General features: G+C 41.0%; 3 protein-coding genes across 4 annotated transcripts; 1 reads left to right on the forward strand and 2 right to left on the reverse strand.

Moving 5' to 3' along the window:
• Nucleotides 1-20,347: 20,347 nt before the first annotated feature.
• On the forward strand, nucleotides 20,348-83,165 carry METAP1 (methionyl aminopeptidase 1). 2 transcript variants are annotated; one of them, XM_040966551.1, is made up of 12 exons: nucleotides 20,348-20,352; nucleotides 22,179-22,308; nucleotides 51,531-51,582; nucleotides 57,367-57,479; nucleotides 58,795-58,855; nucleotides 62,089-62,180; nucleotides 63,271-63,354; nucleotides 66,417-66,555; nucleotides 69,776-69,907; nucleotides 71,755-71,898; nucleotides 75,896-75,961; nucleotides 81,517-83,165. In XM_040966551.1, exons 2-12 carry the CDS (start codon nucleotides 22,195-22,197, stop codon nucleotides 81,678-81,680), a joined length of 1,161 nt encoding a protein of 386 aa, XP_040822485.1. In that variant the 5' UTR covers nucleotides 20,348-20,352; nucleotides 22,179-22,194; the 3' UTR covers nucleotides 81,681-83,165. The 2 variants fall into 2 exon arrangements, with proteins under 2 accessions (XP_040822485.1, XP_040822484.1); XM_040966550.1 differs by lacking the exon at nucleotides 20,348-20,352 and having other exon boundaries at nucleotides 22,140-22,308.
• Nucleotides 83,166-90,470: 7,305 nt separating this feature from the next.
• Nucleotides 90,471-105,248, reverse strand: ADH5 (alcohol dehydrogenase 5 (class III), chi polypeptide). Its single transcript, XM_040966951.1, has 9 exons — nucleotides 105,179-105,248; nucleotides 101,899-102,000; nucleotides 99,864-100,005; nucleotides 98,953-99,040; nucleotides 96,068-96,287; nucleotides 95,299-95,559; nucleotides 94,432-94,567; nucleotides 90,854-90,992; nucleotides 90,471-90,709 (listed from the first exon to the last, which is right to left on the reverse strand). The coding sequence occupies exons 1-9, from the start codon at nucleotides 105,188-105,190 to the stop codon at nucleotides 90,685-90,687; spliced, it is 1,125 nt and encodes a 374-aa protein (XP_040822885.1). The 5' UTR covers nucleotides 105,191-105,248; the 3' UTR covers nucleotides 90,471-90,684.
• Nucleotides 105,249-118,200: 12,952 nt separating this feature from the next.
• LOC121147055 (alcohol dehydrogenase class-2 isozyme 2) lies at nucleotides 118,201-135,895 on the reverse strand. The gene is made up of 9 exons (XM_040966750.1): nucleotides 135,772-135,895; nucleotides 134,401-134,502; nucleotides 133,294-133,435; nucleotides 131,910-131,997; nucleotides 129,157-129,388; nucleotides 122,605-122,865; nucleotides 121,490-121,625; nucleotides 120,574-120,709; nucleotides 118,201-118,451 (listed from the first exon to the last, which is right to left on the reverse strand). Exons 1-9 carry the CDS (start codon nucleotides 135,892-135,894, stop codon nucleotides 118,427-118,429), a joined length of 1,245 nt encoding a protein of 414 aa, XP_040822684.1. The 5' UTR covers nucleotide 135,895; the 3' UTR covers nucleotides 118,201-118,426.
• Between the last annotated feature and the right edge of the window lie 8,284 nt (nucleotides 135,896-144,179).

The raw sequence follows: 144,179 nt of genomic DNA on the forward strand, positions 1-144,179 counted from the left end.
CAGGACAGCCCAAAGCCTTGGAGACCCTGCACCCATATGGGAGACCCAGAGGAGAATCTGGGTTGCTGGCTTCAGATCAGTGCAGCTCTGACTGTTGTGGCCACTTTGGGAGTGAATCATCAGACAGAAGATCTTCCTCTCTGTCTCTCCTCTATGTATATCTGACTTTCCAATAAAAATAAAATAAATATTTTTTTAAAATGTGGTAGAAATGTTCTCACCACATAAGTTGTTTAGACACTGATGTTGTTTAAGAGATTTAAGTAATTATCTATTTTAAATGCACTAAGGAGACAATAGTCTTACATTTGTTGTTTTATTTCCCAAATGTGTGCAACAGCTGGAGCTGGAGCTGGCTGAAGCCAGGAGCCTGAAACGCATTCTGGATCTCCCTCATGGATGGTAGGACTTTAATACCTGGGCCATTTACCTGTTGCTTCACAGTCAGTACATCAGCAAGAAAGCGAAATTGGGAGGACAGCCGGAATTCGAACCCTGGCTATCCAATACAGGACATGGGTGTCTCAGTCACAGCTTAACTCCGCCTCCAAATGCCAGCCACTTGACACTGATATTTGGTTAAATGGCATAATCAACAGTGGCAAAGGCTCAAGAAAGAAAATATTGTAGATCTTTACTGAGTCCTACTAAAAAATCGCACAAAAGTAATTGACTTTCCTGTCTGTGTGGCCATATACATAAATATTGTTGTATGCTGGAAAGGTGTTCGGAATCTTGCCCTGGACCTCTCAGAATTATCCTGTGAATAATAAAGATTATCCACTAGGAAATGCTGCAACTACTTCCTGGATCCAGATTCTGAGAGATGTAGGATAGCTTATTTCCCAATGTTAGGGGCTCATTTCTATCCTTCCCCCAAATTCATAAGTTGAAGTTCCAATGTCACTTTGAGACATGGCTATATTTTTAAGACAAAACTATTAAAAAGGTATTTAAGTTTAAACAGTTAATATGAGTGGGCCCTAATCCAGCATGACTATTGTTGGTCTAAAAGGAGACTAACATACAGAAAACACAGACTGAAAAATGGTCATGTGAGAATGCAGGAAGAAAGTGTTTGTGCACATGCCAGAGAGAGGCTAGACCTTCTCATGCCTTGGTTTTGGATTTCTGACCTCCAGAACTATGGGAAAATTAATTTCTGTTGTTTAGCCCACCCTGTCTCTATTATTCTTTAAAATACATATTTATTATATCCTTGAAAAGCAGACCGACAGAAAGGGACAATGTTCCACCCTCTGGTTCATTCCTCAAATGCCCACAACAATTGGAGATAGGCCAGGTCAAAGGAAGGAGCCCAGAACTGTATCCAGGTCCCCTATAGAGGCAGCAGGAATCCAAGTAAAGACCACCATATACTGTCTTCCCACGTGCATTAGCGAGAAACCAGATTGGAAGTAGAGCAACTAGGACTTGAACCAGGAACTCCAATATGGAATGTTGGCAGTCTGGGGAGCAGCTTCATCTGTATGCCATAGTGCCTGCCCCTACAGTATTTTGTTTATTCCAACGCTAGCAACCTAAAATGCCTCCAAAGACCCCCTTGTTCCTCAGAATCAGTAATTTCCATCTTTAAAGTCATCACAGATACAATCTGCTACTGGAATTTTTTTAAATCTTAGCCAATCTCTAAATATTGTGAAAAGGAACATTTTTTGTTTTACTAACTCCTTGAGCCAGAGCTCTCTGCTTGCATTCTGTAAAACTTCATAAGAGAAGGTGTACTTTTTATTTTCTAAGTTGAGACAGATGATATAACTTCAGTATAATCAGGGACATCCTCACTCAGCGCTGATTTCATTTAATCTGAATATCACCATCAGTGTTACTAAGGAATATTCTTTCAGTGAGTTATCATATTTCTCTTCTTAAGTCAGACAGAAGGGAGAGATTTTTTTATCATGGTAAATATTTTTCTTTTGATATTAGCCAGTATTCCTGACTATTAGGAGCACAGTGTGAATCTGTTCAGAGACCTCTACTTTTGTTTACATTCCAACAAAATGAACTAACTGTAGCCCTCCCAAAGCATTTATCAACACAACCTATCCAGTTTTTATAAATTGTAGAATAACGTATTTACATATGACATTATGTTAGAAATTAGAAGCCTATCTTGTTCATCTTTATAAAAATATATCCGAATACATAGAACAAATAACAGAAGTAACGAACTTAAGAAATGAACCGAAGAAATGAACAAAATTATTCGAGAATCCCTGAGTTGCATCACAAATATTTTTATTGTAAAGATTAACATTAACAAAAAATTGTCTACATTCAGAAAGCATTTTGAGAAGAAATATGATTTAACTGCTAGATAAGGAAAAACACCTAGCTGTTGGATTCATTTTGAGACCGATGAGACTGAGGTAAAGCAGGGTGGATGGCTTGTGTAATCTCAGGTCGCACGCGGCCACTTTTTTAATTACTGAGAGACACTTGATTAAATGGCATCACACAGTCACAGTGGCCATTCCCAGAAGAGCAGCTGCAGTCATGCCCGAGTAGAGTGACCTTCTCACAAAGGCATTTTGACCCTGGTAGGATGCCTGACCTTTATTTTGAGCCTTTTCTGCTGGTCCCTGTAGCTATCACCTCTTGCACTGCTTTTAGACATGCCCAGAATAGAGCTTAAATGGAGTCCTACCATAAATCAAGGCCTATGAATGGATGCTATAAAATTCCTAGTTTATATGCTACATAGTGTGTGTTCCTTTGAGAAACACGAAGCTATGCAAATGGAGTGACAAAAAGCAATGGTTTAAAAGAACCATTTACTAAGAAAGGAAGCAATGGAAATCAGTAAGCACTCCCAAGTAAGTGTACCACCAACTAGCGTTGAGCTGCAATGGCTCATAGGAAACTGATAAATTTGTAAATCCTCATTGCCAGGCTAGGTTGGTAGAGAATAGCTGTCTCTCCTGTATGTAGCAGTCTGAGCCCAAACTGGAAGGTGTGAAAGAAATGAACATCCCTTTGTTTCTTTCCTAGTCCTCTCTTTTAGCCAAAAGCATTGTTATATACGAAAGCAGAATCTAAGAGGTTATTTTCTTACATTTCATTGTTATGTTCCTGGGTAATCAATTGCCTATATTTTAGGTCCTGTCAGCCTACAGACAATGAATTACTTTTACAGTTAAAATGAAAAATAAAGTACTAAATGTGTAATGAAGCTTTGGTGTTAATGTATATATCAAATATCCCACAATTTATGCCTATTTGTCTAACACTAATTACTCAGTTTCCATTTGTTTTATGTTTATCACAAACAGTCAAGGCAGAAAACTGGAATAGTTCTTATTTTATGCCACAACCAAACTCACTTTGAAAAGAATTACTTTCAGCTCAATGTCTCTGTGTCATCAATCTCAGAAGCTTTTTGCAATACATTAGAGAACATGCCAGCAGAAATCAATTCAGGCAGCTCTTCAGTATCTGCTGCTAACTTAGAGGGGCAGCAGATGACGTTACCTGCCACTGTCATTTGTTAAATGGTGAGCAGGGACATCACAAGCAGACCCCATATTTCCAAATGAGGTTTGAAGGGCTTGGCTGATATTTATCTGGGCACCACATTTTAGAGAGCAGAGCTGTTGTATTAGTACAAAATCTGAGTCAACCAAATTTGAGGCTGAACTATAAAATTAGGAAGTGTTTTCTATGAAAAGTAGAGAAGATGGTCTCAGAAATTCATCAGACTTTTGAGTTCAGAACTGTGTCTTAGATATTACTTTCAGAGATGAACGATGTAAAATTTCCCATCTTTACAAGTGAACTGACATCTGGAGCTTGCAATGAACTAAAAAGAAATAGGGGCAAGTGTTTCCTGTGGTGCTTAAGATGCAACTTTGAATGCCCACGCATTCCATATTGGAGGCCTGTGCTTCAGTTCTCTCTCCATCCCAGCTTCCTGCTAATGCTCACCCTACAAGCCAGGTGCTTTGGCCTGCTCCAGCCCAGCTAGGGAAAACTGGGAGGTAAAGCAACAAATGGGAGATTTCTGTTTCTCTCCCTTTCAAATAAAATAAATAACTAGATAAAAATATAATAAAAACACATTTTGATATAAATTATGTGGTTTACTACAAGTAGCATTTTGTAGAAGTTGAAGAAATAGTATTTTTTTTAAATACAGCTTCCCTCCATCTAAATTTTTAAATTTTGTATGATTTATTTGAAAGGCAGAGTAGGTCAGATCTTCCATGTGCTGGTTCACTTCCAAAAGGCTGAAATGGTTCAAGCTGGGGCAGACTTGAGTCAGTAACCAGGAGTTTTCTTCCCAGTCTCCATATGGGTTGCAAGGGCCCCAGGTCTCTGGCCATCTTCCGTGGCCTTCTTAGGTGCATTAGCAGGGAGCTGGATTGGAAGTGGAGCAGGGAACACTTAGCATCCATATGGTTACACTGGTGCCAGCACTGTCCCCTCCCCTATCCTCCTTCGCCTGCTTCATTTTAAGAAAACACATATCCAATAAGGGACACTGGAAAACACAGAAAAACTGTCATTTTCCCACCAAAGAAGGCTATTATCTATGCTTTCATTAATTTTACCTATATTTTTCATGCTTGTTTTTAGAAAATCCTTTCATTTTTGCCCTGTTAACACTGTGTAAGCAATAACATTTCTCTATACTAGCACATATTTTTCCAAGAATGTTTAGACTCCAGAATTTTGTTAATGTAGGCTTCATAATCATTAGATAATTAGTGCCAGATCATTAGATGTTTAGGTTGATTTAGGTTTTCACTTTGATCAAGGATACCATAGTGCATATTTATGTGCATGAAAAATATTCTTAGTATTGAATTATTTTAGGTTATTTGTTTAGCTATTTTTCTCAGACAGCAAATCATACTTAAAGACTTACCAAAAAGCCATGCTACCATGGGAAAACAATGACAATGCTTTGCTTGATGACATCATATTTGGGTATATGGTAAGGAAGGCTAGTAAAGCTGCCATTCTCTCATGATAAAGATCATTCCCTGTCCATTCATGGTAAATATCCGAAGTAGAATTTGGTGGGGTGAATGATTGTAAGTTGAATGCAGCTGTGGCCTGTTGACAACCTTGTGGGACCTCTTATGCTGCTTTACTATTTAAAAATGTGTACACTGGTCAGGTAGATGAGGATTACTGGCTAACCTACCCACTGCCATCAGTCCTTCCAGTAAGTGTCTCTTCCAATCAGATTTCTAGGTAGTTTATCTTTGGGATTAATGAACATTAGGTGGGAGCCTATTTTAACTGCAGACTCCTGCAGTGCATAGAGGGATGACCATCTACACAGTAAAGCTATAATTTAAAAGGCAAAATTTTGAAGCATAAAAAAAGGATCCTCCCAACTCCCAGTGAATGCAAAATTGATGAGAAAGCAAAACAACCTGGTTGGGGAAAAAGAGAAAGTTCTAGCGGTCTGGTTGGAAAATCAAACCAGCCACAACATTCCCTTAACCCAATGCCTAATCCAGAGCAAAGCCCTAACTCTTCATTTCTAGGAACAATAAGAGAAGTGGGAAGCTTGCAGAAGAAATGTCTGAAGCTAGCAGAGGCTGCTCCAGGAGGCTTAAGGAAAGAAGGTATCTTTATGCCAGAAAAGTGTGAGGCAAAGCAGCAAGAGCGGATGAAGAAGCTGTGACATGCTACGTAGAACAATGGCGGGATAATTGACAAAGGTGACTACTGCATCACACAACAGATTTTCCGTGTGGATGAAACAGCTATATAGAAAGAAGATGCCATCTAAAGCTTTCACGGTACAAAAGAAGTCATTGCCTGGCTTCAAAATTTCAAAGGACAGACAAATTTTCTTGCCAGGGGCTAATGCTGCTGAAGACTTTAAGTTGACCCCAGCTTATTTGCCATAAGGAAAATCCTAGGACCACATAATCAGCCTGTGCTCTATAAATGGAATGATTAAGCATGAATAATAGCACATTTGTTTAAAACATGGCTTTTCAGTCCACTGTTGAAACCTGCTACCATAAGAAAAAAATCCTTTTCAAAAGATTACTGGTCATTGACAATACACCAGGTCAACCAAGTTCTTTGATGGACACAGATTAGCAGTGTAATAGATGTTGTCTTTGCACCTGCTAACACAGCATCCAGTTTTCAGCACATGGACAAAGGAATAGTTCTGACTTTCAAGACTTACTATTTAAGAAATATTTTCTAAGCTGAGAACATCTGCCATGAATAGTGATTCCCTTGATGGACTTGGGCAAGGTAAATTGAAAACGTTCTGGAAAGGCTTTATTCCAAATTCATTAAGAACATTTAGACTAGCAGCTAAATTCCTCACCTTGAACACACCAGGATCCCATATGGGCACCGGTTCCTTTTGTAATTTTTATTTTGTTTTCGATAATTATTTCTACATATTTGATTGGGGTGCAAAGGGTCAAGGACTAGAGAAAATTGGGTGAGACTATCGTTTTTACATTCTCTCCTTTAATTACTATGTCTGGGGGGAGGGGAAAGACAAGAGGAGAAGCCACACTCAGCCTCCCACCCATCACTGGGTCTCTAATGTGGGGCATGCTCTAAGGGTATTGCTCAGGTGGTTTTGATAATTCAACAGTTCTGAATTGCTGCTGATCTCATCACTCTTATCATGTTTAAACCTCTCCAGAATTCACTGGTTGTTTTTTTAAAAGAACATGTGTGATTCATGGGTGGATATAAAAATATCAAAACTTACAGGAATTTGGAAGCAGTTAATACAAATCCCAATGGATGCATTTGAGGGGTTAACACTTTAGTAGAAGAAATAATTGCAGACTCAGTACAAACATCAAGAGAACTAGAATTAGAAGTAGAGCCTTATGATGTACATTGCTATCAACTACTAATTGTGTATGAAAGAGTGGTGTTTTTCTTTCAAAAATCTACAGACCCGGCACAGTAGCCTAGTGACTAAAGTCTTTGCCTTGCTCATGCCAGGATCCCATATGGGCACTGGTACTAATCCCAGCAGCCCTGTTTCCCATCCAGCTCACTGCTTGTGGCCTGGGAAAGCAGTGGAGGACAGCCCAAAGCCTTGGGACCCTGCACCCACGTGGGAGACCCAGAAGAGACTCAAACTCCTGGCTGCTGGTCTTGGATCGGCTCAGTTCTGGCTGTTGGGTTACTTGGGGAAGGAATCAGTGGACAGAAGGTCTTCCTCTCTGTCTCTTCTCCTCTCTGTATATCTGACTTTCTCATAAAAACAAATCTTTAGAAATCTATTTACTTAGTTTGAAAGTCAGAGTTGGGGCCTAACGTGGTGGCCTAGCAGCTAAAGTCCTTGCCTTAAACGTGCCGGGATCCCATATGGTCACCAGTTTGTGTCCCAGTGGCCCCGCTTCCCATCCAGCTTCCTGCTTGTGGCCTGGGAATACAGTTGAGGACGGCCCAAAGCCTTGGGACCCTGCACCCATATGGGAGACCTGGAGGAAGTTCCTGGCTCCTGGCTCTGGAATGACACAGCACCGGCTGTTGTGCTCACTTGGGGAGTGAATCATTGGACAGAAGATCTTCCTCTCTGTCTCTCCTCCTCTCTGTAGTTGCCTTTCCAATAAAAAAAAAATCTTAAAAAAAAAAGTCAGTTACAGAAATAGGAAGAGAATGAGATCTACAGCTAGTCTACTTCAAAGTTGGCTACAGAAGTCAGGAACTGAATTATAAAGATATGAACAATTGCATCATTTTCTGCTGCTTTCCCCAGATCATTAGTAGTAGCTGGATTGGAAGTGGAAGTAGCCTGGACCCGGACCAATGCTCATATAGCATGCTGGTGACACAGACGGTGACTCGACCCACTGTGCCACAGCGTCGGCCTGAACATGATATTTTTTATTGAGATGGAATCTACTCCTGGTGAAGCTGCTATGAATATAGCTGAAATGACCACAAAGGATTTATGACATAAGCTGAGGTGATAGTGTGAGAAGTTGATGCCAATATTGAAAGTTATACTATAGGTAAAATACTATCAAACATATACTACAGATTAATCTTTCTGGAAAGGAAGAGTCCTTCAAGGTGGCAAACCTGACTGTCTTAACAAGCTGCCACATTCACCCCAATCTTCAGCAACCACCATCCTGGCTAGGCAGCATCCATCAGTATTGAGTCAAGACTTCCCGTAAGTGAAAAGATTCTTGACTCACTGATGACTCAGATAATTATTAGCATTTTTTGGCAATAAAATATTTTTAAATTAAGGGTAGACAATGTTTAGACATTGCTACTGCACACTTAACATATTATAAACATAACTTCTTAGATATAATTTGAAGATACACTTATTTGCTTGACACACAGACAGGGAGAGAACACAGACAGAGAGGTAGCTCCCATCTGCTGTCCCACTCCCCAGATGGCTAAGCCAGTCTAAAGCCAGGAACCAGAAACTTCTTCCAGGTCTCCCACAGGAGTGTAGGAGCCCAAGCTCTTGGACCATCCTTTGCTGCTTTCTCAGGCCCATTAGCAAGGGAGCTGGATCAGAACTGGAACAACTGGAAATTGATCCAGTACCCCCATGGGATGCCACTACTGTAGGTCATAGCTTCACACACTATGTGAAAGAATTGGCCCCTAAACTTCAGTTCCAAATCACTGAGTAACCCCCCCCCCAAAAAATTACTTTATCATGGTATTTGCTTTAATACAGTGGGCTGGAACCTAACCTGCAATATCTCTGCAGTATGCCTATAAGTACAGTCATCTTAGAATATATTTCTTGTGGGTAAGGTGGAGACTAAATATTTATAGGGCACAAAGTGATGTTAAGATTTATGAATACAATTTGTAATAATTAAATCAAGCTAACCAACAAAACTGTCACCTAAGCTGCTTATTCTGTCATTATGCGTGATGAGAACATTGCTATGCTTGGAGCCATCTTTAAATGTCCAACACACTATTATTGGCTATAATTATCACACTGTGCAAAATATCTAAAAAAGAACCTGACGCATCCTGAAAATCTAGAAAAGTGCTAATAAGGCTGAATTTTGGTCCATCCTATATTATATTTTTTAAACTTAGAAGTTCATAAAGCTGAGCCCTGCATGATAACCTACTGGTTAAAGTCCTTGCTTTCCATGCACCACGATCCCATATGGGCACCAGTTCATATCTCATCAGCCCCGCTTTCCATTCAGCTCAGTGCTTGTGGCTTTGGCGGGAAAGCAGTAAAGGATGGCCCAAGGTCTTGGGGACCCTGCATCCTCCTGGGAGACCCAGAAGAAGCTCCTGGCTCCTGGCTTTGAATGGGCTCAGCTCGGGCCATTGTGGCCACTGAGGGAATAAACCAGCAGGTGGTAGATCTTTCTCTCTGTCTCTCCTTCACTTTGTAAATCTGACTTACCAAAAAAAAAATTTTTTTTGTTTTCGTATTTTAAATTTGTTGTTTTCTATTTTGAATTTTATGGTACAATTCCATAGGGTCTGGGATTTCCCCATTCCCCCCAAATTCCCACATCTGACTGATTCTCCCCATATTGTTACAATAATATAGAAAATAATTTTTTTTTAAAAAGAGACGTTCATAAAACCTTTTAGCAGTTTCCTAGATATGACATTTTATTCCATTTGGTTATTCTTATCTAATTAGAATATTTTATTAATTTTTGGATAAGCTTAAGACTTTCTTTTGTTTTGGACTTTCTTCATCAATGAAAATTATTTTTCCATACTGCTACTGAATTTCCTTGATTACCAAGTCATATTTCCTTTTTATATTGATTTGTAATATTTTCTTCTTCTAGTCTAGGTAGCTGGTCTTTTCAGTTCTGGAGTTAGGAAACACACCATAAAATAGAATATTCCATACAACACATTTGTTATAGATGTGAGTGAACCCTCACAAATGAGAGGGGGCAAGGAGACGTTAACTGCACAGGGGATGGATCAGCTTTTGAATGCAGATGGTCTGATTTTTCCCCCTCTACTATTATGCTTTCCAGACTCTTTATTTTTTAACCAAAAGACTGTACTTTTTAAATTAATATTAGTATTAGTATCATGGCAGCTATAATCTTTTAAAAATTTTATTTTTCATGATGTTTACATAGTTGGTCAGGTTGGGAAGGGTCGAGGATCAGGGAAAATTGGGTGAGACCGTTATTTACACATTTTCTTTTTCTTCTTCCTGCACCTGGGGGAGGCGGGCACACAAGAGAGAAACCGCACCCAGCCTCCCCATCACCTCCGTCCACAGGAATGGAGAATAGTCACTGGATGTCATCCCAGGGTCCCCGCTGTAGAGTATTTTCTGAGGGTTCTGTTCAAGTGGTTTCAACAGTTCTGAGATGCTGTTGATACTGTCACTCCAAGGATGAGGAAATCCTTTCAAGGTCAATTGACACAGTCCACCTGCAAGTCTCCATTGGCCCAGAAAATTGTTGTCAAACTTAGCTGGGGTAATTGATCCATTTGTTCTGCCTTCCTTCCTCTGCAAACCAATGGGTGCTGCGGTCCAGCCCCGCCATGCCCAGCACACACTCGGCCCTCACATACACCAGGGGGAGCTGCAGCCCAGTCAGAGTGACTCCCAATAAGCCCCGTTATACTCTTACACAAGATAGAATTGGACTTCTCTTTTATTACTTATTTCTCATTATTTTTATCATCCTTTCCAATTTAAAACATGTTTATCCTTTTAATAATAAATTTGTAACAGTGTCTATAAGATAATCTCCTTATAACTATAACAGATGCTCAAGAGCTAGTATTCACTATTTCTTTTCAAAATTTTTTAAGGTTTTTTTTTTTTTTTTAATTAGAAAGCCAGATATACAGAGAGGAAGATCTTCCTTCTGATGATTCACTCCTCAAGTGACCTCAACAGCCAGAACTGAGCCTATCTGAAGCCAGGAGTCAGGAGTCTCTTCTGGGTCTCCCACGTGGGTGCAGGGTCCCAAGGCTTTGGACTGTTTTTTGTTGCTTTCCCAGGCCACAAGCAGTGAGCTGGATGGGAAGCACAGCTGCCGGGATTAGAACTGGCACCCATATGGAATCCCTAGGTGAGGATTTTAGCCAATAGTTTACTATGTAAGGCCTTCAAAATGGTTTTAAAAGCACTTTTTGGGGCAAGTATTTGGTGCAGTTGTTGAAATGCTGCTTGAAATGATCACATCCCATTTGGAAACGACTGTATTCAAGTTTCAGCTACTTCACTTCACACAGTTACTAGAGGCTGCAGACACTCAAGTGCCTGGGTCTCTGCCATTCACAAGGGGAAGCTGGATGCAATTTCTGGCTCCTGGCTTTGGTCCTGTTCAGTCCTAGCTGTTGTGTGCATTTGTGGAATAAGCCAGGGGATAGAAGACTTCTGTTTTTATGTCTGTACCTTTCAAGTAAAATGAAAGTAAACTAATAAAAATATTTTTGAAGAAATTACCATGAGGGGCCCGGTGCAATAGTTTAGCAGCTGAAATCCTTACACTGCATGCACTGCGATCTCATATGGGTGCTGGTATATATCCTGATGGCCCCACTTCCCATTCAGCTCCCTGCTTGTGGCCTGGGATAACAGCAGATGATGGCCCAAAAGCCTTGGGACCCTGAACCCATATGGAAGAAGTTCCTAGCTCCTGGCTTCAGATTCGCACAGTTCTAGCCTTTGTGGCCACTTGAGGAGTGAATCAGTGGACAGAATATGTTCCTTTCTGTGTATATCTGACTTTCTAATAAAATAAATAAATCTTTTAAAAAAAGATAAATGAGTATGTCATATCATAAGTATTGTAAGAGCCATGCATTTATGTGTAAGGCAAGTCTGGGAGTTTTTTCCTTCTGGTGATGATTTCATGTAAGCATTATAAATCAAGACCAACAGAAACTATTATCCACACAATTTAATCAAGGTATCTGGTAAAGTACATCTCAGCTCCATATAATTTAATAAGAACAAGCTTTCATTGCTCAGAATTGTAAACAGCCTGCTATATATATATATTTATTTATAATTTGTGTTGAACATAGGGCTGGAAACACAACTGAACCAGCAGTTGAACCACCAACATATGCATAAGCTGATCGGGTGACAGACTCTGCCAGACCCTGTACTGGCATGCACACACAGGAATCATGCTTGAGATCACCTCAGACGAAGTTTCTTTGAGGATCCCTCCAACTGAACTGCTAATCTCAGAACCCCAATCATGAAGAGAAGTGCAGGTTCCATGGTCTGACCATGTAGTGCATATGTCAAAGCTGAGCCTCCTCAGAGGTTCGGAAGGAACAGTGGACAGCATATCCAGGTGCACATGGAGGATTGGCAGTCCGTTGGAACCTGCAGAGGACACCTGGTGCCACAACAGGATGGAGGACAGAACAAATCGCTATCTACCCCAGCCACGTGTTGGCAGTGGAAATCTGGGCTAATGGAGACTCTGGGGTGGACTGTGTCAGCTAGTGAATTCTAGAGAGATTTCATCGTGTTTGCAATATCGAGATTGGCAGCAGTTCAGAACTGTTGGACTATCAAAACCACTTGAGCAGGACTCTCAGACCATACCCCACACTGGGGACCTGGGATGGGTGGAAGGCTGGGTGGGGCTTCTCCCTTTATTCTCCCATTTCCCCAAGTCTAGAAAATAATAATAATAATAATGTGGCAACAATGGTCTTACCCACTTTCCTGTAGCCCTTGACCCTTTGTGACCTAATCACCTATGTAAAGATTATCAAAATAAAAAAATAAAGTAAATGAAAAAAGAAAACTCAAAGTCAGCCCAACATTGTAGCCTCGTGGCTAAAACACTTACCTTGTGTGTAGCAGGACCCATATGAACACCGGTTTGTATCCCAGCTGCTTCACTTCCCTTCCAGCTTCCTGCCTGTGGCCTGGGAAAGCAGTAGAGGATGAACCAAAGCGTTTGGATCCTGTACCTGCATGGGAGACCTGGAAGAAGCTCCTGGCTCCTGGCTTTGGATAGGCTCAGCTCTGGGTGCTGTGGCCATTTGGAAAGTTAATCAATGAGTGGAAGATCTTTCTGTGTCTCTCCTTTTCTCTGTAAATATGACTTTCCAATAAAAATAAATCTTTTTTTTTAAAGAAAATTCAGGGCCTGGCACTGTGGCCTAGTGGCTAAAATTTTTGTGCCAGGACCCCATATGGGCGCCAGTTCTAATCCCGGCAGCCCCACTTCCCATCCAGCTCCCTACTTGTGGCCTGGGAAAGCAGTCAAGGACATCTTTCTCCTGCAGTGGCAGACTCTCCTTGTCAAGGAGCTGCCCTTCTCAGCCTGCTCAGAAATATGGCATTCCAGCCTAGGCTGCTTCTCAGCAGAGATATGCCCCACTCTGTGCTGGAGTGCTGATGTCCATTTCCAGGGCAACCATCTCCGCCTCTGCAGGCAGAGTACCAGAGCCTGAGCAGGATGAAAAGGAAACCCCACAGTTGTGGGTGTCAGAGCCTGGCTGAAGCAAGGATGTTGTCAGGCTGCTGTCCAGTCTTAGCACCAATCTGCCTTTTCAGATGAACCCCTGCATACGCTGCTTATGCTCTCCCAACTCCTGCACGCATTGTTCCACATCACTCTTGATATCTGATGCTTTTACTCCGGTGTGCACCATTCCCTTACCTTGCCACAGTTAAGGATTGAGACTTTCTTGAAAAAATAACTAAGCAGAAGGACTTACTCTTTTAGATATCAATACTAATTATAGGACCTGACACGATAGCGTAGTGGTTAAAGTCCTCGTCTTGCATGCACCGGGATCCCATATGGGCACCAATTCTAATCCTGTCAGCCCTGTTTCCCATCCAGCTCCCTGCTTGTGGCCTGGGAAAGCAGTTGAAGACGGCCAAAGCCTTGAGAACCTGCACCCGTGTGGAAGACCTGGAAGAGGCTCCTGGCTCCTAGCTTCGGATTGGCGCAGCACCAGCCATTGCTGTCACTTGGGGAGTGAATCATCAGATCGAAGATCCTCCTCTCCGACTCTCCTCCTCTCTGTATATCTGCCTTTCCAATAAAAATAAATCTTTAAAAACAAAACAAAACAAAACAAAAACACTTATTATAGAGCCATTGAAATTAAGGCATCAAGGTTAGCCAAATAGACTAGCACAGCATGTCAAGACAAAAATCCACTGACAGGTGGACACTTGGTAGAATGCAAAGAGGGCAGGCCTAGCAGAGAGAGAGTGGTTTTCACTAATGGAGTTTTCCATCCTCTTCCAGAAATTACTTTCTTTCCAGGTCATAATGATAATCTCCAGTGCTATTATCTAGAACTATGTTATCGCTATCTTTCATATTTATAGCTAGAATGCTCTCCAAATTGCTATGTGCTTGTTTATATACAGGTTAAGAAAAACAAAATAGTTGTGATCCCTACATATACATCTTAGAGTAGGAGCTATCATTGTCGTGTAATTAGATAAGCTACTGCTCATAATGCCAGAATCCCTTGTTGGAGTGTGGGTTCAAGTCCTGGATGTTCTGCTTCCAATCCAGATTCCTGCTAATGTGTCCAGGAAGGTAATGGGAGAAGGTACAAGTGCTTGGACTATTTTACCCACATGAGAAACTAGGGTGAAGTTTCCGGCTCCTGGCTTTGGCTTGGCCTGGACCTAGCTGCTTTGATCATTTGGAGAGTAAATCACCGAATGAATCTCCTGTCTCTTCCTTTCTGTCCCCTGTTCTTTTAAATAAATAAATCTTCAAACAAAGTCTCATGCTTCTCCCATGGTTGATTATTTCCTGTGCTGTGTTCCATGAGAGGTTGGAGTTGAAGCCACAGGTAGGTGCCTGTGAAGAAGGCTGAGGGGAAGATGGGGCAAGTGCTTGGCATGACTCCTGTTGCTTCAGAATGGACTAGAAAACATTGAATCACGTGACTGACGGCTCCACATGACAAACTATTCATGTGTAATTTTGGAAGCAGGGTTTTTGGCTCTGTGTCCTAAGGAAGGAAGGTTGGCAAGTAGACAAGTCTAGTCTACAGTGTTATTAGAAAGTGGGTTGAGTATGGGGTAATCCCAATCTATTCAAGCCTTGCTCCCAGGTAGATGGACTCTTGAGAAGCACTAAGTTGTCAATGGGCCTTCAGAGCAAACACAGTGAAAAACTTTAATCATTTTCAGTGATGCAAGTTAATTTTAAAGCCCTATTGAGAAGGAAATAAAAAAAAATCAAACGGATATTAAACTGTCATTTGGATGTGTCTACTTCATTCATTTATTGGTGACTTTATTCCACAAATATTTTTTTGGATTGCTGAAGCAAAGACTGGTAAGATTATTGACAAGTCAAGATTTTTAATCCTGAGGTCATAACTGAACCACATTTTCTATCATCCCATGGAATAAGTTACAGCCAGTGAATGAATTGTGGCCAAAAGACCAGATAGAGTGAAGTTCAACACTCCCACGTTTGATCTGTAAAATCTTGATGTAGGATCCTCCGCATACAGACGCCAAGAACTTTAGTGGCAGCAGAGCCACCGGGTGGATCTGAGGTCTTTAACTGCTACGGCAGTGCTTCCCTGGTTGACCTATAGCTGACTCTGACACAATAAAGGAATAAAAATTGATTTTTCCTGGGAGTTTGGGGATTGTTGGTTTCAGCAGTTTTGTTTGATCAGTACAAATGTAATGTGCATTTGGTTTCAGTGCCCCTTTCATGCAGGAGCCATAACAAAGAGCACAAACAAAACAAAACAAAAAGCCCTACCATCACCCCAGGTAAAAAACAAGAGCAAGTTTCTGCTCATAGAAGAGGAGTTAGCAATTGGCAGTGGTAGCTTATGTTTATATGGTAGTTTAGAGTTATACTAGGTGCTTTCCCAGGGACCAAGCCAGTTGATCTTGAGAAAATAAAAGCTCTGAGATATTAGGTATTTTGCACAAAACAAGAAGTAAGAAATAGACACTTGTGTCAGAGTTTTCTGACTGCTAACTTGTTTTTTACTACTGAAATAAGATGTCTCTACAGTGTTTGAGATATGTCAGAGCAAGAAAAGCAATATCTATTGTCAGAAACCTACATTACTCACTTTTAAAAAAGATGTATGTATTTATATCTGAAAGGAAGGTTTACAGAGAGAAGGAAGGTGGGGAGAGAGAGAGAGAATGTCCATCCACAGGTTCACTCCGTAAAAAAGCTGCAATGGCTGGAGCTCAGTCAATCTGCAACCAAGAGCCTCGTCCAGGGTCTCCTTCATGGATTCAGGGGCTCAAGGACTTGAGCCATTCTCTGCTATTTTCTCAGGGTTTAATCAGGGAGTTGGATGGGAAACAGAGCAGGGTACTACAACTGGTGTCCATATTGGGATGCTGATGCTACACCTCAGAGGATTAGTTTACAGAGCCACTGCAACAATCCCCAGTTACTCATTTTTAAAAATATTACACAGAAAAAAAGCTTTATGGTGGGCCAGTGTAATGGCTCAATTGGCTAATCTTCCTTCTGCAAGTGCCAGCTCCCAATGGGTGTCAGTTCTAGTACCGGCTACTCCACATCCCATACAGCTCCCTGTTGTGGCTGGGAAAGTGGCGGAGGACATGCCAAGACCCTGGGCCTGTGCACCCACCTGGGAACTCTGGAAGATGCCCTGGCCACGAACTCCATCCAGATCTTCCACACAGGTGGCAGAGACTGAAATGTTTGAGCCAGGACTTGCTGCTTTCCAGGTGCATTACCAGGAAACTGGATTGGAACTGGATTCCAATATGGGATATAGGTGTCCAGGCAGTGGCTTAACCCACTGCATTACGAACTCCAACCCTGAAGCTAGATCTTAAATAAACTAATTTTATCAGCAACTCAAATAAGGAAAAGCAGTCCAGGCAGAGAAATAGAAAGTAAAGGGACACGAAAAATGAAATAGCAGTGTGCGTTCGTGAAACCAGAAGTGGTTTGCTAGTTTTAGAGGTCATGGCCTAGGCATGAAGAATAGTGAGGGCTGAGGCTGATAAGCTAAGCAAGAAGTATGCATACACAAGAAGCCTGGTCTGGTTTTGATCCTACAGGAATACACATCCAGGAAAGATTCTTAAAACTTTATTTTGAAAGAATTCTAAGCTAATGGGGAAAGTTGCAAGAATTGCAAAAAAGAGCTCTAGCAAACCTGATTTTCCCAATTGTTAGCATTCTTTTAGAAAATGTTACTTATCTGAAAAGACATGACTGGGAGAGAGAAAACAAGCAAATGATTGCCATCACAGTATATGTGATTATGATGGCCAGCAATGAGCTGTGATTGAAGCTAAAAGCCAGGAATATACTCTAGGTCTCCCATATGGGTGGTTTAGACCATTACCGCTACTTTCCAGGGTCTGCATTGGCAAGAAGCTAGAATTAGGAGCTGCAGGGGACTCGCATGGTAGCCTAGTGGCTAAAGTCTTAGCCTTATATGTGCTGGGATTCCATGTGGGCACTAGTTCATGTCCTGGCTGCCCTACTTCCCATCCAACTCCCTGCTTGTGGCCTGGAAAGCAGTCAAGGATGGCCCAAAGCTTTGGGATCCTGCAACCGTGTGAAAGACCTGGAAGAGGCTCCTTGTTCCTGGCTTTGGATCAGCTCCAGCCATGGCAGCATCTTGGGGAGTGAATCATTGGAGGGAAGATCTTCCTCTCTGTCTCTCCTCTTCTCTGTATATCTGACTTTGCAATAAAAAATAAAATAAATCTTAAAAAAAAAATAAAAGAATTAGGAACTGGGGTAAGGAATTGAATCCAGGTGCTCCGATATGGGATTACGATATTTTTCTAACTGCCAGGCTAAAGGCTTCCTCCCCTTAATTATTAGTATTCTATTAAATTTATCTTGTTCATTTTGTCTCTTCCTTGTTACAGAAAAGACCACCAGAGAGTTAACAGCTGCTTACAGAAAAGGAAGAACCTCATTTCTCCGGAGGGCATTAGTCTAGATGAGTCCAAAATGGCTAAGCCCTGACCGCCTTCCCCTCAGTTTTTATAGGGAAAGAGAAGGAAGCAAGCAGGAAGTACAGAAGCAAATACAAGGCAGTTAGCCTCAGACTGTTAGTTTCATTCCATATTTGGTCTTAGCTGAGTTACAGTAAACTGAAGATTCCCAGAACCTTCTAATCTCCCTGTGACTTCTGTTTGGGCTTGCTCTTTTTTTTTTTAATTCTTTTTTTTTAAAAAAAAGATCTATTTTGTTTTTATTGCAAAGTCAGATATACAGAGAGGAAGATCTTCTGTCTGATGGTTCACTCCCCAAGTGACTGCAACAGCCAGAGCTGCGCCAATTCAGTCAGGAACCAGTAGTCTCTTCTGGGTCTCCCTTGCAGGTGCAGGGTCCCAAGGCTTTCGGCCGTCCTCTACTGATTTCCCAGGCCACAAGCAGGGAGCTGGATGAAAAGTGAAACTGTTGGGATTAGAACCGGCACCCATATGGGATCCCTGTGCGTTCAAGGCAAGGACTTTCGCCACTAGGCCATGGCGCCAGGCCCTGGGCTTGCTTTTTGCCTCATCCTCTCCTATCACTTCCACAATCCCTTGTGAACCATCCATTCCATGCAGTGGAATTACTTGATACTCTCGCATTACCAGCTATAATCTGACTGTCTCAACCAAAGATTGAATGAAGTTAATCAGGAGGTTTGTAATTTGAGGTCTGAACAGGAAGCCAAGCTAAGGGTGTTTGCTACCTAGGGACCCTAGATGGTTCAAGTTGCTCCCTATCCCAAGGAGGCCTGATAATTTCTTGCTTGTATTTTTTCTAGCAATTTTTTTTTTCATTTTCTCTTATTTCCCCTGAGTGGTTTTCACAGAAGCAACATTCCTTGCTGAGGAACACACAGTTCCCCCTTTTCCGCAGTCAGGAGGGCTAGCAACACTAGCTAATGAGTATATTTGGTACCATGATACTCCCAGGTGTTTCCGGACCATGGGCAAGTAATCTTTATTTTGTATGGTTAGCCAGGTGTGCTGTACTTGTGGTACTACTACGGCCATAGCTCCTATGGCTGTCATAGTAGCCATCATAGCCCCAAGTAGCAAGAGAAGGAAAATAGACCATTTTTGACAGGGTTGCATCTTGAGCCCTGCCTGATCTCTGGGTGAGATATCTAAATCTGGAGCTAGGAAGACCACCAGATAGTTGGAGTTTCCAGGAACGGAGGCCTAAATTCTATGCTAGTCTCTCCCAGTCTTCCTGGATGTCACCCAAGTTACAAAGTTAACTTTCTCCTTGCTTTCCAGTGTTCCAATTTCTCTTGTCCTGGTGCGTTTTGCTATATCTTCAAGTCAACTAATTTTCCATCCTGTATGGAAAATGGACCACATTTCCTCAAAAATTACTTATGTAGAAATATAGCAAAGTATATAAAGAATAGTAGACAGTGAAAACCCTTTTATGCAGTAATTCTACTTTGGAAAACATATCTTAAGTGACGTAATCTATCCAGTTAGGATGCCTGGGTCCCATATGGGAATATGTGGGTTCAATGCCTGTTTGCTGTCCCTTTCCATTGGCAGATGTTGGGGGTCAGCAGTGATGGCTCAAATAAAGCTAGTTTCATTTACCGGCTCTAGCTTCTCTTCCAGTCAGTGCAGGCATTTGGGGATGAGTCAGTAAATGACTTTCTTGCTTAAGAAAGTATATATACACACACATACATATCCATACCCATACACATGCTATATATACATATACACTTAATGATTATATGCTAAATTCTAGCCAAGAAAATACCCGATTACTTATAATATATGATTTAAAATAATCTAAATGTCTATTATTAATGCATCTAGTTAGCTATATTATCTATGCAACAGAACATCATGTATAAATGAAAATTATATGACAAAAGACCAACCAGCACTAAGATGTAGATGGTAAAGCCACTGCTTATGAAGTTAGTATTCCACACGGGTGCTGAGCAGGGGCACATCTGCTCTACTTCCAATCCAGCTCCCTGTTAATGGCCTGAGAAAAGTACTGGAGGCTGGTGCAAGCATTTGGGTCCCTGCCAATGACATGGGAGACTGGATGAAGCTCCTAGCTGAGGCCTGGTCCATCCAGGGAGTAAACCAGTGGATGAAAGTCCCAACTCTTTCAAATAAATAAATATCTTTTAAAAAAATATATCGTGATGGGATACAGCCATTGATGGCTTGCAACTGCTTGTCAGGTTAATTGACGGTGAACAGGGCGCAGAAACAGTGCATCCTTCCTAACTCCTCTCTGCCATTCAAGTTCATTGAAGGCATGAAAAGCATGCCCTGCTCCTCCAGCCTTCCACCATTCAGAACAATTGAGGGAAAGGAAATGACTCCAGAGGCTGTGCTCACCTGGCCCCTCCTACCTCCTACTGTACTAGGTTAAGGTTAATTAAGCTCTGGTAACTACTATCCTGCCTCCTGTACAAGGAAACTTTGTATTGCGTGACTCTCAATCTGATTGGAAGATGAGCGCTTAAAGTCCCTCCCCCCGGACTTTCCACACCCCTTGCATTGGCTCCTGGAATGTAGTCGGATCTGCTGTCACCAAGCTTGGGCAATAAAGACTCCTAATATCCTGCACTTGGGTCCAGTGTGATCTCTCTTACACTCCACAACTATATATATATATATATATATACATATATATGAAATGTTTTACAGAGAGGACAGAGAGAAATATCTTCTGTCCATTGGTTCACTCAAGTGATCGCAATGTTTGCAACTGAGCTGATCCAAAGCCAGGAGCCAGGAGCTTCTTCCAGGCTTTAGGCTAGCCCCTATTGCTTTCCCAGGCAACAAGCAGGGAGTTGGATGGGAAGTGGAGCAGCCAGGACATGAACACATTGAGTTCAAGGTGAGGATTTAGCCACTGAGGCATTGATCACGCTCGGCCCACAAGTAAATCTTTAAAGTTGAAGTGTTCAGCTCCCAGTGTGGCAGACATTTGGAGAGTTGACTAGCAGATTGAAAACCCCTCTGGGTCTCCTGTCACTCTGCCTTTCAATATGGGTATGGTCAGTTTTTTATTTAAAAATTCTGTATGTGTATATATATGTGCATAAATCACATATACATACCTAGGTAGTTGATTTTCCCTTCCACTAATTTTATTACATTTTCATTCATATTACTTAACAAAAATGAACTAGCTTTCCTGGTCTATCAAATATAGAAACAAATTAAAAATAACTCGATAACAAACACAACATTTGTTGAGGACTAATAAACTTAGGTTTTTCTCTTCCTTAACCACAGATCAGAAGTTAAACAGCAAATATGGGAGGTAGTTCAGATGCTGGAGAGAACAGATTTTCGTCGGAGCTGTAAAGATTCCTTCAAGGACACATTTCATGATTAACACAATTCCCCCTTAGCTACCGCTTACAACAATCAACTGACATAATAAAAAAAATTATATTGATTATATGGCAGTTGTATTACTCTAGACTGTGAATAGCAGAGGTGCAGGGGGAAAAAGTGGGGCACAGGGGAGGACAGATGCCAATTCCAGCTCTCCGCCCCTGTGACAGCTCTCCGCCCCTGTGACAGCTCTCCGGCTGTTCTGTGAATGAGGAGTGAATCTGAGACCTCAGAACAAAAACTACTCTCGAGAAACAAAACTTTAAAAAGGACACTATTTTCCAAGGCGGCCTGCACGCCAACGTGCGGGGTCTTCCCAGCAGGGACAACTGTGAACCCGTCTGTCTAACCAGGCAATCTCACCGACCCTATTCGGCTTTCCCCAACCCGCGCGCAGGTGACGCCGCTGCCCGCAGGGAGCCCGGGCGCCACCCCTCCGGGCGGGGTTTCAGCAGTGGGGCGGGGCTCCCGGGCAGGGGGCGGGCGCTGAGCACGGGCGGGTCGGGGCTCCGGGGCAGGGGGCGGGGCTCCTGGGCAGGGGGCGGAGCTCCCGGGCCGAGGGAGGGTGCTGCGCAGGGCGTGGGCGGGGTTTCAGGGACGGGGCGGGGCTCGCTCCGGGGCAGGGGGCGGGCACTGTGCACGGCGGGGGCGGGGTTTCAGCGACGGGGCGGGGCTCCGGGGCAGGGGGCGGGCGCTGCGCGCGGGCGGGGGCGGAGCGCGCTGCGAGGCCCAGGCCGCCCAGCGCTCCTCCCGCTTCCGCGCCCAGGCCCGTGGCGCGCCGAGCTCCTCCCCCGGCCCGGTCTCTCTCTCTCCCGTCGCCTCCGCTCGCGGCCGTTCCTCCCTGCCCCCCACCCAGCTCCTCTTCCTCGGTGAGGCGCTCCTCCAGCAGGCAGGCAGGCAGCATGGCGGCCGTGGAGGCGCGCGTGTGCGAGACGGACGGCTGCAGCAGCGAGGCCAAGCTCCAGTGTCCCACCTGCATCAAGCTGGGTATCCAGGGCTCGTACTTCTGCTCGCAGGTAGACGTCCGCTCCCCCGCGCCGCTGCCGGGCCCCCTCCTTGCTGCCCCGGAGCCCTTCCTTGCCCGTGTGCCCTCGCGGCCGCCGGGACGCGCTCCTTCTCTTCCTCGCACCGCGGTTCCTAGTGCCCCGGTCCCCGGCGTGGTCGTCCCTCGGGCCTCCGGGGGTCCCGGGGCGTCGGGGGTCCCGGGCGGGGGCGGGGGCGCGGTCGTCCGCGGCCACGTGAGCCGGGGGCGGAAGTGGATTTGTCCCGGGGCTCCCGGCCGCCCTGAGGGCGCCGCGTTCGGGGCCGGTGCTCGCGGCTCCCATCCTCCTAGGGGACGGAGGAGGCCAGGTGTGTGGGCTCCCCCGGGGCAGGTAGGGACGCGAGGGATGCGCCGCTGCGGGGCCAGCTCCCGGCCGGGCGGTGATCGGGGGCGCGGGGGCTTCGGGGCCGGCCGGTCCTTCGGGTCTCAGCTGGGGCTGGGGTGTCGCAAGGGGCCCGCTGGGCGTCGTGGTTTGGGCCCCTTGTGCAGGGCTGAGAGGAGCAACGTTCCCTCCAGCCTTACTTCTTTGTGTTTTACTACCGCACTTTGACACTTGAGCAACTTTGGGGTCGGGGGATGCAGAAGGGTCTGTGTCATGCTTAGGCGTCCGGAATTGTTAAGTGAGGAAACCCTCAGTTAACGGCATGAGTCATCTCTGAATTTCCCACCGGAGTTCACCTTCGAGGGTTCTGCGCCTGGCTCTAATGCTGGTCGTGTTCAGTGTGCCGAGAAGCACACCCCGGGTTGAATGGGGTTTGGGGGAGAAGCGTGTGCTCCTGTTTGTGTTTCCCTGCCGGTGTCCCCGCCGACTTTGGAGCCTGAATAGTCTGACTCTCTGGGGAAGAGCCCAGGTTGGTTAGGATTCCAGTGTTGGGCTGGTGGTGTGTGGGGACACCAGGTTGGGGTGGAGGGGGCACCTGGCGGTGGTCCTGCCCTTCCCCAACACATGCGGTCTTGATTTAGCCAAGTAACTTCCATGTTACCCTACTCCAGAGGAAGGTGAAGACAGTTTAACTTGTACTTGAGAGTGTTTTTGAGGCCCAGAAGATCCATTGAACCTGAAACACTGGCACAGTGTGAGCCTTTTTTTTTTTTTTTTTAATTTTTAAAAGGGATGCCAGCACAGCTCTATGCTGCCAGCCGTAAAATGTAAATGTGTGGAATGAAAACAAATCTATTAAGACAGTCAATACAGATAAGACAGTCAATACAGATAAGTATTTTCAATACTTGCAGATAGAGCATTGTAGAACATGTTAGCTGTCACAGGTCTTGGTTTAGATAGGGTATGATCCTTGACTTTGATAATATCATTTGGAAAAAGTTGTACATGTAGTGCTTTGTCTAAAAATAGCATTGGAGCTAGTTAACAAGCCAAACCTTGGGTCGGTCTTGATTCTTTAAATGTTCTTATTCTAGTTTATTGAAATCCATGTGGGATCTGGACTTAAGCAATACTTTGTTTTTGAAAATTCCGTCTCTTAGGCGGCTAATAGTTTACAATATTTATAATTAGGTGACGTTTTCTAAGGCTGAATGAATTAATATGTACTGACAGCTGGTTGTAAAGATTTCAGCAAGGTAATATGAAATCATGTTCATCAAACGTGGGTAAAATTCAGGAGAGAATTAATTCACTGGGGTTTGTGGAGAAATTCCTGTCAGGTTTAAATAGTGTGGTAAGATGGGAGTGTTCCATATTGGATATGCAGGATTTTTCTGTTGCCACGGTTAAACTTGAAGTCAGACATTTCCAGAGTGGTCTTACAGCTGTCTTTCTCTTCATTCCAATTTCCACCTCCTAACAGTGCGTTTAAAACTTCTTTTTTAATTTTTAAATTTTTTCAGTTATTTTTTTTCCCATTAACAATTCTTTTATCTTCCTTTTATTTATTTGAAAGATGTCTTATCCACTGGTTGTTTCACCAGATGCTGGGTCAGACTGAGCCTGGAATTCAAGGCCAGGGGCTGGGAATTTAATCCAGGGTGTCCAGGTGGGTGGCAGGCACCCAGCTGCTTGGGCCAGCACCTGTCACCTCCTGGGGTGTGCATTAGCAGGAAACTGGAATCAACCTTAGGTACTCTGATAGGAGATGTGGTGTCTCAAGTGGTGTCTTAACTGCCATGGAGTTCCCAGTGCCTTCAGGATTCTAGCCCCCAAATCAGAATACTCTTCTCTGTCAAACCTTCCTTTCCTTTAGTAGAGGCTGTGTTTATGTTCTTACCCAAAATATTATGTGTCTTCTGAATTGGCTGCTCTTCTTGCAACCCAGCTTGCAATCTTGACCAGGTCTGTAACTTTTTGTAAGCATGTTCCTGTTAGCAGAGATGACTCATCCTGTAAGGAAATCTGTAACAAAACTGGTTTTTCTTTGCTACTTCTCTGATAATTTCCTAACTGGAGTGTCCTTCATGGTCCCCTGGCTTCTGTGGTCCCTACCTAGCTTGCCTTTGGGAATAGCCTACAGCATTTTTGGAGGCCTTTTCAAAGCAGAAGTAATTCTTCCAGTTACTCTGTCATATCACGTTGTATATTTCCTTTGTAACATTTTATACAACATGTAATTATCATATTTGTTGGAAAACAAAAATACCGGAATGGTTGGCCTTCTTGGTTAAGAAGCCTGCGTTCTGTGTTAGAGGCTGGTTTTGACTACAGGCTCCATCCCCTTTACCAACACACTAAGAGTATTGCAGTAAGCAGGTGACTGAGTAGGCAGGTCCCTCTGTCCCGTGAAGGAGACTTGGCTGGGCTTTCTGACTCCTGACTGGTGACTTTGTCTGGGAACCAGTGGGCAGCTGCAGGGTGAAAAAGTAGAAGGGAGCTCTCTTTATTATCCCTATCTCTTGAATTAAAACAAAGTGAACTTCTAGTCCGGAGATGAGTTTCACCCATAAGCTATCTTATTCATTGCACTATCATTTCACAGTACAATGCTTCGTCTGCACAATTTAGCCAGGAATTGTTTCACTCAATGGATAAATGTATCAGAAGGCAGAATAAAGAGATAGACGCCTTATTTGACTCTCAGCTGCTGTTTACCAGCTCTGTGACTTTGGATAAATAGTCTTTTTTTTTTTTAATGGATCCAATTAGTAGTGCTTATCTTGTTTGATTAAAGACCAATTGTTCAGATGTAAAGACTTTAGCCCATTAAGCATTAAATGTTAGCTGTTTTGATTGTTTATGCCATATTTTGTGTTTAAGAAAGTAGAGATATTTTTATAAGATGTTGTTATCATTTAAAGGAGTAGAAACTGTTTACTTACACATTAAACTTTCCAAAAGTTCCTAGTGTTTTTGTTGTATTTCTTGGTAGAAGTCGTCATTCTTACTAGCAGTTGGTGTATGTCTTGTCCCTTCAACTCTGTGTAAGAGTATTTTGAGGATAGAGGCTTTGCCTTGCACAGAGCACTCAATCCATGGGCCTGCTTTGGAAAGTAGATTCTGCATTTAGCATTTTTTTTTTTAGACTTATTTTTATGTGAAAGGCAGATTTATAGAGAGAAAGAGAGACACAGAAGATTTTGCATCCCCAGATGACCACAGTGGTAAGAGCTGACCTGATCCAAAGCTGGGAGTCAGATCTCCTATGCTGGTGCAGGATTCCAAGGACTTGGGCCATCTTCTACTGCTTTCCCAGGCCATAAGCAGAGATCTGGATGGGGAAATGGAACAGCCAGGATGTGACCTGATGCCTGTATGGGATGCTGGTGCCTTTGGGTAGAGGATTAGCTTGTTGAGCCACGATGCCAGGTATTAGCATCCTTTATAAAGGCCGAATGGTGCACTATGTTGTGGATGATGTACTGTTTATTCACCTATGGTTGAGTTTAAAATTTTCCCCTCTTTTTAAAGCTGCTTAATTTAATGAATAGCATAAGCAGTTGCTGTCTTGTTCTGAGTTAAAGGATCAGTTGGGAAGAATTTTGAGTGATGTCTAATTATTTGTTTATGAGACAAGAGAACTTAGAAGGTGGCGAATGTAGCATGAATTAGAGTCTGAGTTTGGGGTCAGACTTCAGTTTAAATCTCTGCTGCTGTGTCCTTGAGTTCTTGTCATTTTCTGATTTGTACAAGAGGGCTACAGGAGCGTCCTCTTCATGGCACCTAGGGGAAGGTGATTTTCAGGGCATGCAGGGGTTGGCATGATGGCTCATCTCCAGCCATTGTGTCCATTCTGGAGCGTGAGCCATCAGATGAAAATTGCTTCTGTCTCTCCTCTCTGTAAATTTGCCTTAGTGATAAAAAATAAATCTCTCTCTTAATACAAAGCGGTATGCAAAGTGCTTTACAGTGTTCACTACCTAGTTTATTATGTATAAAGCTTTTTAAAATCAGTTACAAAAAAAGCTTTAAGAAATTTAGAAAGTATTGTTTATGAACAAGTTGGACAGATTATTACGGTAGATGGTTTCAAAGAAGCGGTGGCAGGTAAGATGAGTATCTGAATGTTGTAGGTTCAAGTTGGAAACAGGACGGGATTGCCTTTCTGACTTGTAGCAGTGCCTGAACTACAGCCTGCCCTCCGTGATTGCTTCTCATTCAGTGACAAAATTCCCAGGAGTGCAGAGGTTGCTTTTGGAATTTCTCTTCACCATCAATGGAGAAAGCACCACATTCTAATTCTACTTTTTACTTATAGGGGTTTTCTTTAAATTCCTCAAGCTTCGGACTACTGTAAGATAATTGCTGTATTTTGAGTACAACTGTTGCAGCTTATAAGCAAAAGGCATAGGTATATGTGAGCGAGTGTGTGTGTTTAAAGATTAATTTATTTGTATTTGAAGGTAGATTTTAACAGAGAGAGAGAGAAAGGTCTTTCATCCACTGATTCATTCCATTAGTGGGTGCAATAGCCAGAGCCAAGTTGATTCAAAGCTGGCGACCAGGAGGTTCTTCTGGGTTTCTCACATGGGTACAGGGGCCCAAGGCCTTGAGCCTTCCTCCACTGCTTTCCCAGGCCACAGGTAGATAGTTGGATTGTAAGGAGAGCAGCTGGGACGTGACCGGGCCTAATATGGGATGCCAGTGCCACAGGGTAGAGATTAGCAAGCTGCACCACCAAGCTTTTGTCACTGATGTGTTTTTGAAACAATTTCTCTGTCTAATGTAGAAAACTGGAAAATGCAGGTTTAGTTATGCAGAGATAAATTCCTTGACACTTTTGCTGTCTATTGTTACATTCAGAAATTTGTGTGTATGTTTATATTAAAATGTCATCATATCTTAAGATATATAATCTTAGGGAATTGTCCCAACTATATGTCTTTTTTTTAAAGATTTATTTATTTTTATTGGAAAGTCAGTTATATAGAGAGAGGAGGAGAGACGAGAGGAAGATCTTCCGTCCGATGGTTCATTCCCCAGGTGGCATCAACAGCTGGAGCTCAGCTAATCTGAAGCCAGGAGCTCTTCCAGGTCTCCCACACAGGTGCAGGGTCCCAAGGCATTGGGCCGTCCCTGACTGCTTTTCCAGGCCACAAGCAGGGAGCTGGATGGGAAGTCGGGCAGCCGGGATTAGAACCGGCACCCATATGTGATCCCGGCGTGTTCAAGGCAATGAGTTTAACCGCTATGCCATGGCACTGGGCCCCCAACTGTATGTCTCAAGCAGTACATTGAGACTGTCATGTCTGGCTACGTTTACATCATCCTTTGTAAAGGCTGAACAGTGCATTGCTACAGTTCTACCATTTGTTCACTTATGGTCAAATTTGGTTTCTTTCCAATTAAAGTATTTTTTCATGTCACAAGTTTAATAACAGATATATTCTGCGTGCTGTGAATTCAGGTTTTATCCATTTTCCAAGAGATTATACCTCTTGAAATGTTTCTCCTAATCTGTAAAATGGATGGATTAAGGCATTTTTTTTGGTAATTACTTGGTGTTATCCTATGAAGAAAGAGGTAGAAAGTCATCATCATTGGCAGCCTCTACTTGTTTTCCCGTGCAAATGGCACATTCTTCCCTGGGCCCCTCCGTGTGGCTCCCATGGGGCTTGCTGCATCGCAGTGTGGTACTGTTGGGAGCTCTGTGAAAGCGGAGACCGAAGCAGAAAGGGCAACGCCACACCCAGCCTTGCTCCTTCCATAACCTTGTTCTCCTGTGCCTAATTTAAGTGCTTTTTGTTTTTACTTTAAGTTTTTTCATTTTGTTAGAACAGTTGAGAGAGACTGAAATCCCGGCTGGTTTACTTCCCAAATGACCACAACAGCCAGGACAGCCTGGCTGAATCCTGGGACTTTATTTGGGTTTCCTCATGCGTGTACTTGAGCCATCCCTGTGCTGCTTCCTAAGGTGCGTGTTAGTGGGAAGCTGGGCTGGAGGTGGAACCTCGTGTTGAGCCTGGCATACTGAAATGTGCTGTGGACAACCCAATCCCCGTCTTGGCTACCACCCCTAGTGCCCATTCTTCCTCAAAGACTTGCAGCAGCTGTTTAACTTAACTATGCTTTAGTAATGCCCTGATAATAGTGGTGGGATTTAGACATATATCAAGAATTGGACCTTTCTAAGCTGATTGTCTTATGTGGAACTTGAACTTAGTTCTCACAATGGATGGGTTCTTTTTTTTTTTTTTTAAGATTTGTTTATTTTTACTGGAAAGTCAAATATACAGAGAGGAAGATCTTTCGTCTGACGATTCACTCCCCAAGTGGTTACAACGGCCAGGGCTGAGCCAGTCCAAAGCCAGGAGCGGGTGTCCCACATGGGTGCAGGGTTCCAAGGCTTTGGGCTGTCCTTGACTGCTTTCCTAGGCCACAAGCAGAGAGCTGGATGGGAAGTGAAGCAGCCAGAATCAAAACTGGCACCCATATGGAATTTTGGCGCTAGCAAGGTGATGAATTTAGCCACTAGGCTACTGCACTGGGCCCAAGTAGATGGGTTCTTGTTGATTTGAGAACCTTCACTGGGATTTTAACCTGAATTATATTGTAGGATTTGTAAAAGGCAATTACAGAGAGAAAGGGAGAGACAGAGACATAGGTCTTCCATCTGCAGTTCACTTCCCAAATGGCTGCAGTGACTGGGACTGGGCCATGCTGGAGCTAGGAGCCTGCTCTGGTCTACCGCTGTGGGGGCAGGGATCCAGGCTCTTGGACCATCTTTCTCTGCTTTCCCAGGTATATTAGGAAAATGCTGAGCTGGAAGTAGAACAATTCAGACTGAAACTGATGCCTAAGTGAGGTACTGGCATTGCAGCTGGTGCCTTAACTCACTGTGCCACAGCATGTGTCCCAATCACAGTTATTTTAAAGTGAGTCTTTTGGGAAGATTTTGCGTATTTGGTCTGAATAAATTTGGTAGGGATGACAAGCAAAAGTGCATAAGCACATGCGCAGCACTGGGTGTTAGGGGGCAGCAGCAGTGCGTGGTAACTGTTTGCTGTTAGTGGAGGATTGCTTTGGTGTTGAAAGCAAGCCATTCTAGAGAGATGTCACACAGGCAGACTTTGTTTAGAGTTGCTGTTGAGCCTCTTTTCATGTGACAGTTTAAACATGGCTGGTTAAGATGAGAACTTTCTCCTTTGTTCCAGAACCTCTCCTGACCTCATGGTTTGTGGTGAAGTGTCTTTTATTCATGTCTGGACAGGTTATTCTCCCAGCTTAGTAATTACAAGTGCATTATTTTCATTTGTTTGACTAGTACCAGTTTTGTCTCTGGATTTGAGTAAAAAAAAATTCAAGATATAATAACTAGGTGAGCCTTCATCAGTGTGTATGTTCAGTAGCTATAGTTGACCTTGGGTGAGGCATCTTGTGAAACTGCCTCGCTTACCTTTATGAGTTCTGTTTGCTCTTGTCTCCAGTAACCTGTGGAGATTTCTTCCTAATGAGCTAGGGTTGTGCTTTTGGAAGATATTCCTAAAAACCCTGTTGCTGAGGTGTGCATTTATCTGGGTCATCATTTTAAGTCACTCAAAAGTGCTGAGGGTGTAAATATTAAGTGTAGGTAGGTCTTTAACCATTTCCTGTATCATGACAAAATGGGAAGCAACAGACTTTGCAGATCTGTCGATATAAATGCAACAGGACTACTCTTCGCATCAGTCCTGAAGGTTAATGTTAGCCATCAAGTCATGAGCTCAAATCATTGAGTAGACAGATAAATGTAAGTGACATTAGGTTTTAGATGTGGGGTGACTACCAGCCCTGCCGCACTCCCACACCATGAATGGGGATTTATCTTTTTTTTTCTTTTTTTAATTTTAATTTTTCAATTGGAAAGTCAGATTTACAGAGGGAAGGAAAGACAGAGAGAAAGATCTTCCATCCACTGATTCCACTCCCAAGTGGCAGCAATGGCTGGAGCTGAGCCAATCCAAAGCCAGGAGCCAGAAGCTTCTTCTGGGTCACCCACAAAGGTGCAGGGTCCCAAGACTTTGGGCTGTCGTTGACTGCTTTCCCAGGCCACAAGCAGGAAGCTGGAAGAGAAGTGAAGCAGCCAGAATATGAGCCAGCACTTATATGGGATCCTGGCTTATGCAAGGCGAGGACTTCAGCCACTAGGCTACCATTCTGGGCCTGAATAGGGATTTATCTTCTTGAGCATTTCACCAACTGGTAGAAGGATTTTTTGGTGTTAAATGAATGATAGAAAATTACAAGTGTAGTTATTACATGAACACTATGGTATTATTTTTGAATTGAAGTTTGTTAATGCCTTACAGTCTAGATCTATATATTTATTCTACATTGTTTTTGCCATTGAGAAGATTAAACTAGGTAGTAACTTATGCTATCTAAAGAAACATGACACAGTAAAATACCTGTGTGCTATTACCTTAGTGAGGTGGCCTTGTCAGGAAAAGTGACCATAGAAAGCTTTTAAATGCCTTATCCTAGCCCAGCACAATAGCCTAATGGTTAGAGTTCTCGCCTTGTATGCACCACAATCCTGAATGGGTGCAGTTGTGTCCCAGCAGCCCTGTTTCCCATCCCATCCAGCTGCCTGCTTGTGGCCTGGGAAAGCAGTCAAGGATGGCCCAAAGCCTTGGAACCCTGCACCTACTTGAGAGACCTGGAAGAAGCTCCTGGCTTCTGATCAGCACAGCACCAGCTGTTGTGGCCACTTGGAGAGCAAATCATCGGATGGAAGATCTTCCTCTCTGTCTCTGCTCTGACTTTGCAATAAAAATAAATCTTTAAAAAATAAATAAATCAGTCTCTTATCCATCAGGTGCTCTGTGTCCTGAATTGTATATGTATCATTCATAGGCTTCCCCATATGTTTGATTAATTAAATAATGTATTGTTTAATTTCAGTATTTTTAAATTTTTTATAAACAAAATTTTGTATTCTTTTGCCACCTGCTTTATTTGACATTGTCTCCTGAGGTTTATCTGTGTTGTATTTAGCTGTAGTTCATTTTTATTGGTATTCCAATCAATCTGTATCATAACTTACTCATTCTTCTATTATTGGTTGTATGAGTTTCAGGTTTTGTGTTTATAAATAATGCAGATTTAAACTTTGTACCTAACTCGGTGAATATATTAAGTTTTTGTTGGATATACACATGAAAGAAAAATTCTTGTCACAGAATGTGTGTTCAGCTTTATTTTGATGGTGCCAGATTGTTTTCCAAAGTGATTATGCTTACACTTTCAGCATCAGAAACTTTATATTTTCTGTCTTGGTTGAGATTTGCTATTAATAGAATTTTAAAATTTTTGTTAGCGTAGTGTGTTATGTTACTTGGAACAGTGATATTCACAGAGATTTTCATATCTGCAAGCTTGCAAAAATTTTAAAGTATTCTCAAGGGGGGCTTGTGGTTTACTTTATATTAGTACTTAGGAAGTACTTGAAAAATGATAAATGGTGAAGTTTGGCAAGTAAGTTATGGACAAGTTTTTTCTTTTTTCTTCTTCTTCCTTGAACTTTTTATATCTTTATTGAGTTATCCTAAGCTTTTCAAACAGACTGAAAAGCTTAGAGAAAAATAATGTATGTTGAACATTTCTATCTGAAATTATGAAAGTTTTGAGTACTGACATGTCAGAAAAAGTTTTTAATTTTGGAGATTTTGCATTTCAAATTTTTGTAATAAGGATGCTTAACCAGTTAAAGTTCTGAAATTTAAAAAAAAAAAACTCTCAAATTAACAACATTAGTGACCTAAGCATTTCAGAGAAAGGCTACTCACTCTGTATAACTAATTGTTATATACTCATCATCTAAATTAACAGTTGTTCTTCATTGTTTATGATACAGTTCCATAGGCTCAAGGATTTCTTCTTCCTCAATATTCTCCCTCCTCCCACTGACTTTCCCTCTATTATTACAACAGTAGTCTTTCAACAACAGTCAGAAGTCCATCATTTTGCAATTTAAGTGTATCCTGACATTGTAGGTATGGACAGCGATAGAGAGTCCAGCATCCTATTGTGGAGATATGTTTAACAGTTTCTTTGGGAGTCCATCTTTATTTTGGTGTAGAGATGCATACTGCAGTGTAACTTCACTTCTTTGTACCTTACTCTCCATTATACAGTTTCTCTAGATGAATGCATTTTACCTGTTTCATCTGTATATGTGTGTATATATGTGTGTGTCTGTGTATTTGTTGAAACATTTATGAATGAGAGTGCAACATTGTATCTTTAAGAATTTCAGCATGTTTTTTCCATGAAGAGGCCATTCTTCTTTCTTAATTGTAACAGCATTGTTACACTTATTTAAATGAAGAACAATCACTTAGTATTGTCTTAACAGTCAATCTGATTCAGAATTTTCAGTTATCCTTGAGCATCTTTGTAATAACTGGACTTTTGTTTGGTTTTATGGAATTACGATCCAATGCAAGTTCCCATACAATATTTGGTCTTCTTGTCTCTTAGTTTATTTTAGTTTAGAACAGTCGTCTCACATTTTTTCATCATGCTGACTTTTTGAAGAGACTTCTCAGTTGTCTTGTGGATTGTTTTGTTTTGGATAATCTGATTTTATGTGTGTTCTTTTTTATATTCCCTGTAATTGTGTAAGCCAGAAATTATGTCATTAAATTCTGATTGAACACTTAAATTTTATTTAAAATTTATTTTCATTTGTGTGAAAGAGGTTCACTTTCTAAATGGCTGCAGCAGCCAGAAGCCTGTTTCCTGATTCCCTCGTGGGTGGTCGCATCGCAAATCCTTGAGTTATCACTAGCTGCTTCTTAGGGTATTCATGAGCAGGAAGTGGAGTCAGGAGTGGAGCTGAGATGCAGGCGCTCCCAGCTGCATCCTAAGTGCTGTGCCAAACGGCTGCTCCTGGTTAAAGGCTTTCGACAAGATTCATGTGTGTGCTTCATGTTACGTCATATCAGAAGTCACATAATGCCTGGCTGGTCCACTGCTGGTGGTTCTCAGTTGACCAGTTGGTTAAGGAGATTATTAAGAGATCAACACTGTTGAAGTGTATTTTCACTTTTTGATTAGCATGGAGTATGTGGAATGGTACTCTGACATTGTGAGGATGAATATGCATCTCGGCAATCTTTGCTGTTTGACCATCTTTCAAGAGTTTCTAGTGGTGATTTCCCCTAATTCTACCATGTGGGAACTGAGGTCCTCTGCCCTGCCCAGCGAGGAGTGCTTTGTGACACATTGTTTGGGATGTCTGCATCTCCTGTCACAGTGCTGATTATGCTTCTGGCTGCTCCACTTCCAGCCCAGCTGTCAGTGTACCTAGGAGGCAACTGGTGATGGCCGTGGTACTTGGGTCTTTATCACTCATGAGGGAGACCTGGGTGGAGTCTGAGGCTCCAAGCTTTGGCGTGATCCAGCCCTGCCTGTTTCTCTTTTTTTCCCCTGTCAATCTGCCTTTCAGATGTCAAATAAGTAAATTTTTTTGAAGGTAGCAGTTGTAAATGTTCCATGACCAGATTTGATCAGTGCCTGGTTTCTGTATCCTTTTGAGCCTCTTCTTTAGCCTCTGATTGCTGCCCAGGTTTTTGGCTGAAAGCAGATCAGACTTACCTTATGTTTTCCCTACTCCAGATCTGGAATCTGCCCTCTTTGTATATAGTTCTGGTTTGTGGTAGGAATGTGCTTAGAAGTCTAGAGGTGGGTGTTTGGTGTGGTTTACTGTTGGAATACCCATCCTCTGAGAGGCAGTAGTAGTGACATTGAGAAACTTTTTTCAATTTAAGGGCAGTTTTTCAAAGAGGTATATTAAATAGCTAGAAAATGATGTGTAGGTAAAGACAGGCTCTGAAAGGCATCCAGCAGGAGGTGAGTGAAGAACTGGACTTAAGGGACCAGCATTGTGGTGTAGCAAGTTCAACTGCTGCCTGTAAACCCTGGCGTTTAAGCACCCATTCAATTGCTGCTTGCCATTGCGCCCAGGAAAGTAGTCAGAAAATAGCCCAAGAGCTTGGGCCCTTGCCACCCAGTTGAAGCCCTTGTATAGTTCCTGGCTCCTCCTCCTCCTCCTTCTTCTTCTTCTTTTTTTTTTTTTCCAAGCTTTATTTATTTTCATTGCAGTCAGATATACAGAGAGCAGACAGAGAGGAAGATCTTCCATCTGATGATTCACTCCCCAAGTTACTGCAGCTGCTGGAGCTGAGCCTATCTGAAACTAGCAGCCAGTAGCTTCTTCCGGGTCTTCCACATGGGTGCAGGTCCCAGTGCTTTCCCAGGCCACAAGCAGGGAGCTGGATGGGAAGCGGGGGTGTTGGGTTTAGAACCTGCGCCCATATGGGATCGCTGTGCGTTCAAGGAGAGGACTCTACCTACTAGGCCACCACACGGTCCCCTGGCTCCTTCTTTATATTCATTTGGGGGAATGAACAAACATGGAAAATCCATCTCTCTCCCTCTACTTCTTTCAAATAAAGTGATTAAAATGTTAAAAAAAAATAACTGGACTTTGGCAAATAAAGTAGGAATGTAAATAATGTAAATATGCAAGTAAATAAAAACATGTGTTAAGGCCAAGAAAAGGCCATTCTCTCCAAGGGAAGAATGGTACGTTTATGAAGGTAGGAGGAAGCTGAAGCATGAATGTTGTAACAAGTAAATTAGCTTTGCTTTAGTGAAGAGTCCAAGGACACAATGTAGGGAGGTGATTGTGAGCAGGGAAAGAGACCTTGTTCCATTAAGGTGGATTTTTTCAGAATGTGTCTCCTTTTGGTTTTTTCCTACATGATCTTTGCAGTAATTTGGAACAGAAACACATAAGAAAAAAATAACATGATCCTGATATTCTAAGGGGATCTTAACTAATTGTCTTGTAGACTTGTATTTATGTATTTTGCGGATCTTCAAAGCATGGAAGGGCCGAGTTCTGCAGTTCCTTTGCCATTCATTAATTGTTTTGAGGTTATGTTAAGTAGTCATCTCTGCCTCTGTTTTCTCACCTTTAGAATAGGATATCTGTAGTAAGAGTACCTATCTCCTAGAATTTTGGAAAGTATTAATAGTGCTTGTCCAGGGTTAAGTGTTTTAGTCAGTGCTTGGCCCATAATAAACATTCACATGGCTGTTTTTGCTTTTTCCAAACAAAATAGAATCTTGCATTGCATTATACACAGCTATACTAGTTTTACAACATGCTTTTTTTTTTAGCATGTCTTTAAAAAATTATCATAGCAAGCACATATATTTTATCTTTCTAATAGTTCCTAAATACATAGATAAGTAATGTCAAGTGTTTTTACGTAATTGTGAAACATCTCCAGAACATCTTTATTTTATGGAACTGAAGCTTTGTGAATGTTAAAGAGCAGTTCTTTGCTGTCTTCTCCCAGCCTCTGCTGATCATCATTCTGCTTTCTGTATCTGGATTGGAATTGTGTCATCCAAGTAAGATAAGATGGTGTTTGTTTGTTTTTGACTTATTTCCTTTAATACAGTGCTCTTAAGCATCATTCATAATGTTAGCATTTAATAGCATTTCCTTCCTTTTAAAGACTGAACAATAGTTCATAGCGTTTCACAGTTTATCTGTTCTTCTTTGATTGGCATTGGTTTGCTTTTACCTCTTGATTATTGTAAATAGTGCTTATCAACATGAATATGCCAGTGTCTCTTCAAGATCTTGTTCTCAGTTCCTTTTGTGGATATACATTCCAGAAGTAGTATTCCTGGACCATTTGATGTATTTTTAAATGTTTTGAGGAACTGCCATGCTATTTTCTGTAGTGATTACACATTTTTGTGTGTGTGATTATATTGTTAACAGTACAGAAGGTTTATGATTTTCCCCATCCTGACAGACATTTTGTTTCCATAGTAGTCATCCTAATGTTGGTGGATTTATTTGCCTTTCTCTGATGATTAGTGATATTGAGAACTTGTCATAGACTTGTTGACTATTTGCATATCATTTTGGGAGAGATGTCTGTTCAGTTTCTTTGCACATTATTAAATTGGGATATGTGAATTGTTGCTTTTATTTATTTATTTTTAAAGAAGTATTTATGGGCCCGGCGCGGTGGCGCAAGTGGTTAAAGGTCCTCGCCTTGCACGCCCGGGATCCCATATGGGCGCCGGTTCTAATCCCGGCACCCCCGCTTCCCTTCCAGCTCCCTGCCTGTGGCCTGGGAAAGCAGTTGAGGACAGCCCAAAGCTTTGGGAACCTGCACCCGCGTGGGAGACCCGGAAGAGGCTCCTGGCTTCGGATCGGCATAGTATCGGCCCGTTGCGCTCACTTGGGGAGTGAATCATCGGATGGAAGATCTTCCTTTCTGTCTCTCCTCTCTGTATATCCGCCTTTCCAATGAAAAAATAATAAAAATAAATCTTTAAAAAAAAAAAAAAAAAGAAGTATTTATTTTTTATTGGAAAATCAAATACATATAGAGGAGGAGAGGCAGAGAGGAAGATCTTCTGTCCATTGATTCACTCCCCAAGAGACTGCAATGGCTGGAGCTGTGCAGATCGAAAGCCAGGAACCAGGAGCTTCCTCTGGGTCTCCCACACAGGTGCAGGATCTCAAGGCTTTGGACTATCCTTGAGTGCTTTCTAGGCTACAAACAGGGAGCTGAATGGGAAGCCAGGCTGCTGGGGCACGAACTGGGACGCATACGGGGGATCGTGGTGTGTGCAAGGCGAGAACTGCACTGGGCCCTGTTTTTAAGATTTGTTTATTTTACAGACAGAACTGCAAAGGGAGCTAGAGATATTCCATTTGTTGTTTCATACCCCAAATGATAACAACTGCCAGGGCTGGACCAGGCCAAACTCCAGAGGGTACAAGTCCTTTCAGTATATATAAAGACATTTTAAAAAGTTTATGGAAAGTTGGAAAAGATATTTGATGCAAAAATGTATCCTTTAAAAAAAAAGATTTACTTATTAAATGAAAGGCAGCATTACAAAAACAAGTAGAGACAGAGAGAGAGATTAAGAGAGATCTTCCATCCACTGGTTAACTTCCCAAATGGCTGCAGTGCCCAGGACTGAGCTGGGTTGAAGCCAGGAACCAGAATTCTATTATTATCTCCCAAGAGGGTGCAGAGGTCCAAACATTTGAGCCTTCTTCTGTTTGTTTTCCTGAGCCATCATTGACTGGGAGCTGTATTAAAATTGGAGCAGTCAGGGAAGGAACCAATGTCTATATTAGATGCGGTCTAATAGTGGCTTTGCTTGCTCCATCATGACCCTGTTCCAAATGGTGCAATTTTGAAGGTAATGAATTCATATGTGTGTGTGTGTGTGTGTGGTGTATATGTATGTACCTGTCAACCTGGGCTTTTTTGTTTGCTTCTTTGCTTTTATTTATTTTATTTCCTTATTTATTTATTTGTTTATTTTTGATGGAGAATGGGGAGGAGAGAGAAATGGCGACTGGGCCAAGCCAAAACTGAGAGCCCATAGCACTCAATCTGGATCTGTCATCATTGAATGCTCCTGGAGTCCTCGCTAACAAGCTAGAGGTAGAACTGCACACAGGCAGTGAGACCAGGTACTATGAGAAGAGATGCATGGTGTCTTAATTGATAATTTAACTATAGTTCAGATGTCAACCTGGACTGCTAAATGCTTTTGAGTTTATGTGTTTTAATTCAGTTAATACGTTGAAAATATGTTAATGGTAATGTTAATGTTTTCATGTATTAAAAAGGTAGATAATATGTTAGCTGCAGAAAATTAAGAGTGGTACCTCACCCCTTACTTACCGAGTTCCTCAGTACTAATCACTGGGAATACTTTGTTCTGTTTCTCCAGGGAGTTTTTAAGGGACATGATACGTTCTCATTTTCATTCTCTCTCTTTCTTTCTTTTGGAAAGACAGATTTACAGAGAGACAGCAAGATCTTCCACAGTGGCTGGAACTGAGCTGATCTGAAGCTTGAAACCAGAAGCTGAGAGCTTCTTTTCTGTCTCCCATGTGGGTGCAGGGTCTCAAAGATTTTTGCCGTCTGCTGCTTTCCCAGGCCACAAGCAGGGAGCTGGATGGGAATTTGAGCAGCCAGGACACAGACTGGTACCTAAATGGGATCTTGGCATATGCGAGGCAAGGATTTAGGAACTGAGCTTTCGTGCCAGGCCGCAAGATACATCTTGATCAGGCTGTTCAACAGAAGTGAATAGAAACAGTCTTTTCCTGCCTTTGGTATGGTAAGTTAGTGTAGTGTTAATACAAAAATAGTGACTACTGTTAGGAATTAGGATTAGCATGCTTAACATGAGCTCTGTGGATGAAACCATTTTGTCTTTTGTAGAACATCCAAATGGTGAACATTTGTCTGTTTGAGGCCAGTCTCATAGTTTGCTCCAGAACTTTGGCTGCCACCTGCTCTTGTGCCTCAGATTTGCTTGGGAGCTGAGTGTGAGCACAGAGAAAGGAAGGCACTCTCTCTACTTTCTGAATAGGAGGAGTCCTCTTTCCAGAGTTTGGGTCAGAATTGGAGGATTTCTGCTAGTGCGTTGTGTTTGGGCCCAGATGGCCAGGGCAGTTTGCGGTGGGATTTTCAGCAGAGAAAACAGTAAACTCATTGCTAGGTAAGTGGTGCTTCAAATTTGTGGGCTTTCCTCTTTGCCTGCTGCTGTTTACCTTTTTAGAGCTGTTTCATGCATTCTTTGAGATCTGATAGGGGCTAAGTACAAGATGTCTGTCTCCTTTGCAGGGAGTGGCAACATGGTGCCTCTACTCTGGTTTTTGACTTTGGACCCCGGTTTTCTGAGGGCTGCTTTGGCGACTGCATAATTGAATATTCTGCAAGCGATTGATTGCAGCCTTGTACTGAGCACCTCGTGCCATTAGGCTTTTATTCTCTGTGACAGTCTGTGTGGAGGCCAGGAAAGGGCAGATTTTCAGACTTCAGGTTCTGACTCTATTTTTAAAAATGCTTGTTCAGTTTCATCATTTTGAAAGGCAGATATGTATGCATGTGCACAGACACACACACACATTGACTTCATGTTTGCTGATTTATGCTCCAAATGCCTGCAACAGTGAAGCCTGCGACTGGTAGCCTGAAGCCACCATGTGGATGTCAGGGACCCAAGCACTTGCTGTCGTCTGCTGCTTCCTAAGGTATATTAACAGAAAATTGGATTGGAAGCAAAGCACTTGAACTAGCACTCTGATGTTGGATGCTGGAGTTCCAAAGAGTGGCTTAGCCTGTACACCATAGCACTCAGCCCTCTGCTGGCTCTTAGGTACGCTTTCCCAATGTGCAGATTCCCTGGGCCGTGGAAGCTCGTCGTGTATACAGTACATAGTCATCTCTAATTGTGTAATCACACATAAATTTTCATAAGTGAAAAATTGGTACAGATTAACACACATTATATAGAAACATTTAGCTCATCTTTACAAATTTTGGCTCTAAACTTCTTTTAAAAATAATACAGTTGCTAATTAAAATTGAGCATTTACTGATCAAATATTTTATACCATTACTTTTGCTAATTTGCAATAAAGGAAAATGAAAGTAAGAGATAATTAAGATCCCTTTTGCCTCCAGTTTCTTAAAAATAATATGTGACCAGGCCCAGCATGATAGCGTAGTGGTTAAAGTCCTTGCTTTGCATGCACTGGGATCCCATATGGGTGCCGGTTCTAATCCCGGCAGCTCCACTTTCCATCCAGCTCCCTGCCTGTGGCCTGGGAAGGCGGTTGAGGACGGCCCAAAGCCTTGGGATCCTGCACCCGCGTGGGAGACCTGAAAGAGCTCCTGACTCCTGGCTTCAGATCGGCTCAGCTCCAGTGGTTGCGGCCGCTTGGGGAGTAAACCATCGAATGGAAGATCTTCCTCTCTGTCTCTCCTCCTCTCTGTATATCTGCCTTTCCAATAAAAAATATAAATAAATCTTAAAAAAAATATTTGACCAACTTAAGATACAAGCCTGATTTCGTTATGTGTGCTTTTAGCCACTGCCCTGACTTTAGTTTTGAAATTGAATATTTTAGAAAAATGTGTAGTCTTTCAGTATTCTTTAGTTACGAATCATCATGTCACAAGTAGGCAAAGTGTTTTTTGTAATGTTTAAAATTAGGTGGAGGTTTTTACTTTGTAGTATTTTTAAACGCTTCTCTTATACTGGCTGTCTAATTGTTCCCCGACCCCTCCTTTTTTTTTTTTTTTTTTTTTTTGTCTGTTTGGGGTGGAAGCTTCTGTGTTTCCTGAATCATTTGGCACATGACTGTCATTAAAGAAATGTGTATCAGCCTCTGAGGTAATGTGGATGCTGGGTGATGAAGAAGTATTTTGTCTTTAGAATCTATTTAGAATTGCATAAATAGATTGGATTAGGTTGCTAATTATGTGAAGGCAAACCTCTTTTTGTATGGTCTGATCTGTATGAGTTCAGTGAATTTAGTTGCCACAGTTCAGTTAAATAAAACCAGTCACCCAACAATTTGGGTAACATTGCGGCTACCACAGTATGCAAAGTCATCAAAGGATGTACAGGCTTCGCTGCTGGCTTGAGTCCATGGGTCACTGGGTAAATGGCACACATGCCCGGTAACAGTCACTGATGCCTCTCCTTCAAAGACCATCAGTGACTGACCACTGTGTATCATAGTGCGCACATGGACAGCGAAGTATGTAGTTGTCTGGTTTTCTTGTTTCTCAAGGATGAACTCACATCATGTTTTACAAAAATGGGTAATCAAAATGTTTTGACCCACAAAGGTAAAATATACCAAAGAATTAAGTGAGGAAATATTTGGAAAAGACCAGGAATGCTGATATCATTGCCTTTCTGAAACTGTGATAATGCAGCTCTAGGAACACAGTGAGGTGAGCCTGGTGATGTAGTGATTAACATAGCTGTGCACGAAGCAGGATGACATGTGAAGCAGAAACACCAGTAAAAACGTCATTCACATTAAAGAAACCCTCAGAAGTACATAAAGTATAAAGGATAAAATTTGGAATCTACTCCAAACCTAGAGAGGATATACACGCTGGGAATGGCAGGTGATGGCTCAGATGGCTGGGTTCCTGCCTCCCATGTGAGAGACCTGCATTGTGCTGCTTGCCCCTGGCTTCCACCTTGGTCTGAGCTTGCCTGTTAGGGGAATTTGGGGAGTGAACCCTTGGACAGCTGTGTCTGTGTCTCTCAAATAGAAAATAGTGAACAGAAAAACCCAACCAGACTTGGAAAGGGATATGAGACTTTGCCAGGCTGTGGTTCCTTCCAATTTTATTAATTGTAAAGTGAGGAGGTAACGTTTAAATCTGTTCTGTTTGATCAGCATTTCCAGTCTTTTCAATTGGAGTACACCAGACAAATTAGCTATACTATTTTTAATTTATCTGTAAGTTGTTAAGTGACAGGAAGTTTTAAAGTATTTTGACAAAACTTTTAAATTTGGGGGTTGGCATTATGGTCTGTAAACTAATCCTCTGCCTGAGATGCCAGCATCCCATATTGGAGTCAGTTCAAGTCCCAGGTACTTCTGATCCAGCTCCCTGCTTATGGCCTGGGAAAGCACAGAGTGTGGCCCAACGCTTGGGTCCCTGTCAGCCTTGGGGGAGACTTGGAAGAGGCTCCTGGCCCCCAGCTTTGGGCCTGCTCAGCTCTGGCCGTTGTCGCCCTTTGGAGGGGTGTGAATCAGTGAATAGATGATCTCACTCTCCATTTCTCTCTCTTTGTAACTTTCAAGTATAATAGAAAACATCGTGAAAAAAAGTTTTAAGATCGTAGAACAATTGTGTTATGAGGGTTACTTTGTACAGAGCTTGTGTGATCATTTGTATGTCTGCACATTATTGTGCAAGTTTTGACTGCTTGTATTAAAAGACCAATTTGTGTGTCATACACATTAGAGGGAAAGGAGCTTTAAGGGCAGGTGTTTGGGGGTAATCTTTGGTGCAAGTGCAGAGGTCTGCTTTCGTTCTAAGTTCTTGATGTGTTGCTCTGGCCCAAGTACTTGAGTGGTTTCCTCCTGTGTGGGAGACCCCTGGCCTTGGCCTGGCCCAGTCCTAAGTATTGAGGGCATTGAGGAATCAGTTGAGGTGTGATGATTTTTCTGTTTGTCTCTGTCTTTTTGCCTTTCAAATAAAAAGAAGCTAAATTAAAAATGAAAGGAAAATGATTTAATTTTGAGTTCCAGGATACTTGCCCAGGATGTCATAAATTCAAGTCTATTGTTTGTTTCTTGACTTAAAACCTTCTAATGGCTTTCTATTATAACTGGGATAGACCAGAATTCTTAGCACAATTTGACACCATCTGTATTTTCTTCTTCTTCTCATAGCACTGTGTATGTTTTTTCTCTTTTTAGCTCTTATGACTTAAGTTTTTATAGTAAATTTGTAGCTAGCTCTGTGATTTTGTTGCAGAATGGGCAGGAATTTGCCTTTGTTTATTGATGAATGCCTGACACCCACCTCCGTGCTTTGGTCAAAATGATTTTAATATGAAAGGATAGACAAAATTACATGCATATGTTTATATGTGTGTAGGGGAGCATTTTTTTCCTGGGGGGCATTAACTGCTTTCCCATGACTCTGAGAGGATTAAAAAATGTTGTGATTTGTACTGTAGCAATTAGATGATGAAATTTATAAACAACCTAGATGGTGACATTAAACATCTTCTCTTTCCAGTCTCACTCTGAACTTGAGTACCTATTGAGTATCTCAACATTCAGGGTTTTTATTGCCATGAGCAGCTACTTTAAATTATTACTGTGGCTGTAGATCATGGGTTATCTTAATTTGGCATTTTCATGATCACTATCAGTTACTGTCTACGACATCTGACAGTGGGGTGGTATTACTGCTATATGGGAGATTGGCAGCTTTCATGTTCTGTAAATCACATCTGATTTTAGATCCTGTCTTTTTCTTTAAAAATTACCTATTTTTTACTGGATGATAATTTACATCTTAAGCCTTGTATATGTTTCTTGAGCATTCATGTATGTTTTAAGGATATTTCATATCATACTGAGTCTAATTCACAGAAAGTTAATTTTAAGCATTTCTTGACTGACTTTGCTTATTGTCTTAATATCATTGAGGCAAAATACCTACTATAATCAAATTAACTTTGTAACTTTTAAACAATATGTTATTCTTCATTTATATTGTCAAATGCTTCTGTACAAATTCTCAGTCTCCTTTTCTGTTTTATGGTTTTTTTAACGTTTGTTATTTAATCTCTAAATGTTCCTACACTTGTGTAAAACTGTTCTCAATTCTTGTGAGTACATTAGTCATTTAATCGATTCAACCTTGGAAATCTGTCTCTGGAGACTCCCTGCACGTCAGCTGTGTCTAGATGTCATCTTGAGGTCTCTCTTGCCGCTGTCTTCACACTCCCTTCAATTTCCTCCTATCTTATTTGTGTCAGTCTTCCTCTTCCAAGGTTAAATTCTTTTGTTTTTGTATAGTATCTCCTGTAGTAACTTCCTGATGAAGATTGTGTGGGAAGTGCATTTTTGAGGTTCCCTTTAATGTGAAAATACCATCTTGTTATATCCTAAGACTTGATTTTTAGTTTGGCTGAACATAGAATGGTAGATCGGAAACTCATTTCTCAACATTTTTTTAAGATGTATGTATTTTTATTGGAAAGGCAGATACACAGAGAGGAGGAGAGACAGAAAGGAAGATCTTCCGTCTAATGATTCACTCCCCATAAAGGCTAGATCTGTGCCGATCCAAAGCTAGGAGCCAGGAACTTAACCAGGTCTTCCATGTAGGTGCAGGGTCCCAAGACTTTGGGCCGTCCTCTATTGATTTCCCAGGCCACAAGCAGGCAGCTGGATGTGAAATAGGGCTGTTGGGATTAGAACCAGCACCTGTATGGGATCCCAGTACGTTTAAGGCGAGGACTTTAGCCTCTATGCTACTACACTGGGCCACCGTTCTCAACATTTTTTTTTTTTAAAGATTTATTTTTATTATTTTTTTTATTGGAAAGGCGGATATACAGAGAGGAGAGACAGAGAGGAAGATCTTCCGTCCGATGATTCACTCCCTAAGTGAGCACAATGGCCGATGCTATGCCAATCCGAAGCCAGGAGCCTCTTCCGGGTCTCCCACGTGGGTGCAGGGTCCCAAAGCTTTGGGCCGTCCTCGACTGCTTTTCCGGGCCACAGGCAGGGAGCTGGAAGGGAAGCGGGGCTGCCGGGATTAGAACCGGCGCCCATATGGGATTCCAGGCGTGCAAGGCGAGGACCTTAACCACTTGCGCCACGGCGCCAGACCCAGCATTTTAATCTTATCTTGCCATATTGGAAAGTCTGGTGCCATTGCGGCCCATACTCTGTCCTACATTGTCATTTTTGTCCCTTTTCTCTGAAAGCTTGATGAAACTTCTCTAGTCCCCAGTATTATGAAACTTCATGTGAGTGCCTTACTATTCTTGGTTCTTTTACTTTATGGAACGTTTCATTTTGGAAACTTACATCTCCCAGTTATGGGAAATTATTTTTAAGTTATTTTTTTGGTTTTTTTAAATGTCCAATCAGGAACTGATTTTTCAAATGTTAGACTTGTTGGTTTCATTCTCTGGTAATGCCTCTTTGTTTCCCACTACTGTAATCTTGCTCTGCATTTGAAGAGACTTTTAAATTTTTTTTGGCCGGGCCCGGCGCTGTGGCGCAGTGGTTAAGGTCCTCGCCTTGCATGCCTGGGATCCCATATGGGCGCCGGTTCTATCCCGGCAGCCCTGCTTCCCTTCCAGCTCCCTGCCTGTGGCCCGGAAAAGCAGTCGAGGACGGCCCAGAGCTTTGGGACCCTGCACCCGCGTGGGAGACCCGGAAGAGGCTCCTGGCTTCGGATGGACATAGCATCGGCCGTTGTGCTCACTTGGGGAGTGAATCATCGGACAGAAGATCTTCCTCTCTGTCTCTCCTCTCTGTATATCCGCCTTCCCAGTAAAAACATAATAAAAATAAATCTTTAAAATTTTTTTGGCCTACATGTATACATTTATTTATGTATTTGAGAGAGAAACTATGCTTCTTTATCTGTCTCCTCCCCCAGCATCCATATCTCCTAGTTGCTGTTTTATTTCCCAAGTGCCTAGAAGGGCTGTTGCAGGATAAACCCAAACTGGAAGCTGTAAAGCAAAGCCAGGGTCCTACATGGATAGCCATTACTTGGTGCCTCTCAGGCCCATACACTAGCAGGAAGCAGAACTGGAACTCTAACCCAGACACCTTGACAACGATGTGGCTCTGCTCCCGCAGGCCAAACAGGTGTCCTGGGAGTATTCTGAACCTCGTTTTGGGGTTTTCAAAAGTGAGTTATACCTAGCATGGTTGCCTGGTGGAATCTTGCTTCAGGCCCAGCCCACCTTGTGCTTTCTAAAATGATGGGCTACAGTTCTAGGGCACCTGTCTCCTGTTGTTCTCCTGCACAGCCTACAAATGCCAGAAACCTGAACAGTATAGGCTAACTAAACCAAAGATGGAAACCAAATGGAACTCAAATAATGTTATCAGTTTTGCTGATTATATTTATGATGTGAGATAGTTTCACTGCTGACCAAGTCATGTTTTTTAAACTAAGTCCTGTGGCTTTTCTCTCTCCGTGAGACAGGGGCTAGGGCCATAGTAATAATGGTGCCTGTGATGCTGGCATCTCATATGGGAACCTATTTGATTCCTGCCTGCCCCACTTCTGATCCACCCCCCTGCTCATGTCCCTTGGGAAGCAGCAGCAGAGGATGGCGTAAGTGCTTGGAGCCCTTTACCCACGTGAGAGACCTAGAAGAAGCTCCTGACTTCAGACTAGTCCAGCTTCAGCTGTTGTGGCCATTTGAGGCATGAACCATTGGGTAGAAGATCTCTCTGTCCTGTCTCTGTCAACTCTGCGTTTCAAGTAAATGGAAAACAAAAACAAACAAAAAACCAGACCTTAAAAAAAATGTTATTTGGGAAACATAGAACTAAAAGATAAATTATTTTTAAAAAGAAGTTGCTGTAAGTAATCAGGACATGTTAATTATTGCAGCTTCAGAAAGACTGGTTAGTCGGAGCTGCAGCCTAGTTGGGGCAACTCCCAATAGCCCCCACCAGTTCTGCCCCCTACTCTGGTTCCCATGTTTGCCAGTATGTACTGCAGGGTTGTTCAGTCTGTCCCACATCCCATTTAGCTCTCGCACATGTCAGTGGGCATTGAAGCCTAGTGCAACCAAACCAACCTACTATCTAGCCCATACACCTATTGGCAGGTGCCTTTCCTGTCTGGCCACCCCTGCCCCTGTCCTGGTTTTCGTGCTGTCCAGTGAGAGTGGTAGCCCCAAGGGAGGTGCCCACTATTTCCCTTCTAGGCCACACCCACACCGATATTATGCGCTCTCCAGGTGGTTCTGGCATTTGACTTGACAGAATTAGCTCCCAGTGCTGTGCATCTTTCAACATGAACAGACTTTTTTTTTTAATTCAGATTTATTTATTTTCATGTTTTGGTTTTTTAAAAATCACTTTATGTTAGTGATGAAAATGGAGGAAGGAAAGCAAGTGGTTGGCAGGGGAGAGAGAACGATCAACTGGTTGTTCAGTCTGCTGGTTCATCATCTAGACGAATGCAGAAGCTGCAGCTGGATCAAGCTGAAGCCACCTGCCTCAAACTCCATCCGGTTCTTCCATTTGGGGGGCAGAGGCACAAGTACTGTGCCATCTTCTGCTTTTGCAGGCACTAGCAGGGAGTTGGAGCTGAAGCCACCTGGCTGGGACTTAAACCTGACCCTGATATGGGATACCAGCTATGTAGGCCAGGGTTACAGGTAGCAGCTTAACCTGCAGGATTGTATTTGTGGTAAGGAAAGGGGAGAATAGCTGTGGAGCAGGCAGGTTGAAGTCTGTTCTAGAATAAAGAAAGCAGCTTATAGTTCCATCTACAATTAGGAAAAGGCTTTTTCGTATATAACATTAACCTGCATTTGTTCTCTCCTGTTCTGAAGTTACATTTGTGAAGTAAGCATTGGTTTGTCAGTGGTTTGTGTTTGTCAGTATGGTCGTGCTTTGCATCATAACATTCTGCGTTTGCGAAGGTATCTGCCACATAGCCTAGGTGTTAAGTAGTCAGTTCTGTCTCGGTCTTTTAAGTGTGTAACATGAAGTTCACACTGTGAGATAGACTAAAGACACGTGTCTCAGAATGAATCCATATTAAGATGTGATAGACACCAAGGTAGCTTCTTTTTTGGTAGGTGTTAATTGCGTTATCTCATTTAAGCCTCTGTATTTTCCTCTCCTGGGGAGAGCAAACACATTAGAGGAGGCGTCAGTCTCACTTTGTATGTGAAGTAACTGAGAACTAAGAGAATAGTCATTTCCTGATTTGAGGATAGAATTATAGGACTTAGAATTTTATGCTTATAAAAAAAATCCTTGAGCTTTTTAGTACCAAGTTGGACGTTGCTTACTGTTTGAGCATAAAACCTAGACACATACATGTGCACACAGAGTAAAGCAGTGGGAAAAATGACCTGAAGTCGGGTGGCCTGGGTCAGGCTGTCAGTTCTGCCGGTCACAGTCCTGCTTAGCTTGTGTATGCTTTAGTTTTGTCATTTGTAAAATGAGGATGTTCTGCCTACTGTGTAAGGTTCTGTGACAAATGAAGTAGTGCCGATGTTAAATTATTATTATGATTTTTCATTATAGTTTTTTGCTTAAAATTAGTTTTCTTTGAAAAGTAGAGTTAACAGAAAGGAGGAGAAATAGGGATCTTCCATCTACTGGCTCACCCCCGTCCATGATTGCAATGTCCAGAGCTGGGCTGATCCAAAGGCAGGAGTCTGGAGCTTCTTCCGGATTTCCGTGAGGCAGGTGGAAGGAGCAAAACTTGGGGCATCTTTTGCTTCTTCCCCAGGCCATAAGCGGAAGTAGAACAACTGGGATTCGAACCAGTGCCCATATGGGATTCTGGCAGTTTAGGCAGAGGCCTAGCATACTACACCACTGTGATGACATCCTGTCTTCGTTATAGTTTAACATTGACCTTTCTTATATTCTCCATAGATGTGAAAAAAACTGAAGCAATTACTGCTTCTTATTTTAGAGGAGATTCTGAACCAATTTTAACACCATACATTTCTGGTGCAGTAGTAAATATACTTTTTTTTTAAAGCGATTTATTATTATTGGGCCTGGTGCTGTAGCCTAGTGGCTAACGTCCTTGCCTTGAACACTCCAGAATCCTATTAGGGTGCTGGTTCTAATCCCGGCTGTTCCACTTCCCATCCAGCTCCCTGCTTGTGGTCTGGGAAAGCAGTCCAGGATGACCCAAAGCCTTGGGACCCTGCACCCGAGTGTGAGACAGGAAGAGGCTCCTGGCTTTGGATTGTCTCAGCTCCAGCTATTGAGGTCACTTGGGGAGTGAATCATTGGACGGGTGATCTTCCCCTCTCTCTCTCTCCTCCTCTCTTATATCTGACTTTGCAATAAAAATGAAATAAATCTTGAAGCCACCCATTTTGTAATAATTTGTTATGGCAGCTATAGAAAGCTAGTACAGAGGAGGAACTGAGTTTATCCATGCTATCAACTTGCAAAAAATGCTCAAAAGGGTGATACGAATCAATTTTTTCCCTACCCATGATTTCAGCAAACTGGTAGGAAAGCATTTATCAGGTCTGTCATTTGGTAAATTTTATTATTTTTTAAGTAAAAAAATTATTATTATTTTACTGGAAAGGCAGATATAAGGAGTACGAGAAAGATCGTCTATCCACTGATTCACTCCCAAAGTGGTCACAGTGACCAGAGCTAAGCTGATCTGAAGCCAGGAACCAGGAGCTTCTTCCAGGTCTTCCACATGGGTGCAGGGTCCCAGGGCTTTTGGGCCATCCTCTGCTGTTTTCCCAGGCCGCAAGCAGGAAGCTGGATGGGAAGTGGAGCAGCAGAGACATGAACTGGCACCCATATGGGATTCTAGTGGATGCAAGACAAGGATTTAGCCACTAGGCTGTTGCGCCGGGCCTGATAAATGTTTTTCTACCAGTTTGCTGTATTGTAGGTCGGGAAAATTGATCTGTGTCACCCTTTTGAGGGGTCTTTTTTTGCAACTTGATAGCATGAATAAACTCAGTTTCTATTCTGTACTAGCTTTCTATAGTTGCTATAACCAATTACTACAAAATGGGTGGCTTCAAGCAAATTCATTATCTTATGGTTCTGCCTTATGGCTTATGGTTCAGAAGCCTGACTCAGGGCTGGGACTAAATCAGGTGTTGGCTGCTGTGTTACCCCTGCATCTAGGAGAGAAACTTTTCCTTTTCCTTCTGCACATCCCTGCCCTATGCCCGCCTCCCTCCGGCTTTAGGCACATGATGGATTAACTCTGTCTCTGATGCTCTGTTCCTAATGTCTTCTCTCTCCTCCAACCCCATCCTCCAGCATTTAGGAGCTCTATGATTACATTGGCCCATCTGGAGGAACCAAGATGACTGTCTCCATTGATCTGGTTTGCTTTTGTAAGCTAACTTAGTCACAAGTTCCTGTTAGTAGACAGAATTGTCTTCCAGGAGCTGTTTTTCTGTCTGCTATAGTTGCCGTCCTCCCTAAAAGAGGGAGCTTAGTTTAAACTAAAAAAATTGGGAAGTATTTGGTGTATGGGTACCTTCTGTGCAGTGATAAGTTGCAGTGTGAAAGGATCTGTGTAAATGGGGCGCAGGCTGTGAGGACACCAGGAACGTGAAGGGGAGGTGGTGATGCCCTCGGCCCAGGAGGAAGGGCTGACAGACCACAGCGAGGGCAGCTGGTGTCCCTGGTGTAAAGTGACTTGATGATGACATAGTACTAATGATTTTCCCATTTACTTTTCTTAACTTTTCTCTTGTCCATGCTTTACTTTTTCAGTGTGTTCAGTGGTACACAATTTATAGGCATTTGTGAATTTTTTTAGTATTTTATTCATAATATTTGAGTATCTTTAAAGTCTATGAAGGAAACCATATAAAAGTAAAAACAAATCACTGGGTGAATTATTTTCTGGTTTATTATTTGAATTTAGTTCCCCAGCTTGTTACTGGGGTCTCAAAATATTACACAAACGTTTTCACAAATGAGAATGAGAAATCTGATCTTTTTAGTTAATTTTTTTTTTTTTTTGCCACTTGTTTTTGTTTAGGTAGAGGTAAGACAAGAACACCAAAAGCTGGGGCACAATCTAGGTTTTTCAAGTAGGTGTTTTTTGAGCCATTACTGCTGCCTCATAGACTTTATTGGTGAGAAGCTGGAGCTGGGAATTGAACCCAGGCACTTGGATATGGTATGAAAGTGTCTTAGCCACGATGCTAAACAGATGCTCTCTATTCTGTCCTGTTAATAGGTTACTGGAACCCTGTGATGTGCCAGGCATAAACTGGCTCTGGGCAGCTGTGGTTAACTATAAAACTAGTCCCTTCCATCAGAGTTTATGTCTCTCATATTGAATATGATATTCAGATGGGTACTTTCGTGTATGTGTAACTGAGTGTGGGAGTCTCATTCCCGTAAATAATGGAAAAATCTGCAAATATTTCCTTGTTATTTTTTCATGTTTATGATTGATTAACTTCTCTGAAATATTTCAAATCAATTTGGTAACATACAATTGAAGTATAACTATAGCTGCTGTTTAACATAGTATAATGCTTCTTGTTATTTTAAATAAATTTTAGATTGCTTTTTGAAGTGAAATTTTGAGTAAGTACTATTTTTCTGAACTTTCCTTGGTTAATTTGTGGAGTCAGAGGCTTTAGTTTTCGCAAATAAAGTTTGCAGTGGCTGTATCTTGTATTGCTTAAAAATGTTTTTCACTAAGGAAGACCTGACGTTAATTTCTTATTTGATTTTTTAGGAATGTTTTAAAGGAAGCTGGGCTACTCACAAGTTACTACATAAGAAAGCAAGTAAGTGGGACCATGTGTCTTTACTATTTGGATATTTCTACTGTTTGTAAATGTATATATTGAAATGTACTGAAGCTGTATAATGACTTTTTGTGGTATGGTAGATACGCATGATAACAAAAGTGTGCCTGAGTAATATCTTTCTTAGTCTTTATTCACATGTTTAACTTGAAAACATGAGTTAACTGCTAAGATTCTTAAATCTTGCTTGGACAGTCTTAACACAGCTCTGCTCTCTTGGCATTCTGTTGCCTTTTCTAGAAGTGTTTGTACATTGCAGGCAGGGGGCATACTAACTATTTGGCTTTACTTTTGTTTATCTAGTTTCAATTCACATTGTTTTTTCTACTCAACATTATATTCCATCCAGCCTTCCATATTTGTGGGTTTCTCATCTGTGTTTTGAAAATATTTATTAAAAATGTCTGCACCGAATGTTTTGTCAAGGCTCTTTGACTAAGAGTTTCATTTCTGATTGTAGGGTGGGGGTCAGGCCTTGGAGCCAGTCCGGTGCAGATGCTGAGTGATGATTGCAGCTTGTTATTTCGTGTTTTAATGTTGTTACCCATAGTCTAATGGTTAGTTTTGTTTTTTGAGTTTACTTCGTGTATGTGTATAAAGTGAAACAGTTGACTGTTGCTTAGCTACTGTTGTTAGTCTTGCTCATACAGCTGTGATATAACTAATCTTTCTGCTTCAGCTGTTCCTGCATGAACTCGTACCATGATGATTGGCTGTGGCAGCCTGGTAGCTGGTCACAGTAGATGGGAGTAGACAAAGGGCATTCCCTGTTGAATGAAGGCTTGACCAGCAGCACATGTTTCTTAGTATAAGATTTTTGTTGCAGCTTAGTGATACTCATGCGGCTTACTGATATCAGCAGTTTACTGATACTCATATGCTTTGTTCATCGACTTGTGTATTTTTTTAGGAACTGATTTAATGAGCTTTGGTAAATTCTTTTACCAAGGCATATGTAATTCAGGTCAGTTAAATTGCCATTTGAAGGACATGGAAATAAAATAAGCTTTTTTTAACGATACACAAACACTTTCTGTGCTTGGATAAAGTAACTTTGTGTCTAATGATGATATAGGCTGTTTGGAGAGGAGATTTAGTCAGATGAAAATGATGTGAATGAATGAGGCTTATCAAGTACAAAAAGACTTGTTTATTCTGATTTGTTGCCACAAATGTAGACATAAGTTTAAATAAATGTTGTTAATACATTCATTACATGTTATATTTTTAATGTGTTAGATATTTTACAGAGCAGCAAAATACAAAGGATCATGGTTACACAGTAAGTAAGGGAGCTTAGGTTCTGTCTTGACCTCCAGGTTTGCTAGTTCATTGCAGTGTACCTGTGTCTTCAACACTAGATTTCTAAGTGCAGAGCTATTTCATTTTGGCCTGTATTATAAAAGAACTGAATAGCAGGTGTTCCCTTTGTGAAATGGACAATCAGTGTTGGTCTTGGCTGCTTGGATTTCATCTCCACTTCTGTTTAGTGCAGTGCCATCCTTTACATGGTGCCCTGTTGGATTTGGGGGAGCTAATTTTCATGACTGGCTGAACCTATTGCTCTTTATTCCTTTGGGACATATTGGATGCAGGTAGCCCTCAATTGGCCAGCTCCGTACCTTTCACAACCTAAGCAGGTTGACCCCAGGACACTACTGTGGGTGATAGACTTAGAGAAGGGCATAGTGTGGAGAAGGATGAGCTCTAAAGCAAGAAAAGTATCAAGAATCATATTAGGGGAAAAGATTCTTGAGTTCAAGGTCTAGGGTATCTTAAAAGGAGATTGGAGACAGTTGTCTCATCCGCTTTTCCCCCGTTTCTCGACCCTCCCCACCCTAATCTGAGGTCCACATGAGTACGCATCTCTTTCAACTCTGTAAACATCAAAAAAATGAAAAAAAAAATTTTAAAGATGATGTTTTGATTCTTATAAATGCTGGTGAGAATAGAGCAAGCAATTCTCCTAAACAGAACATGTAGACTCTGGGTTTTGTTTTAAGTGTAGTATGCTGGTTTCTGACTAAGGCTGCCTGATTTTAATTTGGCATATTGATGTATAATAGGCTGTTAATGTCTTTGCCTAATTTTGTTATTGGAGTAATTCTGGTTTCATAAATTAAGATGAGAAAGTTTTTTTCTCTCATATTTTAGAGGAGAATATGACATTATTGGTATTATTTCATTTTTTAGAAGATTTATTTTTATTGCAAAGTCAAATATACAGAGAGTGGAGAAGAGTCAGAAAGGAAAATCTTCTGTCCAATGATTCACTCCCCAAGGGACCACAGTGGCTGGAGTTGTGCCAGTCTGGAGCTATGCCGATCTGGACCTAAGAGCCAGGAGCTCTTCCGGGTCTCCCAGACGGGTGCAGGGTCCCAAGGCTTTAGGCTGTCCTGGACTGTTTTCCCAGGCCATGAGCAGGGAGCTGAATGGGAAGTGGAACTGCCAGGATTAGAACTGGCGCCCATATGGGATCCTGGCGTTCAAAGCGAGGACTTAGCCATTAGGCCACGGCGCTGAGCTCTATTATTTCATTTTTAAATGTTTAATAGAGTCTGTATGTGAAACATGGAATTTTCTTGACTGCAAGAGCTTGATTTTTTTCTTCAGACTGCAAGAAGTGCTGAAGTGTGAATAACGTAAATGACCTTGATGGAGTGTTTCTGTGTCTTACAGCAAGGACAGCCAGTCTGATTGTCAGGCCATGAAGTGAGAGCATGTGTAGCAATACTTGGGTGCATATTTCCTACATTGTGGCTTCTGGCAGAGTGTGCACCCTTAGTCTGATCTGTGAAAGTTGTAGCACTGCACAAGTCAAGATTATCATTCTACACTAAGTGAATCACTGATTTTATTGTGTTTCTTTGTCTCCGACTTCTCTGAAGTAAATGGGGGAAGAGTATGACCTTGTTTGAGTAGCCAAAAGCATGATATAGATATGCTGTGCTTTTAAAAGCTGCAACTAACAATTTTTCTTCTATTGCTCTGCTCCCAACTATTCCCCTGAACTGCAATCATGGATTGTTTCTTTTTTTCTTTTTATTTATGTAATTTTAATTTTATTCTAAATGCATAGAAAGACATACAGAGACAGATAAAGATCCATCTTTGATATGCTGTTTTACTCCCCAAATGCTATGAATGGACCAGGCCAAAACCAGGATTTTGGGACTGGGGATACTTGGTGCCTAGCCGGATCCCAACTGGGACTTCTGTACTGTCCTACACTGCTGCCCTATTTACTTACCCTTTAGATATAACCAGCAGGTTATTGAAATCATAGGCTTATTCTATGGACTAAATAAACAAACTAAATAAACAAATTCATGTAAAGTGAATATAAGTGCCCATTAACCATTTCATTATTATTTTTATAAGAATTTGATCAGAAAATCCTGTCCCTATGAAAGTATTCATTTTCTGTGATTTGCAGAAGCAGCCTATAACTGAGTTTTGGACAAGTTCTTGCAAGTATCAGGCATTACCTGTTATACTGTGATGGTTGAAAGACTACCTACTAGTGTTTATTTACAGTGTTCTACCTGTTCATGTTTCTAAAAAATTATGCAGTTTGCCACCAATCTCAGCTCAGCTCAGATTATAAATCTATTATGTCTATTATTTAAGGCTCAGATCAAATTTAGCCTAAAAATGTTACATAACTTTGTTTTCAAGTGTACATTTCTGTAAGTAAATCATACCTAGGTTTGAGTACAGAACTTGTGAAATTTCAGCTTGCTTCTCTAGGCTTCTTTCATTTTAAATTATTGTTCAAGATCTTTGAATTCTCTTGAAAATAGATTGTGGAAGGATAGGAATGCAGATCAACAGAAAGTTGTGGATGGTATTACATCTTTGCATTCTCCCTGCTCATTCCTCAAGAGCGTTCTGAGGCAGAAACCCTGTGTCTTCATTTCTCCTCTGCCTTACATTTCATGGGAAAGTTTTGTTCCTGATGTTCAAAAATGTGTTATTTTCTAGAGTAGTGTGAATGAATAGATTGGTTCTATCTTTGTGTGCTTGCCAGTTGTTACCTCAAAGTGCTTTGATTCGGCAAAGGAAATGAACAGGCATTTTCAAAAGAACAGATTCAGATGGCTAACAGACACTGTAAGATGCTCAGGTTCTCTAGCTGTTAGGGAAATACAAATGAAAACCACGTTGAGGTACCACCTAACTCGAGTGAGATTGGCCTACATTCAGAACTCAACATCACCTGTTGGTGTGGATGTGGGGAGAAAGGTTCCCTCCTTCACTGCTGGTGGGAGTGCAGGCTAGTCCAACTGCTATGGATATCAGTATGGAGAGTGCTTAGAGAATTGTAAATAAACCTGCCAAATGACCCATCTATCCCACTCTTAGGTATATACCCAAAGGAAATGAAAACTACCTATGGCAAGGGGATCTGTAATCCTATATTTACAGCAGGACAATCTACAATAGCAAAGGCATGGAAACAGTCCAGATGCCTGTCCAAAGAGAAGTGGTTGAAGAAACTGTGGTATATCTACGCCATGGGATATAACTCAGAATATAAAAAGAAGGAACTTATACCATTTGCAACTAGAAGATCCCAACTAAGGACTATCATGCTCAGTGAAATAAGTCAATCCCAAAAGGACAAATACCATGTTCTCTCTAATATAAGGAAGCCCATCGTGCAAATTATGTTCAATAATCCTTCCCATACTGTTTTTACTGCATCCCGTGTTTTTTGATGTTTTTGAATTCATTTTCATTTCTTCCAGTTTCTTTTCTCTTGTCAATTTCATCGCTAACTCATGGATTTCACGGTGGCATCATCTTATCCAAGATGCTTTTGTGTTTTCTTTTTGTTATCCATGCATTGGTTTTGCAGTGGCATGTTTTTTCGACTCCATGGTCCTATAATTTTTTTTGTTTTGTTTTGTTTTTGTTTTAACTTCATTCCTGTTGTTGACTTGGTTTCATGACTTCTCATTTAAGGGAATGTGTAGTGATGCATGGTAGAGACTACCATATCTAGCTGTGACGATACAATGCAGTGTGCATCCCTACTTCAAAATCGAAGATGGACTCTCAATGAAACTATTGGAAATTGTAGCCAATGGGATGCTAGACTGTCTGACATCTGTACCAGCAGTGTTAGGGCACATTTAAATAACAGAATGATGGACTTATGACTCCTTATGAAGGTCTATACTATTGTGATAATATGGGGTAAATCAGACAGAGGTGGGAATTTGGGGATGGGGAGAAATCCCAGATCCTATGGAATTGTACCATACAATTAAAAAAATAGTTCTTTGACCCCCATATTGACTCTGTGATGTGCAAGAGTATAAATTGAAGCAGGTATTCTTGTCACTTTCACTTCAGAATAAGGATAAGCTAGACTAGTTTGTTACATTATACCAGCTATCCATTTTGTATTTTAAATAGTTTAATAGAATTAATTAATTTAATAGAATTCACTCTTAATATCTTTTCTCAGTTGAGAAGATTTTGTTAACTTACAAATCATATTTTTAAAATGACCTTAAAAATTGACATTGTAGAGAGAATATGTTTAGTGTTTACTTGAAAACTAGTGACTATAATGGAAAAGTAATAGCTTTGATGATTTACAGTGGACATGTGTTGGATTTTTGTGTATGTATTCTTGGGCTTTGTTTTCAAAACATGTGCTAATCAAAGTGTGCTACATCCAGTTGCTTAATCATTGAAGCATTCCTTTCTCTTATTCTGCCATCTGTTTGCTGCTGTCTACCCATCTCCCAGAGGATGAAAAAGCAAAACGAGAAGTGTCTTCCTGGTCTATGGAGGGTGATATTAACACTGATCCATGGGCAGGTTACCGATATACTGGTAAACTCAGACCACACTATCCACTGGTGAGTAAATAAGGTAATGAAACTGAACATTCATTTAAAGGGTACCTATAATTTTTATTCCTATGGTAGTGAATCACAGGATCAGGATAGAATTTGCGGAAGGACTTGCATTCTAGCTTTTAGCTCTTGTGGGACAATGTTTGGGAGTCAGTAGGGACAATTGGCAATCTTGGGAAAAGTGGGAGAAATTTTAGATGAAGGGATTAAAACTTTTTAGATTTTAAAATAGTGTTACATAGTCATATAGATAATTCTGGCTGGCACGATGATTATGTATATTACTCTTCTTTTGAAATTTCTTCTTTTAAATTGACTTCACTTATATGAAAGGCAGAGAAACAAATTCCCCAATCCTGCTGGTTCACTCCCCTAATGACCACAATAGCTGTATAAGCCCAAGCCGGAACCAAATAAAAGTCCCCCAGAAAGACAGCAGGAACTTGGTACTTGACTCACCACTGTTTCCTCTGAGGGTGTGCCTTACCAAGTAGCTACAATCAGGAAGAAAGGCCCTCTGATATGGGATGTAGACCTCCTAGGAAGCACCTTAACCCACAACACCAACTCCTGACCTTCGTTGTTGAAACATTTTAAACTTGTATTTATTCCTGCCTTAGTTTACATTGATAGATTTTCTGCAACTCCTGTTCCTTTCTATGATCTTTAGATAGGACTTAGAGTTTTACTTATTTTATCACTTTTTTGTATGTAGGCTATACCTTTTATTAATATTACCTGATTAAACTCCCATGATACATTAGTCTGTTTCACAGATGAGGAAATTGGGCTGAGTTTAAGTTATTTGCCACAGATCACAATAATGATAAGGGGCAGATCCAGGGTTAGAGTGTAGAAAATCCAGCTCCAGAGGACTCAGTTATAATACAGAAATTCTCTTATGTTGTACCTCATTTTGCATTCTTCAATATTTAAATTCTTTTTTTAAAGGAAATTTTGAAAAAATATCAAGTATCTTAAGATTCCTTAAGCCAGCCTCCCAACATTAGTGACTCTGGGCATACTGATGTGTGTTTACTTCTGGGTACCTTGTTAGTTTGTCAGTTTGAACCAACACAGGAGTGTGTTTTGTGGGGTATCTAATCTTAAATCCTTAGTGGTCTTTCCTTTTGTAAAGTTAGTAAGAAAAGGCTAGCACAAGGTAAAGCTTAGTCTTTGTGTACCAGATTTGTCTTACAGTATTTTAGATGTCATTTACAACATTTTTTCATTTAAAAACCTAAGTGAACTTTAGTATTTTTTTTGAATTTTATTCTGTCAGTAATTAGTATATGACTTACCTCTTTCATGTTTTTAGATGCCAACAAGGCCAGTGCCAAGTTATATTCAGAGACCAGATTATGCTGATCATCCCCTAGGTAAGTTTTGCTGCAGTTTGCAGTATGTTGACTTGATGGCTGCTGTGAAGAGTCCATTTCCTGTAGAAAAGGTTCAGTACTGGAATTCTACTAAACATGATCTTTGTTCTCTTAAGTGATATTAGAACACTGAGAGTAGATCCACTGTTTTGAAATCTACCCAGTTCTGAAACATTGTTTATTTAGCTGTTAATAGACTCCAAAATAACACTGTATTTTGTGTGGTTATAGCATCCTCTGCATTTAAGTTAAAACAAGCACGTCCAGATTTGATTTTTAAGATATCCTGCCTAAGTTTGTAGTTAGGTTAAAGCAGATTGTAGAGGTCTGAGTGAGTGCCTGCCTAAAGATTTTGGACTGTAGCAATAATAGAAATGCTAATAGTAGCATGGATAATGGTAGTAATGATGAAGATCCTGCTGCTGCTGCTGATGCTTCTTTAATAGTAACTGGTATTTATTTTTGCTTAACTGTGTGTCAGGCACTGAGCTAAGTTCTTTTGTACGTGTTACTCCATTTAACAGTTGCAGCATTCCTGAGGTAGGTCCTGTTGTCTTCTCCATTTTATAGCTATGGTAGTGAGATACCCAGAGAAGACAGGAATTAACAACTTCGGCGCAGTTTCTTACCTCAGGGTCTCACAGTGTAGTTTATGTAGGATTGTGTGAAATAGTTGAGTTTACATGTCCAAAATGGTTGAACAACAGCAACTTCATGTGATTTCATCTGCTTTGGTAAGCTGCCTTTGTTTGGTTCTGTAGATGAAGAACTGCTTCTTATAAATATAATTTTAAAACTTAAACTGCATTATTTCAGGTATATGAAAGAAAAAAATATTGAAGTTTGAATGATAACCTTTTATTGATATGTATTTCATTGTTGTCTAATTTTCTTGAATAAAATACATTGGCTTGTATTTTAAAATACAGACAAGGTAAATTGTAATAGAATAAAATATCATGCAGTGAAAGGCAAGTCCTACTCCTAAGACTAGTGAACCAGCTATTGCTAGGTTGTTGCACAACTTTCTAGACAGAATTCATGTATACACACATTTAACTTTCTTTTCTACATTTCACTACAAAAGAAAACACTATATACACCTTTTTGCTTTGCTGTAGTCTCTATATATCTTAAAAACATTTCATATAATACCATATAACACCATTTCTCTTTTTGTTTTTGTTGACTGAAATATTCCATTGTGTGAGTCTATCACAAATTACTAAAGCTGGCTCCCACTCACTAATGGATGGTTAGATTATTTCCTGTCTTATCAATTTGCAGTAATTATTCTTTCATTTACATTTGTTTGCCTGTGAGAGTATGTCTTTGGATGAACCTAAAGTGGAGTAATTAGGTCAGTTTTGATTTGCTTCTAGAGATTTTGGACACTTTACTAATTGCTGCTCCTATTGAAAACAGCATAATGTTTTGTTATGCATATAGTCTTTGCTAATCTGAGATGAAAGAAAGGTGTTTAATTGTTATTTTAATGCACATTCTTGAGTATACTGTCATGTTTAAAGTTATTTGGAGTTTTTCTATCTTTTTGAATTATTCATATCTGTAGCCTTCTCTATCCCTGTTAGATTATTAGTACCCCCAATATTGATCTGTAGAGGTTCATTTTGTATTAAGAACAATAGACTTTATATATATATGCACTGAAGTTTTTTTCTCAATTGACCATTTACATTTTGTTACTGTATATATAACTTTCAACATTTTTTATGTAGTAAAGTTTATCAGTGTTTTAAAGATGTTTGTTTGGGGCCCGGTGGCGTGGCCTAGTGGCTAAAGTCCTTGCCTTGAACGCACTGGGATCCCATATGGGCGCCAGTTCTAAATCCGGCAGCTCCACTTCCCATCCAGCTTCCTGCTTGTGGCCTGGGAAAGCAGTTGAGGACAGCCCAGTGCTTTGGGATCCTGCACCCACGTGGGAGACCTGGAGGAAGTTCCTGGCTCCTGGCTTCAGATTGGCGCAGCACTGGTCATTGCGCTCACTTGGGGAGTGAATCATCGGATGGAAGATCTTTCTCTATCTCTCCTCTCTGTATATCTGACTTTAAAAAAAAAAAAAAAAACTTTAAAGATGTTTCTTTGGCCTTGTGACCTAGAAAAACCTTTTTGGTTCAGAGGTTACAAAAAATAATTTCCCATGTTTTCTTGTAATATTTGCATGATTTTGATTTTGTTGTGTGTATGATAAAAGTTTGTTATCTGTCTGAAATTCATTGAATATGAGTAGATAGAGGACATATGACTTGTTTTCCCTCAGGAGAAAGCCAGGTGTCATCATAGCTACTGTGAAAAGCAGTGCTGTTTGTAAGCAGCCTGTAATGCTGGTTCTTGGCTTGAGAGTGTGTCACCGAGTTAAAGTTGAAACTGACCGTTTTATCAGAAGTGTTTCTTTCTAGATGATCACTTACTTTTGTTTTCTTAATTAAGGGCAATGATGAATTAAATGCTTAGTTTTTGCTAAATTGAGCTATCTTGACCTCTTCTGTTTGCTGATATTTCACTTGAAATTCTTTTATCAGTTACTTTATAAAGATTTGTTGATTTTTATATTAATTTTGTCATATTTTCAAATAATTGCTTTACTGACTTACACTTGAATGTATGCAAGCTTTGAATTAAACTAATTTTATTAATAAGAATTCTTAGGGGAGTATTTTTCAGACTTCTTTGACTATGTCAAAGTAAGACATGGGTTTATAACAAGTATGACAGCAAACATTTCAGAGCAACATTTATCCTTATTCTTTATGATACTTGTATTTATTTATTCAAAAATTAGTGTCTGTAAATTGTGACATTGCAATTTGAAAAACACTGACTTGGATTTCTGTTTCAAAAAAATAGATATGTCATTTGTTGGTATATATGCTTCATTAGATGGTGATCATGAAATCAACTTGAAAATTGTTTGCCATTCAGATGTCAGTCATGCTCTGAGTTTGTTAGTATACTGAGGCAGATAATGTATGCTCTGTAAGTACTGGCTGATTTCTAGCAGATAGAAAGTTTGTTCTTTAGAATTCTTCGTTCAATTTGTAAAGTCAATTTCTTTTTTTGTTGAATATTTTTAGAAAAAAGCTAACTGGATAATCTCTGATGATGAAATATTGTGTGATAGACTGGATTATTATGTTATCTGGGTTATGATTCTGCTAATAAATGCTATGTGTTTGTTAACTTTCGTTTTGCTTACTGATTTTGTATTGCAGGTATGTCTGAATCTGAACAGGCTCTTAAAGGCACTTCTCAAATTAAATTGCTCTCAGCTGAAGATATAGAAGGGATGCGACTTGTGTGTAGGGTAAGAATTGTTTTTTTCCTATAGGGTGGGGCATGTTTAAGGATGGATGTAGACGCAGACACAGTCAGTGATCCTGTTGCTTTATTAAGGTTGATGGAAATGTCATAAGGCTGACAAGCCATAGTTGTTTCAATAGGTTTTTTTTTTTTTAAGGATTTTATTTGTATTGGAAAGTCAGATATTCAGAGAGCAGGATCTTCCATCCACTGGTTCACTCCCCAAGTAGCTACAATGACCAGTGATAAACCAATCTGAGCCAGAAGCCAGGGGCTTCTTCCAGTCTTCATGTGGATGCAGGGTCCCAAGGCTTTGGGCCATTCTCTGCTGCTTTCCCAGGCCACAAGCAGGGAGCTGGATGGAAAGGAAGTGGAGCAGCCAGGACACGAACTGGTGCCCATTTTGAATTCCATTTGATGCAAGGCGAAGTCTTTAGCCACCAGGCTACCATGCCGGGCCCCCATAGTTTTTCAAATATTTAATTTTTGGTGGATGATGTATATTTAGTTGATATTTGTATTACTGTTTATATATTTAATTTTAGAAGAACCAGATTTTTGTGATATTTTGTTGCTTTGTGTATTCATAGTTACAGGACAAAGTTTAAGGCTCGTATTAAAGATCCTGTTGTAAAATATCTCAAGTTTACGCTAGTAACTATTGCCAGATAAAATCACATCTATATTCTTTAAAAAAAATAATTGGTAGTTTTTATCTAGATGTTAAATTTAAGCTTTTTATGCAGCACTTTGTTTAAAAGTTATTTGATATGTTTTCCTTTTTTGTTAATTTAAAAGAGTTAGTGTTCTTATAATTTGCTTGCTGTGATTCATGCAAGAAATTCACTTTTTTTTTTCTGCTTCCATCCTGTACCATTACAGAAATATGAGAAGATTCAGTCTTTAATCAGTTGGTTCCTTAGGATGTATGTTTATTTTGCATAAAAATTGGGGTGGCTTACTTAGTAACTTGCTTACTAGTTTGCTTAATTTTTACAGATAATTACAGATTCATTTTACTAGTCTTTCAGAGTCTAAGAAGTACAGATTTCTGGTTCTCTGTCATTTTCTTCTGGATGTGTTTTCTTTTACAGCTTGCTAGAGAAGTTTTGGACATTGCTGCAGGGATGATCAAACCAGGCGTTACTACTGAGGAAATAGATCACGCTGTGCACTTAGTAAGAAGTTCTGCTTTACTTTGGAAAAGAAAATTCACATTATTAGATATTTTTGATTTCTAAAACTTCAGTATATTTAAATTCTGAATGTTTAAGGTAACTTGGCTAAAGTAATTTGAAAGCAGATTTTTGCTTTGTTACAAATATGGAAAATGTTCCTGTCTTTAAATGCTTGTGACAAGATCTGAGGTGAGGTTGAAAGATCTTGTTTCTGAAACCTTGTGTTTGTTAAGCATTTCAGTTGAGCATTTATAAAGTGATTCATTTTATCAGTTCCAACGTATAAATAAATCATGACAATGTATACATCAAGTAGTTCAAAATAAGAATATGACTTCAGAAGAAACAAGTGTTCTCTTTATTATCCACGGTTAGCAAGCTGTTAAATAGACCGCATATGTAGTCCACATGCAGTATGTGCAATGCCGGAGCTACTTTCATCCAGAAGCACAGGTTGTTGATAGACTCTGGGAGAGGAAAGTAAACATTAATGTGAAAAGATCCTTTATGAAGGAAGAATGGTAGCTAGGTACACATTTACAAAGTGAGTTGAGCCTATTTTTGTATTCAGATATGATCTATAAAACCTGGTAGTTTTGTGTTGTCGCGATGTTTATATTCATTGTATGTGCAGAGATGATGCAAATACTCTCATAGTCTTGTTTATTGTTGGGATTATGTATTAGGACAGTCGTTTTGAAAGAATGTGATTATATGTCTTAAGATGCAAAAATAATTATAAATCATTTTACTCTAATTTTATGAATTGTAATTTTTAAGGTATTGTTCATGTTTTGTAAAATGTGCAGCATACAGGACTAGCATTTTGAGTGTTTCATATTGACCAAGTACTACTTTGAGTGTTATTTTTATATTAACTCATTTAATATCCCAAATAAACTCTTGAGTATAGGTATTGTTATAATCCCCATTTTACAGATAAGGAAACTGAGGAGATGTTAAATTGTCCATGTTATGCAATCTTTTAAATTTTTTCTGATGTTTATTTCTTTATTTGAAAGAATTGCAGAGAGAGAGGGAGAGGAGACAGAGCTCTTCCTGCATTAGTTCACTCTTCAGATGATCACAACAACTGGGGCTGAATTAGGCCGAAGCCAGGAGTTTCTTCCAGCTTTCTGGCGTTGGTGGTGGCAGTGCTTATCCTTGGCCTATTTCCTGTTGCTTTCCTAGGCACATTAGCAGGGAGTTGGATTGGAAGTGGAACAGCTGGGACACAAACTGGCACTCAAACTGATGTCCATATGGGAAGCTGGCATTGCAGGTAGTGGCTTAAGCTGCTTGCTCCACAATGCTGGCCCCATGTCACACAGCTTCTGAGTGATAGAGTTGACATGTTCAGCAAAGACTAGTTTGATTGATTGATCGTGCTATGAGCTGTTTATACTACTGTAAGAAATGCAGAATTAATTCTCTAAGGGAACAGCCACAGGCATGTAGTCACTGGTGTAAGTTTTTTTTTCTTTTTTTTGTAATTCAGGAAATTTTAAATTAATTTAGATTTCCAGTAAAAGTGGAATTGCTGGTAAAATTATGGCAGATTTCACAGATGGTACTTTATGCAACCATTAAAAAATTATTAGCCTGAAGACTGTGGCAGTATGAAAACAGAAGTGATATAAGCTGTGATTACCCCAGGGTAGAAATATCCAAGTGTGATAAGTTTTGTTGTGGAAACTAGACTGTTTTTTCTCAGCATCCTTTATTATTCCACTAAATATAATGATTAAAATGTCTCTGGAAGTACTTTGCCATTTGTTAATTATACTGGTATTCATGTTTTTATCATAGGGATATTGGCTAATTTTTCTACATGAGATTACAATTATATTAAAATGCTTATTATTTCCTTTAAAGATTTATTTTTATTATTTTTCTATTGGAAAGGTGCCCTTTAAATATATCTTTTAAGGAGATTTTTTTCACAAACAGTAGGGGTTTTTTATAGGTTTTTTTTTTATAGGTTTTTTTTTTTAAAGATTTATTTATTTTTATTACAAAGTCAGATATACAGAGAGGAGGAGAGACAGAGAGGAAGATCTTCTGTCTGATGGTTCACTCCCCAAGTGACCACAACGGCTGGTGCTGTGCTGATCCGAAGCCAGGAGCTAGGAACCTCCTCCAGGTCTCCCATATGGGTGCAGGATCCCAAAGCATTGCGCTGTCCTCGACTGCTTTCCCAGGCCACAAGCAGGAAGCTGGATGGGAAGTGGAGCAGCCGGGATTAGAACTGGCGCCCATATGGGATCCCAGTGCGTTCAAGGTGAGGACCTTATCCGCTAGGCCACGCCGCCGGGCCCGATTTATTTTATTTTTATTGATAAGTCAACTATACAGAGAGGAGGGGAAACTGAGAGGAAGACCTTCCTTCTGTTGACTCACTCCCCAAGTAGCCACAACGGCTGGAGCTATGCTGATCTGAAGCCAGGACCCAGGATCCGCCTCCAGCAGTTGTTTTAAAATAAACTGTTCGTGTAGTAAAAATTTGTACAAATAACATGTAAATTTTATTTCAAACTCGTCACCAAAAAACTGGTATGTATAACAGTGTATCCAACCAGAACCAGCCTTGTTATGTTAACAATATGTAGTACTACTTTTTTCTTTTTGGTATTTATTTTTATCTGAGTGGCAGATTTTGCAGAGAGAGGAGACACACGGAAGTCTGCAGTCTGCTAGTTCACGCCCCAAATGTCCACCATGGCAAGGGCCAAGCTGATCTGAAGCTGGGAGCCAGGAGGCTTCTTCTGGTATCCCACATAGGCGCAGGGTTGACGCCTTGGACCATCCTCAGCTGCCTTCCCAGGCAAAAGTGTAGAGATGGATCGGAAGTAGGGTAGTCGGCACTCATGGAATGCTGGCACCCAGACAGAGGATTAATGTGATATACCACTGTGCTGATCCCAAGGACTGTTTCTCAAATGAAATACTAAATTTTTTTAACATCTGCCCAAAAGTTTTCAAATTTTAAAAGCTGAATCACCGGGTACATATTTTTTTCTTCACATTCAAAATTGTCTTTTCTGCGTTTTAATTCATTTTAGGCCTGCATTGCAAGAAATTGCTATCCTTCTCCCTTGAATTATTATAACTTCCCAAAGTCTTGTTGTACCTCAGTGAATGAAGTCATCTGCCATGGAATTCCAGACAGACGGCCCTTGCAAGAAGGTGATATTGTTAATGGTAAGAAATATGTACATAGGACTCATGGTGATGAGTAAGCAAACAGTAAGGTGTTAAAGGCTGAGCATGGCCTGTTTTCTGAACTTGCTTCTTACACTTACTTGTCTAAAACTCAGCATCTTTCTCAAATCTACAAAACCCTCCTTTAAAGTTTTGTGCCAATTATAGGACTTATTTGTTGATATAAACTAGTTAGAAATGGGAGAGACAAGGCTGGGGGTGGGGAATGGCAAGAGAGGAGGAGGAAGGAGATATGCCTCCTTCATCTGCTATTCCTCTAAATGGCTACAACAGTCAGAGCTGGACAGCCAAAGCCAGGAAGTTGAAATTTAATTTACGTCTCATGTGGGTACAGGGACCGAGGTGCTTAGACCGCCTTTCACTGTTTTCCCAGGTGTATTAGCAGGGAACTGGATGGGAGGTAGAACAGCTGAAACTTGAGCTGGCACCTATATGGGATGCCAACCTTACAGGCAGTGGCTTATTCCACTGTGTCACAATGTCAGTGTCTGTATATGTTTCTTTTAAGATACTTTTAGGGGCTGATACAGTGGCTTAACTGGCTAATCCTTTGCAAGAGCTGGCATTCCATATTGGCACAAGTTTGTGTCCCAGCAACTGCACTTCCAGTCTTGCTCCATGCTTGTGGCCTGGGAATGCAGAGGAAGATGGCCTAAGTTCCTGGGCCCCTGGGCCCATATAGGAGATGTGGAAGAAGCTCCTGGCTCCTGGGTTTAGATTGGCTCAGCTCTGACTGTTGTGACCATTTGGGGAGTGAAATTGCAAACAGAAGGCCTCTCTCTCTGTCTCTCTGTAAATGCCTTTCCAATAAAAATAAATGCACCTTTAATATAGTTTTCCTGTTTTTCTTTAGTAGTTATTATCTCATAAGATAAGTAGGTGAAAGATGTGACATGTGGAAGTAATGTTGTAGTGTGGGTTTTTTAAAGATTTTAAAGTCAGAGTTACAGAGAGAAGGAGAGACAGAAAAATAGGTCTGCCATCTGCTGGTTTACTCCCTGTATGACTACAACAGCAAGAGTTGAGCTGATCAAAGACCAGGATCTTCCTCCAGTTCTCTGGGGAGAACTGAACCCATAGATTTTAGCTGCCCCGTGGTTTTCCAAGGCCATGTGTAAGGAACAGGACTGAAAGAGAAGCATCCAAGGGGCCCGGTGTGATAGCGTAGTGGTTAAAGTCCTTGTTTTGCATGTGCCAGGATTCCATGTGGCCGCCGGTTCTAATTCTGGCAGCTCTGCTTCCCGTCCAGCTCCCTGATTGTGGCCTGGGAAAGCAGTCGAGGACGGCCCAAAGTGTTAGGACCCTGCACCCTGTGGGAGACCCGGAAGAGCTCCTGTCTCCTGGCTTTGGATTGGCTCAGCTCCAGCCTTTGCAGCCACTTGTGGAGTGAACCATCAGACAGAAGATCTTCCTCTCTGTCTCTCCTCCTCTCTGTGTACCTGCCTTTCCAATAAAAGTAAAAAATCTTAAAAAAGAGAGAGAGAGAAGCATCCAGGACCCTAACTGGTGCCCAAACAGGATGTCCATGCTGCACACTGAGTTCTAGCCAATTTTGCCATGAGGCCAACTCATGGTGTGATTTTACAACTCAAAGTAGTGTGATTTTAATTAATTTATTTAGAAAGAGAAGGATGAGATCTCCCATTTGCCAGTTTCCAAGCTTGCAATAGCTTGACTTAGGCTAATTTAAATCCAGGAACTTGACTGGGCTCACTCACATGGGTGGCAGCCCCCAGCTACTTGGAGGTGTTACCAGCTGCCTCCTGCGGCACCCATTAGCAGGAAGCTGGGACATTACCCCGGATACTTCAACATGGGTAAGGGTTCCCCAAATGGCATGTGAACTGCCATACCAAATTTCTCTCCCAAAGTAGTGTTTCGTTTTCTTCCCTCTGTCTCTTAAATATAGTGACTTTGAAGAGATGAGTTTTCTCGTTTGCAGAGACAGTGTCAACAATATAAAAGATCTTAAGAAAAAAGCTAAAAGTCTCATAGACATTCTGTTCCTGAGTAGAAATGGTTAAATTAAGGCCTCTGTTTTATTTCTTTCTTTCTTTCTTCATTTTAGAAGAGTAACAGTTCTATTTTATTAAATTACTGAGTTTCACATGTATATTTTTGTCTCCCCACCATTTCCACATCTGACCACCACTACTACTGTAAGACCTCTGTTTTAAAATCTTTGGGAAACTAAAAATATGGAAGGAACTGCAAAGACATTCCTCCATGTGATGATAAAACAATATTGATAGAGAAAACTCCTTTAGTTGATATTTTAAAGCCTCATTTTGATGAAATTCGTCTCTTCGTCATCGAATTACAGAAGAGATTTATGGATCAAGGGATGAAGCATGAGGCCAAGTATTACAGGCACCTGACTGGTGATGCTCGCTGTGAATGATGGTGGAGAATTAGCTGTGACAGTGGTTCTCAATAGTGTTGCTAACTGCTTTAGTTAGAGCGCTGTTTGTAAAATCCCATAGATCTTGATAAACCCTTTTTTTTTTTTTAAATCGTGAGGTTTTTTCAATACTGTGTTTTGAAGTAAGGCTGACATGCCTATCCTGCAGTATTGAGGTTGATTGAAATTCGGGAGTTAAAAATATTCGTTTAATGTGCTCTGTAAATACACCTTGTATATGTTTATTATAGTGATATTACAGTAGTGTTTTAGAGAAATATGAATATTCGCATGTAAATGAAAGGCAATTGAATTTTTAAAAATCCAATTAAGATTAATTTTTAAAATTAATTTTAAAAATTTAAAAACTAATTTTTAGAATTAAAAACAAATGTAGAGTTTTTTTAAAATCTGTTTGCATGTTCCCCAGAAGCAAGAAGAAACCTGTTCAATAAGTGAGAAAGTATTCCCTCTTTTATGCCAGAACATAACAAAGTCACTCTAATATTACTAACTCATGTTAGTTATTTTGTGTGACTGTATCCTGCATACATTTTTCTTGTGGCACCAGTGGTCTAATAAACAACATAGAAAGTCACCATCTGGCTTGTGCCCTGTGGCCATACTCCTGTTTTCCACAGTGGGTGAGTTACATTGCACTCCAGGAGTTTCTCTTGGGTCTGATTTGAAAATGTAATAGCTCTTTTCTTCATTAGGCTCTTGAAGCTCTCATATTAGGAAAACAGTGATAGCTTGGGATAAATAATGTTGTCTTCATGTTTGCACCTTCTTTTGCAGTGGACATCACCTTGTATCGCAATGGTTACCACGGGGACCTGAATGAGACCTTTTTTGTTGGTGAAGTGGATGAGGGAGCACGGAAGCTTGTTCAGACCACCTATGAGTGTCTAATGCAAGCCATCGATGCAGGTCAGTGCTGGGCGTCCGCTGACACTGCTGTGTGCGGAGGGGCTGGGGAGGACCGTGCTTTTGTTACCTGGGACTGTTCCTCTGTTTGAATTAGCTTTGGGCTTTAGCAGTGACAAGTGGAAGGGCGATTTGGGAATCCTGAGATGGGGATGGAGCAAGTAACTAGTTAGCATTCATTGCTCATCTATGACTTACCTTTCTGTGCTAGATGAATTGTGTGAAGAGTTTTGTAGTGATTTTGTTTCTGCCTTTTTCTATTCTTTGACCTACATAAATATGTTCTGATTATAAAAAATAAGCAGTTGAATATTATGAGAAAAAAATGAGCAACCCACCTTCAAGCTTACACTTTCCCTGTCTTCTGTTGAGGGATACTGTTAACGTCTAGTTTTTGCTTTCTCCTATGTGCTCACCTCACAAATACACAAACACATGTGTTATACATTTGGTTGGGTTAAATAGCACAATGCTGTCAGTGATGTTCTGTGATTTGGTGTTTTTGTGGGGATTTTTTGCTTTTTTTTATTTGGTGTTTTTGAGCTAGTAATAGTTTTTAAAACTTTCAGATTCACAGGTGTACCTACTTAACACAGATATATGCCTGTTCTGTTTGTTTATTCATTGGGAAGGCAGAGAGAGTGACAATGAAAGTCTGCAGTGTGCTTCCTTCTATTAATTCATTCTCCAAATGCCTGCAGTATCCAGGCTAAGCCGGCTGCATCTCACATGGGTGACAGTGGCCAAAGCACACGAGTCATGAACTGCTCTCTCCCAGGGTACATTAGCAGGAAGCTGGATCAGAAGTGTAGTAGCCAGGAATGGAACTGATACTCTGCAAAAGAAGCCGTAGTTCAGCCTGTTGTTAGTCCGCTCTTTAACATGAATGGGCAATGATATTTTTACTGATTTTATAAAATTGAAGAAATGAAAATGTGATATTTTTGTATATTAGCATGTAAAATTAGTTTTACTTATTCACTGTTAAGTATTTGAAAACTTTAGTGTTCTTGGTGCTATTGCGAGGTGAAAATTTTAGCATTTAGTATTTCTCTTTTTTATGAAACATTACCTATTTGAAAGATAGACATTACACAGGAGAGGGAGAGATGGAGAGAAAAAGAGACTCTTCCATGTGCTGGTTCACTTCCCCAAGTAGCTGCAGTAGCTGGGGCTGTCACAGATGAAGCCAGGAGCTTGCAGCTTCTTCCAGATTTCAAGTAGGTGCAGGGGCCTTAGTGCTAGGAGAGCCTGAGGCGAAGAGACACCCCAGTTTGATTTTTGTTATTGAAACAGTAATACGTGTAATAAAACTAAATATGATAGGAAATCCATTATGTACTTTTTAATATGGTACCCCAACATCTACTGCAGAGGCAACCTGGATAGATTGGGGATCGTTTTTAAGGGGTGCAGAAGTACAGGGGAAATAATTCTCGGAGAAGCTGACCAGGTGGAACCTGGAACCAGTCAAGTTGCTTTTGGACATTTGCTTTTCTGTTGCTGTAATGTTTTCCCACTTGGCCAGAGTAGAACACTTGACCTGAGGGAAGGAGCCAAAGAGAGCTGGTTTTCGTATTTTTTTCCCTCTATTGCTAGAGGAAGCAAGAAGATGCTTGTCCTCAACTCCTTCTTAATTTTGCAAAACATCCTTCTTTAGTTCCAGACTTTAGGCGCTACTGTTTGAAGCAAAGCTCTGCCGTCAGGCGGCCATGTGACCTTTTTGTGCCTCGGTCTCCTTGTTTTTCAATGAGAAGGCACACAGAACCTTTAGAAAGCAGAGGGATAGTATGCTTACCAAATGTTAGTTGTTGTTGCTCTACATCATGTGTCTTTTCTCTTCCTTTCAGTGAAACCTGGTGTCCGATACAGAGAACTGGGAAACATTATTCAGAAACATGCCCAAGCAAATGGGTTTTCTGTTGTACGAAGCTACTGTGGGCATGGGATCCACAAACTCTTCCATACAGCCCCCAATGTCCCTCATTATGCCAGTAAGTATTGTTCACAAAGGCTTTTAATGTGCTATTGATTTATTCAGTGGATACTAATCCAGATATTTAAGATGATATATTCTTTTGGAATCTTCAATTTGTCAGATATTTTTTTTAAAAAAAGCCCAAAATATACATTTCCTCATGTAAAATCTGAGTTTGTGCCTTGCTCCACGTAACAGTGTAAGGCGGGTATGTTTCACCACTGTGTGGTCAAGGCCATTGCTTTGTGACTAGAGCTCTTTATCCAGGGCTTTCGTGAACATCTTGGCTCTCAGCCTTCTTGTCAGCAAATAGTGTGGGCAGCAAGGGGGAGGGAGAGAAGCTTGGAGGAGGGCTGTACTTGAGGGGTTTTAATGAGGCAGCCCGGATGTGGCATAAATCACTGACATTTATTTCATTTGTCAGGATTTCAATAATGTAGCCATGTCTAGCTACTGGGGAGATTGAGAAATGTAATTTAGCTTAAGCTTTTGAAGAAAAGCAAATTAATTTTGTTGAAAAATTAACACTACCCCATGTGTCTGGCTTTCAATATTCTGATTCCTCTGGTAAAACCAGTTCTGTTTTACTTGATTTGAGTTCTTACTATCTGTGTGGTCTGTACAGTTCGATGTGTAGACAGGGAGGAATAAGCACCTGGCCTCAGATTGAAAGCTGTAAGCTGGAATCTAACAGGAAGTATCAGGACAGTGTCTTCAGCGACCTGTTCTCTGCAGAGAGGACTTGTGCAGGAGTGAGGCTGTTAGCTCAAGTGCCAGAAATGAAAGCTTTCTATCCTAGTGACCTGGGAAGAGTCACTGAGCCTTTGCCAGTGTAAACACTTTCTTGAATTTCTGCTATTTATGTTTTTTTGATCTGAACAGTAGGTGGGGATTAATACCTTAATGGAATTGTTACAATAATTGAGATCATACAGGAAAAACACATAGGACATCACATGAAAATGGTACATGAGAGGTCGCTAATGTGTAGCTTTGGAATGATGATGATGATGATATCCCTTATCAGTCACTCGGTTATCATTCCTTTTATAGAGTAAGAATACCTATTCTGATTCCTGTAGGATGTGTGTGTACATGTGTTGTGAATACGTGCAGGGAACACAGACAGTGGCCCTTACAGAGGCAAGAAAATTTGAACTAACATATAGATGATTGAAGGCCTGTTGACAGACAGCAGAGTTTCTGAAAGAAGGGGCTTTGGGAACCTGGGTGTAGGCTCAGCTGGCTGATCCTTCCCCTTCCAAACATCGGGATTCCATACAGGCATCAGTGCTGGTTCTAGCTACTCCATCTGCCATCCAGCTTCCTGCTTGTAGCTTGGGAAGGCAGTGGTGGGTGGCCCACAACCTTGAGAATTTGCACTGGCTCCTAGCTTTAGATTGGCTCAGCTCTGGCCATGGCAGCCCCTTGGGGAGTGAACCAGTGGATGGAAAGTCTTTCTCTCTTGTTCTCTGCTTCTCTCTGTAAATCTGCATTTCCAATAAAAATAAACAAATATTTTTGTAAAGGGGGATATAGGTAAGTTTTTTTTAAAAGATTTATTCATTTTTATTACAAAATCAGATATACAGAGAGGAGGAGAGATAGAAAGATCTTCCGTCCGATGATTCACTCCCCAAGTGGGCGCCACGGCCAATGCTATGCCGATCCGAAGCCAGGATCCAAGAACTTCTTCAGGTCTCTCACATGGGTGCAGTCCAATGGCTTTCGGCCATCCTCAACTGCTTTCCCAGGCCACAAGCAGGGAGCCGGATGGGAAGTGGAGCTGCTGGGATTAGAACTGGCGCCCATATGGGATCCTGGCGCATTCAAGGTGAGGACTTTAGCTGCTAGGCCACGCCGCCAGGCCCGGGATATGGGTAATTTTTATGCGGTCACACAGTGTAGTACTTTGGACAAGAGATGCCATCTGATGGGTTTTAAGTTTTTAAACAAAATTTAAAATTTTTATTGGAAAGTCAGATTTACAGAGAGAAGAAGAGACAGAAAGGAGACAGAGAAAGCTCTTCCTTCTTCTGGCTGACTCCCTAAATGCGTAATGGTCGGAAGTGAGCTGATCTGAAGTCGGGAGCCTATCTGTAGGTTTCCCACATGGGTTCAGGGGCCCTGGGCTTTGGGCCTTCCTCTGCTGCTTTCCCTGGTCATAAGCAGAGAGCTGGATTGGAAGTGGAGCAGCTAGGACCAGTGACCATATTGGATGCTGGTGCTTGCAGGTAGGGGATTAGCCTGTTAAGCCAACATGCCAGCCCTACCTGTTAATTTACTTACACAATTCTGACAAAGGCAGGTACTAGATACATTTCATTATATGGATTTGATATGTCTATAAAAATTAAAGTGTAAATTGAGTTTATTTAAGGCAAAATATGTTGTGATCCCTTTAGGGAAATGTTACAGGAAATTATAGAGTCAAAGAAACCTATTCAAATGTAAATAATGCTGCTTTGGTTTGTAACTATTACCCCACAAGAGGGAGGAACCAGGAAATTGTTGTATAACTTCCTTCCACCTCTTCTGTGTAAGAAAATTCTTTTTATTAGTGGAGAGTTCAGCTTGCTGCTTTTTTTTGTAAGTTATTAATTGTTGGGAAATTATGGTAATACCCTAATTGAGAATGTAGGTTACTGTGATTCTGTGAGACAGGTATTTAATAGCTGTTCATTATTTTCAAAGTATTTGATAAAATGCTGCAGTCATGCATGGGCCAACGCCGTGCCATAGTGCGCTAAGCCTCCACCTGTATGGGTGCCAGTTCAAATCCTCTCTGCTCCATTCCCTTCTTTGTGAGACACGTATCCTCCTGACATTGTGTCTTTTTGACTTACTTGTAAGCCAGTCACATATATGTAGTAAGTTGCTTGTAATTTTGAGGGAAAGTTTATGAGATTAGAAATGAGAAACTTAAAAAGTTTTATCTCCCTCTTAAGATTGCCTGAATTTAGAAACTGGATTTGTAATTTGCATTGAGCATATTTTGGTAATCCAGGATAGTAAAAAGCATGATTACGATTCACCAGGAGATTGCAGGGATATAAATGTGTGGGTAGATCAGAGCACTCCTGGAATGAGTGGAGTCCAGTAGGTGGAGCCTCCTTGGGCTCTGTAGGAAGTTGGGATTCTGACTACCCTACAAAGAAACCCAGTAAGGCCTGTGAGTGTGCCATCTAGTGGTTGCTCAGAGCAAATACAGATATTTATTTAGCTGATGTCCTTAGCAATTTTTAAACCTGAAATTGAAACTAATTCTTTATCTGTGTCTCCAGTTGTCTGAAAATGCCTATCTCTACATTAAGACAATTTGGTCTTTTGTTCATTGATTATAGATGTGAACACGAGCTCATACCTGTGTGTTCTCATGGTGGTAATGAAGGTCATCAGTGAAGTTGGGCAAAAACATTTTAAAAAGTATTTAGCAATGGTATTGATTTTCGGCTAGGAGGGAGTAGTCTCTTCAGCATTTAACAAAATATGGTAATGCTGAGACTTTCTCAGGAGAAAAACAAGATGACTTAAAAACTAAATATTCTGTTATTGTTCCTATGGGTTGTGCCTCTGTACACAACAACACACATTCCCTTGGCCCCCAGAGGGCGGGGGGCCTTCTGTTATCTGAAAGACCTGCCGTTCTTTTTTTATCTTCACATTGCTGCTCATGGGTGAATAATGAAAGTTTGGTTCTGTGATTGTAATTCTAACCATGGAAAATATAAGTGATGGCATTTTTCCTTTTATGGAAGCAATAATCATGTTTGAAACCCACCCTGTAGACCTACCTGTGTTTTGCTAGGGATAGTATGAGCCGCTTGAACTCTGACCTAAGCTGGGCGGTGTTACCAGTACTACTACCTGTCTGTCGGATGATAAACTTTAAGAAGGGGAGTCAGGACAGCAGGAAGTCATGTCAGACTCACCGAAAGGACTTGTGTATTTCTGTTGAGCTATTTAGTTGTTGATTTTTGCTACTATTGAAAAATTTTTCCCTTTAATTTCAGAAAATAAAGCAGTTGGAGTCATGAAGTCGGGCCATGTGTTTACAATTGAGCCAATGATTTGTGAAGGTGAGAAAAAATGAAACGATGCTTTTAACATTTTCAATTGAAATTTTATCTTTTTTTGGTTACTTATCAGAATAGTGATCTGTTCTGTTTACTTGCTTTTCTTCCCCTTTCGTTACCAGTCCTTTTCTCATCTTGAACTTGGTGCGGTTTCATCTTGAAAACTGAAAATTTATTTTATTTTTATTTAGTTAGGTTTTTTTTGAGATTTATTTATTTATTTTTATTGGAAAGGTGGATATACAGAGAAGAGGAGAGACAGAGAGGAAGATATTCTGTCCGATGGGTCACTCTCTAAGCCGCCACAACGGCTGGACTGAGCCAATCTGAAGCCAGGAGCCAGGAGCTCTTCCAGGTCTCCCACAGGGTGCAGGGTCCCAAGGCTTTGGGCCATCCTCAACAGCTTTCCCAGGCCACAAGCAGGGGGCTGGATGGGAAGTCGGGCTGTTGGGATTAGAACCAGCGCCCATCTGGGATCCCGGCGCGTGCAAGGCGAGGACTTCAACCACTACGTTATTGCACTGGGTCCTGAAAATTTATTGTAAGAGTTGGAAAGAAAAAAATGCTGCCTTTGTGATAGTTCTCCCGCTGCCAGTGGATGCTGAAGTGCTTGCATTCTGGTCCCTTTTATTAATGATCCATCACAGGGTACATCATGCTCCGTGTCCAGCATCAAGCCGATGTAGCAGGACTTGATTTACAAGGAGGGAAATGAGAAGGAAAAAAGAAGTATACCATCTACTGAACCAACCACCCTGGACAGGTGTGGTTAGCTGATTTGATTTTGAATAGTTAGTGAGATGGCTGTTGTTGCCATTGGACAGGGATGCAAGCTGATTCTTGAAGAGTGTAAGTGACTTGGCTCCGGTCACTGACTTAGTCTGTGTGGCAGAATTTGTTGGTTTCAACTCATGAACTCATATTTGAAAGAGGGGCATTTAGATATTGCATCTCTTGGTTCACTTCCCAAATGGCTGCAGTGGCTAGTGCTGACTTAAGCTGAAGCCAGGAGCTTCTTCCTGGTTTCCCACATGATTGTAGGTGCCGGAGTCCAGCTCCAGCTGAGTTCGGAGCTCGGGAAGGGTGCATGGAGTCGGCGATAAAGAAAGACACGGACATCGTCACTTTGTGCGCTCTTGCTCCAACTTGAGCTTCAGAAAAAGCTGTCCTTTTTATTTACTCAGACACATTACAAGCCTCTACACAAACAACTAATTGTTCTATTTTTACTTCAAGACTAAGAGGGCATGTACAGACGTTTGGTCATTCTGTCTACACTTAAGGGCTAAGCACATGCCCCTAAAGATAATTCTGCCAAATTCTGTATTCATATTCTTCAAAGCAAGCCATTATTCATTCTTCGGTAGTAGCCATGGAGCAAAAGCCAGGACTCCAAGGCCAAGGCACATGCGATTACCTGCTAATTAGTAGTTCATTCTTACCACATTGCTATTTCTATAATTTACCTATCATTTAATGGGAAAATAAGTTACAAAGGAAAAAACATAAAATCTAAGACAAAAGTTTCAAATATTAAATCCCCCTACAATTATAGGCTCTACAACCCCATAAACAATAAAACAATGACTAAAAGTATATTTCCTTAATAAAAGCATCCTTAATTCCTCTAGCTAAAAATTATAAAAGCAGCTAAAACAATTACATTTTCTATGCTGCGAAAGAATTGCAAAGACGGGCTAGCCTTTGAAATAACAATATTTATTGCCATAGCAGTTTCAGCTCTCATTGCCATCACTTGCATTAAAATTTAGGATATTTATTAAGTCCTTTCCCAGAAGATATGCTACATGTCTGGGCCAGATTCAAAGGCAATGGTTAGCACACAATAAGGTGTCCAGAAATGGCGTGGGCTTAATTGTGCTCCTATGTGTAAACTGTCAAAGGCTCACTCACCAAGACATTATCAGTGACATTAACTCTCAAGCTCACATTGGTTGCAAAAGCCATCCCACAGGGGCAAAAAACAATGCCTCAGTAGATTACAGAATTTTTAGTGGGGTGCCTGAGTGTCCATGCAAACAGGAGGTGAAACAGCGTCAAGGTGGTCAGAGAGAAATCCGCTGGGCCCTGCCGAACAGCTGGAAGCTCCCCTGGGCCCTGCCAAACAGGGGAGCTGTTCCCTTCACACGTTTGTGTCATCTGAACCTACTGCATGGACCCCAGCATGTAGGGGCCCAATGACTTAAGTCCTCTGTTGCTTTTCCAGGCGACATGCAGGGAGCTGGAAGGGAAGTAGAGCATCTGGGACTTGGCCAGCACCCCAGGTGAAAGATTAGGTTGCTACACTCTGACCCTTCATAAGCTATTCTTAACTCTTACGGAATGGCAGGCTGTCACTACGTGGAAAACATGACAGGGACGTCTCTGTCCTTGGCAGCCTAATTAGTTCCCACTGTGATTATTCCCAGAGGTAGGCATGTCACAGTGAAAGCAAAGTTGGCTTTTTGTGGTTCTCATTATAGCAGTGGGGGCCTGTAATAATGCTTGTGTGTCCTTTGCTCTACATTAAATGACATTAAGGAGTGACTTCCATTCTCTTACTTAGAAGTGAGTCAGTGAATGCAGCCACAGTGTGTGAGCAGGGCTCGGCCAGGGCGTGAGTGCCTGGGGTAGTGTCTAGAAGTCATCCTGCTGCTCTCCTGATTCTGTATGGCCCTTTTCCGTAACATACAAATTGTAATCCTTGTCCTGTCAACGAGCCCAGGACTGCTGTAAGAAATGGGATGGTTTGTGTTTGTAGGCCGCGCCTTGCGGCCTTTAAAGAATTACACAAAGTAAATGTGAGGCCATGTTTCTGTCATCCTTCCGGAATAAGAAGATTCTTGTGAGCAGCCAATTGTAAGATCAAGTAAGTACGTCAGCAGTGGGAGGAAATTGTTTTGGCGGTACATTAAAGTACTTCAGGAAATTCCTGGAAAATTGAATTAAAAGCTGTTTTTGTACGGGAAGTTTTGAAATCTGTAATTTTTTCATAATATGAATCTTTTATGAATTTTTGGGAGACTTTTATGCATGGATTTCAGAATTTTTTGCACAAAAGGAAACATTTTAATTCAACTTTGCAGGAATATTCTGTAATTCCCACATAGTTTCATTAACTGGCACCTGATTGGTGAAAAATAGTTTGCCATTTCCAGGAGTAAGCAAGTATGTTTCTGTATAACCAGCTTAGTCATCCAGTTACCACACAATAGGGGCTGACATTGTGGCATAGCAAGTAAAGCTGCTACTTGCAGTGTTGGCATGCAGTTTGGGTACTGACTTGAGTTCTGCTGTTACTCTCCTGATTTAGATCCCTGCTGATGTCCCGGGATACTTGAAAATGGTCCAAGTGTTTGGATCCCTGTTTCCTAGGTTTGGCCTGGTCTAGGGCTGGCTGTTGTGGCCATTTGGGAGTGGACTACTGGATAGACGATCTCACCTTCCTTCTATGTAACTTTGATTTTTGTACTTTTAATATATGGCATGTATTTCACAGCAACTTAGCTAGGTTTAGTCTCAGCTGTGAAATGCAAAGTTTTCAATTCCAAAGATCATGGCTAAATATGTTTGACTTGACATTACTGAAGAACCTTGTCTTTTAAGAGCAGGAACAGGGCTTAGCATGGTAGCCTAGTGGCTAAAGTCCTCACCTTGCATTTTCTGGGATCACATATGGGTGCCAGTTCTAATTTATTAGCAGCCCCTCTTCCCATCCAGCTCCCTGCTTGTGGCCTGGGAAAGCTGTTGAGGATGGCCCAAAGCCATTGGACCCTGCATCCGCGTGGGAGACCCAGAGAAGGCTCTGGGCTCTTGACTTTGGATTGGCCAGGGTCCAGCCATTGTGGCCACTTGGGGAGTCAATCATCAGATGGAAGATCTTTCTCTTTGTCTCCTCTTCTCTAATATCTGACTTTCCAACAAAAAAATCAATCAATTAAAAAAAAAAAAAAGAGCAGGAGCAAATCAGAGTTCACTGTGTCCCAAATCCACCTGTATAAAGGTCATTACATCTGAAATTACTCATCCTTGGCTGTTGAACAAAACATGGACTGACTTTAAGATGCTTTCTGTTTTCTTCCTAGCTTGGAATTTGATACTGAAGTCTGCGTTCTGGGATTTGGGTGTGTGCCATTGATGTTTTAAGTAATACGTTTTGCCTGAAGATTACTCATACTAAAGAACATATTGATTTTTTAAAAATATTTATTTATTTTTATTGGTAAGGCAGATATAGAGAAGGGGATACAGAGAGAAAGACCTTCTGTGTGCTGATTCATGCCCCAAGTGGCCACAACAGCTGGAACCAGGAGCCAGGAGCTTCCAAAGCCAGGAACCAGGAGCTTCTACGGGGTCTCCTGAAAGGGTGCAAGGCATAGACTGTAGCCACCAGGCTGTTGTGCTGGACCTTGAATTTTGGGGGAAGAGTAGGGCCTTTAATTTTTGAAACAGGAAAGTCTTCGTAAATACACCTTTACCAGAGTTGCTGCCCTCATTCTACCTTAGATTGTCTTGTGTCTTAGTTGTCTCCTCACTCTGCCTTCTGTCTTCCCCTCTCCCTGACTTTTCTGTTGTCATCTTGCAACTGCCTTCACTGGCCTTGTGCTCTCCTCCTGTAGTCTCAGCTCATCTCTCTTGCCTCCTCCTGTTCTCTGCCTTGCCATCTCTGTTTCTTTCTCTTCACCCCTCTTTCTGGTAACACCATTATTCTACAAACATTCTGCAGTGTTATCTGTTCCTACAACTTGATGGTAGGCCTGCCATTTAAAAATTATAACAAGAATTAACTTCAGTAATAATATAAAAATTTGGGCCTGGCACAGTAGCCTAGTGGCTAAAGTCCTTGCCCTGTATGCACTAGGATCCTATATGGGCTTTGGTTTGTGTCCCCACTGCTCCACTTCCATCCAGCTCCCTGATATGTGGCCTGGCAATGGCCCAAAGCGTTGGGACCCTGCACCTGCATGGGAGACCAAGAAGAGGCTCTGAACTCCAGGCTCGTGGCTTCAGATCAGCTCAGCTCCAGTGATTGTGGCTGCTTGGGAAGTGAACCAGCGGATAGAAGATCCTTCTCTCTGTCTCTGCTTTTCTCTGTAGTTCTGACTTTCCAATAAAACAAATAAGCTAAATGCATATATATACATATATATATATTTAAATTCAAATTATGGAAATAATTTCACAACATACACAGTCCATGGTTTGGTTTGATGACAGAGTTACGAATAGCAAACAGTAGCAAAGTCCAGGTTGCTACTGTGAGTGCTGTGCATGTCTCCCAAAATGAGACCCAGTTTTTTATTTTGGAATTAGCTTTTTTGATTTGGTATTTGGATATATAAAAACCTGTACATTTTCAACAGTCAAGAAGATGAAAATATCGTGAGTTCACTTGTACAAAAGTTGGGAAGGCTTGAGCTAAAGCAAGTGACTTGGCAAATGGGATCGTAATGATCAGGTTTCTAATCGTTTTTCTCCTTGATGAGGCGCTTCCTTTGAAAGCTAGTTTAGAAAACTGAGTAGCGGAATTAAGCACTTTGTTTGCTTGTTTGTTTCAGGTGGATGGCAGGATGAAACCTGGCCCGACGGTTGGACTGCAGTGACGAGAGACGGAAAGCGCTCTGCTCAGTTTGAGCACACGCTGCTGGTCACAGACACTGGCTGTGAGATCCTGACCCGTCGCCCCGACAGTGCGCGGCCTCACTTCATGTCCCAGTTCTAGCTCCTCGCAACATGACATCCAACAGCTCTGTAACACACTCTTACTGTACTGTGCATTTTATTGAAAGTACAGAAGGAAGAGGAAATTTTTTTACAACTAGTTTTGTTTTGACAATAGATTTAAAAAAAAAAAGACTGCAGCATTTGATATGTGTCCTCAAGAACTTGGCTTGAATCGGAACAGGCTGAGAAGAATAAATAAAACCTTGCTCAACTTCTCCCTGCCCCCATCTCTGCACACCTGTTTTCTCCTTTGTCCTTTAAGCACTTTTACTTAAACCTGCCTCTAGTTGCTTTTATCACTGCTGCAAACCAACCATGAAGAGCCAGCTGCTTTCCAGGTGAATGTTGAAGATGCAAATCCTTGAAGCTTTTGTCATTTCTGTTTAGATTTTTTTTTTTTGTATTATGTATATATGGAAATATATGGATACCTTTAAATTCCATAGACATAACGGCGGAACACTACGTGACCTGGAGTTTGTGCTGATTCTGCTCAGTCAGGGTTACCTGCTGTCGTCCATGGACCCCTGCCTTGCAGTGACCTGATTCCCACTTGGAGAATTGCCCTCCCTTGTGCTAATTACCCCTGCAAATTGTGCATGGGGAAGTACTCACGCAATGTGATCTTCTCACCAGTGCAGGCCTTGTGTGTCTAAATGAATGTGGGCAAATTCACTTTTTTAAAAAGTGTGTCAGGCTTTTTTAGAGTCTAGTTTATGGCAGAAACAGCCATGCTCCAAGTGGGGGTTGGCTGCTACATGACATGAGGGTTTTGTGATATACTGCTAATTCAGATTTATTCACTCAGAAATGGGAGGAAAGAAACCCTCTGGGAAGAGGGGACTCTGCTTTATCTCAAGGGTAAGTTTTGGAAATGCCGAGAGGAGGGTGGAGGTTGCAATTGGAAGGGAGCAGGGAGCACTCTGACATTTCGCCAGCTGTGAGCACAGTGAGTCAGCTAGCTGTTCGATTCTAACAATTAAGAAGTCAGGTAAGGTGAAAGGAACATGCTTAGTACTGTAACCTTGCAGAAGAGATGCAGTGGTCTTTGTGTGAAGACACCACCTCAGCTTTAGTTAGTTGAAAAATGACCGCAGCTGCCTGATACCTTTTTGTTCCTTTCAACAATTGTCCAAACAGGATTGTTTGTGTAGGGAACATATCAGATCATAAAGTCATCGTCAATGCAGTGTACTTTATTACTGGGTCTCTGATGACTATCCTGTAATGCAGTTTGATACCACTGACATGTTATACTTGTAAGAGCACATCTTTCCCAGAGTGCCTCAGACCTTATTGCTTTAAAAGAATTATGACAATGTTTTCATTACTTTTATTATTTTAATGATTTAGTAAAGTGACTGAATCTGGTAGACTTTGGTGGGTGATGTTTTTAACAGACTGTGCTAATTGTGAATGGACTGCCTTGCAATATGAATATTAATGTAATGTGTAAAGGGAGATTAAAGAGTTGGACTGATTACCCCACCATGCAGGCATCAGCTCTGCTGCATTTGTCTGAGTCTCCAAAGGGCAGGGTGGGCTTGGGGAGGCTAATTGCATCATCTGAAATAAACTCAGGACCATTTCAGTGAAAATCCTGTTTCAGGTTTGTGACTACACAGTTGTGGAACTATGCTGAACGTCTCAGTGTCTGCCAGCAGTATTTGAGGGACAGCCATGTTTTTGAGCATTTGTACAACAGGATGCTACCTAGTTAGTGGTTTTTTTTGATTCCACTCCCCTCTCCCCAGTCAGCCTTCAGGGGAAAAAAAATGTCGAAAGGGGTGAAAAACTACTTAGGGAGGGAAAGCTGGGGGAGCGGCAGGGAGGGGGAGCTAAGGAGAGATAATAATCATTTGAAAAATTGGTGAACCCCCTCCTCCCCAAAAAACGGGGATATACCGAAAGAGGGGGTTGGAGTGAGGAGTTGGGGGAAAGAGAAAAAAGATTTATGTGTGTGTTTATTGGGAAGTCATATATGCAAAGAAGATAGAGAGGAAGATCTCAGTCCGCTGAGTGACTTCCCAAGTGGTCACAATGACTGGAGCTAAGCCAATCTGAAGCCAGGTGCCAGGAACCTCTTCTGGGTCTCTGCGTGTGGGCAGGGTCCCATGGCTTAAGGCCGTCCTCAACTGCTTTCTCAGGCCACAAGCAGGGAGCTAAATGGGAAGCAAAGCTGCTGGGATTAGAACTGGTGGCCATATGGGATCCTTGATGCGTGCAAGGCGAGGAATTTAGCCAGTAGGCTATTGTACCAGGCCCTGAGAACCTTCTTAAGGAAGTAACTGTATGATTTTTCTTTAAGATTTGTTTACTTTTATTGGAAAGGCAAATTTACAGAGAGAAAGAGATATAAAAAGAGCTTCCATTGCTGGCTTGCTTCCCAAGTGGCTGCAACAGCTGAAACTGAACTGATGCTGAGCCAGGAGCCTCTTCCGGGTCTCCCATGCAGATCTGCAGTGTCCCAAGGCTTTGAGCCATCCTCTACTGCGTTCTCGGGTCACAAGCAAGGAGCTGGATGGAAAATGGAGCAGCTAGGACATGATCCACTCCCCATATGGGATCCCCATGTTTGGAGGTGGAAGATTAGCCAGTTGAGTCATAGTGCTGGACCTCCTGGAAAATATTTAATGAAAAAAATAAATTGCTGCACTGGTGAGTAGCGCCTTTCTTGGTTTGGGGAATACAAATATACTACAATTTTGTGTAATTGTATATGTCTATTAAATTTATTAGGCTCATATGACAAAACATCTAATCCTATCAACTTTTTATATAAGATCAGTGTTTTTTTACGCTCACTTTTTAAAAGGATATTTATTTTCATAAAGACACAGGAGTACAAACACAACGTCCAGCCTCTGAATCACTTCCCAAATATTTGTAGTAGCTGCAGCTGGGTCTGGCAAGGACTAGGCTGGAGCCAGGAGCCCAGAACTAAGTCTAGGTTTCCCATGAGGTGGCGAGGGCCCACGTAATTGAACATGTTCTGCTGCTTCCTAGCGTGTGCACAAACAGGAAGTTGGAATGAAGAGCATAGTTGGAACTCAAAACCATAGTCTTGACATGGATGCAGGTGCTGCTTGGAACTCCAAAGTGGCATTTTGAGTGCTGAGCCAAATGTACTCTATCTGCATTGACATGTTTTTAAATGCGATTTATTTTTTTTTAAAAGGCTGAATTAGAAAGAGGAATCTTCCATTCACTGGTTCACTCCCCAAAAGGCTGCTTCAGCCAGGGCTGAGCCAGGCGAAGTCAGGATCTTAGAGCCCTATCTGGACCCTATATCATGTGGATATAGGGTCCCAGTCTGCTGGGAGCGGGATTAGAAATGGAGCAGCTGGGACTATAATGAGTGCTTGTATAAGATGCTGGTGTCATGAGCAATGACTTCACCTGCTATGCTACAATGCTGGTTCCCTAGAAAAAATTTTTTCAAGGTAACATTTGAAGTTTGTTAAAGTGGTGAGGGGATTACAGGCACATACGGGAAATGAATAGGGATGGTATGGGTCAGGAGGGGAAAGGCAAATGAGTTTCTGTCTTCTCTTCTGTGCCCATGGGAGAAGAAAGCATGCTGTTTTCCTGCTACCACACTACACGTGTGCCAGGGAATGGGAATGATCTCATGTTGTGTCCAGATCCTGGTAGAGCCAAGGGATGGAAAGGGTTACTTGAGGGGTGGGTGGAATTTGGATAGAGTGAGGAAGGGGCACCTCCCACCTGTGACCCTAGACTAGTTGCTAAATTGTCCCATTTCATTCCCTCATCTAATGGGTTTTTCCCATGAGCCAGATTCTTTCAGTGCCTATTGCTGTGCCTCCCACATCATTTTGATTGCTCTGAGAATTTGCTGGCTGCTTCGTGGTAAATTTAATCTATACCACCACAAATGCTTCACTATCCTCTATGTAAAAAATTTAAGACCTATTGACTTTCCATGACTAGCTCTAACAGAGTGTCTGCAGACTTCGGTGCTTGCTGTAGAACTTGGTTTGAAACATTGGTCAGCATACTTATCTTTCTACCCTTTGAGGAACTCGAGGTCTTTGCATCAGAAAGCAGTCTTATCTTTTATGTGCACCTAAGCGTGTTCTTCACCTTTGCACAGCCATGGAGGTGGCCTAGTCATGCAACATGTACAATGAGGCCAAACCACATGTTCATGGGCTCTGTAACCCAAGATTAGAGTCCTGTCAGTATGAGTCAATCATGTGATTCAAGTATCTGACCCTTGGCGAGACCCCCTACATAGCCCACCCAAATATATAGTTCTCATGCATGCCAGCTGGCACAAAAACCTAGGGAGACCCTCCATACCCTCCAGTGCAGCCCTGGCTCTCATGTGAAGCAACAGGTACAACAACTTGACTGCCCACCCACAGCCTTGGCTCTCACAAGTACTGATGGGTGCAGTGACCTGGCTCAGCCATCCCAAGCCCTGGATTTCATACATAGCAGTGAGTGCAACAGATTGGTAGGCCCACCTACCCTGCCCATCCCAAACCTGGATTTGGTGTGCACAAGCAGGTACAGTGGCCTGGCCAGACTTGAAGCACCAGTTCTGTATTTGCTTCCACTCATCCCACAAACCAGCCCTGGTTCTCACACATTGGTGGGTGCAGCAGGCTGGCTTGAGGAGACCTACGACTGCAGCTCTGTCTACATCAAAAGCCCTCAGTGGCTCCCACGCCAGACTAAGTACCCTGGCAAACAGGGAGTAGTGGTTTGTTGTCCCCCTTCTCTTCCAGGTTTAACTTTAAAAATTAGAAAGTGACACTAGCACAGTGCTATGGTTAACACAGAGTTAGTATGAACCAGGCCCAGAAATGCTAGCCAGCTGTTGCCTGCTTTCCTCCCAGCAGTGTTAACACTTGCCAAGGTATCTTGTGCAACGTAGGACTTTGTATGGTCTTTTTCATTTGTAGTTTAGAGACAGAATTCACTTGGTAGGGTTCTGTGAATTTATTACCTAAATTTCTCTAATTTCCTAGAAAGTATTTGATGACAAAACCTGATCCTACATGTTAATTAAAACAACACTGGTGGATTCCAAAGTTAGTTATTTTCCCTAAGTCATCAAAATGGCTTCAGAACCCACGGAACCATGACTTTATTTTCTTCATCAGCCTAGTTGGTAGATTGTCAGTCAAGCAAAGTACTAAAGTATTCTATGGTTGTAAAATGTTTATCCCTCCCAAAATAAAAACTGAGAATTATCAGTTAAGAGCCATTTTGATTTTAAATAGCATAAATGTGAGTAGTACTGTGTATATTTTTGAAACAATTCATATATTTGGAAAATTATACACAATAGTAGCTGATTCCACAATAGAATTTTAGCCATAACATAGGTTTTCCTCATCTCCATTTAAAATGACCCCTTCGGGGCCCAGCTCAATGGCCTAGTGGCTAAAGTCCTTGCCTTGAATGTTCTGGGATCCCATATGGGCGCCGGTTCTAATCCTGGCTGCTCCACTTCCCATCCAGCTCCCTGCTTGTGGCCTGGGAAAGCAGTCAAGGACGGTCCAAAGTGTTGGGACCCTGTACCCACGTAGGAGACCTGGAGGAGGTTCCTGGCTCCTGGCTTCGGATTGGCTCAGCTCTGGCTGGTGTGGTCATTTGGGGAGTCAATCTTGGGATAGAAGATCTTCCTCTCTGTGTATCTTTATAGTAAAAATAAATAAATCTTTAAAAAAATAAAATGACTCCATCTTCCCATACATTCTATTCCATATATTAGTTCCAGGTACATGTATTAAAATAACTTGCCAGACATGCCTGTATATGGACTTGCTCAAGTGCAAATGGCAAGGTAGGTTAACTAGAAAGCAGAAGAGCCTAACATGCTGAAAAAAAAAATAGGAAAGAATAAAGTGATGGTACATTAAAATTTCCAGTTAAACAACGTAAGATACTTAGAGTTCTTAATATTTTGAAATTTAAGATCCTTTAAAATCCATTTTACAAGTCAGAAAGATGCATGATGAAAGTTAATATTAATTTGTGTTAAAATGGTCTAAAGAAAGCAGTTTAAAGATTACTTTGAAAAAGTCCAAAGACTTTTTACAGAGAATTATAATCTTGGACAGTCTGAGTTGGTTGGTGTACATATATGTGGGCAAAGTTTTGTTGCCTTTGATTTGTACCTTATTTCAAAAACTAATTGATTTAGCAACTTTTATAGCACCCTAGATCCAAGATGTAGTCAGGAAGTCTCACAAAGAACCACACCTATTGCCAGACTACAAGTCTGTGAGCCAAGAATCCTTATATACTCAGATTCTTGTAAAATTCTTTGTAAGTGGATTTCCAGGGCAATTGTGTTCTCACCCAGGAAATGTTAATACTTGTTAAACTTGTTGGGTCAGGAAGTGGGCTGGGACAGACATAGATGGAGCTAGGTAATTATCCACTCAGGAAAACCTGAATGACGTCATTTTGGAATCTTGTTTTACATTTTGTAGTGGTGAACACAGTTTGTAATGCATGGTCATGTATGTCTTTCTGCAATACATTGCATAACAAAGGAGAAAGAAGTGCAAGCCATTAACTCTCCTCCACTGCTATCCAGAAGCGAAGCAGGGTCCCTCCAGCTGGGCCAGAAGCTAGGATTAACTTCGCCTTCCTTGTAGATCATTGGGCAGTTTGTCTTCAACCCTTTCAGTAAGAATGGGAGAGCAGCCCTGGAGCATCAAATGCACCAATGATCCACCAAAGGAATTCCTGTCCATCAGTAAAACCATATTGCTGTCAATAAACTATATACTGGTCTTGGAAGCTACAAACTGGGTCATGTGGAAAAAAAAAAAAAAAAGACAATGGATATGGTGAATATAATGCAATGCTTTTAGAATTAAAAAGTATACTATCATGTGGAGTTAAAAAGGCCAGAGTAGTGATGTTAATACTATTTGTTTTATGGGCAGATGTTTGGAATGGCTGTTAAGTCACTTGTTACGATACCTACGTCCCTTATCAGAGTGTATGGTTAAATTTTTGCTGTTTCCCATCCAGTTTCCTGGGAATGTGCACCCCGAGAGGTGGCAGGTGGTGGCTCAGATACTTGGGTACTTGTCACTGTATCTGAGGTCTAGATTGAGTTCTGGGTTTCTGGCTTCTGCTTCGTCCAACCCTACGTGTTGCAGGCATTTAGGGAGTGAGTCAGTGGAAAGAACTAACTCTTCTGCCTAAATACTATTTCTTTTTGGGTAACTTTTAAAGAATAGGCATAAATGATATTCTGCATATGGAAACTAATGGCAAAATACTTATGAGACTTTAGTATTTTTTCTTTTTTTTGTGGCAGGGGGCAGTGTATGCTTTATCTTACAATTCCCTGCACAAATTTGTTTTGGGGGAGATCTGCATGCATTTTTTACCAGAATTTGCTCCACAACCTAAATTTTGAACTCGTACTGCTTGTATGGTTTGCGATAGTGAATAGGATCAGAGGAAAACATATCAGCGTTTATTTTTTGGACCAAAATTACAAAGTGTCACCACTCCATATTAATAGATTTGACTAAAATAAAAACTCTTAAAGGATTGATATCCAGGATAAAGAACTCCTAAAAATTAAAGAAACAGGAGAAATAGCCCAGTAAGGGGCCCCATGGAACACACTGCTCTCCTATGTGCTGTCCCATCAGAACGTGGTCACAGATGGACCCTTCCCACTCCCCATAGGTGGGTAATGACAGCTTCCAATTATAAAGTATCATTTTCGTTTTTTCTTCTCTCCAGTTTATAAACAATTCTGTCATTCACTCATTTGTTGGATGTTTTCATGGAGCAGTCACACTGGTACATGGATATACATCTATTCCCTTACTACCAATAAAATTCCTATTTGCACTAAAAAAATACAATGATCATTAGAATCAAAAATGTAACTAGCAATTGAGGGAAATTTAAACTAATGTCACAATGAAGCACAATTTCATGGAATTTACAAGCACACTGAACAGCCCTGTGGCCCTGTCTGGTAAGGTTAAATGTGTTTATTTTTATTTTACAACCTGCTGGGCACAATGCACAAAATGTTCCATGCAATGGTACACAGTGACAGCTCAGGAAATGCTGCTGTGCCATCAACTGGGAGGCAGGTAAATATGGTAGTCCACAGAACTGCCCACTCTGCTAAAACTGATGTGCAATGATGAGAGAATTTCTATGGAGGGGGGTAGTACAAGCTTTAAAACCTATAAAGCAATGTGAGACTGGAGGGCTTGGGGATTTATACAGTAAAGTTAAGAATGTGTGGAAATGATAAATGCCAAAATCTAATGCCAGTTGAAATTCAGGAGTTCACTTCCCATCCAGCACCCTGCTAACATAACCAGTTAAGCAGCAGAAGATAGTCCAAGTGCTTGGGCTGCTGTCACCCACGTGGGAGACCTAGGTGAAGCTTCTGGCTGTGGAATGGCACAGCCCTGGCCACTGTAGCCATGTGGGTATTGAATCAGCAGATGGAAAATCTGTCTTTGTCACTCTGTGGTTCAGACATCTCTAGCCCTCACCCCTGCAAAAAAGGTACTCTTACAGAAGCAGACTTGGATGCTGATGAAATTTTCCAAAGATAACTGCTAAAATCTGTTCTTCAGTGAAAGGGCCTGGGGACCCTGAAAACCACAGAGGCTGTTCAAGAGACCGGCAGCAGGAACGGCTCATGTCTTTCTTCAGCCCTGTGTTTTCACCTTGCCTTTACAAAAGGCAGACAGTGGGTAGGGGAAACTGAGAATGAACAGAGCATACAACATAGATGACAACTCGCACAATGCTGCAGTGATCACTTTTATTTTGTTAAAAAAGCCAGCGACTGACCAAGTGAAGGACATCTCAGAAAATGGATTTCTGACTTATGTGGCCAACACTATTCCCTAGGGTAGTGAGTGAAGGTCTAAGAGGCTGAGAGCTTGGAAGGACTTCCTCCTGCACGTCACGGTGAGCCAGCACATACGACTTGGGTCCAGGATGGGCACACTCTCCACGGGCATTTAAAACTTTACAACAGTTCGAATGCTGTAAGGGAAGAAGGTGATAAATGCATTTTTAAATGCTGCCTTTATCTTCTGAGATGACTAAAATGGTTATTTTTGGCACTCGCTCCCCAACAAGCCCCAAATCCTTATTACATTCCAGAATACAGAGTGCATTAGTGTTTACCTCTTCCCCGAATGCATCAGTTCAAAGGCTTTGTTAATTTGGTCAAATGACAGAGTGTCAGTGACAAATTCATCAACTTTTATCTTCTTGGACATATAGTCAGACACCAACTTTGGGACACTTTCCACACTCTTCCATCCTAAAAAAAAAAGAAGGCATTCATTTATAGTCATTATTTGTTCAACAGATTTTAGTGTACTCACTACTTAGTGTGTGGAAAAAGACACTGAAGAGAATGAAGCTTACACCTTAAAAACTAAAATTCCAAAATTTGTATGGAATTCAGGAAGAATTCCATTTCAAAAGAGATACAATGTCTGAGTATTCTTATTTTTCTACGTCAAAATTTAATATAATTTATTTAAGGTTCTGGCCAGCTGGAACTTTTAAGTTACCTAGGATAGAACTTGGAGTCTTAGCAACAAACTGGCTTATTAATCTTCTGTTAGATATGGAAGTCAGTATGGGGAATGCTCAGACAACCGAAAATTGATCTACCGCATAACTCAGCTATCTGATTTTTGGGAATATATCCATAGGAGATGAAGTCTCCATATAAGACAGTGACCTGTAATCCTATATTTATAGCAACACAAGCTGTAATAGTGAAGTCATGGAAACAATCCAGATGCCTGTCAAAAAAGGAGTGGATAAAGAAACTGTGGTACCTCTACTCTACGGAAAACTACTCAGTCATTAAAAGGAATGAAATTCTATTGTTTGAAACAAAATTGTCCCAACCAGAGACCATCATGCTCAGTAAAATAAGTCAATCTCAAAAGAACAAATATCGTATATTCTCTCCGATATAAGGTTACCTTTATGCAAAAGACAAGGTCAAAAGATATATAGGTAAGCACATATATACATATATTTATCTGGAGGAACTGTACAATGGAGGCAAGTATACTGTGAAGTAAAGATACACTGCAATAAGTAGCTCTACTTCTGAATAAAGATGGACTCCCACTGAAACTGTTAAATGTTATCTTTACAATAGAATGCTGGAATTTTACCATTGGCTAGATATACAATGTCACGATGCATTTAAGTAGAATGATGGACCTCTGACTGTTGTTCGGACTATACCACTGTACTAATACAGGGGAAGACAGTGGGGGGTGAGGGGAGAGTGAGGAGGCTGCAAGGAAAATCCCTGAGCCTAAGCAATGTATCACGAAAAAAAAATTAATAAAAAAACTTTAGCTCAGTAAGATCTTTAGTAATATTAGATGCTTCAATTTTTATTTGTATTGAATGAATCAACAGACCAACAAAGAAATTTTCCAATCTTTTATGGATTCTCGATGTTTCAAACTTTCTTTGAGGCTTGTTCTGATCTTCTTTCTTACATCCTTTGCTGGTTACTTTTTTCCCTACAGACTGTGGGGATTTTTTTTTTTCTCTTAAATAAAACTTCTATTTACACCTTTGGGGAAGACCTCAGAAGTACTGAGACCCAAATGTCCAGTCAATTTCTCAGCTAGAATATGTGAGGATCAAGTTTTCTTCTCCTATCCAAGTACTAACCAGGCCCAACCCTGCTTAGCTTCCGAGATCAGATGAGATTGGGCGCGTTCAGGGTGGTATGGCCATGGATCAAGTTTTGATTACAGATTATTATAGGACCCCTGACTCAGTCCCCCTGCAGTCTTTCTAATGGCACTATCATGCTTGTGTTGCTATGTTTTCTAAGGTATAAAGCTGTGACATAATCTAGGTTCTGGTAAGCAAAACAGGTTAGAGTGATGTTTTCTAAGGCAAAATCTGTACGATAAAGAAGGAAGGGCCCGGCGCGATGGAGCAAGTGGTTAAGGACGTTGCCTTGCACGCCCGGGATCCCATATGGGCACCGGTTCTAATCCCAGAAGCCCCGTTTCCCATCTAGCTCCCTGCCTGTGGCCTGGCAGGGCAGTCAAGGACGGCCCAAGGCTTTGGGACCCTGCACCCGCGTGGGAGACCCGGAAGAGGCTCCTGGCTTCGGATTGGCATAGCATCGGCTGTTGTGCTCACGTGGGGAGTGAATCATCGGATGGAAGATCTTCCTCTCTGTCTCTCCTCTCTGTATATCTGCCTTTCCAATAAAAATAAATCTTAAAAAGGAAGGAAAACCAGTCAGACTCATTTAAGCAAATGTTCCCAATCTTTTTCTAGCCTTCCAAAAAAGCTGGCAATAGCACGGGCTGGAGGAACTTATTACAGTATTTTGGCACCTTATACACGTGGACCATTCAAACCTCGTATGAGTTTTCTTCTCCAAGAGAATGATGAGGTTTAACTGTATTATTAAAAAGTCTGCAAAAGGGCTTGGCGGTGTGGCCTAGCAGCTAAAGTCCTCGCCTTAAACGCGCCATGTGCTGGGGTCCCGTATGGGCACCGGTTCTAATCCTGGCAGCTCCACTTCCCATCCAGCTCCCTGCTTGTGGCCTGGGAAAGCAGTTGAGGATGGCCCAAAGCCTGGGGACCCTGCACCCGTGTGGGATACCCGGACAAAGTTTCTGGATCCTGGCTTCGGACTGGCATAGCATCGGCCATTGCGCTCACTTGGGGAGTGAATCATCAGACGGAGGATCTTCCTCTGTCTCTCCTTCTCTCTGTATATCTGACTTTCCTATAAATAAATTAAAAAATTTAAAAAAAAAAGTCTGCAAAAACTTCAATTGTCACTCGTTTCCAACAGCGGGGCTGTACAAACATGGTTTGAGGTCTTTTCTGTACAACCACTGGGAAAATTGTTTCCAGCACTCTGCTTGTAGTTAGGCCTAAATACCCAAGTACTGCTTAGGATCCTAAGGAAAAAATGATCTTTCTGGAAGCTGCTGAATTTTGTTGAAAGCTTTTGTCTAGCTTAGTATTTTCAGACACAGTCTTGGTTGCTGCTGAAACCAGAAATATTCATATATGCTCACACCTAGGGATCATTGCAATTTCTGAAAAAATTACTGAGAAAAAGAGGGGCAACCTATTTAAGTTTTACAGTATGAACAATAGTGTGACTGACACTGCTTGCTAACCCTGAACCAGCTTCTCCCTCTGCTCTACCCTCCAATTACTTCCTCATTAATACATTAAAAGAGACACACAGAGAGAGATTACTTATTTAAAAAGGCAGACTAAGTAAGAGAAAAGGAGAGAGAAGGAGAGAGGAAACCAGGAGCCAGGAACTCCGCTTGAGTATCCCATGTCGATAATAGGGCTCAAGCATTTGAGCCATTTTCTGCTGCTTCTCCAGTCACGTGAGTAGTGAGCTGGATGACAAGTGAAGAAGCTGGGGCCTGAACTGGCACTCATGAGATACCAACGCCACAGGTGAGGGTTTAACCCTGCCTCTGGTGTTTTTGTTTCTATTTTAAAGGCTGTGTTAACAACTGGCCAGGGGCTTCAGAAGAAGCTGAGCACCTACCAGTCCCAGGAATAAATACCTCCTTTCAAACTCTTCTATTACAATATCATTGCTGTAACAATTTAGGATGAGAAGTCTGTCCATGAAAATCCTTGCTGCAAGAAAAATGGCCGGGGATAAAAAAATCTGCCAATGAACTGTCAAGAAAAAAAATCCATCTCATCCACGGAGTTACCTCCAAAGGCGGTGCCTTTCCAGGTACGACCTGTTACCAGCTGGAACGGGCGAGTGGCAATTTCTTCACCGGCACCAGCTACTCCAACCACCACGCTGACACCCCAGCCTTTATGGCAGGCTTCAAGTGCTGCTCTCTGCAGGCACAGAGAAATGACCAGAACACAAAAGTCAGTGCATTTTTTGAGAATGCTATGCCTTTCCTCCCCAAAACTTCGAGTCAGGAAGGAGGTGGCAGGGGGAACATGGCTTTTGTTTCTATATAATGGCAATCAATTTTTTAAAAAACAGTAATCAGATATTCAAATTTAACTTTATTCAACAATTATCTTTTAACAAATACATTACCATATATCAACACAAACTAAAAGAACTTAAAGCTTTTACTTGCTTTCTATTCTTCACACTAAATCCTAGTTCGACATTCCAACAACGTTAATGTGTGCAGTGTCCATTCAGTGTCAACTAGCTGTTGCTGTTGACATCATCTACATGAAGAAACTGAAGTTCAAGGAAAAGTGAACTGTTTGCTCAAGCCATTTACTTAGCAAGTGGAGTTACCTAACTTCAAAGTGTACTCTACAACTGCACTGTTTTGCCTTTTAATACACCATGAGATGGATATATTTAGGTGTATCAGAAAGTGGAGACAGGTTTTTTTTCATCTTTCCCTGAGATGGCGTATCCTAATCCCAAATTAGCTTGAATTTTTCTCTTCTTTCATTGGAACAATTGTTATCAAATGAGATTTTTCCTTTGCAAACACAGTAATTTTTTAACTTAATAAACATTGCATTAAAAAAATGCAAGCCCACAAAAAAAAAAAAAAAGAAAGAAAGAAAGAAAGAAAGAAGTCAAGCACACTCACCATTATCTTCACATTGCCAATACACTCAAAGGAATAGTCTACTCCTCCATCAGTCATCTCAACAAGCACTTCCTGGATGGGTTTACTGAAGTCTTGGGGGTTAATACATTCAGTGGCTCCAAACTCCTTGGCTCTTGCAAATTTATCTTTATTGATGTCCACACCAATGATTCGGGATGCACCAGCCACTTTACAGCCCATGATAGCTGCTAATCCAACTCCTCCCAGGCCAAAGACGGCACAAGTAGAGCCAGGCTCCACCTAAATGTAAAGACAGTCAATAAAATAATCCTTGCAGAATGAAGTAGATCTCTAGGGTTTTTTTTTTTAAGCTTTAAAAAAATTTATTTTTAAAAAAAGATTTATTTATTTTAATCAGAAAGTCAGATTACAAAAAGAAGGTGAGACAGAAGAAAGATGTTTCATCTGCTGATTCACTCCTCAAATGGCTGTAACAGATGGAGCTGAGCAAATCCAAAGCCAGGAGCCAGGACCTCCTCTGTGTCTCTCACACAGTAACAGGGTCCCAAGGCTTTGGGCTGTCCTCCACTGCTTTTCCAGGCTACAAGCAGGGAGCTGGATGGAAGTGGAGTAGCCCAGCATAAATTGGTGCCCATATGGGATCCTGGCATATGTAAGGCAAGGACTTTACCCCCAAGGCTACCATGCCAGGTCCAAATCTCTAGGTTTCTAGCCAATGTCACTATTCTAGCAAACCTTTGCTGCACTGAATCATAGGTATAAACTAAACCCCATGCCAATCTCTTACCTTGGCAGTGTTTAATGCAGCACCATACCCAGTAGAAATGCCACAACCCAGAAGGCAGACTTTATCCAAAGGTGCTGAAGGGTCTATTTTAGCCACAGAGATATCAGCTACAACTGTGTATTCCGAAAATGTGCTGGTTCCCATGTAATGTAAGATTGTCTTTCCTTTGCAAGTAAATCTGCTAGTGCCGTCTGGCATTAAGCCTTTTCCTTGAGTGACTCTATGAAAATGAAAAAAGAAAATGGTAGGGTAGAACTAGGTTTCGTAAAAACCAAAAAGAAATCAGTTTTAAAAATAATGACCAACAGATATTCACAAAAATGCAATAAGACCAAAAGCCCAGTTTTAATGTATTAATGAATAATTCAGCACTTTAACCAAGGCCTTTTAAGGAAACTTCTAAGAGATATATAAGCTTACCCATCTTTCCCAATATTCAACAGTCTTTTGGAACTTACACCAAACTTTTAAAGTAGAGATAAAACATTAAGATCAGTTGAAATAAGATTCCATCACAAACCTCTGTGGGTAAACGTAACTTTGTAAGGGATAAAGTCAAAACCAGCAGCTACAGAGGCAGAGGCACCGTTCGTTCACTGGTTCAGGCCTCAGAGGCCCTCATTAACTGAGACTGGCCCAAGCCAAAGCTAGGAGCCAGGGTCTCCATATGGTCTCACAAGTGGGTGGCAATGATCTAAGTACTGGAGGGATCCCATGCTGCCTCGCAGGTGTGCACTGGAGGGCAGGTGGAATCCGAAGCAGAGCCAGGACAGAACCCGGGCACTCGCGTGTGGGATGTGGGGATCTCAACCAGCTCCTTATCTCCTGTTCTAATGCTCACTCCAGACAAGAAATTTCTTCAATTAAAGGTGACATGAGTTGCTTTCTCTCAAAAGTTACAATCACAGAAAAGCTCATCATCATTACCATACCCTATGTGACACAAAATTTTTTCAGACCGTCTTTGAAACTCTCTGAAAAAAACAATCATACATATTTTTTGGCTGTTTGTTAAAATTAACTGGCTTAATAAGTGGAATTTTGCATTACAAATATATAAACTAATTTTGTCAATAGTATTAGAAAACAAACACAAGAACAGATCTGCCAAACAATGCTGCCTGAGAGTATATACTGTTTACTACCACACTGGAGAATTCCAGATAATGCTCCTGTAACTTAGCAACTCCAGGAAAATACCCAAGAGAAAGTACAGCATACATCGATCAAAAGGTCTATGTACTGCTTTTGCAGTCATCATAATAGCCTCAGACTGGGAGCAACCTAAGTGTTTTTCAACTGGAGAATGAAGAGTGGCACTTGGAATGTTAACCATGGTACAGCAACAAAAATGAACTATCAATGTATGCAACAACTTGGCTGTATTACAGACATCAAGAATGGGCAGAAACATGACAAAAGAGAAGCTAATTGCATGACTACATTTATATCACATATTATACTGAAGTAAAGTATAGTCACCTTTGAAAGAGGTAGATACTGACTTGGAAAGGATACAGGGACTTTGTGGAGTGTTGGTGGGCTCCTTATCTAAATATGGTGAGGCTTCTAATTAGTAAGAATGTTTAAATATTCATTAACATGTACAATTAAGATCTGTATGCCATAAATAGTTTATTAAATGTATTATGTCCCACCTTGCCAAAGAAATAAAACACATACCACTTTTTAGCCATACTCCCACTGATAAGCACTTAGATTGCACCTGAATTTGACTTCCCAAAAACCCCATTGTTATGAAAACACAATAGAATATCTTCTCTGTGTCACAGAATTATTTTATCTCTTACAGTCGCTCCACGTATTAACCTTATGAGGTAAATTTTAATTAGTTGGACTTAATGGGCAATAAAATGGATCATAAAAATGATTTCCTTTCATTTCACAAGCATGTCCTTCTATACCACACAATCTGGAAAATTTAGATGAACATTACTGACTCTGGAAAATTTGTCAAAAGAAGACCTGCCCTGAAAATTGTTTTATATCTTTTAAAATTATTACTGTTTCTTATTTGCTTTTAAAGATTTATTTTTAATGGAAAGTCAGATCCAGACAAGAAGAAACAGAGAAAAAGATTTTCCATCTGCTGGTTCACTCCCCAAGAGGCTGCTATGGCCAGAGCTGAGCTGATCTGAAGCCAGGAGTCAGAGGCTTCTTTCAGGTCTCCCATGAGGGGGAGAGTCCCAAGGTTTTGGGCCATCCTCCATCATCCCCCTTCCCCTGGCCATGCCACAAGCAGGGAGCTGGGTAGGTAATGGAGCAGCTGGGACCTGAACCAGCGCCAATATGGGATTCCGGTGGTTGCAAGGTGAGGATTTAGCCACTGTACTATCACACTGGACCCAGCTATCTCTTTACAGCTGGTAATCCCAGGCAAATCCTTATTTTCAGAATCTTAATTTTTCTCACCTATGAAAACAAGAAATTTCAGGAATGGTGACATCACTTTAAAGGTGAAATGAGGGGCAGTCATTTGGTGCATGCATTAAAATGTGTCCTGCATCTTCATCCTCCATCAGGTACCTGCATGCTAATTTCAGCTTTCTGGTAATGAGCACTTGGGATGGTTCACAGAGTGGGGTCCCAGCTGTTTACAAGAAAGGTACCCAGTTCCTGACTCTCTGCTTCAGCGTAGTCCAGCCCCAGCTACTCAGAACGTTTAGGGAGTGAACCAGTTGTGGGAACTCTCTCTCTCGCATCTCAATCAACTAACGTTCTAACAGAACTGAAGTAATGCATGTAAAATTTACATGTTATAATAAAAAAAGAAAACAAACAAGTTACATGTTATAGACTGTCATATAATTTCTTATCATTGCTAATATGACCTCTGGTAAGAAGGAAATTAAAAAGACACTAACCGTATTTTCTGGCAAAGATTCGTTTTTGGATTAAGGCAAAATTTGCACTCTCCACACTGTGGGATGTAAAGTGGAATGACGGTATCACCTGGGAAATGAACGAGAAGACAAGATCCTGAAGATAGCATGTGTTTGCAAGGGCACACATCAGTCCCTGAGACGTCTCGGGCCTGTCACCTGACAGAGCTTTACAAAGTCAACAGCCCCGCTCTTTACAGCCTCACCAACATCACATCATTCGGGAATGTCTGCCTGATCAGGGGGAAAATGGGATTCAGAATTTTTATTTAAATGAAACTCTTAACAGTAACTAGAGAACAAGGAGGTTGTGTGCTTTAAAAAGAAAATAAAACAAAAAAAACATCTCATTGATTTTTTTTCCAAAAATTCTTGCTTGACTTGTCAAAACTGGTTTTGAGGGCCCAGCGCAATAGTCTAGCGGCTAATCCTCGCCATGCATCCACTGGGATCCAATATGGGTGGTGCAGGATCGCATTCTAGCTGCTCCACTTCCCATCCAGTTCCTTGCTTGTGGCCTGGGAAAGCAGTGGTGGGTGGCCCAAAGCTTTGGGGCCTTGTACCCTTATGGGAGATCTAGAGAAGCTCCTGGCTTTGGATCGGTTCAGCTCCGGCCATTGCAGCTACTTGGGGAGTGAACCAATGGATGAAAGATCCTCTTCCATGTATATCTGCCTTACCAAAAAAAACAACACAAAACAAAACTGACTTTTGAAACGTATTTAAACAGTTATGGACAAATGCTAGCGTGAAAATTAAAAAGGCAAAAATTACTCGAATATCTGTGCTTCCCATGCAAGAGGGAAACAAGTCAAGGGTTATTATGTGATAAACTGTTCATAAGTTGTGCACAGCCACAATCATCAAACAAATAATTCAAATTCTGTCCTTACCAGCTTTCAGCTTAGTAACTCCTTCACCAACACTTTCCACAATTCCAGCACCTTCATGTCCCAAAATCACAGGAAAACATCCCTCAGGATCAGCTCCACTCAAGGTATAGGCATCAGTGTGGCAAACTCCAGTGGCGATGATCTAGCAGAGTATCCAAATATAATAATTTACTGGATATACATGCAACTCCGAGTGAGGCAGAGATCAGACGAAAGGCATTTACCTTTTTTCACTGACTTAAAGACATTTCTTTTAACCTTTCTATCATCAGGAATAGATTTTTAGTGGAAATGCAGATTTATAGAGAAGCAGGGACAAACATTTTCTATCTGCTAGTTCACTTCCTAAACTGATCTGAAGCCAGAAGCGAGATCTTCCTGGTGTCCCATGGTATGTACAGGGTCCCAAAGCTTTGGGCCATCCTCTACTGCTTTCCCAGCCCACAAGCAGGGAGCTGGAAGGGAAGTAGATCAGCCGGGACACGAACCGGCGTCCGTATGGGATGCCATACTTAGAGACAGAGGATTGGCCAGTTGAGTCATTGAGCTAGCTCCAGCATATGCATTCTAACAATCCAAATTAGTGGTATTATTTCAGTGATGTACAGAAGCCATGGTACATTTATGAGCAACAAAATATGGCACATTTATCCTCCTTTCCAGTGCATGTTTATAAAGAAAATGCATATGAGGGGATGTAATGCGTACTGTGCCTCCAGGCATGGTGAGATACCATCACCTGTGTGCTAGAGAGGCTGTACCTATCTCTCTGCCAGCTCCCTTGTGATTGCAGGGAAGTGAGATGTCTACATTGGTACTGTTTTTGAAATAAGAACTCTACCTGAATCCGGGGCAAAAAACTGAGGATTTAGTGGAACTCACTCCTTTCTGAGAAAGCACATATAAATTTTACTTCAATAATCACTTCAATCTCTCTAGCTATCAACTACTATATTTCCAAACCACAAAAAAATGCAGGAAGATAAATCCGTAAGTTTATATTTATGCATCTCTGCTTTTGGCATACAGCCCCACTTACAGAGTGACATGCTTTTCCACCTATCAGCAGTTTCCCACGGAAGATGGCTAGAGGCACTGCTCTCCTCACTATATCCTGGACAAATATTATCTTCAGTGGCGACAAGATAATCGGCCCAAGTTCTGAATGAAGAATACCATATAAAGTAACAGATGGTTCTGGAATCCTGGCTCTGGTTTAAAAAAGACCCCCAAAAGTCATTTGGCCTTGGGTTTTGCTACCTCCTAAGTGTGATGCCGAAGAGCATGAGCACTTCCAGACATGGTATATCTGGAAAGTGGATAAAAGGAAGAATATCATGGAAAGACGAAACTGTTACCTCTCCTGCTACAATGCTTTTATTCCCTGGTCAGAGCCCAAGTGTTAAAGTAACTTTAAGTGTTTATTTTATATCTAAATAAGCACAGAGCAAAAAGCTGAAAACATGAAGTTTTATAAACATTACAACTTCCAAGATCTTACTGACTGGCTGCCTTGCATCATCTGCCCCCCTCCAGTGGCAGCCTGTCTGTCACAGCAGAGAAGCAGGGTCCCCTGTACCCTGTCCTCCACTGCGGAGTCAGCTCACTGAAAACTTCTCCCATCAGGTAGATCTCACTTGCTTGTTGCTCTAACCAGCAAACTTTTCTCAAATCTTATTTGAAGTACTACCAGCAAAACAGAACACATTTGTGCATTTATTTCTGATGTGTCACCAAAAAAGTTAAAGTTACAAGATTAGCAAAACAAACAAAAAATACAGGGGTGGGGAAGGTTCTGAAAGTCGCCTGCACAGGATCAGTTGCAGCAATCCAGTGACTCACAAGGATGGCTACCTGGACCAAGAGCAAAACCAGGACGACAGGAAGAGAGTGCCGATTCCAAGGCTGGATGACTTTCAGCACTTTCCCCTGACATTGTCCAATGGGAATTATCCTCTGCAGGCCTCAGGTGTGCTCATCTACCCAGAGACCTCATTTTAACCCTTTTCTTCCAGTGCCACAGCTGAGTCATTACCTTAATTCGTACTTCATGAGCTTTTGGAGGTGCGACCTCTATTTCCTCTATGGAGAGAGGTTTTCCGGCCTCCCAGGCAACTGCAGCCTTGCACTTAATAACCTGAAACAAGAAAAAAAAAAAGGTAAATTGCTTCTCCTCCTAAGCTATTTAATGGTCAATTTAGATATAGAGGAATGTTAATGTTAGAAAGTATATCATAGGTTCACAAAGAAACACCTCTTGGTTAAAATTATATTCATAAAATAGAGAGCCTCTACAATGCATTCTTAAGAGCTGCTTAAGAATACATACTGACGAAGTGGGAGCTGTGAAATGGCAGGTGAGAGCTGCTGCTTGGAATGCCTGCATCCAGTAGCGGAGCTGGGATTGAGTCTCAACTCTACTTCACATCTGGTTTTCTGCTTAAGCGCACCCTGGGAGGCAGCAGGTGATGCCCCAAGTACCTGGGTCCCTGTCATGCACAGAAGAGACCCAGATGGGTTCCTGATTTTGGGCTGACACAGCCCTGGTTGTTGTGGGCATACGGAGAGGGAACCAGTGCTGGAAGATCTCTGGCTCTGCTGCTCTGCATTTCAAATAAATTAAGAAGATCCGGGAGATAAAGAATACTGGTTGAAGGCAGGAAATTGCATAGTGGTTAGAAATCACTCTGGACACCCACATCTCCTACTGGAGTACGTGAGTTCAAGCCTCATCTCTGCTAACAGTAGAGCTTCCTGTTAATGAAGATCTGTGTGCCAGAAGGTGACAACTCAAGTTCTTTGGCCCCTGTTACTGGAATGAATTCCACGGTTTTGGTTCTGGCCTGGCCCAGTTCTGGCCATTGTGGGTGTTTTGAGGAGTGAACCAGGGCATGGAAGTTCTATATCTGTCTGCCTTCCATATAAAAAGGAAAAAGAAGAAGGAGGAGAATTCTAACAGAATCTGATTGAATAGATCCATTTTGGGGTATAAAAAAAATCTGTGCTTTATGTATACTCCACAGAACTTTTTTGTTTATTTCACCAGTTAAATGCAAAGTCCCAGAGTGGAAAGGGGGTCAGGGGATATCAGTGTAGGGAAACTTGACAACACATCAAACCATATCCCTTAAAACTATGACCTAGAAGAGTTGCTACTTGCCACACTTGAAAAACAGTCTGGGCCCGGCGCGGTGGCGCAAGTGGTTAAGGTCCTCACCTGGCACGCCCGGGATCCCATGTGGGCGCCGGTTCTAATCCCGGCAGCCCCGCTTCCCTTCCAGCTCCCTGCCTGTGGCCTGGGAAGGCGGTCGAGGACGGCCCAAGGCTTTGGGACCCTGCACCCGCGTGGGAGACCCGGAGGAGGCTCCTGGCTTCGGATCGGCATAGTATCGGCCCGTCGCGCTCACTTGGGGAGTGAATCATCGGACGGAGGATCTTCCTCTCTGTCTCTCCTCTCTGTATATCCGCCTTTCCAATGAAAAAATAATAAAAATAAATCTTAAAAAAAAAAAAAAAAAAAAAGTCTGTGTGAGCTTGGATGTGAGCTGTAAGTATTCCATATGCCTGCATTTTGAAGACATGGTATAAAAACAGGTCTAATTATCTCATTAGTAACATATTAGAAACCATTAACTACAAAATAAAACAGTACTCTGATTAGACCGGCTTATGTAAATACACCGTTAGAGATTAGTCAGTATGAGGAAGGTGGACAAATGACACATGCTTTTGAAATATGTTCACAGAATACAGGCTGCAAACCACTAGGCTCCCAGCAGACCTAAAAGTCAGTAATTGCAAAGTACAATTTAAGAAAACAGGCACAAAATGCTACAAAAAGCAGGGCAAACAGTGTTATCTCTATTTGTGGGTTTTGAAGCATGTTACTTTTAAACTGGATACTGATTGATGAGGAGAGCATACTTACAAATGAAAACATGAGCAGTTGCTTTTCAAAAAGCTAACTGAAAAACGGAAACAAGAGGACTATGCAAATTTCCATGACCTTTTTGGAGCCCCTTTGTGCACACCGAGAGATTATGAGTGCATGAAAATGAACATGACTAATGGCCCTTGGCACAGTGTGGATTTGAAAGTAAGAAATTATCAGCAGCAGTAGAACAAAGTGCTAAGGAAAAGCAGAATGGCCTGGTAAACAGGCGAGGCTGGGAATGACCACTTTGGAAGTGAAAATATAAATATTAAGTTTGATAATACAAAGAACTGACACTGCACTGCAATCTTTCAATGTACAACCAATTACAAAAAATACATCCGAAAATCAAAATTACAACACTGAGACAATGTAACAAGAATAAATAATCCAGAATTGAAATTTGATGCCTCATCCCTTTGAAAAATATTTGCTATATGCTTGCTTAATCTTTTCCTTTCACTTGCAAATCTAAGCAAGACAAAGCTCCAACTGTAAATCCTAGGGCAACTGTGCTACTTCAACCTCTGAATTATTATAAGAATTATAACTTGTCACTTCCTGATTATACACTTGGTAACAAAAAAATCATGCTAATTTACCAAGTTTGGAGAACAGTTTTAGAGTTCGTCATGTCTTTTAAATTCCAATACTTCAAGGTCACATATATTTTTAGAAAATGTCTATCAAGTTTGCATAGCACCAAAACAACTTTAGACTGATTATTTTCATTATTTGCATATTTCTGCCTTTGGCACCTAATGCCTATTTCAGGAATCTGTCACACTGAAGAGCTGAGGGTCAAAGTCTCCACTCGCTATTCGCGGCCACCAAGCCCAGCCAACCTCTCCCGCTCTAAGTCTGTGAAATGGGGAAGAAACCTCCAGCAGAGCTTGAGAGTATGCATCTGTCGGTAAATCTGGGCTCAGAACGTCTCAGGACCTAATCGCCTTCACAAAACGCACCGCTCCAGTGCAGGCTTGGTTATGAGCCCAACCGATTACGAACCACAGCGACACAGGGGTTAATATCGCCGACTGGCCGCAGCTCCGCTCCGTCGGAGGCATTACCCGGCGCAAGCAGTTTGGCGTAAACAGCCATGGCTGCTGCAAGCCTTTCGTACAAGGAAACAGACCGGCCCTGGTCCGGGCCCCACTCCCGGGTTCTCCCTTCCCCCAGTCCGCTCCGGCAGCCCCGAGAACAGTTAACAAAGAGACGATCTAGAACAAAACTTCCTGCCTTTCCTTCCCGTGCGAGGTTCCCGCTCCGGTAGCGGGATCCCGCCCCGGGCGCAGCCCCGCACGGCCCGGGGCTAGCGGCCTGGTTTCACCTCATTCTCTCCCTGCCTTCGACTCCGGGCCCCTCGCGTGGCGGGATCTACCTGGTTCGCCATGTCCTCCAGCTGGGGTTGGCGCGAGGCGGGAATCCGGGGAGGCCCAGCCGGGGACGGGGAGGTGAGTGGGGCGTGCGTCGGGGCGGGGCGAGGGGCGACGTCCGCCCCGCCCTCCGTGGAGGGGCGGCGCCTGAGGCGAGGCTTCGCGGGGCTGAGCGAACGTTCGACCCACTCGTGCCTGTCTGACAGACCCCTGGCCGAATGTCCTGGCCCGGGGACGGTATCCCAGTGTAATTACTGTGTAGCCACGGTAAATGAGGCTTACAATTTAGGAGTTGTGGAAGGCAAGGGAATGGGAGGCTTGGTCAGGAGCCCCAGAGCAGCCATGAGGGGCCCCACACAGGCCTTTTTCCCCCCTCAGACAACTGCAGCTTTCCCTTCTACACGCCGCGTGAGGGCCCGGGGGCGGGGTGAGTGGGACACAGCCCCTGAAGGAACTCCACCTGAGCTACAGGGGCGGGGCAGAAGGAGGGCTGCTTGTTCTAGAAACTTCCCCATTCTAACTGGTGTGTTGGCGGGGGTGAGGCGGGGGGAGGCGGGGCGCGGAGGGACTTTGGAATAAAAGGGAGGAACTTGGCAAAGAACTTAAGACAGAGTCTCTGGAGTTGGGATTTGCTTGAAGTTTTTGAACAGCTGATGTTTTCCTTTTAAACTCTGAATGCTATGGGTCCTGGATTGTTTTGTTTTGTTTTTTTTTTTAAAAACTCAGCCACCCAGGCTACTCTGCTCTCTGTGCTGTAGTCTTTTCGTGGCTCTTTCCTAAGTACACACTACAGAGATTGTACCCAAGGCCTTTCCCTCCCGTACCCTCTCACCTAAACCATGGTAAAATTTAACTTCTGATTACATAAGAAAGTCTTTTAAACATTTATGAGAAAGTGAAAATATGATTTTGATTTTAGTGCAAAAACATTGTTTTTTAGTGTGTGGAAAATGTTTAATGAAAAGACCATGTACTGATTTCAAAAATCAGTTTTTAAAAAAGATTTAGTCATTTGTATTGGAAAGGTAGATTAGATTTATGGAAAGAAGTAGAGACAGAAAGATCTGCTGGTTCAGTCCTCAAATGGCTGCAACAGCAGGGGCTGAGCAGATCCAAAGCCAGGAGCCAGGAGCCTCTTCCAGGTCTCCTTTGTGGGTTGCAGGGCCCCAAGGTTTTGGGCCATCCTCTTTGTTTTCCCATGCCATAAGCAGGGAGCTGGATGGAAATGGAGCAGCCAGGATGTGAACTGGCACCCATGTGGGACTCTGTGCTTGCAAGGTAAGGATTTAACCATTGAACTACAATGCCAGGCTTTCAAAAAACTTGTGAGCTGAAATGAACTCATACTGTGATTTCAGTTTTTTTGTCCATGAGCTTTTTGATGTACCTTCTTAGAATGTACTGTCCCTAATCTGGATGGCTGTCTTAACCTCCAGGTTTCTCTCCTTAAGGAGTGTGTAATAACATCTTACACCTGTGAGTCCCAGGAATCAGGGAGACACAATTTTGTCCTCTCCCTTGCTCACTGTGTTTGTCTCCAAACCCTAAATCTCTCTTAAATATTGTGTCACACTCTCCTCACAGCTAGTAGCTTGGCTCAGGATCTGGTCATTCCTTACAGGGCTTTCCATCTGATTTGCTTTATGCTGGTTCTAAAGTAATGTCCCTGAAGTGGTCTTTCTGAAACATATATCAGTGCCATTTGCTTTCTACCTCAAAATAGTAGTTTAAATAAGTTAGATTATAAACAAAATTGCTTACCTCTCCTCCTCCTTTCTCTTCCTCGACTTCTCCTCTGCCACCTCACCCCCTCTCCCTTCTCTTCACTTCCCTTTAAGATTTAGTTATTTTATCTCAAAGGATTACAAAGAGAGGGAGAAACAGAGATCTTCCTTGCCCTAAATGACTGCAGTGGCCAGAGCCAGGTCAGTGTGAGGCTGAGGGGGAGTAGATGTCTCTGGGTCTCCGATGTAGGTGTGGAGACTCCCATGCAGGTGGCTACTTCCCCAGACTACCAACAAGTAGTTCTCCATCCCTAGTTTTGCTATTCTTTCACATGTTTTTTTTTTAAAGATTTATTTTATTATTATTATTTTTTTATTGGAAAGGCGGATATACAGAGAGGAGAGACAGAGAGGAAGATCTTCCATCTGATGATTCACTCCCCAAGTGAGCACAACGGCCGATACTATGCCGATCCGAAGCCAGGAGCCTCTTCCGGGTCTCCCACGCGGGTGCAGGGTCCCAAAGCTTTGGGCTGTCCTCGACTGCTTTCCTGGGCCACAGGCAGGGAGCTGGAAGGGAAGTGGGGCTGCCGGGATAGAACCGGTGCCCATATGTGATCCCGGGCCCACTTGCGCCACCGCGTCGGGCCCCTATTCTCTCACATAAGTTTTACAGAATGTCTATTGTTCCTTAAAAGGGCTATCCATAAAAAGACACAAGACTGTTTCATCTGTTGATTCCATGTCTTTTTGTGTGCCACTATTGCTTGGAATGTAGCAAGCACTTTCTGGTGGAAGCTAGGGGTGGGGGAAGACTTAGTGTTGGAGAGACTTAATGTTTTTTCTTCAAAGAGTTAATTTTCTTTACCTTATGGTAAAAATATTGTCCATTTTTGTGGGCGGAGGGAACAAGACACTTTTTTTTTCAAGATTTAATTTTTATTGGAAAGTCAGCTATACAGAGAGGAGGAGAGACAGAGAAAGATCTTCCCATGTACTGATTCATTCCCCAAGTGGCCATAACAGTCAGAGCTGCATTGATCTGAAGCCAGGAGCCCGAAGTCTCTTCTGAGTCTCCCACGTGGTTTTAGGGTCCTGAGGCTTTGGGCTATCCTTGGTTGTTTTCCCAGGCCATAAGCAGGAAGCTAGATGGGAAGTGGGGCCATCAGGGTATGAACAAGCACCCTTATGGGGTCCTGGCGTGTGCAAAGCAGGGACTTTAGCTGCTAAGCTACTGCGCCAGGCCTAACACTTGTATTGTTATAGTAATTTGTTGAATAATAATAGCCGCAATATAGGACTTCTTGTTTATAACGTATCACTGCTCTTCCAAAGGAAGAAGTTGAAAAAACTAAAATTTAACATTTTTTTTTTTTTTGGTCCGTGAAAGAAGTGAGGTCACAGGGGAAGCTGCTGCTTCACACTGGAGGCACAGATGGAGACAGAAAATGGCATACCTGAGCGGAAGCCCGGTCCTTCAGAAACTACTACTGAGGTAGGAAAACCTGGATTATCATGAATGAATTTGTTGGAGATGTATCTTGGATTAGTTTGACAGTTAAAGTTCCAAGGGAACTCTTTGGTAACAGGGGATATCACACTTTCTGAACTTTACTTCCCTAAATTCTCGCATTGAAGATCAGAGACAAATTCACTGCCTCTCCTTCCAGGGAAGTGGAAAAGTAACCATTTTGAAATATGCAGAACCTCCTTTTCTTTATAGGGCTTGCTCTCGGAATAAGGAACTGTTTTGTCTGTGCCTCCCCTGCTGTGATAGAGAGGTAACCAGAGTTTAGACAGACACAGAAAAAGGCTTTACCTAACTCCAGCCCTGTCTACCAATCCTTCACCACTCAAGGGAGTGGACAAAAAAGAAGGAAAGGAAGAAGAAGAAAAAAAAAAAACCTTAAGAACTGTGACGTTCAAAGCCTAATGACACAGGTTCACTGAAAGTTCTCAGTGAGATCAAATCATAAAACTATGGGATACTTCCATTTTTTCTGTACCTAAGCACTGTATTACTGAAGGACTGTTCACTGCAGTCCCTTTACCCAGTATGTCATGTTTGCCTTTCAATCAAGATGTATAAGATACACTAAAAGGAAAAGCCACAGTTTGGATGAACAGACCATGCATCAGAACCAGACCCAAAAGATGGCAGGGATGTTGGAATTATCAGACTGTAATTTAAAACAACTATTACTGATATGCTGAGGCATTTAATGGAAAATGTAGACAACATGAAGCTATAGATAACAAGTTAAAATTTCTGCTCTGTGAAAGACAAAAGGAATTAAGAGTCTGACTGGAATAGCCTGTTGGAGGATGAAGTGGAGCAGACTTAAATGGGAACAATGATACAGGTATGTTTTCCCTGGGTCAACTATGAACTTGGGAAAAAAAAATGAGATGCAGATGTTTTTAAGAGAACCTTACCAAAGAGAGGCACCTGGACATGTCAGGTGAGCTTGTGGGAACTGAGGCTAATGCAGAGTGCTTAACAGTCTGTTGTAGAAAGAACCATCCTTGTAAAGGAATCATTTTTCATAAGAGATCTATGGGGAAGTTGTCTTTCTGAAAGCAATAGTAATCCTCCACTCAGGAAGGAATTCAGTATCTAAAGGTGAAGTACTGGAAAGGCGCCAATGTTAGGGTACAACTGTACTTGATGTGTAAAATGTAGGCTTTGCTTCCAAATATCCCCTCCCGTCTATGCTGGACAATGGCCTGAACGATAAAGAAGGCTTGATAGTCATTGGCAAGTGATGGAAGAGATAGTAACAGGAAACAGGAAGCAACAAACTCCTTGCTCTTGTCCATTACAGATTCTCTAGTTTGAGGCAGTCCTGAACTAGAAGTTTTAAAAATTGATTTAGATGTGTCTTCACTTTTTTCTTTGTGTATGAAGTTCATCAGAAGAGCCGTTATATCTGTCCCTGTTTTCTCTTAGGAAAGAACAAGACCAAAACCAAAAACAAATGTGCCCACAAAATAAGTACATGGTACATTTTTTCCTTATTTGGATGCCTGACATTAAAACTCTCTTCTTATACTTGGGGAATTATCGATCACAATAGTGTGAAAGAAGGGAAGTGAATGTCAGGGAAAATTATCAAATACTTCTTGCCGTCCTAACTTAAATAGCTGTGTTCCTTGAAAGGGCCAAGAAACTAAAGATTTCATCAAAGTTATCAAGAAGTACATTGTTGTGGCATGATTGCTGTTTGTTTCAGTTGGTGAAGAGTGTTAAAGTTGAGATGAACTTGTTGGTTTCTAGCGGAACCAGATGCTGGGATGACAGAGACCAAGTGGTATGACAAGAGAGGAAAAGTGAGCACAATCATTATGATTAGCAGCAGGGTCAGTTTGATAAATAATGGTGTCTGATCTACTGTGACTTTAGAATGTGGCAATGGAAGGATTAATGTATTTATTAGGGTTTTTTTTGCCTAAAAAATGGAATATTTGTGTAAAAGAAGCTTAACAATTAAAGGTTTATTACCTGATATAACCAAAGTCTATCATGGTTTGGTCAGCCTCTTTACCATCCCTGTGTGTTTCCAGTCATGGTTGACAGATGTCTATTGCAGCCCCAATATGTCATGTCTTTATACAACAACCTGAAAGCAAAAAGCGAAGGGTCTTCTGTTTCCTCCACTCTCTGCTTTTATCCAGAAGGAAGTTACTCCTGAAGCTTCCCAGGATTCTTACCTGCATGTCTCAGTCAACAGAGTTAACTCATATGTCCACTGCAAATCAGGTTCTAGCAAAAGTGAGTGTGATTAATTCAATCGTGAATCATCTACTGGGGTAGTGAGAGAGTCCCAGTTGCATTGAGTTCATCACTAAGGGTTCTTTGGTAGAACTGTTTTCAAGACTTACATCTCTGTGAGTCTTTGCAGGAAAAGGATGGCCTATTGCTCAGGATCTATATTTGTTGATGGGTCATAGTCAGTGTTTGGCCAGAGGACTGAGAACTTAGAAGTGTAGGAGCTGTAACATTGGTAACAAGTGGACATTTTATAAGGTTACTGAAGGTTAGGAAAAATTTTTTTCATGATTTTCATTGAAAGGTCTGATTTTGGAAGACATGGTTAATAGTCACAGAACAAAAGGACTCTCTTTGGGAGTAACGTTCTACAGCCTATCCAAGTTCTTGCTTGGTATGCATGGGTTCAGCAGCATGGATACTTCCTTACCAAGGCTCTTCTAATTCTGCCACTGTGGAGTGCCCATGTTAATAGGGAGAGCTTCAGAAGGAATGGACAGGTGCTCTGGGATGGGTTGATTACATTGAGTCTCATTAATCAGGTAGGAGAGTAGAAGTTTGTTCTCTCCAGTTTCCAGTTTTTCTGGCTATAATTCCAAAATCTGTCATACTTCTGCTTGTTCCATCACTGATAGATTTAGTAATGTAAACAAAGCAGTTTTGTATTCTCGTTACCAGGTAACTACAGAATCATACATTTTTCATTACTCTGCTATACATGTGGGAGAAAGGGAAGTACTAATAATTTTCTTCAAATTTGTGGGAAGCCCTTTGGTTTAGATACCATTTGTATGAACGGAATGAATTTCTTTTTTCATAGCAACAGAAGAGGTTGTGGTACCAGCTATGAATATTCAGTCTCCATGTTGTTTGGGAGACAGATGTTAGCCAGAGCTTCTTAATTTAATGCCTCATTAAATCAGGTTGCTTGTAGCAGTTTATGATATTGAATTGTATTTCTTTTTTTCATAGTTGCCATGAAAAGAAACATCCTTTTCATCTTTTCCTTAGACTCTGTTTTAAATATAAAGATTTTAATTTTTAAGCTCAGGTTCCTGAATTAGATTAGCCATAAAGTAAGCTGCCCTATAGAACATAATTTTATTAACATAAATGAAGAAAGAGATAAAACATTTCTTAATATCAGTTAAATAAGGTATACTTTTCTTCTATATTATTATTTTAAAAATTTATTTTTGTTTTATTGGAAAGTCAGATATACAGAGAGGAGAGACAGAAAGATCCTCCATCCTCTGATTGACTCCCCAAGAGGCCACAATGGCTGGAGCTGAGCTTATCTGAAGCCAGGAGCCCAAAGATTCCTCTAGGTCTCCCATGTGGGTGCAGGGTCCCAAGGCTTTTGGCTGTCCTCGACTGCTTTCACAGGTCACAAGCAGGAAACTGGAAGGGAAGTGGGACAGCTGGAAGAGGAACTGGTGCTTATGGCATCCCGGCGCATAACAAGCTGAGGAGTTTAGCCACTGGACTATCACATTGAGCCCTTTCCTCGATATTATTAAATGCCCTGTTTAATTTCAGTGTCCTTCCAAAAAGATCCTGCAGGTTGAAAGAAAAATTATCTTTGTGTGTAAAGTGCAAATAAGAACAACTAGGATTAATCTCATTTCAGAGTAAATGAACATTTTGTGAGGAGCAAATTTGTTCACAATAGGAGATAGCAATACAGTAATACATAAATACAGACTATGTTTACTGTTATATTATTTTGAATAGTTACATTACTTAGCTTCCCTATGAAATGTTGAGTAGCTCTTATATAATATTTTTCATGAACTGCATAGATGAAAACAGTTTTGCACCAAGTAGGATCAGTTTGGGATATACTAGATAATGCCCTCTACGTACAATTCTGGCATCCCATATGGGCATTGATTCATGTCCTTTTTTTTTTCCCAGCTCCAATTCAGTTCCCTGCTAATGACCTGGGAAAAGCAACAGAAGGTGGCCCACGTGTTTAGGTCCCTGCCACCTGTGTGGGAGACCTGGATGAAGCTCCTGGCTCCTTTGCAACCATGTGGGGAATAAACCAGCAGATGGAAGATCTGTCTATTAACAGCCTGTCTTTAACTCTTTCAAAATAAACTTCCTAGCGTGTCTACTCCTAAATAAAATGAGGACTCCTAAGGAAACTGTTAAATATATCTTGACAGCAGAATACTTGAATTTCTACTATTGTCTATACTTACAATGTGTTTAAATAGCAGAATGTTGGGCTTGTGATTGTTGCTGAAAGACTATATACTATTGTAACATTATGGGAGAAAACACTGCGTGAGGGATGAGGGTAGCAAAGGAGGAAATCCACTTGCCTATGGAAGTGTATCATGAAAAAACTTAATTTTTCATTCCTTGCTGTCCATGAACTCTCCCAGGTATCTTTAAATTGCTTAAGAACAAGCATGCTAAAAACTGGGGAAAAAGCCCTACCCTGAAGAGTAAAATGGTCTCATGAAAAAATTGGAGATTCAGACTAACAATAGACATTGAAATAGCACTTAATTTTTTAAAGAAAGAGATGAATTCATTTTATTTTGCTTGAGAGGGGTGGAAGAAGGAAGAGAGAGATAGTGAAAGAGAGAAAAGGAGAGAGTGCTCCTGTCTGCTGATTATTATCCTGAGTGCCTGTAGTGGCCAGGGTTGTGCTGAGACTGAAGCTGGGAGCTGCTAAGGCAATCCCAAGTTTCCTCATGGAAGTCTGGAATCCAGTTACTTAAGTCATCACTGATGCTTCCCAATTTCATGCTTACAGATAACTGAAGTCAGGAGCCACACTTAATAATTGATCACATGTGAAATGTGGACATCCTAATTACATTATTAGGCCAAATACTACTGAACGCACTCATTAGAATGTCAGCTCGGGGCCTGGCATGGTAGCTTAGTGACTAAAGTCCTCACCTTGCACTTGCCAGGATTTCATATGGGCACTAGTTCATGTCCCGGTGCTCCTACTTCCCAAACAGCTCCCTGCTTGTGGCCTGGAAAATCAGTTGAGGACGGCCCAAAGCTTTGGGACCCTGCACCCACGTGGGAGACCCAGAAGAGGCTCCTCGCTCCTGGCTTCAGATCAGCTCAGCTCTGGCCATTGTGGTCACTTGGGGAGTGAACCATTGGATGGAAGATCTTCTCTTCTGTCTCTCTTCCTTTCTGTATATCTGACTGTCCAATAAAAATAAATAAACAAATAGTAAACAAATAAATAAAAGAATGTCAAATTGGGAATCTATACTGCTATGCTATGTTGGCATGTGATATAGGTTTGAGTACAAGTTATGGCTCTATCTTGGAAAGAGGCACGTTATCAAAGAGCTTGATGGCTTTTGTTCCCACATGGAAGACCTGGATGAAGCTCCTGGTTTTAGTCTGGTCCAGACCAGCTATTGCAGTTATTTTGGGCTGAACTAGCTGATGAAAGATATCTCTGTCTCTGCTCTCTCTATCTGTAGCTCTACCTTTTAATTAAATAAACTTTAAAAGACATCATCTATAATGTAAATAATACTTAAATTACTCCACCTTACTAATTTATCTCACAATAGGATTTAAGGGATGGTAAAATGTAAGAAGAAACACCAGAGGGCACTGTAGTACCATTTTGAAAACTGACAGGCTAAGCCATATGAAGGGATAGTGAATATTTCTAAAAGCTGCATATTTTCCTTGTCAGAATATATTGTTAGTTGTGCTGCATTACAAATTATTGTTCTGTTAACTGATATTCTTAAAGATTTTTAACACAGTAGAACTTCGTATCTAATTATGTGAGAAAGCAAATTGTTTTTTTGAAAATTCAACATTCTTCAATATCCTGAATGTCCATGGTTTGTGTGCCTGCAACAAGCTTCCAATGTCTGGATCACAGTACTGAAGGAGGGGGAGAGGTAATTCTGGAAAGATTTTTCAGAATAAGAGAAAGTAAATCTTTCATCAATCCTGTGAAATATTGTCCTGTCCCATCCAATCCCCCCACCCTCCCTTCAAATTCCCCACCCCACCCCAGCGCTTTGGAAGGATCAAGTTCCGTTGTTTTGTTTCATTGGCTTAATATCCTAGAAATGTTGCAACTCGTGTTCCCTCTGATCTTTGGAAATCAGTTATGTTTGATCAAGGAATACATGTAGCCAACTATTGGTGGCTTGCAGACTTTTTGATACCTTTATACAGTCATTATTATATGTAAGCTTTATATACAATACCAGTTACGTAATTGCTATGTGCTTTTTGTTGTTTCTGGAGTATCATAAGGGTTCAGTAATAAATCATTATTTTAAATGTTCATTTATTTATTTAGAAGATTTATTTATTGTTATTAGAAAGTCAGTTTTACAGAGAAAAGGAGAGACAAAGATCTTCAATCCACTGGTTCACTCTCCAAGTGGCTGCAGTGGCTGGTGCTGAGCTGATCTGAAGCCAAGGAGCCAGGAGCTTCTTTTGGGTTCCCACTTGGGTGTAGGGTCCCAAGGCTTTGGGTCATCTTCTACTGCTTTCCCAGACTGCAAGAGGTGAGCTGTAAGGGAAGTGGAGCAGCTGGGGTATGAACTGGTACCATATATGATCGTGGCATATGCAAGGCAAGGACTTTAGCCACTAAGCTAGCACTGGACTCTAATTTTCATTTTCTCTTTAATGTTTTTTATAGTTGAGAGGGATGCACACATATGTGGGCCTCTTATTAGGGTGGATAGAGGCAGGTATGGAGAGTTGTGGGTGGTACACGTGCTTCTTCTTTTTCTTTTTTTCTGTGTCCTCGGCAGAAGTAGGGGAGGAGGCTGCTCCTTGCTATCAAACTAGATCAGCACCCAGAGATGGAGGATGGGCCTTTGCTGACAATTTAGAAGTACTGACATGAGGAAGAATGTTCTGAGGGTATTAACTGAAGGGTTTTAATAGTTCTGAGAAGTTGTTGATTTTGTTGCACCTGGGTCGAGACAATTTTCCCAAGGTCTGTTGGTTGATAAATTCCACCTTAGTGCATCCACAGATCAGGAGCATGCTGTAGCATTTGGCCAGGAGAATTGTCCAGCCTGTTTTACTTTCCATTCTCTGACTAGGCAGTCAGTATCCCCTGCTGGCCTGGCTAGATGTCATGTCTCTCATGAGCATCTGCACATGCTGTCTACTGCACAGGCATCAGTAACTGTCGAGGCCCAAGCTCAATACATACACTCCAAGGTCAGACCATACATCTTGTGATTTTCCCTTGCCCAGGGTCTGAGTCCAGTGATCTAATTGGGAAGTCCCCAAAAGTACCTTGCCTGGGGAGACCTCAGACTTGGCTCGTATGTGCCAGTCAGTGCAAGGTCAAGTTCAGTCCTGCACCAGCCAATGCATAAACTTATGGATGCAGTGACATGGTCAGTTCTGCCCCAGCCCGATATCTCATGTGAACTGACAGGGGCCTAGCCTGCCTAGCACAGGCCTTGTCTTCACACATACCAGCAAGTGTCATGGCATAGTGAGGCAACTCCTATTAACCCACTGCCTGGTATGTTTTTGAACATACCAGCCTCTGCTGCAGCCTAACCCAGCCCAACCAGTATCCTATCTGACTCTGGTGTATACTTGTGGATGCTGTAGCTTAGCTTAGCCTGAGACAAGCCCTACCTTAGGCCTGACCCTAATGTATGCTGACAGATGCTGCTACCTTGTCTAGTTTGGCCCACTTCAAGCCTGCTTCTTATGCTCACCATTGGTAAGTACAGCCCAGTAGGAGTGCCCACAGTTCCTCTGCTAGGCATGTTTCTAGTCCTGGATCTTGCACCTGGCAGGGGGTACTTCATTCCAGCCTGACATGACTTGCAGCCTGACTTGCAACTTCCAATCCTGGCTCCTGCCAGCTGGTGGTGTGGCCTAGCCCACTGGCTTGCATGTATCTTGGCTCTTGTGCATATTAGTCAGTGTGACAGCCTAGTCCAGTGTAGCCTGTCCCCAATCTCAGCTTTTATGCTCAGCAGTGGAAGTAGCAGTCCAGCAAAGAAGCCTCTGAAGTTCCCCTACCAGGCCTGATCCCAGCCCTGAGTCTTGCACGTGCCAGCAGGTGTTGTGGGCCAGTCTGAGATGGCTTGCCTTTAGTCTAGGAATTTCCCAGTAGGTACTATAACCTATCCCGGCCTGTCCTGTATCAGTCCCAGTTCTTGTTGGTGGATGAGGTAGGATAGCCCAGCCTGTCCCGGCCCCAGTCCTCATGTGAAGTGGTGAGTGTTACACACCAACTTGGCTTGGCCTGCACCCATCCTAGCTCTTCTTCATGACTGTGTGTGCTGTGGACTAATCCTTTCAGACCTGCCTTCACACCTAGCTTAAATATATGCCATGGGTGCTACAGCCCAGCCTGGTCTGTCCTGATCATAGTCCTGGATCTTTTGTATGTTGGTGGTTGCTTTAACCCGGTTTGGCATGGCCCAACTGTAGTCTCAGCTCTTGCTGGTAGGTGTTGTAGCTTAGTCTAGCCCATCCAGGTATAGCCTACACCCTGTCATGGATCTTATGTGCCAGTAGTTGTTGAGGCTTGGTCCAGCCTGGCCTGTCCCCAGATCCAGCTCACACAAATGGTGATGAGTGTTTTAGCCTTGCCTTGCCTGGTCTGCCCCAAGCCAAGGCTTTTGCGTTCCCAGTGGGAGCTGTGGCCTAGTAGTGTTGTTCCCCAAGTTACTCTGCCATACCTGCTCTCAGCCCCAAATCTCACCCTTGCTGGGGAGTATAGTGGTTCTGCTTGACATGGTCTGCTCTTAGTCCCAGCCTTTGCATAGCCCCCTTTGCATGGTGCTGCAGCATGGCCCTGCCTGGGCTCCTCCAAGGTCCAGCTCCTGTGTTAGGTCGGTTTCTGTTAGGTGAGTTCTGTGGTCCATTTACAGAGCTATATTTACAGAGAGAAGGGGAGACATAGAGAAAGATCTTCCTTGGCTGTTTCACTCAAGTGGCCACAATGGCTGGAGCTAAGTCAATCTAAAGCCAGGAGCCAGGATCTTATTCTGGGCCTTCCACGTGGTTGCAGGGTCCCAAGGCTTTGGGTCATCCTCTACTGCTTTCTCATGTCACACATAGGGAACTGTAAGGGCTCTGAAATAGCTGGGATGTAAACCAGAGCCCTTATGGAATCCTGGCGATTGCAAGGCAATGTTTGAGCCAATAGGCTACCATGCTGGGCCCACAATAAATATTTTAAGTGGCTTATTTCAAAAAAATAGCTTATGGGCAATAGACATTATATAATAGTGTATAAATATGTGTAATATGTAAAATACTATTTTATTATGGAAAGTTTTCACATAAGCAACAGTGGGAGAATAGTATATTGAAATCACATGTATTCATTACCCAATCTACAACATTATAGAATATGATCAGTCTGGTTTTATTATTCCTTTATTCTCTATTCACATCTCCCCAGAGTTAATTTTTTTTAACTCATTTCTTCTTTTTTTAAAATTTTTTTTTATTGATTACATTGCATTATGTGACACAGTTTTACAGGCACTGGGATTCCCCCCTCCCCTCCCAGACCACCAGAGTTAATTTTAAACAATTCTTAAATACGATTCAATTCCACTAGTTGGAATTTCATTTAGTATAGTCATTTAACTTAGAAATCATTAGCATATTTTATGGTGACAAATGCTATATGTTTATAGCTGTTTCATGTTGAGACATTACTGTAAATATCCTTTGTTAATTATTTTAGGTCTCAATCCGGCAGATTCTTATTCAGTCACATGGTATTCAGATTGCTCCAGACATCTTCAGTAGGTCAGGAGGGTTCGGATGCTGTGAAAAAACAATTGAACTATATTAAGTATAATTTTCATGATAAACCTAAATTTACAAATAATCTTAGCTTTTTTTAGTTCAGTTTTTGGGTAGCCTTTCTTTATAGACATCCACTTGGTTAGTTCTAAATTCTCTTATAATCTTCCACTCATGGCATATATGAGAGTTAATTTGGAGACCACTCTCATTCAACCTGGACAAGGTCTTTGTTGCTGCATGGTACTACACAGAAATAAAACATACCAAGTGAGATTCTAGTCTTGGAAGAGTCACTCCTTTTTGGTCCTTTATTGCCAAGGGATAGTTGGGCACCAAAGAAGAGGTGCTTGTTGAGTTGGGGTGCTCCTTTCTGAGAAGCTAAACATTCTCCTTCCTGGTTAATTCCAACATGTGGGAGCAAAAGGTGGGTTAAGCCTCAAGGGCAGAACTGTTTACCTCAGATATATGCTTACTGGAGCTGTGGAATCCAGACAGCAAACTGCCAAAATTAAATGGTTCTACACGCAGGTTCTGGAAGCATACACCACTGTGGAGGTATACCTATTTGTGTCCACGCCTCACCATGGGCATGAGTCCTTATACTGTTCAGGATATTCCTTCATTGTGTCCCATCTCCTTCCCTTGAGGCAATTCCTTGCTTCAATGCAGCTGGCATGCTAGGAGGTGTTATCCTCTCTTGGGCTTCCTGTCTCCACATGGTGAATACATCTGGAAGTATCATTCTCTGTTTTCCCTGTTGCCTCCTTTCCATCTGTTCTGGTAGCCAGGCAGTCTTCTCATGGTTCACAGGGCAAGTAGGAAACCCTGATGAGGAGGTATCTACCCCTAAGCGTCTGTCCTTCCAGCTGCTTACCAGGGGAGACTGTAGGAGATTTACCAACTGATTGATAAGGCATTATAGCATTTTCCATTTGGCTGCAACTTGTCATTCATTCCTGTGGTTCTATTTCATGACTGAGGCCTTCAGAGGAAAAGTGTTGTGGTTGGAGGAGCTATGAGCACCAGAATTTGTGGTCCAGAGCTTCACTCCAAAGAATATTCTGCCTGCAGATATTGAAATTGAAGAAGATACTGCAGGGCTTCTGCATTAAGTTTACATAGTGTAGCCTAAAAATAATGTTGTACTTTAATTTGCTTATTGTTGAACTTCTTTTTATATGTGTGACTCACATATTTGCAAATTGAGGAGTTGATATCAGTGGGAATAATTTCTTGGGTTTCTTCATTGGAAATTAGCCTGTGTCCTCTGGTCATGGACCTGTTTTCTTCTTTTTTGTGACGTTTATTCTCTGCTTCGAACTACTGTCATTTTCCTTATTTTTTTTAAATATATTTTTATTTTGAATTTTGAATATGTGGTACAATGGCATTTTCACTTTAGGTTCTTCTTACCTTTTTCTTTGCCAGTGCCTCCTCTATATCACATTGCTACTGCTGCTTTTGACCTTTGCTTCTGTTGATCAAAGCTGTGCTCAATCATTGTGACTAAAATAATTGATCCGAATTGAATCCATTTCCCCAGCCCTTATCAACCTTCCACTTAGGACATTTTTGAGTTCCTAGGATACACGGCAGGTGAGTACAATGGCTAAAAATATGGATCAGAAGGATATCTTATAGGAGCCTATGATAAAGCAAGTAAATGAGAAAATGAGGCATTTTTCATATCTATGGTATCTGTCCCTCACTGGTCATCTCCATAATTTCATGTGGCTCTGCTTAAGAAATGACTGAGTGGATATGCTTTATCAGATTGCCGAGTGTTATGATTATAGATACACAATGCTGTTCTATAGGGATCTGTCATTATACCATAGAAGCCTCTCTAGGGAACAGATCCAGTTGTTTTAGCAACTGTTTGTGAAAGTGAAGATCTGTGTCAATTTATACCATCATTCTATATAGTAGTTTCAACAGCATATAGTAATTTTAGCAGTATGTAGTAGTATGCAAGGTGTCCTTTCTTCCCAGTAGTGACTGTTGAATTTTTTTAAATGCTTCTAATTGCTCTGATGTGGAAAGTCAGGAAAGACAAACTGCTTAGTGCTTAACATTAAATAGAAAAAAGAGGTAACATGAAGGTGTTCTAAACCTCTCAATCATCTTTTTGCTAATTTACCTTTTCCCTTGCTTCAGCAGGTCCAATGCCTCATTAATTTTTTCTAATGGCAGGGTGTGGGTCACCAATGCATCCAGATCAAATTTCCCTTTTTTGTAGTCAGAAACCAGCTTTGAGATGGTGTCTATATTCCAACCTATAATTTGGCCAAAGTGGCAGAAAATTAAAGACATGTCTCATAGCATAAAGAATGATTACATCAATGTTTGTTGATATGAAATTGACCAGATTTTAATTGATTCAAGTAGTTAATCTCCCTCCCTCCTCCTTTAATGTTATATTTATAGTCTATTTTTTAAATAAAAATAGGATTTATTCTCTGTTTTACATAACTAACTGTAGCAATTATCCCAAAATTTACCTTTTGTACTTTTATGTGGGTTTCTTTCACTGAAAATTGTTTCAATTTGTAAGATATTGTTACATTTCTGTATGAACTCAGTTTTTTTATAGGTAATTAGTATTGTATAATCTTTAGATATATTCTAGATTATTAATATTTAAAAAAATTATTTTCTTTTCTTGCCAATAATCTTCATGTTAGAACTTCAGTACTATTATAAAATAAACTAAAAACTATGAAGAATAAAAACCCACCACCAGGCCTGGCGCGGTAGCCTAGCGGCTAAAGTCCTCGCCTCGAATGCACCAGGATCCCATATGGGTGCCGGTTCTAATCCCAGCCACCCCACTTCTGATCCAGCTCCCTGCTTGTAACCTGGGAAGGTAGTTGAGGATGGCCCCTGTGGACACTGTACCCATGTGGGAGACCCGGAAGAGGCTCCTGGCTCCTGGGTTTGGATCAGCACGACTCCAGCCATTGTGGCTGCTTCGGGAGTGAATCATCACACAGAAGATCTTGCTCTCTGTATATCTGACTGTCCAATAAAAATAAATCTTTAAAAAAAAAACCCACCACCCAAACTTGATCCTCTTAAGGTACGGCCTATTATTAGTTCCACTGGAGAAATAGTCAATCCTTTGTCAGTTAAACCGGCTCCAGCAAAAGTACAGGATCCCCAGCCTACCGTTGTGCATTCCACAGTTGCTTTCTGGAAGATAAAATACAAGAATCACCTGAGTATGTAGAGAAGTAGATCACAGATCCCAGTATCACCATGTAAAATGCTTTAGAAAGAATTTATACAATTAACGTATCAGATAATGAGATTCAAGCTAATGAGGCTGTAGAATCATTACATAGAGCTTCAAAATCTTTTGAAGGTTCATTATAAAAAACTCTAAAAGTAAACCGAACACATTTTTTTCCTGAGTTAATATAATAAATAGATGAAATCTATGTAGACAGATAATCGGAATTTGAATGTATATTGTTATATGTAATAAGTGGTGACTTGAAATATTCTTTAACACGTTAGTATGCACTATAAAATCATATTTAATATGTTAACAAAGATTTTAGTTTATTTTATAAATGTAATTTGTATACTTATATAAATGTATTATTATTAAATATAAATAGTATAGATACACATATTAGTGTTTAATTATAATCTCTTATATAATATTACATGGACTATTATAAATTAACAAATGTCAATATATGATATGCTTAATATGTACTTAAGCAGAAAAACTATTTTTACCTATTTTCTTATGTATTACAGTTAATTAACCTCTTCATACTGTTTGCTAGAGAATACTGCCACATCAACAATATACTTGCTGTTTTATTTAACTTAGTAGCTAAATGAACATTTTTTTCAATAATTAAAAGAAACCCCCAAACTATCATTTCAAAATTAGAAATTGGGATACCATGTTAAAATTAGAAGTATATTATTTCCAATGTAACAATATTGAGCTGCTTCAAGGCATCTGAAAAGAAAACCCAACATCTAAAGGGTCATTTATCTTAATGCAAGTGAAGAGTGAATTCACAAAGATAGTATTGGCATTTGTAATAAGGAATGATTATAGCTAGTTTAATGATCATGATTTAACCCTCAGGTATTAATGCATGATCATTGAACAAATTAAAACTAAGATCCAAGAGAAAGATACACATACCATGACTTCTGATCCACCTGCACAGTCAATAGCAAAATCCACACCTCCATTGGTCATTTCAACAATGACATCCTGGACAGGCTTACTCAGTTCTTTAGGATTGAGGCAGTCAGTGGCTCCCAGGGCTTTGGCTTTTGTAAATTTGTCACTGTTGATATCAATGGCTATGATTCTGGAAGCTCCTGCTGTTTTACAACCTATTATAGCAGAAAGACCTACAGCTCCTAAGCCAAAGACAGCACAGGTAGACCCAGGGGTGACCTGTAGGCAGGAAAATTATAAAGTAACTATTAAAGCAGCTGGTCTCTCTCCCTTTATTTCTCTTTCTCTTTTTAACTGAAGAGAGTGTGAGGTAGAGAAATGAATGAAAAATGATATCACAAGTGTAGGAAATCTGCCATTGCAAAAAACTGTATTATTATCTAAGCTGACAGTATTGTTTAAAGGTAAGCAGTTATCGGCTCATAAAGAATAAAACTGAGTAAAATATTTTAGTTTTTCCTTTGTTATTACCAGCACAATTTCTAAAAATGCAAGTAAGTTGGAATATATGTTACTAATAGAATGTTGGTGGTTATATTGCCTTTTCAATTGTTCTTGACCGCCAGTATTTCTTTTAGTGTGAACTGACTCATTTGATACTACAAAATCATTAACTCATTTAGAAGCAGTACATCCAAATTTCTTTGCATGGTATTTCAGTCTTTGCAGGACTTTCAGGACCTGACTTCTGTTTACCTTCCATTTCATCTTTGTGACAGTGCCAGTACAGCAATCACAATAACTTGTTGCATTTTCCTATCCTCATGCTGTTCCCTCAACGTGGTGTTTTTTTTTTTTAATGCTCCCAGTGGCCACAATGGCTTTATTTTTTCAAACTATATTTATTTTTATGGTGATTGATTAGAGTGATAAGGGTTAAGGGCTACGGGAAGGTGAGTGAAACCACCATTTTCACATTCTGTTTTTTCCCTTCCTGTATCTTGGGGGCGGGGGAAGGAGGAAAATAAGGAGAGAAACTACACCTAACCTCCCGAAAACCTCTGCACCTTGCGATAGAAGGCAGCCATCTGATATCATCCCAAGGTCACTGACATGGGACATGCGCAAAGGGTCCAGCTCAAGAGGTTTCAATAGTTCAACAATTCTGAATTACTACCAATCTTGCCACTCCAATCACGATGAAATCTCTCCAGAATCCACTGGTTGACATATCCCATCTTAAGAGTCTCCATTTGCCCAGAGTTTCACTGTCAACATGTGGCTGGGGCAATTGATCAATTTGTTCTGTCCTCCATCCTTTGCTGTCCTTTGCTGGTTCAGATGGACTGCCATATGCTCTATGTGCACCTGGATATGCTGTTCACTGCTCTGTCTGAGCCATTGAAGGGGCTTAGCTTTGACACATGCACTCCATGATCAGACCATGGAACCTGTGGTTTACTCTATGGTTGGGTTCTGAGTCCAGCAGTTCAGTTGGAGAGATCCCCAAAGAAACTTCTTCTGAGGTGACCCCAGACTCGATTTTGTGTGTACTTGCCAATACAGGGTCTGGCACAGTCCATCACCCCAGTCAGCTTATGCACATACTAGTGGTTGCAATTTCTGGATAATTTCTGTCTCTAGCCCTGTCTTCTACAAAAATCAATGGGTTTTGGGGCCCGGCGCGGTGGCACAAGTGGTTAAAGGTCCTCGCCTTGCACGCCCAGGTTCCCATATGGGCGCCGGTTCTAATCCCGGCAGCCCCGCTTCCCTTCCAGCTCCCTGCCTGTGGCCTGGGAAGGCAGTCAAGGACGGCCCAAAGCTTTGGGACCCTGCACCCGCGTGGGAGACCCGGAAGAGGCTCCTGGCTTCGGATCGGCATAGTATCGGCCCGTTGTGCTCACTTGGGGAGTGAATCATCGGACAGAAGATCTTCCTCTGTCTCTCCTCTCTGTACATCCGCCTTTCCAATAAAAAAAAATAATAATAAAAATAAATCTTTTAAAAAAAATCAATGGGTTTTGTAGTTCAGCCGAATCCTGCAAACCTCACACTTGGCCCTCATGCAATCCTTTGGGAGTTGCAACCTAGTCAGAGTGACACGCAATAAACTCTACCAAGCTTGCCCCCTGTCTTGGTTCCCGTGCCTGCCAGTATGTATAGCAGACTGGTCCAGTCTGTCTCACATCTCCTTCAGCTCTCAAACTTGTCAGGGGCATTGAAGCTTAGTTCGACCTGACCAGCCCCACTGTCTAGCCCCACATACATGATGGCATGTGCCACTCTCTGTCTAGTCATGCCTGCCCCAATCCTGGTTCTCATATGCTCACCAGTAGGAGTGGCAACTCAATGGGAAGGTGCCCACTGTTTCCATACTGCGACCATTCCCACTCCCAGATATTGCACTCTACAGGTGATTCTGCAGTTTAACTTGACAGAACTTGCCCTCCATGCCATCATCTGCCAGCTGATGCTTGGCAAAGCCCAACCAACCCACACTCACTCTAACTTATGCATGCACCAGTAGGAACAGTTGACCCAGTCTGGCTTTCCCCAATCCAGCTCACCTGAGGCCAACAGGTGCTGTAGCCCCACCTGGCTGGATCAGTCCCTATCCCAGTTCTCATGCTCACCAGTGGGTGGTGGTCCATCAGGGGAGCCCCATGCAGCCCCCTACTGTGCTTGTCCTCTCCCCTCCCCCACTGGTTGAGTGTTGCAGCCCAGTCTGGCATGACCCGCCTCACCTCAGCATTTGTCAGTGGGTGCTGCAGCCTCACCGGGCCCATCCCATCCCCAATTCTAGCTCACACTCGAGGCTACAGCCTAGCCCAGCCAAGCCACCCCCCAGACTTGGTCCTCATGTGAAGCACCTTGTGTTGCAGCCTGACACTGTCTAAACCACACTCCATTCTGGTGCTGAGATTTGCCAGCGGGTGATATAAACTGACCCAGCTTGGTTTGCCCCTGACCTAACCCAAATGTATGCTGGTAGCTGCCGTTTCTTGGCCTAGTCTGGGCTGCTCCCTATTGTGGTTCTTATGCTTATCTGCAGGGATTGTGTTCCGACAAAGGAGCTACCCAAGCTCCTCCATCAGAATATTTCCCAACACCAGATCTCATGCAAAATGGTGAATCCATTGGCCAACGATACTTAGTCCACCTTCTGTCCTAGCAGGAACAGTGGCCTTTCCTGACCAACCCTCACCCATTCCAGTTTTTTCTGCTGGGTGCTACATCCTAGTCCAGCCTGGTCCACACCCAGACACAGCTCACACATGGCTCAGCAGAGGTAGAGACCCAGCCTAGCCCATCCCATACCCACCCTGTTTCTCACGAGCACCGGTGGGTGCTGGAGTCTAGCCCAGTCTGGCATACCTCAGACCTAGTGCACAGTTGTTCTGAGGGACACTGCAATCACATCCAGACCAGAATGCAGCTCCCACTCTGGCCCAAGTGCTAACTAGTGGGAACCACCACCCAGCCAGGTCATCCCCTTAACTTCCCCAACCAGGCCTGCTCCCAGCCACAGATCTTATGTGTGCAAGTGGTTGCTCTGACTCAGCTTGGCATAGTCTCTCACCTATAATGACCTTTGCTTTTGGATGCTGTAGCCTGGCCTGACCCAGCCATCCCCCAGTTCCAACTCTCACTGGCTGGTTCTGGAACCTAGCCTTGCTCACTCAGCATCCATCCCTGGCTTATGCAAACTGGTAGGTGTGACAGCCTAGTCTAGCATGACCTGCACTCCAACTTGTTTTCTGCAGTTGCCCAAGAGCTAAGGTTGCTTGGCCCTGCCCAGTCTACTCCCTTCCAAAACCATCCCACACATTTGCCATCCATTGGAGCTACCTTGCCCTGTTTACCCAATCCCCAGGATTAGACCATGTGCTCACTAGCGGGAGCTATGGCCCATCAGAGGAGTTTCCCAAGTTCCCTGGCTCGGCCACTCCCAGACCTAGATCTCATGCATGCCAACGGGTGTTAGGCCCTTGCCTGCATAGCATGCCCCTCCATCTTGGCATTGTGTGAGCTAGTGAATATTATGACCTGGCCCACCCCACACTCTGTTTTAGGATGCACATGTGGGTGTTGCAACCAGGATCTGCCGAGGCTATGCTCAGTCTGTGTACCCATGAATGATTGCAGGTTCCATGGTCATATTTAGCTCAGTCCATGCCCATTCCAACTCTTGAGCTAACCAGTGGGAATTATATTTCCAGAGTTGGGTCTACATATGCCCCACAGAATCTACCCTTGGACCAGGTTCTCTCACATGCTGGTTAGTGTCATGGTACTGCCTAATGTGACTCGTTCCCTGTTCCGACATTCAGTTGGGTACTGGGATCTAGCCCTGCTAGACATGTCCCTAACCTTAGCTTTTGCATGGGCTGGTGTGTGGTGATTAAAAATGTTCCATGCTAACAAGCCCTACTCAGGACTCCCATGTGGCTGGTGTATCAGTCTGACCTGTATGGATCTTTCAGTCTCTCCTCTCCAAACCAGCTGGTCTCAGTCCCCTCACTTACCTGCAAATATAGTGGCCCTGTCAATGGGACTCCCACAAGATTCATTCCTCACCTACATGCACCTTCATAGCCTTAACAATGAATGTCCCTAGGCAGTAATTCCATAACCCCAAAACCCTAGAGCTTGTTTCTGGGTGGCCATTGAGTAAAGCCTGGCACCAATTGGTGTTGTGGCTGCCTGCAAGCCCAAGATGACAGTGGTAGGCGTAGCCAGGGACCAGCCTACCTCCCAAGAGATCTCTTTACAGTGTACTTACTTTGAAGGGAGAAAACTCTCAGGCCTAGGCAAGCTCTGGACTCAATTCACTGCTTAGCAGTGGTGGCTGGGGCCAGGCCCCCAAGCATTGAGTCCAACCTTGCTCAGGTATCCCTAGCAGCTGCCATGCTGCCGGGAGCTCCCTCCACCCAAGCCCTGAGGTTGAACTTTGTATTTTTTCTTTAACTAAAATATAACCTATGTTTTTAGCTTTGACTGAAAGAGCATTCTGTTCATGAAAGTTGTTTTGATTATTTCATCAAAAATTAGTACCCACATTTTTTGCCCTTTTCTGTGTTTTCTCTAATCAATTGATTGATTGCATCAGTAGTTTTTACAGCAGACTTTATATGTACTGCATTGTTATTAAAAAATCTGTATGTGAAGTTTTTAGTAAATGCTTGTTACAGTAAAGTAAATAGAGACAATTTACAAGGTAGTATAACTGGAATGATATTCTATAGAGGCTGTAAAGAGGCAGAAAATACACAGAGTATTTTCTGTGCATAGAAAATACGTTAAATTATTGTATGAAACATGCATTAATTAATGTTTCCAATGAATATGGAAAGCTTTCTAAGTGAAAGCATAATAAAAGGAAGTAAAGAACCTGTCCAAGAGAAGTGTTAATAAATATTTAGTTACAAGCAAAATTACCAAGGAACAGATAGAATAGTTTAATACATATATAGTAGGTATGCATATGCTGGCATTTACTACTCAGGGGAAATAAAAAAAATATATTTTACAGCTATTAAGAACACTGCTCTCCATATACCATGGCCTATTTATTATAATATTGTTGCACATATTTAGTATATTTTCAAATATATTTCTGTAGGGCTGAGTTAAAATGTAACTCATGTGTCTCTTTAGCAGTAGATTGTAGTTTTTTCTTTGCAGCAGTGTTATGAGTAATTGGATACTCATACAAGCTCAGAACACTAGGCGAAATCCTCTAAGCTACTTGGATAATTCAACTGACCATTGTGTGTTAAGTGTGTTTGCTTACAGTACCTGGAGGAAGGGTCATTATAAAGCAATCCTGCACAGTTTGCAACTAGGGAACCTGGAGTGGGTACTCCTCTGTTTATCAAAACTGGTACAGAGTGTGTTCATGGTTTCAAGTAACTCTGTGAGCTGTGGTTTAGTTGACAGCAAATTAAGCCAGCAGGCTAAAGCTCTGGTGATGCTGGATGTTATTGCCTCACTTTTCTTTGCAGAAGTAAGATAAGCTCTGTTACAACTCTTGCTTCATGGGTAGAACTGCTTATAATTAATTTCCTTTAATGTATTCCTAACAGATTTATGTTTTCTCTCTGAGTAACAGTTGATATATATTTTTTTCTTGGTGGATCTCTTTGTTAACAGTGAACAGAACAAATCCTGGGAATTTAAGAAAACTTAGACTAGATTAAAAAGAAAGACATACAGTTCCACTTCTGGGTATGTATCTAAGGAAAATGAGCTTATTATGTGGAAGACATATCTCCATACTTGTGTGCATCCAGTGATGGACTACAATCTATCCCTTATATAGTTTATAACATGCACTGTGTGCCGGCCATGAGCTATGTGCTGGATCAGACATTCTATACATGTAGTATATGGTTTCCTCATCTATATCAGTATCTGTCCTAGGTATTATTCCAGAGAGGTTAAATAACTTACCTAAATTTCAAAAAAACAAAACAGAACAAAACAAATAACACAGGTTGAGTGAGGATAATGGACTCTGGCTCCTTCTTGTAACTTCTGTGTTACACTAACCCATGTTTAACTATTTACCTTGGAATCGTTGATTGCAGCACCGTAGCCAGTGGAAAAGCCACATCCAATCAGAAAAACCCTCTGTAAATTTGCATCATCATCTATTTTGACAAGATTAATATCTTTTATCACAGTGTACTGAGAGAAGGCACTGACTCCTAGGAAATGGTAAATAGATTTTCCTTTGCAGGTAAACCTGCTGGTTTTGTCATCCATTAGTTCTTGTTCAATGATAGGGGTTTTCAGTTCACTAGAAAATTAAAAAGGGATAGTTGAAGATGGGGAAAGTATGTGGAACACTGATCATCTACCTACAAAATATGTTAGGCAGTATACATTTATACATTATACATTATAACTTTGTAATGTGAAGAAAATTGAGGAGATAGCTTGAAACTTGTCACATTAATATCTGTTCTGTTAGCAATAGTTTCAAGATAATAACAACAAATGTATTGAATGCTTCTTGTACGCACAAATCCTTTTAAGGATTTTGTTTGTGCTAACCTTTAAAACTTGAGGAGAAATTCATATATAAAGATAGAAATGTTAGTGTAATGAACCCCTGTGTACCTACCTATCAGGTTCTGTAACTACCAACTCTTTGCCCATCTAGTTTCATCTGTTTACCCCTACACAGTACAAATTTCCTTACTCTTATTGGTCTGTTTTGAAGCAAACTCCAAACATCACAATTCATGCTGTAAATACTTTAGTATGTAGCCCTAAGATTCTTTGGGGGGGGGTCTACAAAGAATGTATCTTTAAAATTATTTATTTATTTTTATTAGAAAGGCAGGTCAGATTTATGGAGAGAAAGAAACAGAAAGATCTTCTGTCCATTGGTTCACTCCACAAATATCTGCAATGGCCAGAGCTGAGCTGATCTGAAGCCAGGAGCCAGGAGCTTTTCTCTGGATCTCCCAGAAATGTGCAGGATCCTAAGGCTTTAGGTCATCCTCTACTGCTTTTCCAGGCCAAAGGTTGGGAGCTGGATGGGAAATGGAGCAGCTGGGACATGAACCAGCACTCTTATGGGATCCCAGCACTTGCAAGGTGAGGCTTTAGCCACGGAGCTATGCACCAGGTCCCTGGTTGATCCAATTTTAACTGTATACTTCCTTTTCTACTCTACCCATTTTTCAACTTACTATTTAGTTTTTGAAGAAACTGATTTATCTGTCCTGTAGAAGTTTTTCTTGTTGTGGATTTTGCTATTATGTTTATATAATCTGATTTAACATGGTTTGTGTATCTGCATTTTCTCCTAATTTATCAATTTTGACTTTTTGTTCTGATTCAGGCTTTATATCTTGGGTCACATATTTTGAATATAATTGTGTATATTTTGTGAAAGGAATGTGAAGCTTGTCAGGATCAAAATGGAGTCACATTTCATATGAAGCTGACTGTCAGGGATGGACCACCATCTTACTGTGGTATAGTTTATAACATGTACTGGGTCACAACTACAGGAAGTCAATTGTCAAACCTAACTGATACAGTTGGGAGGTTATGAACAATGAGTTCGTGTTCATTATTGCCTGATAATAGCTATCAGAAAAAGACTTCCTGAGCTACATAACACAAAGGTAACCATGACCATATACAAAAAGCAAAAAGTACCTCTTCAAGGATATCTGTCCAATGTTAGGTCATGCTGGTTATTAATCTTTGTGGTCAGAAATTATTCTTTCAGAATCTACCTCATTTTTGCATTTGAAAAATCTCTCTGCACAGCCTCCTTGAATTTTTTTTTTTGTTAACTGTGGCATGAATAGTTTCACTGAAGTATGCTGGTGTTTCTATGGTAATGTTCTGTTATTCCCAAATAAATATCATTCTTTATAGAGAGTCCTTCTTATTTTGATTATATTTCTCAATTTAGGTTGGTAGTTTCTTCTGGAGGGATATAATATCTGATTATCCCCCTTTGTGTGATATTATAAAGAAGTTATAGTCTTGGTCTGAATCCATCATTTAATTAGTTTTGCAAAAGAGTGTCACATTAATTTGTTGAATATCAGCAACAACTTTAGGAAGCAAACATTATTATTATCCCCATTTTATAGTTGAGGAAAGTGAGGCACAGTAATAGATGTGAATATTGCAGGTTTAGCTTTTATAATAATTAGTTTCAAATATCATTAGTAAGAATTTTATTTTTTCTTAGTCTTTGCAAATCAAAACCAGGTGATTAAGATTTAGATTTTACCACTATACTCTCTGGGTGAAAAGCCTGGCTGTAACATTTATACCTGTGATGCCTTGAAGTAAATGACTGTGCTTTGTTGCCTACTTTTATCCTGGTCAAAGTAGCTGCTGATGGTTCAGTGATATATTTATACTACATATTTGTGTAACCATCAGTAATTTATCATACTTTTTGATGCCTCAGTGAAAATGTCCTTCAGCTACTTTCTTCTTAATGTTTTTGTGTGAATTTTTCTGTATTGATATATGTAGTTCAAGTTCAGTGATTTTTACTTGTTTATGTTTATAGTATTTCATTATGTTACCACATAGCAATTTATTAATCCATTCTCTTATTTATAGGCATTCTTGCTATTTTGAAGTGTTAGTTGTTCTTAACAGTGTTGCCATGAATACTGTAGCATGTGTCTCTTTTTGTACATTTGCAACAATCTCTAGTACACATTTAGAATACAATTAGTAGTTGGGATATTAGCACCTCTTCAACTCCATTTAGATGTTATCAACTTGCTGTCCAAAGCATATATACCAATATATGCTTAGTGCATAGTGCTTACCTGAATTTTGTACAAAAATTTGTGAGTGAACTCTGGCAGAACTTGCATTTTCTACAACGAGGTAAATAAAGGGGAATGACTTTGTCACCTAGAGAGAAAAGCCATATGTTACATGGAACCTAACATGTTACTCATTTTTTTTCTAGCAGATGAATCAGAGGCAAGTACCATTCTTTATGGCATATATTTTATATTTAAAGCAACATTCTAGGTAGCTACATTGTCAAATTACCCTACAAGATATCAGATTCCTCCCAATACTATACATATTGCCATGTATCACTGTGCTCTGTATTAATGTCAGTTAGATGCCGAGTTCTATCTAAGACATTGTTGTCTTTGGAACTTTATGTTGTAACTATTTATTTCTGATCATCCAGTATTGAATAGAATATCCTTAGATAAGAGGAGAGGTTAGAACTACCAGGCTAGAAATGGAGCAAACGTTTACATTCACCATTTAGTTTCACTTTCATATTATATATTTATCTATTTATTAAACTCAACTCTAATTATTTAATGGCTATGTCCTTTGAAAACTAATATCTGGTGTGAGAATTCACATTTACTGTTAATTCAACATTACTATGTGCCAGGCACCAATATCTTACATTATTCTCTGGATAATACTCTAGGAAATAGGGACTGAAGGGAGTCATGAGAAAGTGGCATAACTGACAAAGAGCACACAGCCAGTAAACAGCAAAGCTGTGACTAAAGACTTAGGTTGTTAGAATGCTTCATGACTACACAACTTCTAGTAGTTTGCTTTCATGATTTTGTATGGAAGCAGATCTATTAGTATCTGGAGCATTTTCTTTAAAGTAGGAGAGTGATAAAAATTAATTCTGCCAATAAAATGAGGATTACAGTTCTCGTATTCTAGTATTGATTGGTCTGTTTTAAAATATGACATAAATAATTTCAGCCACTGGTGTGTATTGTTTGGGCACTATTTCCATTGTGAATCATACTATTTCATAATACATTAGAATTTATAAAATGCTTTTTACTTAATCTAAATAAAGTTCTTATTCTTTATATAACAATAAAGTTTTATGTTTCATGTAGATAAATCTGTTATAAAATATTGTATGTATGTATCCTGTGAAAGTGTAAATTTATGGCAACCTTTGCTTCATCAGGCAATTCCTTAGCATTTTACATATAAATAAAATGATCATGTTTAGGGGGTTTTATAATCTTAATTTCAACATTTCTGTCCCATTGTTAGACTGTGATAGATTGTGCGTGTCAGGTTTGCTTCTGAAAAGATGTATCTACTATGTAAATAGAGATCAAGTACATCAGGTGAGCCTAGGACAGAAATTATCACCAAAATAACCTGACATACTTATTTAATTGAGATAAAAAACTGAAATACCTGGTTTGAAGTTGGTCACTCCTGGCCCAACACTTTCGACAATTCCTGCACACTCATGGCCAATGATAACTGGGAGATGGGCCTCTTTCAGTGCAGGGTTGATCCCATAGGTGTCAGAATGGCACACACTAGCAGCAATTATCTACAATGTAATCACATACTTGATCATGTTTCTGCCATTATGTTAGATCTTAATATGTAACTTTGGGTTCAGTGTCATCTTGAAGTATTCTCATACTTCTTGAACTTAATAGAAGTTACATTTTGAAAAAAAGAATAACTAAAAATATACTTAGATTCATTTTTCTCTTGCAATGTACCTTTTTTTTTTTACCCTCCATTGTTGTCAGAAAATCTCAAAAGCAGAATTGACAATTGCTGTCTCCGGGAGAGAAAAAGAATCAAAGCTATTGGAGTAAAGAAGAAGGAGGAATAGGAGTTTCCAGGGTTTATTTAACAATTGTTTAGACTGTGAAATGAAGATGTATTGTAGGTAAAACAGAGATATAAAATGGAAGTTATTTAAATCAATTACCAATATATCTCTATTACTTTTCTTCAAAACGTTGTTCATAAGAATGTCCCATCCACTTTCATGTATAAACGAAACCCTTAATATTGTGGACCTGAGAAAAGTTAAGTTTGAGCAGTGCTGGGAAATACAGAGATGTCGTTGAAACTCAGTATGCTCAAGCCAGTCCCTTCCCCTCGCACCCAGGACACTTGTGTCTCCCAGGGGTTCCCAGTCCTTATTTTGGACCTAATTCCATATTTTTAAAAATTAACGTTTTCTAGTATATTGCAATTGGAGGACAAAAAGAAAAGCTAGCATCTTAATCCAAAGGGAATTGCTTTGTCTTATTCTTAGAGTTTGTGATTTATGTTAAGCTAGTTTAATTAGATTTTAAGTTGGCTAGCAAACATTACTAAAACAATTGATTTATCACTCCTTAGGGAATGTCTATTCTTACCTGAACCTAAAAGTATAACTCCCGCATAATGGAAACTCCAAGACCTTCCAGTCATTCTCACAGGGATTGAATCAACAGAAACCAATTCTATACTTAGGATTCTGTCTGCTCAAGACTGGAGACAGTCCCTCCTCACCTTAACTCGAACTTCATGAGCCTTGGGGGGAGCTACCTCAATCTCTTCAATGCAAAGGGGTTTTCCGGCTTCCCAGGCAACAGCTGCTTTGCATTTAATAACCTGAAAGAGAGGTGAAGTGGGAGAAAAACAGAAAGGGAGAATAATTTAAGAAAAACTTAAATGTCCTGTTGATATAATTTCATGAAATAGTTTTGTTTAAAAAAAAAATGTTAAGTTTTACATGATAGTTTTTCTGACTTTTGTTTCTTGAGGTGAACAGGTGTATTTAAATTTATTCTAAATGTAGTGACCTGATTTCTTTTTCTGTGAAAAGGTAGATATGCTTATAGAGTTCAAAGAGCTTTATTAATGATCCAGTGGTGTTTGTTGACTCAACCATTTGTAATCAGTTTTGAGTTGCCTCAAATCTTACAGTTCTGACAAAGATTTATTACCTAACTACTCAAAGTATAGGCTTCATACTAGCAGTTATGTCACTTGGGTACTTTTTAGGGCTGACAGCTGTTTCCAAATCCAGTAAATCAAATTTGAATTTGAATAAGATCCCCAAATGCCTTATTAAAGTCTAAGGTGTGAGTTTTTTATGATTACATGCATTTTCAGAACAATATGTATTAAGTAGTTTTTATGTTTGTAAAAATTTGCGTAAAAATGCATGAGAAGAAATGAAACATTTCAAGACTCTATAACTCATACATCAAAATTTTTTTCTATTTTCAAATTGTATCAAGCAGAGTTAACATTGAAAAAAATTTAAAAGAAGCAAAGCTAATTCTCCATCCTAATGATATTCTTACTTTTGGTATGATTTTCCCAAAGTCTTTTACCACGTGAATATATGTTTTTCAATAGTTGCATTAAATTTTGGAATATTTTAAGATATCATTATTTCATTACAGATGAAATATATATATCAATTACAAGAAGTTTCAAAATCAAAGTAAGGAAAAACAAAATTAGTCTCTAATTTTATCGCTCATGCTTTTTAATCTAATTCTTTATAAGTATCCCAAATGGGATCATAAACTATGAAAAAGTTTTACTTTTAATTGACTTTTCCTACTTAATTATATGAGTATTTTTATATTTGCCAACATTATTTCCAATAAATACATATTCTAGTTTATGGCTGTAACATAGTTTCTTTAGTCTCCTTTTCCCAGCAAGTAAAATAATACTTGATTGAATACTCTGTAGTAAACATCTGATAGATCCACAAATTTTTCCTTGTAGCAATTTCCTAGTATTGGGGTAACTGTTTATTCTTTTGATCAATTTCATATTGGTATAGTTCTCAAAAAAAACTTTTAATAAATGTACACAGATAAAAAAAAAATCACAAACTAAAATATCAGCTTTTTCTCTTACTTTGCCCTTGGTGTCCATTTTTCTTTGGAAAACTTGCTTTGGAAATTTCTTTCTGATTTGAGGAGGCTTCCACGTATCCCCAGGGTACTCTGTGTCCCATAATGACCTGTCAATAAATATCATTTCTCCTGTCTTGTTCTCCAATCACTTTGCTTTGCTGTTCCTTTGGTCTGAACTCTGCCCACTTCCTGCAAAGTATTTGTGTTGTCATTTCAGCTGCAAGCCCTTTGATCCCAGTCAGTGTCAAGATTTCTTTAAACTGTTTTTTTATGTTCAAATACAAAATAATAGAGAAAATACATTAAATGTTTGAAGACGAGTTAACAAATTATCACAACCATGTTAATCATATCATTTCATCTTCTGTGGTTTTGCTAATATTTATTTTTTCTATATAACCATGTAGTTTTATCTGTTCAAATTTTAAGGAATGAAATCCTATAATAATGTTATGCATTCATTCATTATTTGCAGTATGTATTTCTTTTTGTCTTTTTTCTTATCAGTTTGTGAGATTCTTTGACATTGCTTATAGCTCTAGTTTATTTTCATTGCTGTAGAATATTCTAAAAAATTCACTATCACTTGTTATTTATTTTCTGTTTGTTTCTGCTGGATCAATAATTGCATAAGTTAGCTTATTCTGTTGCACATGTGCTTTAGTTTCTTAAGGGAAAATTTGGGATTGATAGAGTCTGCACACTCCATTAAAGTGATGCCAGCTTTTTAAATATAGAAGTACTTTTGTTCAGGTCAGTAAAACACCATTGGCCTCCTGATGTGGAATAATTCTGGATCTCACAACATAGTAATCCTAGGACCTCTGTGAATCAGTATCCAGTGATCATTTCCTGGGCTCTGACCACTATTGTTATGAACCAATTCCCTAGAATCATACTTGTGTGGCCATTTGTAAGAAGTAGAGTTATCTTGAATGAATTGTTAAATACTTTTAGTATGAGTAGACTCGCCAGGTCTTCAGCTGTTATTGTTAATACAGAAGAGATTGCAAATTGGCTGCACCTACTAGCAGCAGTTATTGAAGTTCTATAGCCCCACTCCTTGCCCATGTTAAACTTGCCTTGCTCATCTACAGAATGTTTTGATCATCTGGGATATCTACTTTTGTTTTTAATTTGTATTTTTCTGATTTTTAATGAGCTTAAGTACCAGTGGTGTACTGGTGCCAGCTCATACTGATTTCTGGTGTGTACTAATTCTATTATAATGGGAAATGCTTAAAATTATTATGAATTTATTTAATTCTAACTGTTCCTTTCTTCTGCTTGTTATAAATATTTTAAAGTTTGATATTTATGTAGGCAAATGTTTCTGCTTTAAATAGTTTAATATAAATTTTATTACCTTTGTGTCAGAATATTCTCTATATCTGCATATTAATTTTATTAAACTTTGAAAAGCTATAATCTATTCTCTTTGTTTCTACTTCTTCACTACTCACATTTACCTTATAAATTGGTCTGGCTGTATCCTTTTTATTGAAAGTGTGTTAATGAAAGTTGCTGGGAGAATCATCTTTTTCTTCTTTTTTTAAAAAAACTGATCTTTTAGGGAATTCTTCCATAAGGTTCAAGCTTTTTACCTTTCACCTTTCTCTTGGTTTCAATTGTATATTTTTTCCAGATTCTTTCCCTTTGATTCACTTTGGAGATGCTCCTAAGCATCTCTATTTTAATAGAGTTCATGTCCACAAAATAATAATCTCATTATCTTCCTTGCACTTTGAAATGGCTCCTTTTTACAACTTTTCTGTCTTAACACTAGCACCTCTATTCTTTTTCTTTTTTAAAAAATTAATTTTAATTAGAAAGTTACATACGCTGAAGAGAAGGAGAGACAGAGGGAAGATCTTCTGTCCTTTGATTCACTCCCCAAGTGGCTTCAATGGCCCTCCCTGACTGCTTTCCCAGGCCACAAGCAGGGAGTTGAGTGGGAAGTGGAGATTCCTGGACATGAACTGGGGCCTATATGGCAGCCTGGTAAATGCAAGGCAAGGACTTTAGTTGCTAGGCTACCTTGTTGGGCCCTCTTTCTAAAGCCTTCCCTGAATGTACTTTTTTTTCCCTCTCATCTGCCTTTCATTTTTAGTGATATTAATCTGAAAGGAAAGAAACTGAATGAATAAAGATTGCAGAATAGGGTGAGGACAAGTTTAAACACACAGAGAAATGTTAGCCAGGCTGAAGCAGAGAGGGAAAACTCCAGGAAATAGGAGAGGACAGACAGACAGCAAAGTGGCACCTGGAGACTGATGGACACAGGAAAGCAGAGGAAATAATAGTGTGGTGCTGCAGTGACCCAATACTCAGCGGCATTTCTGAGTGGCAATCTGAACTCTACTGGCAGTGGGAACTCCACCAGCAACCAGATGGGAATGGTAGTTCAATGGGAACTGAGGAGGTGAGCTCAAACAAAGAAATGGGTGGATTTCACATCCCAAACCCTCCCAGTAGAGCTGAATTGGGTGCCATCTTGTGTAGAGAGCAAACTCATTTTGGGCTGAATGAATTGCAATCATGTGGCATCCTTCAGGTTCCACCAAAAATAGGACTGGGTAGCCCCCAGACCTAATGGCCAGCAGTTCAAGAACTCCATGAGTTTCACATAAGGCACCATTTTGTACAGTGTGACAAAGACTTTGACACTGCAGGGACAACAGTGAGCTACACATGCACTATCATGCTGGGACCTGCACAAACCAGACTGAGAGAAACGTACAGATAATGGTGCAACAATAGCGCAGGATCACAGAAGGTGGAATGCTGACCAAGGAGCTGTGCTACACAGACCATGGTAGAAGCCTAACGTAAAAGCATAGGTCTGAAACTCGCTGGAGGGAGTGGTACAAGTGTCTGCAAATAAATAACTCTGTACCAACCACAATAAGTAAATTCGAACTGCAGACCAGTGGGTGACACAGCTTGGAAACCTGCCGTAAGGAGAAGAATCTGCTAACCAGAAGTACAATGACCAAAAAAAGAGTCAAAGGCACAGTGAATATTACTGAAGACTCCCCTGCAAAGGAGCAAAAGTCTTTGCCAATGTCAGCGTTAACTGAGGAATACATGAGAAAATAGGAGACACTTGTTTATAAAGCTTCTTATCGACAACAAGAAACAAGCAAAGCAGGAGTTCAAGCAATTTAAAGAGCATGTCACATAGGAAATGAATCAAATGAAAGCTGATATATCATAAATTCAGAATATAGTGGAACAAACTATAAGTACAGTGGAGAGTTTCCAAAATAGGATGAAGAAAGAATCTCAAAATTAGAAGATATTTCCTGTCACCAGGGGGAAACAACCAAAAAGTTGGAAGCAGGGGTGGATCAGGCTAAAAAACGTATTCAAGAATTGAAAGACACTATTAAAATGCCAAATATAAGAGTTATGGAAGTTCCAGAAGGTACAGAAAGAGAAGCTGAGTTTACAAATATATTTAATGAAATAATAAGGGTAAATTTCCTCAATCTAGAGAAAGAATTGGAAAACAACATCCAGGAGGGGCACAGAACTCGCGGCAGGGTTGACCAAAAGTGATCTTCATCACGACACGATAATCAAACCCTCTTCAATCAAACATAAGGAAAAGATTCTAAAATGTGCACATGAAAAAAATCAGTTGACCTATAGAGAAACAGCAATCAGACTCACAGGAGACTTCTCACAGGAAACTTTACAGTCAAGAAGACAATGAAGTGACATATTCTAGATGCTAAAACCAAACATTGTTGGCTCAGGATAATGTATCCATGAAGGTTTTCCTTTGTCTTTGAAAATGAAATAGAATTCTTCCACAATAAAGAAAATTTAAAAGAATATGCTTCTTCCAAACCTGCCCTATAAATGATACTTAACGATGTTCTCTTGACAGAGAAGAGGAATAGGATCCACCCAAACCAAAGTCTAATCCTTGGCTTTTGAACATGATGGCATCTTCTATATTAAAAAAAATAATGGATTCTTCCTATGAATATTGTTTTATCTTTTATGACATTTGAATTCAGCCTTGGATGAATAAGATTCTCAATGTTATTGGCCCTGCGCGGTAGCCTATCGAGTAAAGACTTTGATTTGAACGCCCAGGGATCCCATCTGGAGGCCAGTTCTAATCCCAGTAACCCCTCTTTACATCCAGCTCCCTAGCTGTGGTCTGGGAAAGCAGTCGAGGACTGCCCAAAACCTGGGTACCCTGCATCCACATGGGAGACCAGGAAGATGTTCCTGGCTCCTGGCTTTGGGTCAGCTCAGCTCTGGCCATTGCTGTCTCTTGGGGCGTGAATCAAGGGACCAAAGATATTTTTCTGTCTTTCCTCCTCTTTGTATATCTAGTTTTGCAATAAAAATAAATAAATCTTAAAAGATTCCCAATGTTATATGTACCTTTAAAAATGTTACTTCATTGGGCCCGGCGCAGTGGCACAAGTGGTTAAGGTCCTCGCCTTGCACGCCCGGCATCCCATATGGGCGGTGGTTCTAATCCCGGCAGCCCCGCTTCCCTTCCAGCTCCCTGCCTGTGGCCCGGGAGAGCAGTCGAGGATGGCCCAAAGCTTTGGGACCCTGCACCCACGTGGGAGACCCAGAAGAGGCTCCTGGGTTCGGATTGGCATAGCATCGGCCGTTGTGCTCACTTGGGGAGTGAATCATCGGACGGAAGATCTTCCTCTCTATCTCTCCTCTCTGTATATCCGCCTTTCCAATAAAAAAAAATAATAAAAATAAAAATCTTAAAAAAAAAATGTTACTTCATGAATCCAGTTTGCTTGATATGGGGACTTTGTCCATCCAGCCTTGTGCTAATGGCTGGCTTAAAACTCACCTCAGGGCAAAGGAGAATATTATTATTTTCACATACCACAACTGCCATCACCACCACCAAAGATAATGTTATTTAAATAAACGTATTATTACCTACTCATAAAAATATAATTGTTAAATTGTTGTGCTGGAAGCCTGACTAGATGTCCTAATCTATCTACTGCATGTCCAGCTGTATAGTAACCAAGTCTGAATCAAAGGGAACAGTGAAGAGAAATTCTTAGGAATAATGGGTTAGCTAAGAGGCAAGAGTAAGTTGGAAATTCAGAAACAGACCTTTGTCCTGTTGGTGATCTGGGCTTCTTCTAGAAGTTTCCTGAATCTTGCTTATTTCTAGTACATCCCCAAAATAGGACCTGTTATTTTTTTTAAAAGATTTATTTATTTACTTGAAAATAATTTTATTTATTTAAAATTTAAAATTTATTTAAACATTATTTTAAAGATTTATTTTATTTATTGTAAGATGGAGAAATTTACCTTGTTTCTGGGTTGGCAGGATTGACATTGTCAGATTTATATATTTATTTGAAATGCAGAATTATAGAGAAGAGTCAGGTGCTTCATCTGCTAGTATTTGTTTGTTTTTCTCTTTGTCAGTTGAAGGACATTTGAGTTCTGAGGAGCTATTTGAAAAGCAGATTCAGAGAGAAGGGGAGACAGAAAGAGAAAGATCTGTCTGTTGGTTCACTCCCCAAATATCTGCAATCGCTGTAGCTGGGCCTATCTGAAGCCAGGATCCAGGAGTCAGGAAAAATGGACTACTTTAATTATTTTTAATGTGTACAATTTGATGGTCTTTGAACGTATTCATTAAGTTGCACAGTCTTCACCACTAGTAGTTCCAGAACATTTCTACCACATCAAAAGCCAATCCCACACAGATAATCCTAGTTTCACCTGGCCTCTGGAAGCCACTAACCTATTTTTTGTCTTTGCTGATATCTGTTTTGTCTTTGACATGATCTTCTTACTAATCCTGCCCTTAATTTTGGTAAAAATCTTAAGCTTAGCAACTTTATAATGTTTTGATGGTTCAGTGAAAGGAAGAAGATCATTTTCTTAAATATTTTCACTTTCTTTCGACTGCAATTGACTCCTTGTTCAGGGGCTACATTTTTTTTTTTATTTAAGAAGATAATCTTTATTTTTTTTTCTATTTTTTTATTATTATTATTATTATTTTATTACATTGCATCATGAGACACAGTTTTACAGGCACTGGGATTCCCCCCTCCCCTCCCCAAAACCCGCTCCCCCCCCCATGGTGGATTCTTCCATCTTGTTTAGAGCCTTACAATTTTACAATTCTTTGATGTAGATCAGAAGCAGTCTACTCATATCGATTATTGATTCCTTGATTACTTCACAATATCTTATTGCATGAGATACAGGTTGTTTGGGGTTGAAATAATATTACTGTTTCAGATTGACATCAATTCATAACAACCACATCAACAACAACACCAACAACATCGACAACAAAGTATATCACCCTGAAAAAAAGTAACACCACTGAATAGCCAACACATGCATGACAAAAAGGAAACACAGAAGTCTCTCGGGAAAAATGGTGCCATCATATACTTCATAAGCACATGATGAATTCTACTAGAGAATAGAGATTATTTGGAAGCAACCAAACTGAAGTAAAAACATCAAAAAACCAGCATAGATTGGACTGTTGGAGTTACCCTTTCCATGTTGGCTTCCTTATATGAGAGAGAATATATGGTATTTGTTCTTTTGTGATTGACTCATTTCACTCAGCATAATGGTTTCTAGTTGGGACCACCTGGTTGTAAATAGAATAATTTTGTTTTTCTTAATAGCTGCATAATATTCCATGGAGTAGATATACCACAGTTTCTTTAACCACTCTTCCTTGGACGCACATCTGGTTTGCTTCCATGTCTTTGCTATTGTAGATTGTGCTGCTATAAATATAGAATTACAGATCCCCTTCTCACAGGCAGATTTCACTCCTTTTGGGTATATTCCTAGGAGCGGGATAGCTGGGTCATATGGCAGGTTTATTTGCAATTTTCCCAGCACTCTCCATACTAATTTCCATAGTGGTTGTACTAGCCTACACTCCCACCAGCAGTGAAGGAGGGTACCTTTCTCCCCACATCCACGCCAGCAGGTGTTGTTATTCGAGTTCTGGGTGTAGGCCAGCCTCACTGGAGTTAGGTGGTACCTCAACGTGGTTTTCATTTGTATCTCTCTGATGGCTAGGGAGCCTGAGCATCTTTTCATATGCCTGTTAGCCATTTGAACCTGTTCTTCTGAGAAATGTCTGTTCATTTCTTTTGCCCATTTTGTTACAGGGTTGTTGTTTTTGCTGTCCCTGGGTTTCTGAAGCTCTTTGTAGATCTTGGATATTAGTCCCCTATCACTTGTGTAGTATGCAAAAATTTTCTCCCATTCTGTTGGTTGCTTCTTCACTTTATTAATTGTTTCCTTTGCTGTACAGAAGCTTTTTAGTTTGATGTAGTCCCATTTGTTCATTTTGGATTTAATTGCCTTTGCTTTGGGTGTCTTTTCTAAGAAGTCTTTCCCTGTTCCAATATCTTGGAGTGTGTTTCCTATATTTTCCTTTAATAGTTTGATGGTTTCTGCGTGTAAATTTAGGTCCTTGAGCCAGTTAGAGCTGATTTTTGTATAATGCGACAGGTGTGGGTCTTGCTTCTTTATTCTGCAAGCTGCTATCCAGTTGTCCCAACAGCATTTGTTGAATAAACCAGGTATTTTACCTGGATTGTTTTCCGTTTTCTTGTCAAAGATTAGGTGAGTATACATGTGTGGATTTCCTTCTGGTGTTTCTATTCTGTTCCACTGATCTTCTTCTCTGTTTCTGTACCAGTACCAGACTGTTTTGATAACCACTGCTCTGTAGTATGTCTTGAGGTCTGGAATTGTGAGTCCTCCAGTTTGATTTCTATTTTTCAGGATAGCTTTAGCTATTCGTGGTCTTTTGTGATTCCAAATGAACTTTTGTATCATCTTTTCTATTTCCGAGAAGAATGTTGTTGGGATTTTGATTGGGATTGCATTGAATCTGTATATTGCTTTTGGTAATATGGTCATTTTGATAATGTTGATCCTGCCAATCCAAGAACATGGTAATGTTCTCCATTTTTCAAGGTCTGCTTCTATTTCCTTCCTAAATGATTTATAGTTTTCATCATAGAGGTCTTTCACATCTTTAGTTAGCTTAATTCCTAGGTATTTAAGATTCCTCTCCTCTATTTTAAAGGGGACAGTACTTACAATTTCCTGCTCAGCCGTGGAATTATTTGCGTACACTAGCGCCATCGATTTGTGTTCATTAATTTTGTATCCTGCCACTCTGCCAAAGTCTCTTATGAGTTCCAATAGTCTCTTGACTGAGTCTTTTGGCTCCCCTATGTAGAGAATCATGTCATCTGCGAATAGTGATAATTTCAATTCTTCATTTCCAATTTCTATAGCTTTAATTGCCTTGTCTTGCCTAATAGCTCTGGCTAGGACTTCCAAAACTATATTGAAGAGTAGCGGTGACAGTGGACATCCCTGTCTAGTTCCAGA

This window comes from Ochotona curzoniae, unplaced genomic scaffold (genome assembly GCF_017591425.1).
Source record: "Ochotona curzoniae isolate NIBS_2020 unplaced genomic scaffold, NIBS_Ocur_1.0 scaffold_4506, whole genome shotgun sequence".
NCBI lineage: Eukaryota > Metazoa > Chordata > Mammalia > Lagomorpha > Ochotonidae > Ochotona > Ochotona curzoniae.

What these genes read in the sequence shown, in the direction of transcription:
- METAP1 (XM_040966551.1), top strand. Translation starts at nt 22,195, where the DNA reads ATGGCGGCCGTGGAGGCGCGCGTGTGCGAGACGGACGGCTGCAGCAGC. An exon ending in GCTCGTACTTCTGCTCGCAG is followed by an intron (nt 22,309 to 51,530) that starts GTAGACGTCCGC and finishes TTGATTTTTTAG; the next exon opens with GAATGTTTTAAAGGAAGCTG. An exon ending in GTTACTACATAAGAAAGCAA is followed by an intron (nt 51,583 to 57,366) that starts GTAAGTGGGACC and finishes CCCATCTCCCAG; the next exon opens with AGGATGAAAAAGCAAAACGA.
- ADH5 (XM_040966951.1), bottom strand. An exon ending in CTGCATTAAACACTGCCAAG is followed by an intron (nt 95,560 to 96,067) that starts GTAAGAGATTGG and finishes CTTTACATTTAG; the next exon opens with GTGGAGCCTGGCTCTACTTG. An exon ending in CTGATGCATTCGGGGAAGAG is followed by an intron (nt 90,710 to 90,853) that starts GTAAACACTAAT and finishes CTTCCCTTACAG; the next exon opens with CATTCGAACTGTTGTAAAGT.
- LOC121147055 (XM_040966750.1), bottom strand. Translation starts at nt 135,894, where the DNA reads ATGATATTTATTGACAGGTCATTATGGGACACAGAGTACCCTGGGGAT. An exon ending in CAGGTGGATCAGAAGTCATG is followed by an intron (nt 121,626 to 122,604) that starts GTATGTGTATCT and finishes TTTATCTTCCAG; the next exon opens with AAAGCAACTGTGGAATGCAC. An exon ending in AAGAGGATCAAGTTTGGGTG is followed by an intron (nt 120,710 to 121,489) that starts GTGGGTTTTTTT and finishes GCCAAATTATAG; the next exon opens with GTTGGAATATAGACACCATC.